General features: G+C 35.5%; 10 protein-coding genes across 12 annotated transcripts in view; 5 read left to right on the top strand and 5 right to left on the bottom strand.

Moving 5' to 3' along the window:
- LOC134246996 (adenomatous polyposis coli protein-like) overlaps positions 1 to 32,351 on the top strand; it is a 39,247-nt gene extending 6,896 nt beyond the window's left edge. Inside the window, exons 2-12 of one of the 2 annotated variants that reach the window (XM_062729346.1) lie at positions 4,849 to 5,099; positions 8,177 to 8,318; positions 9,511 to 9,619; positions 9,959 to 10,141; positions 14,963 to 15,071; positions 20,679 to 20,899; positions 21,081 to 21,198; positions 21,315 to 21,557; positions 21,903 to 21,992; positions 22,299 to 22,516; positions 22,776 to 32,351. In XM_062729346.1, coding sequence (XP_062585330.1) covers positions 4,868 to 5,099; positions 8,177 to 8,318; positions 9,511 to 9,619; positions 9,959 to 10,141; positions 14,963 to 15,071; positions 20,679 to 20,899; positions 21,081 to 21,198; positions 21,315 to 21,557; positions 21,903 to 21,992; positions 22,299 to 22,516; positions 22,776 to 31,823 — 10,713 coding nt within the window. In that variant the 5' untranslated portion in view covers positions 4,849 to 4,867 and the 3' untranslated portion in view covers positions 31,824 to 32,351. Of the gene's footprint in view, positions 1 to 4,848; positions 5,100 to 6,506; positions 7,267 to 8,176; positions 8,319 to 9,510; positions 9,620 to 9,958; positions 10,142 to 14,962; positions 15,072 to 20,678; positions 20,900 to 21,080; positions 21,199 to 21,314; positions 21,558 to 21,902; positions 21,993 to 22,298; positions 22,517 to 22,775 lie in introns of those variants that run through there. The other variant, XM_062729348.1, reaches the window with a different exon arrangement.
- A 6,418-nt stretch (positions 32,352 to 38,769) lies between these two features.
- LOC134246995 (small ribosomal subunit protein eS27-like) lies at positions 38,770 to 45,644 on the top strand. The gene is made up of 4 exons (XM_062729345.1): positions 38,770 to 38,868; positions 39,762 to 39,870; positions 44,550 to 44,660; positions 45,290 to 45,644. The coding sequence occupies exons 1-4, from the start codon at positions 38,863 to 38,865 to the stop codon at positions 45,316 to 45,318; spliced, it is 255 nt and encodes an 84-aa protein (XP_062585329.1). The 5' UTR covers positions 38,770 to 38,862; the 3' UTR covers positions 45,319 to 45,644.
- Positions 45,645 to 48,741: 3,097 nt separating this feature from the next.
- Positions 48,742 to 49,889, bottom strand: LOC134246960 (uncharacterized). Its single transcript, XM_062729305.1, has one exon. The coding sequence runs from the start codon at positions 49,887 to 49,889 to the stop codon at positions 48,828 to 48,830; it is 1,062 nt and encodes a 353-aa protein (XP_062585289.1). The 3' UTR covers positions 48,742 to 48,827.
- An 11,291-nt stretch (positions 49,890 to 61,180) lies between these two features.
- On the bottom strand, positions 61,181 to 66,713 carry LOC134246959 (ras-related protein Rab-13-like). The gene is made up of 7 exons (XM_062729304.1): positions 65,983 to 66,713; positions 64,843 to 64,903; positions 64,681 to 64,741; positions 63,700 to 63,777; positions 63,377 to 63,517; positions 61,918 to 62,070; positions 61,181 to 61,715 (listed from the first exon to the last, which is right to left on the bottom strand). Exons 1-7 carry the CDS (start codon positions 66,164 to 66,166, stop codon positions 61,650 to 61,652), a joined length of 744 nt encoding a protein of 247 aa, XP_062585288.1. The 5' UTR covers positions 66,167 to 66,713; the 3' UTR covers positions 61,181 to 61,649.
- An 849-nt stretch (positions 66,714 to 67,562) lies between these two features.
- On the bottom strand, positions 67,563 to 70,234 carry LOC134246994 (uncharacterized). The gene is made up of 4 exons (XM_062729344.1): positions 70,117 to 70,234; positions 68,826 to 68,944; positions 67,921 to 68,131; positions 67,563 to 67,783 (listed from the first exon to the last, which is right to left on the bottom strand). The coding sequence occupies exons 1-4, from the start codon at positions 70,178 to 70,180 to the stop codon at positions 67,644 to 67,646; spliced, it is 534 nt and encodes a 177-aa protein (XP_062585328.1). The 5' UTR covers positions 70,181 to 70,234; the 3' UTR covers positions 67,563 to 67,643.
- Positions 70,235 to 72,721: 2,487 nt separating this feature from the next.
- On the top strand, positions 72,722 to 80,380 carry LOC134246991 (ras-related protein Rab-8A-like). Of its 2 annotated transcripts, none has more exons than XM_062729342.1 (7): positions 72,722 to 72,929; positions 75,773 to 75,833; positions 75,951 to 76,011; positions 76,788 to 76,865; positions 77,006 to 77,095; positions 77,368 to 77,484; positions 79,244 to 80,380. In XM_062729342.1, exons 1-7 carry the CDS (start codon positions 72,812 to 72,814, stop codon positions 79,334 to 79,336), a joined length of 618 nt encoding a protein of 205 aa, XP_062585326.1. In that variant the 5' UTR covers positions 72,722 to 72,811; the 3' UTR covers positions 79,337 to 80,380. The 2 variants fall into 2 exon arrangements, with proteins under 2 accessions (XP_062585326.1, XP_062585325.1); XM_062729341.1 differs by lacking the exon at positions 72,722 to 72,929 and adding an exon at positions 73,932 to 74,124.
- Positions 80,381 to 81,727: 1,347 nt separating this feature from the next.
- LOC134246992 (ras-related protein Rab-31-like) lies at positions 81,728 to 90,511 on the bottom strand. Its single transcript, XM_062729343.1, has 8 exons — positions 90,301 to 90,511; positions 89,484 to 89,580; positions 88,591 to 88,660; positions 88,190 to 88,283; positions 86,082 to 86,111; positions 85,647 to 85,772; positions 82,425 to 84,763; positions 81,728 to 82,348 (listed from the first exon to the last, which is right to left on the bottom strand). Exons 1-7 carry the CDS (start codon positions 90,341 to 90,343, stop codon positions 84,567 to 84,569), a joined length of 657 nt encoding a protein of 218 aa, XP_062585327.1. The 5' UTR covers positions 90,344 to 90,511; the 3' UTR covers positions 81,728 to 82,348; positions 82,425 to 84,566.
- A 110-nt stretch (positions 90,512 to 90,621) lies between these two features.
- Positions 90,622 to 96,180, top strand: LOC134246957 (adenosine 5'-monophosphoramidase HINT1-like). Its single transcript, XM_062729303.1, has 3 exons — positions 90,622 to 90,779; positions 95,234 to 95,338; positions 95,818 to 96,180. The coding sequence occupies exons 1-3, from the start codon at positions 90,669 to 90,671 to the stop codon at positions 95,980 to 95,982; spliced, it is 381 nt and encodes a 126-aa protein (XP_062585287.1). The 5' UTR covers positions 90,622 to 90,668; the 3' UTR covers positions 95,983 to 96,180.
- A 4,611-nt stretch (positions 96,181 to 100,791) lies between these two features.
- LOC134246967 (uncharacterized) lies at positions 100,792 to 109,368 on the top strand. The gene is made up of 6 exons (XM_062729313.1): positions 100,792 to 101,077; positions 102,333 to 102,512; positions 102,893 to 103,012; positions 104,536 to 104,919; positions 105,618 to 105,710; positions 107,579 to 109,368. Exons 1-6 carry the CDS (start codon positions 100,876 to 100,878, stop codon positions 107,767 to 107,769), a joined length of 1,170 nt encoding a protein of 389 aa, XP_062585297.1. The 5' UTR covers positions 100,792 to 100,875; the 3' UTR covers positions 107,770 to 109,368.
- A 9,994-nt stretch (positions 109,369 to 119,362) lies between these two features.
- Positions 119,363 to 140,436, bottom strand: LOC134246986 (uncharacterized). Its single transcript, XM_062729337.1, has 11 exons — positions 140,295 to 140,436; positions 138,968 to 139,464; positions 138,416 to 138,637; positions 137,810 to 137,985; positions 137,482 to 137,680; positions 137,251 to 137,292; positions 135,663 to 136,166; positions 135,401 to 135,463; positions 132,624 to 132,680; positions 132,250 to 132,348; positions 119,363 to 122,160 (listed from the first exon to the last, which is right to left on the bottom strand). The coding sequence occupies exons 2-11, from the start codon at positions 139,452 to 139,454 to the stop codon at positions 120,251 to 120,253; spliced, it is 3,759 nt and encodes a 1,252-aa protein (XP_062585321.1). The 5' UTR covers positions 139,455 to 139,464; positions 140,295 to 140,436; the 3' UTR covers positions 119,363 to 120,250.
- Positions 140,437 to 144,179: the final 3,743 nt, after the last annotated feature.

Here is a 144,179-nt window from a genome sequence, read left to right as displayed (position 1 = left end):
TAATTAATCCCTACACTGTAAGTCTTTTAGAGATGTATGTACAATATTTTAAACATAATAAGAAATGGAAATTAGATCATTGAAATCTGTGTCAATCTGTTAATCAAGGTTACTTGATTTTCTTGCACCCTAACCAATTTATGATTATTGAACAATATTTGATGGGCGTATCATGCTGTGGCGGGGCACTTTATTAGACAATAGTAAACACCTCTTACTAGATCCATAAAATATTTCTGAATTGGCACCTACTCTGAAAAACCCAGCGGGGGTATTTGTCCCTATTGGACAGTTCTAGTCTACTTTTATAATATATTTATACCCCCCGCAAACGAAGTTTAGGGGGGGTATATTGGAATCACCATGTCCGTCTGTCTGTCTGTCTGTAGACGAGATTTTGTCCGGACGATTTCTCAAAAACTATTGGAAGGATTTGTCTGAAAATTTATACACATATTATTCTCCATATGAAGGTGTGCACCTGCTATTTTCATCTTGATTGGATCATTATTTTGAATTTTACAGGTGTTTTTTCATTTTTATTTTGTGGTCTTGTGCAGACCGTTTCTCACAAACTATTGCAAGGATTTATCTGAAAATTTGCACGCTTATTATTCACCATATGAAGGTGTGCATCTGGAATTTTCAACTTTATTTGTTTATTTTTCTGCATTTTACAGGTTTTACTTTTTATTTAAATTAACTTGTTCATTTTGGGCTCATTTATAAGGTTTGAGAGATAGAATCTAGAATATCTGTACAAAAATGTGAACTAGTACAGCTTAAAACAACTCATTAAAACTAAAAAAAGAAACATCATCAAGTGTTTAAAACAGTTTTTACATTACATAGAAGATAATGTAAATTCATTTGTCTCTTGGGAATAATGACTGGACATGCATCCATTTAATGATAAGTTAATGAATTTGGTCTTGGAGGTTGTTAAGGCATATCTCTTATCAAGCTTGTGTGTGTTATCAAATCTCCAGGGAATAAGGCACAAGAATTAAAGATCTCTCTTCTCTTATTCTCTTAATTGTAATTTATTGTCTGTCAAAGCACTTCATTACTGGATGACCAGCTTTTTATTTTCAAAATGAATTTGATATAAAGTTATCAAGATTAATTTGATTTTGTATAATGATTTTTTTTTTCAACAGTTAGTTTGCAGAGTGTCATGACACATAATTGCAATATATTTCTTTAATGCAGAAATAAAAGAAAATGTTACGATTGAATTACAATGTATAGGTATTGATGTTTCATTTGGTTGCACTTTTGTTTCACTCATTAAGAATTGAATGAGCACTTATATTTTACTGTAAATTTTTATAAGTAAATAGTGAACACCTCTAGATCCATAAAGTATTTTTGAATTGGCACCTTCTCTGAAAAATCCAGCGGGGGGTATTTGTCCCTATTGGACAGTTCTAGTTATAATTCTTACAATGCTTGTTTTATCTTCATTTCGGTTTTGAAGGCCGATCACATTCATGTCAATGTTTTAAAGTAAACAAAATGGAAACATGCCTCAAATTGCATGTCCATTTAAAAAACATCTTCAGTGGCAGGGGGCCTAGGTGGTCCCTAGACCCCGCCTTACTATTTGTCATTTCAGAATGTTGGCAGCTCTGGTATTGGATAGATACATCTTTGGTAAAAATATAAAGCTTGTTCTAGGCTGCGTTCTATATTTTCTGGAAGAAAAACTGCTTGAAAATAAGCGGTTTTATACAGAATATGCTAAAATGGCGGGAAAACGTGATTTGTATGATGTAATATTTAAAAAATAATGACATTTTGATCAAAATGAAAATGACCAATAAAGGTCGCATAATGGCAGTACAAATTAAAGCTATATATAAAGTAAAATTAAGATATCCATTTTAAGGGGCCAATTAAGACACTTACCAGACATCGCTCTTTAATTTTAAACAAATTTATTGTTAATGAAAAATAAAATCAAAACGTTTTTAACCGCATAGTAAAAAGAAACTACATACGTAACAGACAACTTCAAGTTGATCAAGTTAAGTTAGGACTAAGCACAACAAGAAGCATGTGTATGACCTAGTTTCGATGTTGACATGTGTGCGGTAAAATTTCTTTATTAAAATATGGATTACATTCACTATTTAGTAAAGATAAACCACTACAATTAAACAGATTATAAAAAAGGTTAAACATAAATAATTATTGTTTCGTACTTTGAATATTTTTTTCTCAAGTTTGTTCAGGGCTAGTGGTTAAAGGGTCAGGGCTAGTAAAAATTTGCCAGAGTAGCCCGACTGGTCTAGTATTCTAAAAGCTTAATGTCAAACCTTGAAAGATAAATATTATTTAAGTGGTTCTTTGAATTTATTTCTTTTTTAAGATTTTTTTAAGTTAAAATATGACATTAAATATCATAAAGAGAATACTATAATAACCGCCCCCCTTTTTGCAATTTTCTAAGTGCCCAGGGCGGTTAATAGGGATTATACGGTAATTTATATATTATGGATAATCCTTGCACTATTGTAAAAAATATGGGTAATGTAGTGATTATTTTTTGACATCGTATGGGGAGGCAATGTGGATTTTCCACCATGTCCTCTTATGACCAGCTGTATTTAATGTTGTAGGGGAAGGCAATGTGGATTTTCCACCATGACCTCTTATGATGAGCTGTATTTGATGTAGGGTAGGCAATGTGGATTTTCCACCATGTCCTCTTATGATGAGCTGTATTTAATGTTGTAGGGGAAGGCAATGTGGATTTTCCACCATGTCCTCTTATGACCAGCTGTATTTAATGTTGTAGGGGAAGGCAATGTGGATTTTCCACCATGACCTCTTATGATGAGCTGTATTTGTTGTAGGGTAGGCAATGTGGATTTTCCACCATGTCCTCTTATGATGAGCTGTATTTGATGTTGTAGGGTAGGCAATGTGGATTTTCCACCATGTCCTCTTATGATGAGCTTTATTTGTTGTAGGGTAGGCAATGTGGATTTTCCATCATGTCCTCTTATGATGAGCTGTATTTAATGTTGTAGGGGAAGGCAATGTGGATTTTCCACCATGACCTCTTATGATGAGCTTTATTTGTTGTAGGGTAGGCAATGTGGGTTTTCCACCATGTCCTCTTATGATGAGCTGTATTTAATGTTGTAGGGGAAGGCAATGTGGATTTTCCACCATGTCCTCTTATGATGAGCTTTATTTGTTGTAGGATAGGCAATGTGGGTTTTCCATCATGTCCTCTTATGATGAGCTGTATTTAATGTTGTAGGGGAAGGCAATGTGGATTTTCCATCATGTCCTCTTATGACCAGCTGTATTTAATGTTGTAGGGGAAGGCAATGTGGATTTTCCACCATGTCCTCTTATGATTAGCTTTATTTGTTGTAGGGTAGGCATTGTGGGTTTTCCACCATGTCCTCTTATGATGAGCTGTATTTAATGTTGTAGGGGAAGGCAATGTGGATTTTCCACCATGTCCTCTTATGATGAGCTGTATTTAATGTTGTAGGGGACGGCAATGTGGATTTTCAACCATGTCCTCTTATGACCAGCTGTATTTAATGTTGTAGGGGAAGGCAATGTGGATTTTCAACCATGTCCTCTTATGATGAGCTGTATTCAATGTTGTAGGGAAGGCAATGTGGATTTTCCATCATGTCCTCTTATGATGAGCTGTATTTAATGTTGTAGGGGAAGGCAATGTGGATTTTCCATCATGTCCTCTTATGACCAGCTGTATTTAATGTTGTAGGGGAAGGTAATGTGGATTTTCCATCATGTCCTCTTATGACCAGCTGTATTTAATGTTGTAGGGGAAGGCAATGTGGATTTTCCATCATGTCCTCTTATGACCAGCTGTATTTAATGTTGTAGGGGAAGGCAATGTGGATTTTCCATCATGTCCTCTTATGACCAGCTGTATTTAATGTTGTAGGGGAAGGCAATGTGGATTTTCCATCATGTCCTCTTATGACCAGCTGTATTTGATGTTGTAGGGGAAGGCAGTGTGGATTTTCCACCATGACCTCTTATGACCAGCTGTATTTGATGTTGTAGGGGAAGGCAGTGTGGCTTTTCCATCATGTCCTCTTATGATGAGCTGTATTTAATGTTGTAGGGTAGGCAATGTGGATTTTCCACCATGTCCTCTTATGATGAGCTGTATTTAATGTTGTAGGGGAAGGCAATGTGGATTTTCCATCATGTCCTCTTATGATGAGCTGTATTTAATGTTGTAGGGGAAGGCAATGTGGATTTTCCACCATGTCCTCTTATGATGAGCTGTATTTAATGTTGTAGGGGAAGGCAATGTGGATTTTCCATCATGTCCTCTTATGACCAGCTGTATTTAATGTTGTAGGGGAAGGCAATGTGGATTTTCCACCATGTCCTCTTATGATGAGCTTTATTTGTTGTAGGGTAGGCAATGTGGATTTTCCACCATGACCTCTTATGATGAGCTGTATTTAATGTTGTAGGGGAAGGCAATGTGAATTTTCCATCATGTCCTCTTATGACCAGCTGTATTTAATGTTGTAGGGGAAGGCAATGTGGATTTTCCACCATGTCCTCTTATGATGAGCTTTATTTGTTGTAGGGTAGGCAATGTGGATTTTCCACCATGACCTCTTATGATGAGCTGTATTTAATGTTGTAGGGGAAGGCAATGTGGATTTTCCATCATGTCCTCTTATGACCAGCTGTATGTAATGTTGTAGGGGAAGGCAATGTGGATTTTCCATCATGTCCTCTTATGACCAGCTGTATTTAATGTTGTAGGGGAAGGCAATGTGGATTTTCCACCATGTCCTCTTATGATGAGCTTTATTTGTTGTAGGGTAGGCAATGTGGATTTTCCACCATGTCCTCTTATGATGAGCTGTTAAAACAAGTGGAGAGCCTGAAGGCGGAGAATTCTCACCTGAGACAGGAGCTGAATGAGTCGACGAGTCACCCGGAGTCTGCCGCGTCTGTCGACGTGTTTGTGGGGCTGGACGGGGATTCCGATATCGATGTAATCTACGATGGGGAGGATGGAATTCACGTGTTTCAGCAGGGAGGAGGGGGGGAGGCCCGCGACCACATAGATGAAGGTGGGTGAATTCTCATGTTTTACTGATTGGATTTTAAACATAGATTGGGTTTTATTTTTATTTTGGATCCAGATTTTTAAAAAAAATCTTATAAAAAAGTTTTTAGAAGACTGCTTGTTTTACTTTACTTCAATACATAACGTTTACTGATTATGAGACATTTGTTTACACTAACGAAGTATGCATGTGTATATTTTACCAGTCATAGCCCCACATGATATTCCTGTAAAGGCTTAACTCTACACAGAGTTATCCTTCTTCCTTGATCATTTTATAAGCAACTTTTACTGTTGTGTGGTATATTTTTAAATTAACCTAAAACTAAAGTGAGTTGAAATATTATTCGTCTCCCTTTATGAAATTGAAATCAATAAAAAAAAAACTTGTATAAGTTTTAAACCTCGACCAGAAAAAGGTAACCATTGGGCCACCCTTAAAAAATTGTTTGTTTGGAATTGCCGCCTGAAGGGTTTCAGACTAAGGAGGGAGGGAGGGAAATAATTTTTTTTTCTTGAATTGAAGATAAATTTTAATTTCTTTTATAAAAATCTTAACAGTAAACAGTAAATAGTTACATTTTCTGACTTTTAACAAAAGTATCTACCATCAACAAAAACCCCCTAATTTTACATATATCTGACACTATATTTCAGTGTTTTGTATGGTGTATATGATACATGTAATGGGCAAAAAAATAATAAAAGAAATTGATTAAATAAAAAAAAAAATCTTCCTACTTTTGGTCAATAAATTTTTTTCAGGAGGGGGCATTTCAATGAGGCGGGAGGCAATTCCAATCAAACTATAATTTTATTTTGGCCTTGGAGAAAGAAATCTACCACAAGTAGTGCTAGTACTATCACATTTGTGTATTCTCATCAGGTAACTCCTAGTCACTGAATGTACTATTGCCCAGTCATTCAGTAGTGTTACTGTGTAACAGACAAGATTTGATTTGGAACATTGACACATCTAGTATTTGTTGTATGTACATTGTTGTGAAGATGTCTGATAGGGTAAATTTTAGATGGAGATGAGCCACATCTTAAATGGGTTTATATACAACCACTGTAGTTATGAACAGGGTTTCATTTTTGGTTCAATTTGAAAACTTCCAGGATTTTGGTGTCAGGCTTTTACTTTTTTTCTTCCATTAAAACGCATATTCATGTTTGAGACTGCTGAAAAATTTTAGTGTTCTCATTGGTAAGGAAAAAAGTTGATCTGTTGATCTACATACTAGTATATGATGTTAATTTAAATCTTTAATTTGCACTTAAACTAAAATAACCTTGATATAACATGTTGAACTTGAAGGCATTTCAACATGTTTTTAGAAACCCATTTCTTTTCTTATTCCCTGTTGATTTTTACGAGAACTTGACATAATGAATGAAGTTTCCTCCCAAAATAATTGGCACCTATTGGAGGGTTTGTGTGTTAGACACGATGTCTGATGTGTGTTATGTAATAAGGCTTCTTCTTTAGCTGGCTTCTGCAGCTGTCTGCAGTGTGTGCAGTGACTGTAGCTATAGTTATATTGTGTGTGTGAGTTAGTGTGTAGGACTCAGCTACTCCAATCAATAGAGATGACTCAGACCTCAGCCTCCATACAGTGACAAAGTGTAATATTGAAAAACACTGACAAGTTCATCACAATCTCTCGATGTCCAGGAATATTGGAAAAATTTTATTTTAAATCGTACAGATGTGGTCTTGTTTATTAATGATTAATACCTGGAATAGGAAGTCTCACTAATCAGTGATTATTTTATGGTATCAAAGAGAGGCAGTGAGGGATATATCTCATGTTCCAGACAGTTTTGTTTTCTACTGTACAAAACCAAAGGAATTCCAGTGCAGCTTTTTTGTGAGAGAATGCTGGTGAATGTGCTGTACAGGATTTCCTATCTATAAATCAAAGGAGTTTATGGGAATGGCAGGTGAAAAGCTCACTACAGCTGTGTTTAATTTGGTGAAGTTAGTTGGGGGGTTACAGTAATGGAGGATCACTTATACCTGAGCCCCGAGGATTTAGAGGAGGGGGACCTAGTGATAGGAGAGGACTCATCGTCCAGTCACGACTCCTCCAGCCAGGCGAGTGATGACGGCGAGGATCTAAACGATGACGTGAACGAGGAGGAGGCAGAAGATGATAGCGATGAAGGTAGAGACGTACAGAGAGTCGCCATCAGGCAGCGTGTAGATACTTCATAATCAGTCTGTTACTCATTACATCAGTGGCTGATGGTTTTGTTTGTCTTTTTTTGTTCTGTAGAATTATTAGAGATCTGAGAAATTCACATATTCACATCGTGGCTCAGTTCCATAGTTAAGTTTGAACCGAGAATGTTCATATGATATTCAGTCAAAGAATCTTCTGAAAATTTAATGAGCTGAATCAGTATACAAATGAGTGAGTGTTTAATACTTGGTACAATGTATATGTTTAACAAATTTGTGTCAAAGTGAAGTTGAAATTTTCAGAGCCTAGGAGAATTGAATTATTGATCAGAATCTTAACAGTACAATCCAGTGATCTGCTGTAGTGATATCATTATAAGGTCTGGAGAGAGAGACAGACACAGGGGGTAATTAGATGGTGATTAGAGCGTGTTGTTTTGTGGTAATCTAAACTGTGTGGTGAAGCTGAGAACAATAAAAGAGTGTGTAGTATATACAGATCTGGGGGATTGAATGTCGGACAGCAGCCTCAGCATCACCCCAGCATCCCAGATAAACAAGCAATATTGTCCAACAGACACTTAGACAGATTGTCTGGGGGGATGCCCAACAACACTATAGAGTTATACATTACTTCTAATTGATATGTATTGACTAAATTATTGATTCAATTTTTGCCTAATTATTTTTTTTTTCTTCAAAATAAATGACTCATGAAACTGTCAGTACATTATTTATGAGAACATTACAATTCATTGATAAAACAGGAAACAAAATACTGATAGTTTTCGTGTCTCCCTTGACTAGACATGTACAATTCATGTATGTTAAACATAGAATTAATCTGATAAAACAGACATGTATGTTTAAAGTAGAATTGATCTGATTTTCAGAAGAAGACATTTCCCCCAATGACATAGGTCCACATAAGTCATTTAACATCCCCGTCACAGCCAGTGTACAGAATGGTCACCAGACAAACAAACAGACCAGTACAGATGTCCTCAGTAAACTACAGGAACTCTACACTGAAAGGTCAGATTATCAATAACCATACACCAATATTAAATGAACCACTTAATGGCTAAGGAGGCATGACTAAGTAAAGGGTAGGAGAGAGTTATACGCCAAACATTAGCTCTGAGAAGCTATTTACTGACTAAGAATAATACAATAGTTTTAGCTCACCTGAGCTGCAGGCTCAAGTGAGCTTTTCTGATCAAAATTTGTCCGTCGTTGTCGTCGTAAACTTTTCACATTTTCATCTTCTTTTCAAGAACCACTAGGCCAATTTCAACCAAACTTGCTACAAGGTATCCTTGGGTACAGGAGATTCAAGTTTGTTCAAATGAAGGGCCACGCCCTTTTCCAAGGGGAGATAATTATGAATTAGAGAAAAATTAATGGCATTTTAAAAAAAATCTTCCCAAGAACCACAGGGCCAGGAAAGATGAAACTGTTGTGGAATCATCCTCAGGTAATGTAGATTCAATTTTTTTCAAATCATGACCCCTAGGGGTAGGGTGGGGCCAAAATGGCCGATCAAAGTTTTACATAAGAATATATAGGAAAAATCTGTAAAAAATCTTCTTCTCAAGAACCACTGGGCCAAGAAAGATGAAACTCATGTGGAATCATCCTCAGGTAATGTAGATTCAAGTTTGTTCAAATCATGACCCCCGGGGGTAGGGTGGGGTCAAAATGGCCGATCAAATTTTTACATAGGAATATATAGGAAAAATCTATAAAAATCTTTTCCTCAAGAATCACTGGGCCAGGAAAGATGAAACTCATGTGGAATCATCCTCAGGTAATGTAGATTCAAGTTTGTTCAATTCATGACCCCCAGGGGTAGGGTGGGGCCAAAATGGCCGATCAAAGTTTTACATAGGAATATATAGGAAAAATCTTTTAAAATCTTCTTTTCAAGTACTTCAAAGCCATGATTAGTAATATTTATATGGAATCATCCTCAGGTAGTGTAGATTCAATTTTGTTCAAATCATGATCCCCTCGGGGGTTAAAATTCACACACACCCCCTCCCCCCCCCCCCCGTAAACTTTCAGTTCTGATCTGATATGTGCTTTTTCCTAGCCGATGTGCTCAGGTGAGTGCTGTGGCCACTGGGCCTCTTGTTTTTGTAACCATGATTTAGTAATTTTTTAGCTGTGTATGTCATACATGTTTTGACACACTTATAAGTTATTTATTGTTTAATTTCTATAGATCTGCTATATTGACCTACATTGAGGAGGAAGACAGACAGAGGAAATGGTACATCTCCCAGCTAGACAACGTACGGCAGAGACTGGAGAAGATCCCTCATACAGACGGGGTATGTTGGGTTAATGGGGGCGTGTAACTGAATATCTAGTAGTAGAGCAGATTTCAAAACATTTCAGATAGGGAAATCACAAGATCAATATCTGATTTAAAAAAAACCTGAATTGGAATTGTAAGTAGGTGAGGGTAAAGATTCCTGAAATTATCACGAGCTTTGAAGAGAAGCACTTAAATTCAAAAGGAAACCTTGCCAGACATCTTTGTCTTACTTGACAAATCATCCATGCTTAAAATCAATTGTACAATTGAAAAGTCTGTTCTGTATAATGTGGTATGATTAAGACTGTTGATGTTTGTATTGATGATGTTTTCCTGTGAACTTTGATTACAGTATCCCAAAGACAAAGAGTTGATGCGACGTAAGATAGAATATGAAGGTAAACAGATCCAGGAGATGTTTCTACAGAACCTGGGGACAGCCGAGCAAATCTCCCAGAGACAGGAAGTCCGTCTGTCACGAATTAGCTCCATAGAGACCGAAATGCTGGAACTCCAAAAAACAAAGAAACTCAAGGTACTAGAGGCTTCACATAGATTGGCTACTTGTATTAGACAATTATTATACCCCCTGCTTGAAAAGTAAGTATATAGTAATAGGTATGTCCGTCCGTTTGTCTGTCTGTTACGCTTTGGAGTACCCATCTCATATCCGCTGAATGAAATTTGATGAGATTTTCACAGAATTTTAATTACATAATGCCATTGTGCACCTCCCTTTTTACTTTTTAGTTGGACACATAGTTTGGGTTTCCCGTAGCTAAACATGGACACTGCTATTATATTCATATGGGAGGTGGGGGGTATTATTTAGTGATCTCATTGCTCACAGTACCTAGTTTCAGTTATACCTCATATAAACTGTGCAGCTTGAATTGGTACAAATATTTCGGAAGGTGTTAAAGAAAATTAGACCACTGTTTCCAAACTCACTAATTAATGTACATACCATTTTGTGTGCAATGTTACAGTGCTTGGAAGCAAAAAAGTACACATTTTGTTCCCCATTTACATTGGTTGTATTTTTGGTAAGAATTGAATCTAGACTTTTGATTGCAGTAAGTTTCAAGTAGGTACAGTTTATGGTGAGTGTTGCTCAGCTGCATATTATAATTTTTAACAATGTTTAAATCTTTACAAGGATTTTTAATGAGGTTAAATTTAGTTATTGAAATTGTGAAAATTGCGGCCACAGTGGTTTTCCAATCTTATGAGGAGAAAAGTAATTTAGAAGATTGGTTAAGAAAAGGAACCCTTAGTGATAAGGTGAATGAACCCTAGAGCTACACTTCGTGATGAAAACATATCCCAATGTAGACACCAGCATGGCTGGATTACACATTACAGTAAAAATTGTTTTGACAAGTTGTGTCTTCAGCTATTTTGTAACACACTCAGAATGTGTTACCAGGTATACAACAGTAATGTTCAGTCTTTTTTTGCAGCTATTAGTGGTGTATATCCTCAGATATATTCTATGAAGAATCTGGCCATTGCATTGCAAAGGGAGATAATGCTTACAAATTTCATTTGACAATGTTATAAATATATTTATAAATATAAGTGATATTGCATCCCATATGGATACATGAATTTATGTACATTTAAGAGTAATACGTAATATCGCGAGTACCTAGCAGTTATCTAACTTACTACCGCTCTTTTGCGGGAGAGTCGAGAAAGCTCTAAATCTCACAAGATTTCTGGGGCACATGACATTGTTTACAGTAGTGACAATCAAATGATTCAAAATTTTATGCGGAAAATACAATGTATTTCCAAGTATTGAACTCCAAATAGTAGATTGTCAAACAAGGAAAATTTAGAATATTTTATCAGCTTTAAAATGTGATAATTTTCAATGAAAATTTAATGAGAAGAGTCTGCTCAGTTAAAAATATCTTTAAAAATGTAACATTTTAGGATTAGCGCCTCTCAAAAATTGATTAGGCTGGTTCAGCGATTGTTTAGCAAGGTATTACACCCGAAATTTTTACGTATCTGTCCTTATTAATTGTACAATGATCGATCTTGCTGATTCTTGAATTGTATTCAATAGCACATTTGCCCCCATCCAACAGACCTACTTCATCACGAAAGAGTTCAGCTAAGTTAAGTAATCGCGATATCAAGTATAATTATCAGTGATTTTTCTACACTCAATTTAGGTCCGAATATCGGCCCTTTCCCCTCTCAAAAATTACCGATTTTTTCCCAATTTTGAACTGCTTTTTTCCCAAAATCAAAACGTATTGTTTTGATTATATTGAATTTTTAATGTATGACTTATCTAAAATTGAACGCTATTATTTTTGGTCATTCGGACGCTTAAAATAATATTGAAACACAGCAGTTTATTTGTGTGTTTGCAAGACTTGGATTTAAACACATCGATCATGTGGATGTCAAACTTTGTGTGTCAATACATCGTAAGAAATTTAATATGCATGTGAATCTGTTAAATATAGCTTTATTTGTAAATTGCAAGGACTAATAGTTCTACAACAAGCTTCCTTGATTTCACGAAAATTAAACTGTTTCTTCGTCCTGTATATACATGTACTAGCATTGCAGAGAAATACAGCAATACATGCTTGTAAATCGTGTCAAGATTATTCCATCTCCAATGCAAGCAATATTGAGAAATCGGGAATGATTTTTTCTCAATTAAGTCTACCATTATGGCAAAAAAATGGAATATAGGACAATCAACAATCAACGGAACAAAAATGAAAGAAAATGAAAAATGTAGAACTGTATCCATTTTGTTGAAAAATTTTGTAGCAAATAAATTTAATAAATGATGTAACATTTACTTATATATTTAATTTTACTTGTCAATATGAAGGTTAATTACAATCTTATTGTTTTTCCCAATTTGACACAAATGTCGACAATTTTTCCCAATTGAAAAGGCCCAGGCCCCTTTTAAAAATTGTAGAAAAATCACTGTAATTATGTTCCCCAAACGAAGTTTGGGAACATATTGTTTTTACTTTTTTTCTGAATTTTCTTCTCCGGTACTTTTTTTGTCCGCGAGTGTTCTCGTAAACTACTCATCCGATGTAGGTGAAACCTTTTTAGGGTCACTAGGTATGTTATGTAGATGTGCGGAACGAAGGTCATTTTGCGCGCACGTGCGTGCATGTGCGCACACGTGTAACGCGTGAAATAACCAATATGATAGATATAGCCGTAACCTTTTAAATTTTTGATGAAATGCCTTGAAACTCATAATATAAGGATATAATAGTAGTATAGACATGACGACGTGGTCAAAATAGCAAGATCTTACGCGCATGCACGTGCGCTTCGTTCCGATTGGTTGAAACAAAAGTCTTTATATCTTTTTTGTTTTCTGACAAAATCCTTTGAAATTTTGAACATCGTCGTACATTATGAAGATCTACAGCATGGTATATAAGAATAATCATGAACGCACGCACATGCACGTTAGCTGCAATCTGATTGGCTAAAAGTTTAAATGCCTAAAACTTTCTTAGTTCTCAATAATACAGGGTGAAATTTCGAATATGAGTAGATATAATGCATGCCTACATTATTCTACCATCAAAAGTAAATGCAAGGACGTCATGCACATGCGCGCACACACAATGCGTTAAACGACAGTATACTTAAGTCTTTTGATGTTCATGCAGAATTAAGAACTTATAAATGTAAAGACATGTAACATACTGAAGCAGATCTTTTTACCCTTGACCTTGATACTTAGGTCAAGGTCACTATTAACCTGAATAAAATGTTGATATTAGCTATTTACCAGAATGACATTGACCTATAAACTTGAAATCGACCTTAACCTTTGACCTTAACCCAAGGGTAGAAAGACCCCCCCCCTCACACAAAGTAGACAATCACTGTAAAGCTCAAAGTACACCTCGGACCCACATAACATTTCAAGGAAACTGCAGAAAAGAGCTCGAAGAAAGAGTATTAAAATATTTGATGTGAGTTTCCAAAGTATAAAGAAATTATTAATTTCATTAATTACAAATCCTGTCGTGTTTGAAATTAAAGTACAGATGAACAAAGTTGGTATATAAGCCTAATATGTTTACATGTATTTATTCGGATGTCGTTAATAGCATTCAATTCTACTGATTTGAAACAATATTTTAATACCAAGCATCCTTTGTTTATTTAACCTTTGAAATTTAATTGATTTTTTTTTAGAATTACGCAATCCCCAGAAATTCAAAATCAATTTACATGTACGCTCCTTCGTAAAAAAAAAATTATCAGGTAGACTATTTGCATTCATGAAAAATATATTAATAAGAAGGTCTTAAAGAATATTGGTCACATTAGCTGATACGAATGTCTTTATAAATATCTATTGTAAACCCCAGAAAGTAGCCTCCTGTGCATTGGAAAAAATGAATAGTTCCGGTCAAAAACCTTTACATGTATATATTTATTTACATAGTATATAAAAATTACTAGGCACAGGTACGAGGGTTGTCAAAATGACCAGAGAGGAAATATATCTAAAAAAATCTGAACAGATTAAAGGAAAATCCCTTTTCTATGTATGGAACTAAAATTGACTAAGTTCATTTTGATTGGTTAGCTATCGGCGTGATATCCTTAGTCGACTTTAACACTGCCTTGTCGTAGGAATAAAACCAACTTTGAGCCCGAGATTAAAATCAGTAGAGAATTTAAATGTGAATAGGTATTTCAAAAAATGATATATATTTGAAATGTGGTAACTTTATATCTGTAATTTTTTCTATTATTCGCGGGATAGAAAGATGTAACCTTAACCAACATGCCATGATCATCTTGCATATGCATGTACATGTACGTGTGCGCCAAAGCAAAACGTTAAATGATATATAGTTGATATCATTGTAACTTTTATATCTTTAAATGAAATCCTTAAAACCTTAGTATATTTATAAAAGGTGTTACAGGAAAAGCTATGGCACGAAAAGGGACATGGGGAGCGTTTGGGGAACATCTGTAACGGTCCCCGTTACAATTAGCCCTAGTTATAAATAACTGTGAGAAAATACACTTGTACAAAGTAGCCATTACCACACAACAGATATTAAACTACAATTTGTAAAAGTTTTAGGGATATTCTTTATATGGAGTATAGACAACACTCTTGTAAACTATGAAAGTGTTCTATGCATGTGAGAATTCACTCAAATGGGTACAAGCATGTGTGACATACATGTATTCTTGGTATGCCCATTAATAGATTTTATCAATTTCATTGAATTATTATATAAAATGCTTGTGATTGTATTTAAATTCTTCTTTTATTGCTGTTTCCTTTGACTAAGGTTTGTTTTCTGCTTTACTTTAGGTTGGTGGGGAGAAGGAAGTGAGTGGCATACTTTATCAGGAGGAGAGTGTGGGGGTTAATATAGCCTCCCTGTATCACGGGGCGTGGCCCCTCAGCACCAACACTAAAGGTACGGTATACTTATCAGATCAGTTTATTTAATTAACCATGTGACAGTGACCTACACTCTGCTACTATAACATTATATTTAGATCGCCTGCTCCACCTCTTACAAATCCTTGACCTGTTATAGATTACTAACTAGAGATTGATTGATTGATTGTATGTGTCTTATTGTATTGTATTGCATATATCTCCATTTAGAATAATTTATTTGTTGACTGTTTCAATGTATAAAATGAACACATGAATTGTAAGCTATCAGTATAGCCTATCTATAAAAAGTTAAATTATGCTTTTCTAAATTGCCTTATATTAAGTCAATCAGAACTCCTTGAAAGGTCACCAGCATCTCAAAAATGCCACTTACTGTATAGAGTTCTGTAGTTTCATTTGTTATTCATGGAGATCAATCTAAAGTTAGTGTAACCAATGTGTCCTACTTTTCTTCTAAAAATTTACTAATGGTATTTTGGTACGAAAATAGTTTGCCAATTGTGAAACATTAATGGTTTTTTAGCTCACCTCAACGAAGTTGGGGGAGCTTATGTAATACCCTCGGTGTCGGCGTCGGCGTCCCAGGTTAAGTTTTTTGGAGCAGTTTTCTTTTTAAGTACTTCTATGTCCTATATTGATTAGACATGCATGGAAGATGCTTCTAGTGTGTTTCATTGTACCAGCATACCTGTTTACTCTTACGATTTCGCCGTATTTTTTACGGATTTTTAGTCTAAAATACGTCTCACGTTTTGCCATTATGAAAATACGGAAATCAGAAATAAGTTAGTTTGGAATTTAACAGTTAGTTTTCGTTATGATCTGATGTAGATTTACTCTATTTATCGCTAAATAAGAGAAAGATTTCAAACACATAAGCGATGTCAGGTTGCCAAAACGCTGTGGTATTCTTAAATGACAAAGACCTTGTTGTTAAACCATGTTTTTTGTAATCAGAAAAGCAGTTTTTCTCTTTTAATATATGTAAAATTGATGGAAAATGAAATCTTACTGGCAAATGCCAAATCTCACGGACAAATCTAAAGAAAAATACTGAGAGACAACGTTATGGGTAAACAGGTCTGTACCAGTCAAAGTTTCAGATGCTGCAATTTCAGCAGAGGAATGACCAGGTTAATGTTTTTGGAGCAGGTTAACATTTTTGGTGCACTTTTTGGTGTAGGTCTCATTTCCAAGGAATTATAAAGCCTATGTTGACCAAACTTGCATGGATGATACATCTAAGGATGCACACTACCGGGCTTGCTTCGGATGCTGAATCTGACCTACATTTTCCGGTTGAGTGAACAGGTTAAAGTTTTTGGTGCAGATTTCATTTCCAAGTAACTATAAGCCCTATGTTGACCAAACTTGCATGGATGATACATCTAAGGATGCATACTACCAGGCTTGCTTCGGACGTTGAATCTGACCTACATTTTCCGGTTGAGTAAACAGGTTAAATTTTTTGGTGCAGGTTTCATTTCCAAGTAACTATAAGCCCTATGTTGACCAAACTTGCGTGGATGATACATCTAAGGATGCATACTACCAGGCTTGCTTCGGATGCTTAATCTGACCTACGTTTTCCGGTTGAGTAAACAGGTTAAAGGTTTTGGTGCAGGTCTCATTTCTAATATACTATGAGCCCTATAATGACTTAACTTGCATGGATGATAGGTCTAAAGATGCATACTACCAGGCTTGCTTCAGATGCTGAATCTGACCTACATTTTCTGCTTGAGTAAACAGGTTAAAGTTTATGGTGCAGATTTCATTTCCAAGTAACTATGAGTTCTTTAATGACCAAACTTGCATGGACGATACATCTTAGGATGCACACTAATGGACTTGCTTCGGATGCTGAATTCAACATACATTTTTCAGATAATGGACCAGGTAAAAGTTATGGTTACAGGTCTATTACCAAAAAGCTATAAGGCTTATATAACATTGTGTAAACCAAACTTGCACAAATGATGCATCAAAGGATGAAAACTCTCAAATTTGCTTCAGATGCTGGATTTTAATTACATTTTCATGAAGAACTAGTTTGAATTTTTTATATAGGTCTATTTCAAAGTATCAAATCACAATTGCATGAATATTTTCATTTTTGGAATGTACACTTTTTGTTGGTTAATTGTGTGACTTTGCCTTATTTAAAGACAACATTCGTTGAGGTGAGCTCTGTAATCTCTGATTACCTATGTTTTTTTTATAGAAAAATAGTTTGCCAATTGTGAAAATTTTATTCAACTTTTATAGTAAATATGAAGATGATGAATACTAGTATTTATCACTCTTGCAACTACTTAGTGTTGTCAAATATGACTCTGAACCCTTTTGTATATAAATTTATGGACAATGTAAATTCCTGAATGAAGGGTATCCACAAAGTCCACAAAGCTAATGATTCCACTACATTTTAGTAATAATTACTGATTCATACAATGATCCATGAATATCAGATCCAGTGAAGTTGCAGGGCTCAAAATAATTGTTGGCCCACAGGTCTAGGGCTAGTAAATTTTATATATTGCATTATAGACTGAACATGTCCTAGGGAGCAGTGATTATTTTATGCACATCAATTCTCAGTTTTCTAGTTCACTAGAAAGGTTTGTGCGTCTATTTGCATGCAAACACTATAGAGTAAAACATGTTTATAACAAAGGGCCATGCAGGCACATGCAAGTTTGATTCATTATAAACATAATTCATTATATCTATCAAGATAGCAATACCATTTTAAACCACAGGGTATAAAACTAACTTCACTGTAAGCGTGATTTAATTATAAACATGTTCCCTATCATCATGTTTCACTGTACTAGGCACAGAGGTTGCTTCTGACCAGAGAATAACAACCTTGGTCATTTGGACAAGGTCAAGGCTAGGTCACTGGATATTAAGTGGAAATTTCTTGTTCATATTATAATTTTGTAATGAAATAACTTGCAAAGGTCTTACTTGCCTTCAGGTTTGTTTGTGATCATAGAATATGCCATGAAGCTGAACAAAGGTCATTTAAATAAGGTTAAGGTCATAGTGTTCAGAATTAGCATTCTAATTCTTGGGCTGTGGAAGATGATATTTTTTCGTTGTTTATACGCACACACAGGTTAGTCAGATACGTGTTACCATCTTCAACCAATACATCTCAACCAGATTTAGGCCATGGGAATTAGCTGTTTAATTTTTTATATGAACAGAGAGAGTTCTTAAAGCTGCTTTTAACTTCATCCCTTAGGAATGTTTAAGTTTTAGAATTGTTTGTGTTGATCTAGAGCTCTGAAAATTCTAAAATCCAGGAGTTAAAAATACTTTGCCAATCTGACATATGTTTTATAATTTCTTGGTAATCAGATGGCAGATGCAGAGGTAAATTAACACAAAAACTTAGAAACATGGCTTTGGAAATCTCCCAGAATAATCTGGGTTGACTTGAGAAGTGAGTGTTTAGTTGGTTGAGATAGAGGGGGGAATCTTTGAAGTGAAGGACCCACTAATGAATCCACAGGAGGAGAAATTACAGGTGTCAGGGGGGACTTCGTGTTTCACTGCCTGATACAGGAGCTGGGCTTACAGGCTCAGTTTGTGTTTAAAATTCAGAAAACAAAGTACTTATTGTTTTGGGAAATATTTCTAAGCTAGAATTGGTAAGTGTGGAGTATTTTATTATTGTGTGAAGGGTTTAACTTTCTCTGACCTTGAGTGGAGGTTTGGCACTGATAAGATTAGCTACGTATCAGTTTTGTCTGAAGCTATTGATTGACACGGAATAATTGCAGAAAGTCAGGCCTAGCTGTAGACACAGCAGAACTAAAAACACAACATCAATACATGGATAAAGGGGAAATATCAATGACCTGTATTGATTCACACTTTGTAAAAAAGGAATGTTTTTTAAGAGATGAACATGATGTAAAAAAACAAAAAAACAAACTGCCTTAATGAACATGGATAAAAAACAGATTTTTTGTGAATTCTTTAAAACCGCATGAGAATATAAACTATGTAATTAATATACATCTTTTGAATTTTTTTATCTCACCATTTTATAAGGAAAGAAGAGTTTCTTTAGAATCAGACAAGTGAATTAAATGTTCTGTCAGAAATGGAGTCATTGTGGCTCAGACTAAAAGCCTGTAATGATACATATCATGATTAAGGTTGCAGGAATCATTTATATCTAAAGAATTATGTTACATTAAGGGGAAAAAATTCACAAAAAGGGTGGTTTCTGTTCTTTGTGTTGCAATGATCCAGACTTCATTAAACCCACTTCTGAACAACTTTTTTTGTAATTCTGAATTCTGATTCTGGGGTGTGTCAAAATTTTAAGAAGTTTAGATTATATTACAGATGTGAGGTCAAATATTACATTGGAAGGCCTTGGGTGTTTCAGAGAGGTTAAATATGAAGTGAAAACTGGATTAAATCAGTGTTAATGCAAAATGAGATCTTGTTCTTACCGAAGTGTAATTCCATTCTATTATAGTATCAAATTACTATAGAGGTCATAATTCTGGCAATAACTTTGTGTAATCTCACAGATATGAGAGGACAAGATTCATGGTCATTGTGTTTCATAAAACTGAATGGCTAGAAATATTCATTGTATAAAAAATGTCAGAAATGTAAACGAATATTTCGAAAATGCAATGTAAAATTCCAGAAATGATATGCAGTTTTGGTTGTGTCATTAGAAAACTAAAGCATTTTGTGGATGTACAGTGCAGAAATACAAATCATGGCAAAAAGGAATTCATTTTTTACGTCTTTATATCAGACATTAAGATAGGATGGTATGTCTGTTGAACAATATTTTTTGGGGGGTATTGGCTTGTCTTTCAGAACTGAAACTTTCAAGAATTATAATTAGGTGTGAATACCAAGATAAAGGATCCCAAAGGATAACCAAGTAATACTGTATAGTGTGAGTGTGACCTGTGGTACCAGTGCCACTTTAGTTTGCATTTTTCCTCAAAATAATTCATTACCATGGCTCGATCAGGCTGTATTCTAGATTTGATCAATACATCACATTTTGCCACAACTTTCTGCTTCAAAAAGGTCTATCAAGGACAGCTAGCTAGTGTATTGCCTTGGTAAGGCAGCAAATTCAGAATCAGAATTTACAAGATTTTAAACATTAGGAAAATGGCTGCCACTTTAGAACTGGATGCACCTTCATGGCCATTTAATAATAAGTGATTTTCTGTTGTTTGTCATCAATAAATATACATTTAATGGCAAAATGCATGTTCACTACAGGAGAAATTTAGAAGTCATACCTAGGAAAGAATGACAGGTCATTTATGTACTTGTAAGCAGTGGCCAAAAATAATACTGTATATTTCTTTAGACTTACAAACTGTTATACTTTTACAAGCTGTACATGTCGAATCTGAGAAACATTATAAGTTTTGAAAAAACAAATCTTAAATGTTTAATGATATTTTCATTCAGGCCATATTAAAATTTATTTATTAGACTATGTGACAGGTTTGAAAAGTAGCACTCTTCTTTCTAAAATAATCCCATTAAAAAGGGTTCTCAATATCGGAAAATATGAAGAATTGACAAGTGTATATATATGTATATTATTTTGTAGATGGATCACGAGAAGGCTCCAGTCACGGGTCCGGTCACCAGGAGATCGCCAGTATCATGAGCTTTAACTCCGCCAACACTAACGCCACACAGCCACCACAGGCACCGCAATCACCACGGCAACATGGCCAGCCACTCATGTCAGGCGCCTTTACAATGTCGCAGGGACACCAAGCTGATGGGGGTCCAGCAGGGCAGACACCGCAGCAGCTCGGAACCAAGGTGTGTAGGCACAAGCCAGGATAATCTGTTATTACAGCAGTCAGTTATCTGTTATACTAGCCTATGGTTTTCTCTTAAAGCATTGAAGTCCATAGATAGCAAAAATAATCTTTTTTTGAAAAACAGTAACTAATGTAATGTTTTATATCAAAGTTTATGCAGATTATGTATGTTTTTTAAGGTGGAGATGGTGTATTCATTGCTGTCTATGTTGGGAACACATGACAAAGATGATATGTCAAGGACACTGCTAGCCATGTCTAGTTCACAGGACAGCTGTATAGCCATGAGACAGTCAGGTCAGTATGTCATTGTGTATTTAACAGGATAGTTATGAAACTGGTCAGTATGTGTAATGTAATCTACTGCAACTGGTACAGATTGGCATTTTAATTATATTTATTTATTTGTACAGGCTGTCTGCCTCTACTGATACAGCTGTTACATGGTAGTGATAAGGACTCTGGACTGCTGGGTAACACTAGAGGCAGTAAGGCAGCGAGGGAGCGGGCGGCGGCGGCCCTACACAACATCGTCCACTCTCACCCCGACGACAAGCGGGGCCGCCGCGAGGCCCGAGTCCTGAGGTTCCTGGAACAGATCCGGGCTCACTGTGACCAGCTGAGGGAGATACAGAGTGATGGACAGGAGGTGTCAGGTGAGAAACAAGGCACACCTGGAGATTATAATACCTTTATATACATCCCTTGATACTAGATTTCTTAGCTTTATATATGCTATAGGTAAACCATATATCCAGAGGCCACTAAGAGAACACAAAGTATCTTATATAAATGGTCTTAAAATTTGTTTACATGAACAAGTTTTGAGAGGGAATATGTAGAAAAAAAATTCTAATAGAAGAAAAGAAAATTGATAACTCAGGTTACTATAAGACTTGAGCTTTTTTCTCCAACACCAAGAATGTCTGAAGTAAGGAACTTTTTAAAAGAATACAAGATATCTGCTACCTTTTGTTGATGATTTGCTGTTTGTTTTACAGAGGATATGGACCACCAGCCAGGCCCTGCTGTAGCAGCCCTGATGAAGCTGTCATTTGATGAAGAACACCGCCACGCCATCTGTAGTCTAGGTAAGTTATTTCATATCTAGTTATTCTAGTATTCTCCAACAAACTCTTCATGGTACCCCGACTGATGATTGTTGTGGCATACCTCATATTTACTGAATTAAAGATTACCAAATCTGTAAATGACAATTCAACTTACAAATGACATATGTAAAAGAAAAAAAAACAAATTCATCTAAAATACTGTGAGAGACCAAAACATTATCATAATCAAATTTTTTTCATTGGCTTACTGTTTAATGGTAAAGCCACAAGATATCACATTGTTGTATTTAGATGATATTTATTTATCTTTGTATATGTTATCAGGTGGAGTACAAGCTATAGCGGAGTTGTTAGAGGTGGATCACGGAGTTCACCTCTCTGAGGTGGAGCTGTATAACATCACAATGCGGCGGTATGGCTGTATGGCCCTCACTAACCTCACGTTCGGGGACGGGACTAACAAGGCCCTGCTGTGTTCTATGAGGAGTTTTATGGAGGCCCTAGTGGCTCAGTTACACTGTGATTGTGAGGACCTCAACCAGGTATAACTTCGAACATAAAATTTTTGTTCTTGGTCATTGACAAAAAATTTCACGAACGAATTCAAATGGAAAAAATTGTTTATTGCAGATTCCTAAATGATGATGTTGATTGCTAAGAAATTATGATGATGCCCATATTTCATAAATACACCTCATAAAAGAAATAAAAACAAAAAAACAAATTGAATAAAGCCTTTATTCCACAAATTTTATCTACCCAAAGCAATAAAAGTAATGACCCTGTTTGTTTATTTTACAGGTAGCTGCCAGTGTTCTCCGTAACCTGTCCTGGAAGGCTGACCTTCAGAGTAAGAAAACACTGCGAGCTGTAGGGGCAGCCACCAAACTAATGGGAGCCGCCATGAGAGTCAAGAAGGAGGCCACCCTGAAAAGTATTCTTAGTGCTCTGTGGAACTTGTCAGCTCATGGAAGTGAAAACAAAGCCGAGATTTGTGCTGTGGAAGGAGCTCTAGAATTCCTTGTTAGTACTCTCACCTACAAAAGTCCTTCAAAGACTACTGCAGTGATAGAAAATGGAGGCGGTGTTTTACGTAATATCTCTAGTCATATCACAGTGCGTGAAGACTACCGCCAGATTCTACGCAAACAGGGCTGTTTACAAATTCTTCTTAAACAACTGCGCTCACCAAGTCTGAACATTGTCAGTAATGCTTGTGGCACTTTGTGGAACTTATCAGCAAGGTGCGCTGAAGATCAGAAGGCCCTACTGGATATGGGGGCAGTGGGAATGTTACGAAATCTCGTAAACTCAAAACATCAGATGATTTCTATGGGAAGTTCTGCAGCTTTAAAGAACCTTCTGACTGCGTGTAATATCAAAACTATGGGAATGGACAAAAAAGCTTTTTCAAACCGACCGTCCTTACATGTGCGTAAACAGAAAGCTCTTGCAGAGGAAATAGATCAGAGTTTGTCAGAAACGTGTGAAAATGTGGAAAGTCCTCGAGACAGTCCCACAGAAAATGGTCGATCAGACAAGGATCAAAGTCGTTTCCATTTCCCAGCTAACTCTGGTGTATGTAATGATGGAGAGAGAACACAGAATAGAGGACACAGCTTCCCTAAGAGTCTGAGTGGTGAGAACACGCCTATGTCTGACAGTCACCTCATGTCTCCTCACCGCGTGGCTCGCTCTGGGAGCCAGGACAGTGTAGGAAGCACCCACTCCGACATTTCTCATGACAGGACACGATTCCACATGGCCATGAAGAAAGCCAAGAGTATGACTGACAGACAAGGAGGGAGTCTGGACAGACAGCAGGGGAACATGATCCCCAGAGTCCACTCTGATGGCAGCTGTGAGGACACTCCACAACCCAGCAGCAGGATCATCCAAGTCATGAAGGAAGTAGCAAAGCATGCTGGGATTGATTCAGACTCGGGGTCCAAGGGCAGTTCTCATTCACAGACCAGCACACCTAGAAAAATGGATTCATCTTATTCCTACTCTCAGTCTTTATTGGTTAGAAGTTACACCGGCCCCAGTTTAAGCCAGGGGCATGGAACTCCATTTGGTGGTCAGTTTGGGAAACTTCCTTACTCCAGCAGCATGGATAGTGAACAACCCATTGATTATAGTATGAACAAATCAATCAAATCACCAATACCTCTCAAGTATGGCAATTATGTAGGGCAGTCTTATGAACAACAACACATCAATTCAGTCAACATGCATCATTCTTATAATGGACCACAGAAAGCGGCTCAAAACTTGTTCAGCCTATCTCAACACAGCTCTGTGTATGCAGAAACAGACCTAGACTGTGAACAGCCTACAGACTATAGCCGTAGGTTTGCTGAGAGCCATGAGGATAGTGATGGAGATCAACCCTACGACATTCGATATGAGGACAATTGTGCAGATTGTAAACTCGATATAGCAAGAAGAACTAACGACAGACTGGAATTCCTTCCTGGTTATAATGATGACCAAATCAAAACATTCTGCACCGAGGGAACGCCTCGTAATTATCTCTCTACAGCCAACTCCCTGACAGACCTCAGTAAGGGAGAGAAGGAGGACACACAGAAGGAACAGACAGATGAGGAAGAAGAGGAGGAGGAGGATTATCAGTACGAGGAGGAGGAGTCAGGGTCCATAGAGAAGAGGAGTGGGAGTGGCAGTCAGAGCACCAATCAAAACACAGGAACCACAGTCATAGCCAGCTACCACGTGGCTACCAAAAACCTCCAACAGGTCGCCTGTAGTAAGTCACCCAGTCAGGACGAGAGCATCAGTAGGTCATTTCATGCCCCAAATGAAAATGACAATTCACCAGACCAAGTCAAGACGTACTGTGAAGAAGGCACTCCTATCTGTTTTTCTAGAGTGAGTTCACTAAGTAGCCTCCACAGCAGTGAAGCTCAGGATAGACAAGTGGAGGCCAACAGATCAAATCTAAGAAATTCTAGAGGATTACACAGTATAGACGAAAATGACAGTGCCAAAACTCCTCCTAGGGATGTCAAAGTGGTGAATTCTATAATGGCTCCTCCAAAATACACACAAAACTCAGGACGCCAAAAACTTCTGAGTGAATCTGATTCACAAGGACCAGATAGTGCTGAAAAAGAACACAAGACAGTTACATTCAATGATGACCACCAGATTCAGGAGACACCCCTCATGTTCTCACGCTGCAGTTCCCTGGGATCTTTGAGCAGTTTCGATGCATATTCTGTGCACAGTTCTGTGATTAGTGACTATAGTCGCAGAGCAAGTGAAGTTGTTTCTCCGAGTGAACTACCAGACTCGCCGAGTGAAACAATGCCACCCAGTCCATCAAAGAGCCCAGACCCTGAGCTGCAACAAAACTCCAACAATGCTCAGAAACTTGAGAGCTTTATCGAGGGCACACCAAAGACTGTGCTTTTTCGTCCGTTGCCAACTAAAGTATCAAATGATAACAAAATGGCTAACATAGAAATCGCTTCAACCATGAGTCGTGATGAGGCTCCAGTTGTTTACGCAGATGAAGGGACTCCACCACACATGTCAGAAACTAACAGTGTCCTAAGCACGCTGACCATAGATGATGCAAACAAAGCCAAAGCCACAGATAAAACTAAAATGGAGAAGACTGTAGTTAATGGTAACCTGAAGCCAGAGGAGGAATCGGATGACAAGGAGAACTCGCAGTCCGAGGTGTCTGTGTATGAAGAGGACATACTGAAGGAGTGTATCCGTACAGCCATGCCACGCAAACCACGGCGCAGCTCCTCCGACAATGCCCTAAAAAAGAAGACAATCAGCAACACTGACAATCAGAACAAGATGTCTCAGTCAGTGGAGGGAATCAAGCCGGCACCTAAATCCAAGCCAGGTCCCAGTCACCACTCCTCCGTCAGCCACCACTCCTCTGTTAGCGAGGAGAGCGAGGCAGACTGTGTACGTACATACGCCTCGGAAGATTTCCCAACTCAAAGTCAAATGCAGAGGCAAAAAGGGGTTCCTAGTAAAGTCACCAAGCCAATGTTAAATGAAAAAGTTGTCAATGAATTTAGTGCAGACAGTATTAAACCTTTTGCTGAGGAAGATGTTCCTTTTAGTGAAAAAATGAAGAAATCTATCAAAACACCTGTGAAACCTCAGATTCCTAAAAATAGTTCCTGCCCAGTGATCACCATGGAAGAAAATTTAGACAGTGTAACTTCCTATGCAAGTGAAGGCCAGCCATCCTCTAAACCTGTTCAAGCAGCAAAGCATTATAAAAAGGTCAAAGAAATTCTTAATGGTAAATTGGATGTATTGGAGTCACATGATGACGATGTTAAGCTTTATGCAGATGAAGACACACCATTTCAAGGAACAGTCGCCATGCCTGCTCGCCATAGTGAAAATAAGCCACACATTCTACAGAACACTGTCAGATTTAATCCTGCTCTACTTTCACAGATGGACTACCTGTTTGATGATGAAGAGGCTCCGAGGTCATATGCAATGGAAGACACTCCATACAACCTGTCTGAACCCACCTCACCAAAAAACACAGTGAAGAAGGCCCCACCTCCTGTTCCTCAAAAACCAGTCCGCCCTAACAATGTACCAAAGTTTAACCCTTCACTGCTGTCACAGATACAAGATGTTCCTGATGATGATGCTCCAAAGTCATATGCAGTGGAGGACACACCATATAACATGTCAAAGCCTACGTCTCCCACCCCTAAAGTGCAGATTAACAGCCCACCAAGCACAGAGTCAGCCCAGCCAGTGTGCCTTGTCAAACCTATGGTACATGTAGAGGACCCAGCTACTTACTGCGAGGATACAATGAAAACCTACGCAACAGAGGACACCCCAATTAACTTCTCCCATTCTACTTCTCTCAGTGATTTAAGTATTATAACAGGAATGTCAGAGCCAATCAAAGAGGAGGAGCCAGTTACAGAGAAAGCTGAGGCTCAAGAGGTTCCTAAAACTGAGGAACCCGAGAAAGAAGAGGAAGAAGAAGAGGAAGATAAAGATAAGTCAGCTGATCTGAACGATTCCAAGTCGGACTCCTCCTACAGTGATGGAAGTGAAGATCTCTTGTCTGACCTCATACAGTCTGCGATGCCTAAAGGGAGGACCTCACCCAAAGCCAAGGTCTCCAGAAAACTGGACATGGATAGAGCCGCCGAGGGAGCCGAGTCAAAGTTCCAACCTCAGCGCACCTCCAGTGTAGTGACAAAAGATACAAAATATACTGCACAAAGTAAAAAAGAGAAGACATCAAGTGATATCAGCAGTACTTCTGAGATGCCATCAAGGATACAATCCGTAAACACCAGTGAGATAAAAGTGTCCTGTAGAACATTCAGTCACAATACAGAGGGTGGGGATGACTCTGTGTTCTATCATACAACTGATTCAATGGACTCTGTCAAAGTGTATGATGTAGAAGGGACTCCCATAACATTTTCTAGGAATGACTCCCTGAGCTCCTTGAGTATTATTGATGGTGATGTGAAGCAAACAAGTAAAACAGAAGCATCTGATTCTGCCAAGAAAATGCCTCCACCAGCATACATCCCGAAAACTGAGAAGTCAGAGATAGGTCTGCAGAGGGAAGTGGAAGGACAGTCCAGTGATGAAGTGTCTGCTGCCTCTGTACAAAACGCTGATGAAAAATCACTATCCAATGGTAACAAGTCAAACTCAGATGATGATGATGACGATGCTGATGATGAAGCACTACTAGCAGCTTGTATGAATTTAGCATTACCAAAGAGTAAATCTTCAACTTTTGCAGAAAAATCAAAATCTTCATCCAAACCACTGAAATCAAACCAAGTCATGACTGGTTCTAAAAGTTTCAATTCCTCATTTTCCTTTGAAAAATCAAAAAAATCAACAACATCAAAAAAGACTGGCGAAAATCATAAACATAGAATGAACAAAAGTACATCGTCAGTGGAAGGTCATTTGAACCTGAGTATTGGGAGTGTTACGTCCCACCACTCCCGGGCAGCAGACTGGCAGGTGCACCAGACCCTCAATATGTCTGACGATTTCACCTTCGCTAAGCCATCTGCTAACTACAGGAGAGTTCGTCCTCATCAGGGATCATGGAGAAGATCCAGATCACAGGACAGTGATGGGTTCCTGAAGCAGCAGAAAGAAAACACCAACATGGAGCTGGCTTATAGCAATGGAGGCCCAAGGGTTCAACACAGAGGATCTGCTCAGTCTATCCCAAGCTATGTTGATGTATATGTTGACAACAGATTTATTGAAGAGCAACGTACTTACACTCAACACAAATATCATTCAGAAAACCATCAAGTGATGCAGAGTTTTACAAACCGAAGTGTTGAAAGAGCTGATCAGGGGCAGGCAAGGCATTATACAAATGCAGAAACCCATAAGCGAAGTCACAGTGAGAATCGAGAAAAATCGGGAAGACAGCAGCATAATCAAGCCATCTATGATTCACATGTCAAAAGGAGACATCACAGTGAACAAAACAGGACTGAAAAATTCTCTGTGGCCAATGTACACACACATGTACCTGCACCCCAAGAGGAGATTGACAGCTTGAACAGATCAATTTACCAAATGGAGCACAACAATGAAGCCCTGACCTATGGTATAGGGATAGACAACTTTGGTTTTGGTATTGGAGGCAGTCAGGAGGAGATGTGTGAGGAAGAGAGACTGGACAGTGCTGATGTCACACTACGAGCAGCCAGTGGAAATAACACCATGACAAACGACTCCATCAATCAGAATGACTCTATCATCCATTATGATAAAAATGCACTATCTCCGGAGGATGAACGGGCATTACATCTAGATGCTAGTGCTGTTGTAACAGAGATTCAGAATAAAAGAATGCTGGGCAGTGGAGTGGATGAAGATCTGTTTATTGAACATGAGACACTTTCTCTCGTGTCTGGGGGTTACATGTCAGACACCCCTTCTGATGCGTCCATTACCTGGTCAGCTCACTCAGAGAACTACTCTGAATCTACCCTAGAGGAAACCTCTGTAGCCTCCAGTGGACCTAGGGTGGTAAAGCCAGACAACAGAGGCACCACTATTTCAAATGACAGTAAGGCCATCAGAGGAAAGAGGAAGCCCTTGTATAGTCGCTCCAATTCTACAACTTCCCAGAAGTCTGATACACCAAACAGGATGGTCAAACCAACTACAGCTAATACTAGAATTTCACCTGGAGGAAGAGGTGGTTTTGTCTCAGCTGGAGCCACTAGAAGGCCACCACAAACTAGGACTCATCCTCAGGCAAGCAGCACCCCAACCAAAAATACCCCACCTAAACCAAAGATACAAAAATCATCACCACCGCAGGGCAAGACAACAGCGAGAGTCTCTAATACCAAAGAGAGTCCATCCCGACTCCCTCTTGCTTCAAACAGAAAAAATTCAGCCGAGCGACCCAAACCTCCAATCAAACAGGGCACCTTTACAAAGGAAGCCTCAGCCGTGAAAGTACCGGTCATAGATGATTCAGTGAATGAAAACAGTTACGATACAAGTATTGAGGCAGTTAAAAATGAGACAAACAAACAAGGCAAATCCCCTGGAATGAAAAACAGTGAAGGAACTGAATCATGGAAAAAAGCATTAGCTTCCTATAATATGGTCATTGACAATGTTGCTGATGAAAAGAAAGAAAACCTAACGCCAAACAGAAAATCTAGTGTCACGAACTTGAATTCTAAAAAATCTGGAAGTGGAAGTAATCTATCTGCTACTAAGACAAAAACAGGCACCTCTCCTGCCAACAAAAGCACAGTGAAGACAGCTAGTAGGGTGAACAGTACAAGTAATCTGAAGAAGGCATACAGTGGAACATCACTGACCAAATATGGAAGTGGTGCTTCATTGAACAAGTCAGGCAGTGGCAGCACTCTCAACAAGTCTGGAAGTGGTCAGCTCCTGAACAAATCAGGAAGTGCATTACATAAGCTTACTGGGAGTGATCGTGTATTAAACAGGGGTGGATCTAATCCAAATTTGGGACGTTTAAACAGCAGTAAACCTGACTTAAAGAAATCAGACAGTAATGCCAGTCTCCGCAATAATTCACGACCCTCTACACCTGTGGGAAGAAGAACTTCAGCTGGCTCTGTACAGGGGAGAAAGTCAGAGAGTAATACAAGTAAAACTGTGACTCCATCAGAGAAGAAAGCAGGTGCCCCTAAGAAACAGGTAGGGAGTAAGATTGCTGGACTGTGGAAGAAGGATGATTCTACTGACACTCCATCACCTCGCACATCAACCTCAAAATTACCAGTGTCAACCACCCCCTCCAGACAGAGAAACATATCAACACCAGGGGTAAAAAAGTCTTCCAATGCTTCACTGCAGTCACTGAACAAATCCATGAATTCTGCTGAAACTCTGAACGAAGGAATAAGCAGGAGTTCAACCTACGATAAAATCAACTCAACTATGGACTCTAGCCAGCTGCCTTCTCTAGATAAAGAAGACGATGCAGAGAACGTGACAATAGAACTCACAAAGTCCAGTGTTGTCCTTGGGGATGAAATCAAAGGTGATTATGTAGAACTGAGAATCATCCAGGGTTCTGAGTCAGACTTTGATATGAACAAAAGTATTGTGATAAAAAGTCCAAACAAAAGTAAAAGTGACTCAGATTCTATTACAAGTCCATCAGCAGCCTCTGTGAAGAGCCAGTCATCTGAGGAGTTTGACTTGAAATCTTTAGAGAAAAGAATTGATTCAAGCACCTGGAAGAAGAAAAAGTCTGATCTTGTTTCAGTAAACCTTCCAAATGCAGATGAAACCAGTAAATCTTTAGAAGCTGTGAAGGCCTTATTAGATGCTTCTTTGGCAAGTGAGTCCTCCAACATGACTCTGTCATCCTCGTTCTACAACACGTCCAACATACAGGGAAGCTACCTCAGCCAGGGCAGTCGCACCGTCAATGGGACCGCCTGGCGCCGCTACAAGCAGGAGTCCTTTGCCAGTGTAGACCACAGTGAGGATGAGGGAGACAGCATCTGGGTCAGACGAGACGCCGAGTCATCAAAGTCCGAGCCAGAGCTCAATAAACACTCACTCAATCCAAAGAAAGACAAGAAGGAGAAAGCAGATGGCAAGAGTTTCCTACCGATCAAAGCCATGAAAAGTGTGTTCAGCTCATCAAAGAAGGATAAATCATCAAAATCTGGATCGAAGTTGTCACTGAGTTCCTCCAAGGAAAGCTTACATAGTAACAAGATAAACATGAATGAAATAGTAAAAGCTGTAGAAAAGGAACGAGAGAAAGACAAGGAAAGAGAGAAGAAAGAAAAGGCCAAACAGAAAGAGAAAATTGCTTTAGAAAAAGCTAAAGCAAAGGAAGCAGCTAAACTTGAGAAAGAGAAGGCCAAGAATGAGAAGGAAAAGGCAAAGATGGAAAAAGAAAAGGCAAAGGCAGAGAAGACGAAAAACAATAAAAAGAGTGATTCCAGGAAAAGCTCCGTGGCTGATGAGAGTTTTATATCAAAGGACTGTGACACGTCAAAAACTCAGGAGGTGTTTAGCTTTGTGAACCACAAGGCTAGTCCACCCCAAGCTGCACTGGTACAGCCATTTAATTACACACCAAAGGACAGTGAGAAACACGTGAATGACTCGGTGGTATCAGAGACATTAGACCAAAGCTTCAGCAGACCAACAACCTCCACTGCCACGACAACAGGGACACAACCAAACACTCACCTGACCAAGACTGAGATGCTGCTCGCTAGAAGGAGGATGAACAGCATTAATAATACAGAGGGAGAGGGGGAGGAAGGGAAGAAGAAGACCGGATGTATGGTCACCACTGTGTAACCTGTGTCGCTGTTGTCATTTAACTTGGTTACTACATGTACATGGAATTTCTACTGCTGATGTATTACAGTTAAATGCAGCTATAGTGAATGTGCTTACAATGAATTAGTGCTTATAAAAAAAGTGATTTTCATTCTAAAAATGCATTTAAACTAAATTAATATAATGAATTATGTTAATAATGAGTCAAAATGGGTTCTTTGTCCCTGGCACTTCACTCTATGTGTGTTTTATTGTATTTACTTATACCAATAATCTATCAGTTTTCCAAGATTTTCAACTATATGTCAACCATAGGTTGTATCAAGTGAAGAATATCTTTTACTCTTTTTAATGAAAGTCCAGTCTTCTTTTTTGTAAACACATCTGAGATGGATTTTTACATTTTGCAATTATAATAATATTCTTAGTTTTTCAATTGATATTTCATGATTTTACAGAGTGAGTACTGCAGTATCATAAGTTTAAACTATGATAAAGAACTTTAAGAAAAAAATATTATCACATGGCAGTATACTATGAAAGAACTTCATTATACCCCCCGCAAACGAAGTTTAGGGGGGGTATATTGGAATCACCATGTCCGTCTGTCCGTCTGTCTGTCTGTCCGTCTGTCTGTAGACGAGATTTTGTCCGGACCATTACTCAGAAACTATTGGAAGGATTTGTCTGAAAAGTTGTACACATATTATTCACCATATGAAGTTGTGCACCTGATATTTTTCATCTTGATTGGATTATTATTTTGAATTTTACAGGTGTTTTTTCATTTTTATTTTGTGGTTTTGTTTGGACCGTTTCTCAGAAACTATTGCAATGATTAATCTGAAAATTTGTACAATTATTATTCACCATATGAAGTTGTGCACCTGGAATTTTCAACTCTTTTTGTTCATTTTTCTGCATTTTACAGGTTTTTTAAAATTTTAATTGACTTGTTCATTTTGGGCTCATGTATAAGGTTTGAGACATAGAATCTAGAGTATCTGTACAAAAACGTGAACTACAGCTTAAAATTACTCATAAAAACTTAAAAAAAAAAAGAAACATCAAGTGTTAAAAACAGTTTTTACATTGCACAGAAGATAATGTAATTTCATTTGTCTCTGGGGAATAATGTGGACATGCATCCAGTTAAAGATAAATTAATGAGTTTGGTGTTGGAAGTTGTTTAGGCATATCTCTTATCAAGTGTGTGTGCGCGCGTTATCAAATCTTCAGGGAATAAGGCACAAGAATTAAAGATCTCTCTTCTCTTATTCTCTTAATTGTAATTTATTGTCTGTTAAAACACTTCATTACTGGATGACCAGTTCTTTATTTTCAAAATGCATTTCAAATTGATATATCAAGATTAATTTGATTTTGTATAATGGTTTTTTTTTTTCAACAATCATTTTACAGAGTGACATAACACATAATTGCAATATATTTTTATATGCCCGTCTTAAGACAAATTTTATTATGTTATTATGTTATAGGCTTCGTGTCCGTTTATGTGTCTGTAATATGTCCGTCCGTCCGTCTGTTAGCTTTTCTCGTGTCCGGCTCATAACTTTAATACTATAAGGCCTAGAGTTATCAAACTTTGTCATCTGATACATCTTGGGTAGAAGGTGTGTCGCGCACAAAAAGTATGTCGCTCTGACCTATAATTAAAAAGTTATTGCCAAATATGGAAAAATCCTGTCCGGTCCATAACTAGAAAACTATAAGACTTAGAATCATCAAACTTGGCCAGTTTATGCATCTTAGGTAAAAGGTGTGTCGCGACCTATTTCAAGGTCACTGTACATGTGACCTTTAATTTAAGTGGAATTTTTAAAAAAAAATTAAATTTTTTCTCTTCATTTACACATTTAGAATAATGTAAAATTATTGCACTAACCTTAATAGAAAAATGTTAAATAAAGAAAATACTTATTTTTTAGCACATACTTGACAGCAATCTATAACAAATATAATGTATGTTAGAGAAATTCCACCACTCCCATGAGTCTAATTATCAAGCACTGGTCAAGAAGAATGATAACAGAAAATTGCATGACAATTTAGAGAGAGAAATTAATGAGTTTAGTGTGAGGAGTAGCTGTAAGAGCATCGGTGCTATCTATATCCCTTGAGTATTGGGCCAAATGGGTAAGTCTGTTGGATTAAATTAGCTCTTGTTGGGTAGCCGAAGTTTGAAAATGAATTTGATGAGAAGTAATTAAAACAAATTTGATATTGCATATTAACTATTTTGATATTACATAATATTATGAACTTAAAAATTAATTTTATGGTGGTAGGGGTGGAATCTGCATGTCCATATGAATTGCATATTAACAATTAACTGTCTGACATTAATTCCAAAAAAAAATGATGTTTTATATCTTTTAAAAATGTTTTATGGTAGTTAGCGCAGATCCAATAATCTTTTGGGAGTAATGAGTAGACAAGCATCCAGTTAAAGATTAATTAATGTGTTCAATGTAGGAATCTCTTTCATTTCTTCAGAGCATGGTCTAATCTGTATCCTTCGGGAATTAGAAAAAGAGCTGTTGGTCAGTTTATATTTGATGGCCAGTCTTTTATTTCCAAAATTAATTAGGTGTAGATTAAGTTGTGAAGACTAATTTGATATTTTTAAATATGATAGGCATTTGGCAAGGTATAGAAATCTATGAATGATGCAATGTTTGTTATAATTAATGCCTACACCACAGGAGATAGATAAACAAATTTTTTAAGGTGTGTAAAAATCATTGAAATCTAAAAATCAAGGTTGACATGATTTTCCTGCACTTTTAACTGTTTAAGATACGTTGTAATTGTATTTTTTTGACGGGCCTATCATGCTGTGGCGTGGCACTTTATTTTAATGCAGTAATAAAGAAAAATTAAATGAAAAAAATTTTAAAAAAAATGTTACAATGGAATTACAATGTATTAGTATTGATGTTTCATTTGTTTGCACCTCCGTTTCATTCATTAAGAGACATGATGAGCAATTATATTTCACTGCAAATTTTTTAAAGTAAATTGTGAACATCTTTAGATCCATAAAGCATTTTTGAATTGGCACCTTCTCTGAAAAACCCAGCGGGGGGTATTTGTCCCTATTGGACAGTTCTAGTTTTTCCAAGTTATGTTATGATCTTGATAGTAAATATTACCAGGGCATTTTGTTCACTACTGAGATTGGGGATGAGCAGAAGTCTGGAACATTTTCCCTGCGAGTGCAATACTGTTAGAACTCTAGAAGTGGCAGCTTTTTGTCTTACACTACTTCAACAATGCAGTCTCTTGTGATATTTCATGCTCTTAAATGAATTTTTTTCTATCATATACAGATTGCAGAGTTGGTAATTGTGTGTATTATGTATGATTGTTTATTCATTACATCTGTATGTGGAAGTATTTTGAATGAGCATTTTTTATCCCCTTTTGATTTACAAAAGGGAAAGTAAGGCTTTTTTTTTATTTTCTTCACAGAAAAGTCAGGTTGCTGATACTTTTGTACATTATATAAGTAAACTTAAGCAGAGAATCACTGTATTGGATTTTATGTGTTTAATATTTAAGTGGTTATATGTCATATTCCACGTTTTGTGTAGATCAATGTACATATCATTGACTGACTCATATTCTCTCAAATGAGGTTTTGATTTTGCTTAATTATTTTTTTTTTGATGCATTTTTTGTACAAGGTGCTATTTATTTAAACTACGGCTATTTGTGAATTGCTATACATAAAATGTAAATATGTTTTTGTATTGCTGTCTAGCATCAGTATTTTTGGTATATTGTGGAATTTTTTCCTCCCTAAACTGTAAGTCAGTAAACACAATTTCTGGGAAATTAGTAGGCTGTTTAAATTATCAGTATTAGCTAAATGTGAAACACAGTTTTGTCTGAATTGAATACATGGATGGCTGTTTTTTTTCATCTCAAGCTTGACTTACGTGTGTCAGTAGTATAGGAGATTTGTCATTACGTGTCAAACTATAGATTACTGGAGATTGTAATCTCTTCATTGTGTAACATTCCTCATTATATACATGTTATAGTCTTGACTATTGTCCTTTGGTGCAGATTTACAGGATAATGTGTATATGGTGTTACAGGATGTCTGTAGATCTGTCTGTCTGTGTGAGAAGTTATCATGTGTACATACCTCGCTGTGGTTCTTTACAATTACACTTATTAAAAAGAAATAAATGGAAATATTACTGAATCTTTATATTATTGATTTTGTAAATTATGAATGAGTATTAATTGATTAATAATTTTAAAAAGCTTGGAAAAAGTGGTATGTGTCATTCAAAAAAATGACCAATCAAGCTTTTTAATACAAAGTTGAAGGGGGGGGGGGGTGTCTCATGAACCAAGCTAAAATTGACAGTTCTAATTATTTTTAGGTCACTGGAGTCAGGTGACCTGTTGCTATCCCTTTTTGTCTGCCGTGGTGTGTTATGTTAATATTCAAACTTTTTCATTTTTTCTCTGAAACCACTCAAACGGTTTCGGTCAATTTTGGCATATAGCATCTATGGATGAAGGGGCCTCTGCATGGTTTAAAGCAATATGAGCTGCATTTTTGAGAATTTTATTTTGCTGGTAAAATGTGTTATTATGATTAATCTGTATGTAATCTAAACCCTTATGATCAGTACTTGAAGACCAAAATAAAGTTTTAAAATGTTTCAGAAGAAATATTTCTGTACAACCGAATATACAGTATTATATAAGAAATCATTATTGTACAGGACGACAATAATTCAATTTTGCTTCAATCAAAGCTTATAAAAAGTTCTTCCATAGCAATATGACCAACAGAAGTTAAACGTTCTATTTTCCTGTCATTGAAATAGTTAATTACAAATTTGAAATACTTTTTTTCCGATGTCAAACATGCAGCGCATATTGCTTTAAAACACCAATTTTAAAATTGAGAATTTTTTGGCCCCCCCCCTCCCGGGGGCTTGAGGGATCGATGGTGCCAAAGCTACTAAAATTAATGCAATTTTCACAAATCTTTTTACACGTGGACATCAAGCAGTCAAACGACATGATTGTAATAGGCACTGAGCCCTCTACAAAAGTCGTGAAATTTATGGGGGGGGGGGGGGGGGGTGTTACATTTTCTGGAAATAAATTAATGGTCTCAAATCTGCTCTTTGATATTATTCAACCATTTATGAAGAACAAAGTACACCCTTTTGAATATGGGGCACTTTTAGTTGTATAGTGAAAATGTATTTTTTCCTTCTTTGCTCCTCTGATCTACCTCAGGGTATGAAGTAAGCATGCTGAATGTTTAGTTATGATTAATCTGAAATATCTCACGTTTTCCATGCTTTTTTACGGTTTTAATATTTCACATGCCAGGTTTGCTTGGCACCCAAAATATCAAAATCGCAGTAAAGCATGGAAAACGTCAGATATTTCGAACTAAGTTATGATAAGCAATGGTGCGGCTTTCAAAATTGTGAATTTCATGGCCTGAAATTTACAATTTTGAAAGAGGCACCATTGCTTATCATAACTTAAATTCATGGCCTCTGCATGGTTTAAAACACGAACTAAATTCAGTTGTTGGAAAGCTGTTGCATGATACTCAGGCCTGTGGGTGTCTTGTATGAAATATTGTTATTTTCAACCTGTCAATTGCGAAAGGTCGCCTGCATGACGCAGTGGTTAAAGAGTAGAAGTAAGGAGTCAATCCTTACGTCGCGGGTTCGAATCCCACTGTGGGACTTGGAGACCGGTCCTTTGGATGAGACCGTATAAACCGAGGTCTCGTTTCGCAGTAGGTGCTAGCACGAAAAAAATCTATCTTCTCTGCTCAATGGCCCTAAGTACCGAGTATAGGACAAAATTTGCAGCTCTCCAGTCTCCACCGGCAACAGTGGAGGGACGTTAAAACAATATACAATCAATGAATTGCGAAAGTCCTCTTCTATAGCTTTTCGTCCACCACTTTGGTTTAAGACGAGGATACATGTATTATTGTTGGTTTGGCTGTCTGAATTTCCGTCAATCTCTCTTTTTATAATTCTTTCAAATAGCCTCTTAAAATGATTTAATCCCTTAGCAATAAAATAGACCACAAACAAATTTTATTATCTCCTACAAGTAAAGTTAATTTAGACCATAAAATTTCATCGCAGATTTCATAATGCTAAAAACTAAAATATTGCGCAGAATTTTTGACCTGACTTTTGACTTTTTCACTTCTAAATCAATATTTTTTTTTCAGTTTTAGCGAAAAGGAGTTGTGGTTTTTAATTTCATAGGGAAAAAATCCAAAAAAAAAAAAAAAAAAAAAAAAAAAAAAAAGAAAAGATTATCAGCGTTGGTGACCCCGAAGCCAGAATTGTTTGCAGTGTAAGTAAGTAATGTATATTTTATTCCAATTTAGGGCCAGAGGGCATACGGCTTAAAAATAGAGAGTAAAATTTCTAAATGATAGTTGAATAATCAATGAACATTAATCATGAATTGAAAATCTTTCTGACTCTGTTCAAAATCAATATTTTTAAAGCCATATATACTGCAAACAAAGGAGGGACAGGTAGGGAGGGGGGGGGGTATATAAACATTTTCACTTGTCAATATAACGAGCAGGTGCCCCCTGATCTGTTACGTTTACATTAAACATGCATTTTCCCAAGGTTTCTCCATAAACTTGCTTTTGTATGTGGCAACCCTGATACAGTAAATTTTCCAATGGAACAATAACCATGGTAACAATTAAATTTTTTATGCATATTTATGCAACACAAATATATTTTTAAAAAATCATTATTTTACTATCTGTGATGAACTTCAAAAGAAATATTAACAAAAAAAATCCAAAATTGGGCCAAAGAAAAATAGAAGACTTAGATTAGAATTAAAATACTTTAAGATCCGCGCCTATGTTTTGTATAAACTCGTCTCTAAAATGAGAACCAGCAAATAGATATTACCGGAAGTTGTGAAAGTCTCCCTTTATAAAACATGTGTAAACCCTGTTCCGGCCTTTTTCTAGAGACGGCCAAAAGAAGCAAATATGCCTGTAAGTGCTGCAGTGTTTTTGTAAAATATATGCAATAATTGGGGTACATCATGTCCATTATGTGAACGAAACCGATCTATGGTATCAACTTTTGCAGTATGTGATGTTTTGTAGTACACCTGTCAGTTGAATCGGTAAATTTTAGAGTTTAAAGGGGAGAGGGGGGTGACCTATATGTTGGTCTAAAATGATTCGGACCTTTTGTCAGTTTTAAATGCTTTATTAGGTTTGATGAATTATGGATTTTTGTGAAAAAATGAAGTGAATATGCTGAAGAAATGTATTGTCAACTGCGCAAAATAGCACATACCACGTGGGTTACAGTAAACAAATATGGCGGCGATGAACCACGTGTAGTTATGCAAAATCGGACTTGAATGTCAACATTTGGTTTCATAAACGGTTCATCTACTCCAAGTTGATGCAGATTTTATATTTATTTTTTCATACAAATGTTCTTATTCCAGATCGTGTTTCCATTTGGTTCATTCATACAGTCTATCTTTAATAATTAAAGTAGATGACTTGCCTGCAATAGAAAATTGAATTACCAGTTACTAGTGTTTGTTCAATATTATAAGCTCTGAATAGCACTTTCTCTATGATTAGAAGTACTTTTCCTTCAAAAAGTGCTGGACACCTTTGGGATAAGACCTAATGAATAAAGACATCTTGTCATGCCAGGCATGGGCAAGATAAATATCCTCCACTGCTCTGGCCTTGGGTGTCAAGTAAAGGGTTTTAATTTGAAGTCCTTCACTGGCTTACATTGAAATAATCTTGCACTGGACATAAAACAACACATTAATCCTGATGGTTCTTTGCAAAGATAATTTTGTCAAAAGAAGGAATAGATTTGAAAATATGCCTAACTGTTCAGTTTTTTGTTTCAGCTCGCTAAAGATTTACTTCACCCCTCTTTGGAAGAGGAAAAGAGAACCTGCAAATTAAAGAGATTGGTACAGAGTCCTAACAGCTACTTCATGGATGTTAAATGTCCAGGTAAGAATGGTGAAGATTTTATGTCGTGGCAGTGTGAATATGATGAAGAATTCCACAATTTTAGCACATTTTTAGTTTGTTGGTTAGGCCAAACAAAAAAATAACTTTGTTTACTGTTACATGCTGAAATAAAATAGGGTCGGTAGGTAGGAATTTTTTTTTATTTTATTGATTTTTTTTATACACAAATTCACATGAATTGGAATTACAAGACAGTTTTACCATTGTATGGTGCCTTACTTTTGTTTGGGCTTTTAATATGGGTGGTAGACAATATAATCTTTCTTGCCAACTGCCTTACAACTCAGGGGTGTGCAATAAAAAAAAAATCAAGTACTAACCCACAGGCTTGTAACTGCAATAAAGTTACTAGTCCGAAGTTAAAAGTGACCAGTCCAAACATAGGGTAAAAAAATTTTATAAAAACTAAGATTTTAAAAAGTTCATTGTTGAGAAAGCCAGGGTCCTAAGCCATTCCTTTTAAAGTTGAAGTTTAAAAATTTTAAGAAATTATCTTTTTTTCTGAACATATTGCACTAGTCTAGCTTATTTAAAATGAAGCAAAAATCATTTTATTTTCATTTCAAACCATTAAGTATAATTGACATATATTAAAGTTTAATCACATAACACTTAGCTATCAGTTGATTGGTGGATCGTATATAATTGAAAGAGATATCTGCATATATTTACCATTAACAGAGGAATGGAGGAAATTCGGATTAGGAAAAAACGATCGTTTTCTAAGTAAATAAGTCAGGTAGTACTGCAAAATGGATGAGATTAAAGTGATTTAAGAACAGTAGAAGCATGCTGCCTGGAAAATTTTCATTAGTTGGAAATTAAATATCAAACAATGAGTGAAAATACCGTTTGTGTTTCCTCATGTATTTATGATTATACATGATAACTTTAATTTTATTTTTACTAACCCCAAAAAACGGTAGCACCGGGCGTTGGGCGATGCTAGTTGCACACCCTGCAACTGCCACGCAATGGTAAGCAAATTGCAACGAACTCGTTGATGTAGAAATTGAACTCAATGGTTTTGTTTCTGTACTTTCAATTTCGATTTCAAAGATGAATGTAAAAGTTAAACTGACCGGCCAGTAAATTCCGGATTTTTATGACGAAAAAAAAGTTTGAGTCGGCGATTAAAATTAGGGTCGGTCGGGTAACCGTAAACAAACATATTTTTTTGTTACGCCTTAGTGCTGGCATCAAAGTATACTGGTGAATTTCATTTTGAAACTTCGAAACATATTTAAGACAGGATTAAAAAAAAACTCAAAGTATATCTGCTATTCAGTTTTTTTCTTGATGAGAGAGTGCAGAGAGATGCTGACAATGATGATACATGTTGTACATCTTTCGGGTCTGAATGATTCTGAAGTCAAACAAACACTGAAGTCAGCTTTAAATTCTGTACACCTTATCCAAGGAGAATGGTTATGCATGTGCTTAAAAATTCAAAATAGTTTTACGTTTAGAAAGTTGGATGGATCACTTTATTGGCAGTTCAGTCTATCAATACTTCAGCCGAAAAAGCCAAGTACTTTTCAACGCTAATATTCAGATCCTTTCTTTCTTTCTGGTCAATTTGACAAAGGAAGTTGGTTTTCAGAATATAATTTATATTTAGGGCTATGTACAATATCATTTTACCTGATTGTGATCAGCTAACAAAAAATATCAGATTGCTGTATGTTTTTTTTCACTACCAATGTACTGCAAAATGCTTGAGAATAGAAGTAGTGAATTAAGAGAGAATGCACAACTATTCAGTTACTATTCATACCAATTGATACAAATTGAAACTAGTTTCAACTTCAAACTTGTCTTTTTACAGTGGTTGCTAAAAATTGTGATTGTGTTGTGCAAGAGTAGTGGCTAAAAATACCTATTGTGTCATGAAGAAGGTTTCCTTTACAGAGTGATGTCTGTTAGCAATCAGACAAATAAGAATGTCTGACAGTTTTTAGCTCACCTGAGCCAAAGGCTCAAGTGAGCTTTTCTGATCACATTTTGTCCGGCGCCCGTCTGTCTGTCTGTAAACTTTTCACATTTTCGACTTCTTCTCAAGAACCGCTGGGCAAATTTCAACCAAACTTGCCACAAAGCATTTTTGGGTGAAGGGGATTCAAGTTTGTTCAAAAGAAGGGCCACGCCCTCATTCAAGGGGAGATAATTGGGAATTAATGAAAATTAGGTGGTATGTTTTAAAAATCTTCTTCTCAAGAACCACTGTGCCAGGAAAGATGAAACTTATGGGGAAACATCCTCAGGTAGTGTAGATTCAAGTTTGTTCAAATCATGAGCCCCGGGGTTAGGGCAGGGCCACTGTGAATGGCCAACCAAAGTTTTACATAGAAATATATTGGAAAATTCTGTAAAAATCTTCTTCTCAAGAATAACGAAGCCATAATTGATCACATTTATATGGAAGCATCCTCAGCTAGTGTAGATTCAAGTTTGTTCAAATCATGACCCCCGAGGGTAGGGCAGGGCCACAATGGCCAACCAAAGCTTTACAAAGTAATATATAGGAAAATTCTTTAAAAATCTTCTTCTCAAGAATAACAAAGCCATAATTGATCATATTTATATTGCTCAGGTGAGCGATGTGGCCCATGGGCCTGTTGTTAAAAATTTTCTATATAAAAGCTCATATTTATTTGAAATTATTTTACTAGTCCCTCTAGTTTCTGTACATTTTACACAAGTGGATTAACGTATCTCGATATTATGCTTTATTATAAAAGTGTTCAAAAGAATTAGTATCTTATTTCTTTTTATTTTGTCTTGACATTAAATATATCAAACCATGTGTGCTTTGAAATTGATACATGAAGTACATCAATTTCATTGACTAAAACTTAACAAAAACAATAATATATGTACATATTATTATTACCAAATTACTATTAAAATGTTGTTTACAAATAGTTGTGTAGTTCCTCAGAGAACACTTACTAAAATTCATTTAAAAACATCTCATTTACATTATTATTAATTGCTGAAAGTCTGTAGCAAAGTTGAGATCAAAAGTCCATTCCAAAAAGTCCATTTGAGATGGACTAAGAATTAATAATATCAATATATGTTCTGGAAATGATACTTGCTGTGTATAGCATGCATTACATACTGAACTTTTCTTGTCCAATCTTCCGAAGCTGGTTAAAAGTGAAAACGTTTTACCCCTAACCAACGACTTGTTCGTTCTAAAGTATGTTTTCAATAATCAACATCATCGCTTCGCTTCGTACAAGCCGCCATTTGCCAAGAACAGGTACTTTCATTTTCAAATTTTGGATAGGTCAGCGTTCGAAATTCACTGTATACATCTCGCAAAATGCGAATCAGAATTTCCCAATTGCGAATTAAAAAATTTGTAACTCGCAAATTTCTGCGAGTTGATTTTTTTCACTGTAAATTTCACCAAGGGAAAAATTTATCTGACATCCCCCATTTTTAAACCCATGTACGGCAACCAGGCCTAAAAAACGACCGATCTATTCAAATTACCTCCAGGTGGATTTTTTTCTCCCAATCTGTGTGGTTTGATCAATCAGCTGATTTGGAATCCATTTATTCAAAAAAAAATATTAATTTTAGCTTAACTTGAGACATAAAATATGTCAACCTAGTTAACATTTACCTTAAATATAAAGAATAATCATAATGTATTATAGTAACAACAATTTCCCCCCACAACTTTTTGTGGCTAGGCAGTCATGTTGGTTGCCATGTTAGGTGTCCACTGTAAATATAACACCTGGTTTATTCAGTCCGGGGATGTTTGGCTCTTTTAATCATAAGGAAAAAAAATCTTGACCTTCTGAACAATGATTTTTGGGAAATGTTACAGGAAACAAACATAATTTTTTTTAAAACCTCATGTAGAAAATTTTGAATTTTTTTTAAATGGATGGATGGTGATTTATTTCTAGAAAGCTTTCATTTTAAAATTGCGAGTTGTCTTTTGAAATTGCGAGTTCATATTTTTGTAACTCCCAATTATTTGCGAGTTGTAATTTTAGGGAGTTTCTACCCCTGTAGGTCATTCGTGTATCGTTTCGTACCGATATTTGAATGCTTGTATCATAAACCGTATCTTAGAGTAAAATATAGGTATGTATCTGTGTATTGCAATATCGTCCCACCGCTAGTGATAACATGTCTAAAAACTAAGGGATTCCACACGGGCTAATTAGTACATGTAATTTAAAATGCCTTACAAAAATGTGATTGGTCGATTTAATGTGACATATGTGTCTTAGTCTCAAACCCTGGGGCCTATGTTATTGATTCTTTTTGTAAAATATGGCTCTGTCCTCTTTTACAACTTATTGTTGGTTCAGACTGTGCAGTTGGTTTACATATCTATACAGTTTATGTCAACTTGTTTTAAAAATCTCTGATACTATAACCTATCAGTAATATTTACTAGTAAACATCTGGTCATTGATGCTGACAATGATGATACTTGTTGTACATCTTTCGGGTCTGAACTGATTCTGAAGTCAAACAAACACTGAAGTCAGCTTTAAATTACCTATTAAGAGGATAATTGAAGTCTCTATTTAGAACATTTTGCTTCATAATATTTATATGGAATGTTAGATTGATGGAGGTACAGTGGATCAAATTAATGTAAAATACATTGCTATTAATTGCAGGTTGTTACAAGATCACCACAGTATTCAGTCATGCCCAGACGGTGGTTTTATGTGTGGGATGTTCCACAGTACTGTGTCAACCCACAGGAGGAAAGGCCCGACTCACAGAGGGTAAGTTATCAAGTAATTGTAGTAGGCCCGACTCACGGGGTAAGTTATCAAGGCATGACTTACAGAGTGTAAGTTATCAAGGCCTGACTTACAGAGTGTAAGTTATCAAGGTCCCACTCATAGGGGTAAGTTATCAAGGTCCCACTCATAGGTGTAAGTTATCAAGGCCCGACTCGTAGGGGTAAGTTATCAAGGTCCCACTAATAGGGGTAAGTTATCAAGGTCCCACTCATAGGGGTAAGTTATCAAGGTCCCACTCATAGGGGTAAGTTATCAAGGTCCCACTCATAGGGGTAAGTTATCAAGGTCCCACTCATAGGGGTAAGTTGTCAAGACCCAACTCACAGAGGGTAAGTTATCAAGGCACGACTAACGGGTAAGTTATCAAGGCCTGACTTACAGAGTGTTAGTTTTCAAGGCCTGACTTAAAGAGGGTAAGTTATCAAGGCATGAAATTATGATAGAAATGGCATGAAGACACTTTTCTGGAGCTGAAATAATAACATGCTTTAGTTTGTGCAATTTTTGTGAAAACGCGTGCAAGTGCAGGATTATAATTTAATGCATATTTCGGTAAAAGTGACCGAGTTATTTCATTGTGGTAATCGGTTTTGTGAATTTGTTTTCAGGTTGTTCCTTCCGTAAGAAGTCGCACTAGATTGACCTTATTTATATTGGCTGTGTGAATGAGAGGCTGAGGAGGAGGAGGGGGTTGGCATGGTAACTGCCACCTAATTTGGATTTTGTGATACTCTCTAGTAACCTGGACAACTTGGACTTTGTGTATAATTTATTTCTCATCAACAAACCTGGGTCGTACATTATCATTCAATTAATCTGACACAATTCTTTGTAAACCTCCCAGGATGTTTACTACTACTTGTACACTCTTTTGTGATACGTGCTTTGTAGAGTGCTGAACTATTGTTTTTTTTTTTGACAAAACCACTTTGATTAATAAAGTTTAGGGTATCACAAACTCCAGATAGTGTTTGAGTGATTTTTCCCTTGATCCTGAAGCAGGCACGTAGTATCAGAGGGGGCCTGGCCCCCCCCCACTTTTTCTCCCGACATTACCTTTACTATATAGAAAATGTATACTGAAAGAAAGGTTGGCCCCCCAACATTTCAGCACAGTGTAGAGTTATAAAGAAAATTTACCCCAAAGAAGAAAGTTGGTCTTGAAATAAGTAAGCCACTACCCCCCTGATTCAAAATCTGTTATATCACCTAAGCTTAAATAATTCGGAAACCAGCGATTTACTGGACATGTAAATAATTATTCTCATTGATTGCGACCTATTTCGGTGGCTGAAATAGATAGTTTAAAATGGTGATTGACGTTGACATAGTTATTTGTCTTTGTGTGTCGAATTCCTATTAATTTCCTTTATTTTAAAATCGTAAATCTTTGACAATATCGTATGTGTGTATTGTAAGTATAATGTCCCTATACAGTATATTTGTGCATTACTACTACCGATAAGTATAGAATAAGATAAATAATAGATATTGATACTTTTACCAAAAATCATCCGAGTAACTGGGTACTCGATCGGAAGATGAAGCGAGTAACCGGTTACTAAAAATCGTCCGATTTGCCAACACTAGTAATTACCAAAAAATTGAAATTGAATTTCGAATAAGTACTTCTCTTGGACCTGTTTATTTTAAGAAATGAATTTCATTTTTGAAGATTCATGAAGTTATGAACTACGAAGCTTCACACCGGCATAATGAAACACAAAAGCGCTAAATATGCTGGCGTGAAGCGTCGTAGTTCATATACCTCATGAATCTTCAAAAATGAAATTCTTTTCTTATATTTACATTTTTAGCTCTAATGGTCAGAGACCAGAAGAGCTTATGCGATAGTAATGCGTCCTTGTCCATCCGTCTAGCTGCAGATCTGTAGCGTTCTGGTTTTATATATTTGTCTTTGACCATAACGCTACAGATCCCGTAATGCAAAAAAGGTGCAATTTATGGCACAATATTTTTTGCGCACTTTTGGGGAGAATTTCTCCACTTTCTAGCATTGGTCAATCAACTACCTTTCACTCCCTAATTCTAGACACATTCTGTAGCCATATTTTATCCACCTCCCAACCATTTATAGTTGTCTCTACAGGCAATAAATTTGCTAGAAGGGAATTTCAGCAATCTAAAAAATAATTTTGATCAAGCAAGTTTATCACTTGTAGAGACAATTATAAAGGGTTGGGAGATGGATAAAACATAAAAATTAGTTAAATAATGTGCTTAGAATTAGGGAGTGAAAGGTAATTAATTGATTAATGCTGGAAAAAGGAGAAATTCTCCCCAAAAGTGCGCAAAAAAATATTGCACCGTAAATTGCACCTTTTTTACATTACGGGATCTGTAGCGTTTTGGTCAAAGACAAATATATATAAAACCATAACGCTACAGATCTGCAGCTACCATCTGTCTAGATGTCTGTCTGTCTGTCCGTCTGTAAACAATTTTTAGGTCACCTAGGTAAACTCAGGTGACCTATTGCTATACGTTTTCGTCCGTCGTCGTGCGTTAACATTTGAACATTTTCAGCTTCTTCTCTGCAACCACAGAACCAATTTCAACCAAATTTGGCACAAAGCATCTATAGGTGAAGGGGAACAAAAATTGTGAATTTCATGATCCCTGCCCCCCTGGGGCCTGAGGGGTGGGGCCAAAACCACTAAAATTAGTGCAATTTTTAAAAATCTTCTTTACTCCTGAACATCAAGCAGTCAAACTGTTTGCATGATTGTAATCACCATTGAGTCCTCTACCAAAATTTTGAAATTTATGACCCTGGGGTCAAGGGTTTTAGTGCTAGGGCGGGGCTAAATAAGTATATATTGAAAATGCATTATTTCTTTGAAAATCTTCTTCTCTGCTCCTAGGTATTAAATAGACTAACCAAGTGCATAGTTATGATGAGCAAGAGTGCCTCTACCAAAATTGTGAATTTTATGGCCCCAGGGTCAGGGATTCTGGTGTTAGGGTGGGGCTCTATTGATTATATAGTGAAAATACATGAATTCTTTGAAAATCTTCTTCTCTGCTTCTAGGAATTAAATAAACTAACTAAGTGCATAGTTATGATGAGCAAGAGTGCCTCTACCAAAATTATGAATTTTATGGCCCCAGGGTCAGGGGTTCTGGTGTTAGGGCGGGGCTCTATTGATTGTATAGTGAAAATACATGAATTCTTTGAAAATCTTCTTTTCTGCTCCTGGGTATTAAATAGACTAAGTACATAGTTATGATGAGCAAGAGTGCCTCTACCAAAATTTTGAATTTTATGGCCCCAGAGTCAGGACTTCTGGTGTAAGGGCGGGGCTCTATTGATTATATAGTGAAAATATATGAATTCTTTGGAAGTCTTCTTCTCTGCTTCTAGGAATTAAATAAACTAAGTGCATAGTTATGATGAGCAAGAGTGCCTCTACCAAAATTATGAATTTTATGGCCCCAGTGTCAGGGGTTCTGGTGTTAGGGCGGGGCTCTATTGATTGTATAGTGAAAATACATGAATTCTTTGAAAATCTTCTTTTCTGCTCCTGGGTATTAAATAGACTAAGTACATAGTTATGATGAGCAAGACTGCCTCTACCAAAATTTTGAATTTTATGGCCCCAGAGTCAGGACTTCTGGTGTTAGGGCGGGGCTCTATTGATTATATAGTGAAAATATATGAATTCTTTGGAAATCTTCTTCTCTGCTCCTAGGTATTAAATAAACTAACTAAGTGCATATTTATGATGAGCAAGAGTGCTCTACCAAAATTGTGAATTCTGTGGCCCCAGGGTCAGGGGTTCTGGTGTTAGGGCGGGGCTCTATTGATTGTATATATAGTGAAAATACATGAATTCTTTGAAAATCTTCTCTGCTCCTGGGTATCAAATAGACTAAGAACATAGAACTTTATGATGAGCAAGAGTGTCTCTACCAAAATTGTGAATTTTATGGCCCCAGGGTCAGGGGTTCTGGTGTTAGGGCGGGGCTCTATTGATTATATAGTGAAAATACATGAATTCTTTGAAAATCTTGTCCTCTGCTCCTAGGTATTAAATACAAATACAAATACTTTATTGGCACAAACACAATTACAATAATTGGCAAAGGCCTACTGAACATCATTAAATAATGTTTACATATTTTTCAAGAATTGTCAAGTAATTGACTTCTAAGTTCAAAACAGTCTCTGATAAATTTAACAGTAACTTTCAAGACTTTTTGTATATTACTGTTTACATATAATTGTAACATATATTTCTCATTGCTAAAATTATTATTTTTCTTTGTTATGTTATAAATATTACTAAAGAATGTGTTTCTTAGCTTAGAGTAAGAATTACATTGAAAAAGAAAATGCATTTCATCCTCAATCACACCAGTATTACAAACATTACAATATCTTTCATTTCTTGATGTGGAAATATATCTACCACTTTCTATTGCAAGTTTATGTGCGCTTAGTCTAATTCTACTAAGAGAGGATCTCTCAGATCTTTTTTTGAGTAAATCAACATAAGGACTTCTTTTTCCTGAGTATACTTTCTTGAAGAAATCAAGTTTTTCTGAACCAAAGATTTTTAACGTTTGCTCCTGAGTGCACTGATCAATGATTCTTTGTTTAATGTTTGGTAAAAGGTGTTGGATGGAACCTGTATATTTTGTAATGTTTGAGAATCCAAGATTATCTAGAATAGAAAATAATTTCTTAACCCAAGAATTACAGTTACTTGTGGATTGGTAAAGTTTAAAGGCCAAAGAATCAGAATTTTTCAGGTGATTCCAATATTTGATACTAGAGAGGGAAATTTTGGACCAAAGTGGTAGTCTTTTAAGTTCTGCTAAACAACCAGCATTGGATGTTTTGCAGTGCACTCCAAGGATGTCTTTAATAAAATTTTCAATATTTGAAATATCTTTGGATGAGAGATCCACTCCCCATATTTCACTACAATAGAGAAGAACTGGAAGTAAAATAGCATCAAAGAGTTTTTCTAAAAGTTTACATGGGTTATCAAATCCAATAATTCTTTTCATTTTAAAACATGCTTTTCTAGCCTTTTCAATAAGCACAGCTGTTGCTAAATTAAACTTCCTATTACATTTCATCATAATACCTAAATAACAGTATCTTGGTACAATTTGTATTGCATTATCATTAAAACTAAATTCATTTCCTTGAGGCTTGCCATTTGAGTTAAATATCATAACTTTAGATTTATCTACATTAACTTGAAGTTTCCAATTTGAGCAATAGTTACTGAAATTCAAAATATCAAGACTGGTTTGTAAACCGCTTTTGCTTTCTGAGAATATTACAATATCATCAGCATATAACAGACAATTTACATGAATATTGTTTACCTGCACAGGATCACATTTTCCATTTTTTAAGTCATGGACAATACCATCAATAAAAACATTAAAAAGTGTGGGGCTTAAGACATCCCCTTGTTTGACACCACACTCAGAATTGAATACATCACTTAATCCATCAGAAAATTTGATTCTACTCATTGTATTACTATACATGGAAAATAAAATATTGAACATTTTTTGGGAAATATTACATTCTAGAAGTTTATAGAATAAACCTAATCTCCATACAGTGTCAAATGCCTTTCTAAGATCAATAAAAGCAGCATAGACCTTTTTGTTTTTGTAGTGATCAATTATTGTTTTTATTGAGAACAAATGGTCTGATGTTCTACAGTTTTCCTTGAAACCAATTTGATTTTCACTTATCGGTGATGTAGAGTTTACAAATTCAAGTAGCCTAGTATGGATTATTCTGTTGAAAAGTTTTCCTAGATTTGAAGTAATTGATATACCTCGGTAGTTGTTAGGATCAAGCCTATTACCCGCCTTATACAGTAATACTAAGTAGCTCTCATATATTAAATAAACTAATTAAGTACATAGTTATGATGAGCAAGAGTGCCTTGTGGCAACGCACTTTGAAAAAATTACGCATTTTTAAAAAAAATTTCAAAGTGCGTTAAAATTGGGACAAAATCAACGCACTTTGAAAAAAATTTTCAAAGTGCGTTAAGAGTCTACATCAATATATTTTACCATGGAGACACTTAACGCACTTTGAAAAAAAAATCATATTTTAGTCATGGAAAGATTTTATTTGTTATTTATCTTTCAAAAAACTAAGCCTAACCCTAACCTCAAAAATGAATTGATTTTACTCCCCTCGAAAAGAGGAGAAGACGGGTATAGGATCCCTAAGTCCAAATCTTTATCTTTCCAATACATAGGTGTCGGTAACAAACGGGGGAAGGGAGCAATAAACCTAAAAAGGTTACGCTGCATTTTCAATGCTTATACGATGTATATATCTTTCCAAAATAAGTGGAGGGCTTAGCCCCCCATCCCCTCCCCTGGCCCTTCGCCCAGTCTCGATGTCTATGCTATACTCAAAGTATTCATATAATTATGTATTTACCTAACTGGTATAACGTTGAAAACTTTCAATAATAAATGAGTTGATTAAAACAGATGAAAACTAGAAATATTTAAGTACAGTAGAACGTATGATAGAGAGAAAGAATTTTCATAGTTTTGAACAATCAAATTGGCCCCTTTTTATTATGATAAATGCTAAGTTGCTTGAAGCTGTCCTCTGTTAGTGCCCTCTATACACCTTTACATCTACTTATCAAAGACTAGAATTAAAAAAAAGAAGAAACGAATTAATGAACTTAAAAAATCGTCACTCTTTTTTTCAAGACCCTTTAATTTTCCCTTTTATTTTACCAAAACCTTAAATATTTAAAACGTCAATATCTCAGGTCCTACAGTGACTACATGTATCATAAAAAAGTTATCAAACCAGGATCTGTTATTTATCATACCGGATTATTTGAAGGAATATTGATCAATCTTTACATTTTTTTTTTCAAAGTGCGTTAATATGGTCGATATTAACGCACTTTGAAAAAAAAAATATTTTTTTCAAAGTGCGTTAGCTTGGTCCCAAATTTTAACGCACTTTGAAATTTTTTTTCAAAGTGCGTAATTTTTCAAAGTGCGTTGTAACAGTGCCTCTACCAAAATTGTGGATTTTATGGCCCCAGGGTCAGGGGTTCTGGTTTTAGGGCGGGGCTCTATTGATTGTATAGTGAAAATACATGAATTCTTTGAAAATCTTCTTCTCTGCTCCTATAGGTATTAAATAAACAAACTTAGTACATAGTTATAACGAGTGAGAATGCCTCTTCCAAAGTGAACGTCTTGGCCTTAGGGTTAGAGGCTCTATTGTTATGGTGGGGCTCTATTGATTATATAGTGAAAATACATTAAAATCTTTGAAAATTTTCTTCTCTGCTCCTGGGTATTAAGCAGATGAACTACCTATATAGTTATGATGAGAAAGGGCCCTAATCTTCCAGAATTGTGAATTTCAAGGCCCCAGGGTCCGGGGTACCAAAGAAGGTGGGGGCTGTACTTATATACTGAAAATGAATGAATTGTTTGAAACCTGCTCCTTGGTATTAATCAAATATTTTTTGAAAAGCAAGGATTCCTTTTCAAAAATTAGGCAATGTGCGGATCTAGGCCTAAGGGTCAGGGGTTCATGTGTGGTAGGGGCACTAGTCTGATTTAATATTGCTGAATATTACTGATTAGTTGAAATACATTTTTGTTCCCCTACCCTGCCAATGGGTTTTAAGTAACTAAGCAACTGCTAAGTATATAGTTATGATGATCAATGGTGCCTCTTTCAAAATTGTGAATGCCATAGCATCTGGCTTAAAACATGAATCAAATTCAATCACTGGAAAGTTGTTGCTTAATGCTCAGGTGACCTATAAGGCCCATGGGCCTCTCGTTTAAAATGCTACTCCTCCTAGTTTTGGTCTGATTTCAATATAACTTGGCATATAAGTAGACTACACTAAGATACATAATTCTCTGTATCGGTTTTTGATTTCATTGAACGGTGTTGCTGTGGTTACTAAAAATAGAAATATCTTTGAAATACATTCAAAATGCTACTCCTCCTACAGTTTTGGTCTGATTTCAATATAACTTGGCACACAAGTAGACTACACTAAGATACATAGTTTTTTGCAGTTTTGGTCTGATTTCATTATAACTTGGCACACAAGTAGACTACACAAAGATACATAATTTTGTATATCGGTTTTTGAATTTAATGAACGGTGTTGCCGTCGTTTACCTAAAATAGAAATTTCTGTGAACTATCGTATATTCTCGCCTTTAAGTTGGCTTTTTGGGAGTTAAGCTGTGGTCGAAAACTCTATGTCAGACTTATGGGCGAGATATAAAATTGGTATTTTAGGAGGTCGATCATTCTTTCTAACATAAGCTTAAAAAATACAACAGACTTATAGGCAAGTATATACAGTACTTTCAAATTGAATGCTACTCCAATTACCAGTGGCGGATTTAAGGGGGGGGCGCACCCGGCGCGCGCCCCCCCCCTAAAATTGTCAAAATTAACGTAAATCACAGTTTCGTCTAGAAAATGTAAATATGTATACTTGGTAGACCTCATTTTTTCCCTACAAAATCTCTAAAATCCAGGAGCTTACGGGGGCTTCACCCCCTGGGCCCCCACCAGGGCTTTGCCCTGGACCCACTGGGGGCCTCAAGGCGGCCCCCAGACCCCTTGCCTACTTTTGGCGCCCCCTCTAACTTCAATTCCTGGATCCGCGCCTGAATACAGTTGATTATAATAAGATTTGGCATGCCAGTAGACTACACTTAGATACATAATTATTAGTGTTGTGTTTTCGATTTTGATAATTGATGTTGCCATAGTAATTTGAATTGAAAATTCTGTAAAATTTTATTAAAAGCTACTCCTACAGTTGTAATCTCATTGCAATCTTGCCACAAAAAGAGACTTAATCAAGGATCATTATTCCATTTATTGCTTTTTCTCTCCCTTTATTATAAGTACAAATCAGTAGAGCTACAGTCTCGACAGAGACTTCTGGTTTTTGTGATGAGTTGTAATAAATTTACGCCATTGAATTTTCATTTTTCAAGCAAAACAGCTTGCACTATATTTTTGACGTCGACTGCAGTATTATGACCTAACAATGGAGATTCATGCTCATTCAGGGCAGTTCATGAGAAAATGAACTGTATTCTATTTTGTAAAGAATCATAGGGGAAATTTATTGGAAATGTAAATATTTAATAAAGAACACGTCAGATACATGTATAATTATACCTCCTGCAAACCAAGGGGGGTATATTGGAATCACCATGTCCGTCTGTGATCCATCCGTCCATCTGTCTGTCTTTTGTCCGGACCATTTCTCAGAAACTATTGGAAGGATTTGTCTGAAAATTTGTACACGTATTATTCACCTATGAAGGTGTGCACCTGGTATTTTCATCTTTATTAGCTCTTCTGATCGAGCCAAAGGCTCAAAGAGCTAATGCTATGGCCATTTGTGCGGTGTGCATAAACTTTTTTAGCTCACTTGAGCCGAAGGCTCAAGTGAGCTTTTCTGATGAAAATTTGTCCGTTGTCTGTTGTCGTCGTAGTCGTTGTTGTTGTTGTCGTTGTAAACTTTTCACATTTTCATCTTCTTCTCAAGAACCACTGGGCCAATTTCAACCAAACTTGCTACAAAGTATCCTTGGGTAAAGGGGATTCAAGTTTGTTCAAATGAAAGGCCACGCCCTTTTCCAAGGGGAGATAATTATGAATTAGAGGAAAATTAATGGCATTTAAAAAAAATCTTCTCAAAAACCACTGGGCCAGGAAAGATGAAACTCATGTGGAATCATCCTCAGGTGGTGTAGATTTAAGTTTGTTCAAATCATGACCCCCGGGGATAGGGTGGGGCCAAAATGGCCGATCAAAGTTTTTTCATAGGAATATATAGGAAAAATCTTCTTTTCAAGAACCACTGGGCCAGGAAAGATGAAACTCATGTGGAATCATCCTCAGGTAGTGCAGATTCAAGTTTGTTCAAATCATGACCCCCGGGGGTAGGTTGGGGCCAAAATGGCCGATCAAAGTTTTACGTAGGAATATATAAGAAAAATCTTTAAAAATCTTTTTCTCAAGAACCACTGGGCCAAGATGAAACTCATGTGGAATCATCCTCAGGTAGTGTAGATCCAAGTTTGTTCAAATCATGACCCCCGGGGGGTAGCGTTGGGCCAAAATGGCCGATGAAAGTTTTACATAGGAATAAAATCTTCTTCTCAAGAACCACTGGGCCAGGAAAAATGAAATTCATGTGGAATCATCCTCAGGTAGTGTAGATTTAAATTTGTTCAAATCATGACCCCCCGGGATAGGGTTGGGCCAAAATGGCCGATCAAAGTGTTACATAGGAATATATAGGAAAAATCTTTAAAAATCTTCTTCTCAAGAACCATTGAGACAGGAAAGATGAAACTCATGTGGAATTATCCTCAGGTAGTGTAGATTCAAGTTTGTTCAATTTCATCAACCCCGGGGGTAGGGTGGGGCCATAATGACTGATAAAAGTTTTACCTAGGAATGTATAGGAAAAATCTTTAAAAATCTTCTTATGAAGACTCACTAGGCCAGGAAATATGAAACTCATGTGGAATCATCTTCATGTAGTGTATATAGTGTAGACACAATTTTTTTCAACCATGACTCTCGGGGCAAGGGTGGGGCCAAAATGGCTGATCAAAGTTTAACATAAGAATATTTAGGAATTTTTAAAAAAAAATATTCTTCTCAAGAATCACTGGGCCAGGAAAGATGAAACTCCTGTAGAATCATCCCCAGGTAGTGTAGATTCAAGTTTGTTCAAATCATCAACCCCGGGGGGTAGAATGGGGCCAAATGGCTGATAAAAGTTTTACACAGGAATATATAGGGAAACCTTTTAAAATCTTCTTTTCAAGTACTTCAAAGGTATGCTTAGTGATATTTAGAGGGAATCATCTTCAGGTAGTGTAGATTCTAGTTTGTTCAAATCATAACCCCCCGGGGGGGGGGGTAAAATTCAAGCCTCCCCCTAACCTCAGTAAACTTTCTGATCTAATATGTGCTTTTTCCTAGCCAATTGCTCAGGTGAGCGATGTGGCCCCTGGGCCTCTTGTAGAATATGGGCTATAACTCAAGAACCCCTTGTCAAATTTGTCACAGGGTATCCTTGGCCCAAGGGCTACCATTTATTATAAAACTAGGGTTGGGACCCTTAAACAAGGGGAGATAATCAGGAAAATAAAACCAAAAGTACTGGTTCTTAAAAAATCTTCTTCTCCATAACCACCAGGCAGATTTTCACCAAACTTACATACAAGCATCAGGGTATGTTGAAGAAAATTTGCACGGGGAATTACCCTGGGGCAAAGGGCGTGGTCTCAAGGTCACTTCAAAGTTGACATAAATTTACACTTAATAAAAACGTTTATATTTGCTTATTATTAAGACTAGGATCATCAAATTTTGTAAGTTAATGCATCTTAGGACGTTAACTCAAAAGTAGGTGGCAATGACCTACTCTTTTAAATTTGCGGGCATTTGTTTTCAAATTAATTTAAGGCATATTTTGGACACTATAAGGCCTATGATCATCAAACTTTGTCAGTTGGTGCATCTTGGGTCTTCGAACAATGATACCTTAAAAGTAGGTCACCTTGATCTTTTTTTTAAAACATTTAATCCCATTATTTCAGACACTGAGAGGTTTAGAAACATCTAATCTTGTAAGTTGATGCATTCTGGTCGTCATTCTTCAAAAAACCCAAGATGCATCAACTGACAAAGTTTGATGATCTTAAGCCAGTAAGTACCTAAGATACTAAAATCAATACGTAATAAACATATTTTTGAAAAAGTAGGTCACGTTGACCTACTTTTGTAATTTTGCGGGCATATGTTTTCAAATTGATTTTAAGGCATATTTTGGACACTTTAAGGCCTATGATCATCAAACTTTGTCAGCTAATGCATCTTGGGTCTGTGGAAAACGTCAATCAAAATGTAGGTCACGGTGACCTACTTTCGACATTTTATGACTATATTTTAGTGTCTTAGGTACTAAGATCATCAAACTTTATCAGTTGATGAATCTTGGGTTTCGAAAAATGACGACTAAAAAGTAGGTCAAGGTGACCTACTTTTGACATTTTATGGCTATGTTTAAGTATCTCTGGTACTTATTGGCTTAGAATCTTCGAACTTTGTCAATTGATGCATCTTGGGTTTTCGGAGAATGTCGCCCAAAAAGTAGGTCGTGGTGACCTACTTTGGAATATCTAAGGTACTTATTGGCTTAGAATCATCAAACTTTGTCTGTTGATGCTTCTTGGGTCTTTGGATACGTTGACCAAAATGTAGGTCATGTTGACCTACTTTTGACATTTTATGGCTATATTTTAGTATCTTAGGCACTTATTGGCTTGGAATCATCATACTTTGTCAGCTAAAGCATCTTGGGTTTTCCAGAATGACGACTAAAAAGTAGGTCATGGTGACCTACTTTTGACATTTTATGGCTATATTTAAGTATCTCTGGTACTTATTGGCTTAGAGATCATTGAACTTGGTCAGTTGATGTACCTTTGGTTTTTGGAGAATGTCTACCAAAAGGTAGGTCACAGTGACCTACTTCTAAATATCTCAAGTACTTATTGTCATGAAATCATCAATCTTTGTCAATTAATGCATCATGAGTCCTCAGAAAATGTCAATCAAATAGTTGGCCACTGTGACCTACTTATGGTATTTTATAGCTATATTGAAATATTTCAGTCCTAACTGGCCAAGAATCATCAAACTTTATCACTTGAGTTGGAGGGTTAAATAGAAGTGATAGATTGTACAATTTATCAGAAGAGCGATTTAAGGCCCTTGGGCCTCTTGTTTTTTTTTAATTTTTCTGCATTTTACAGTTGTTTTTTTTCATTTTAATTGACTTGTTCATTTTGGGTTTATTTGTAAGGTTTCAGACATAGAATCTAGAATGTCTGTACAAAAATGTGAACTACAGCTTAAAACTACTCATTAAAACTAATATAAAGAAACATCATCAAGTGTTTAACACAGTTTTTACATTACACAGAAGATAATGTATATTCATTTGTCTGTTGGAAGTAATGACTGGACATGGATCCAGTTAAAGACTTATCAAACATTTGTTATCTCCTGGGAATTTGGCACTTATGAGAATTAAATATCTCTCTTCTCTTATTCTCTTAATTGTAATTTATTGTCTGTCAAAGCACTTCATTACTGGATGACCAGCTCTTTATTTTCAAAATGAATTTGATATGAAGTTATCAAGATTAATTTGATTTTGTTTAATATGATTTTTTTCAACAATCAGTTTGCAGAGTGTCATGACACATAGTTGCAATTTATTTTTTCTATGAAATAAAAATGTTACAAGGGAATTACAATGTATTAGTATTGGTGTTTTATTTGGTTGCACTTTGATTTCATTCATTAAAAAATATAAAGAGCAATTATATTTTCACTGTTAATTTTTGTAAGAAAATTGTGAACACCTCTTAGATCCATAAAATATTTGTGAACTGGCACCTTCTCTGAAAAACCCAGTTGTAGGTATTTGTCCCTTTTGGAAGTTCTAGTTTGAATAGTTGATTTTCAGGCGCGTAGCATCGTTTTTGAAAGTGGGGGGGGGGGGGGGGGGCAGCCAGAGAAATTTTTCTTTTTACTTACCTGAAAAAGTTGACGAGCAAAAAAAAAAAAAAAAAAAAAGGAAAAATGGCCCAAAGTCGAATATCCTATTTCGTGTGTGTGTGTGTGTGTGTGGGGGGGGGGGGGGGTAAACCTTTCCTCAGTGTCAACTACTTTGAGTACCAGTTCTAATACTACATTTTCAAGACATCACTAAAAGTGGGGGGGGGGGGCAACCAGGCTTTCTAATTAACATTTCCTATAATATAAGTAAGGTTGTGAAAAAAAGTGGGGGGGGGGGGGGGGCAGGCCCCCCTGCCCCCCCCCCCCCGTTGCTACGCCCCTGATTTTGTCATTATAATATAATGACATAGACTGCATTGGTGTATAAAGTAAGGAAAAAATACTAAAGAAATTGTTTTATTACAAAATTTGCGGGGAACAACATACATGTACATGTATATATAATATATATCTCTTTAATAAACAAGTCTCGATTTTTCATACCGGTATTTATAACTATATAAGCACCCTCATAGAAAAAGAGAAAGGGTTCATTTAACAGGTTTGGACGATTTCCAAATATCGAAGTCAAGAACGATAACTGAAAGCTGCTTTAAATATACATCATGTACACGTAATTTTTTTTCTGTCCAATCAGACAACAGCATTTTTACATACTCATTTTTTAAAAGAACAAAAAAGATAACACCTGCTTTTGTTTTTTTTCCTCGAAAAGATTTTTTAACAAAATATCTTTAGAAGTAAGATTAAAACTTTTGATGAATAAGGTATCCCCTACATATTTACCGTGAACAACCTTGATATTTTTATTTCGGTAAAGAAAAAAATGCATGATACAATGTAATCGTTTACGAAGGAATAAATCACACCAGCAAGTTCTTATCAAGTTTAACAAGAACTGTCCCAAAAGGACAAAATACCCCCACTGGGTTTTTCAGAGGTGCCAAATCATGAATATTTTATGAATCTAAGAGGAGAGAGAAATGCTCAAACATTTTTAGTGCAAATGTAATTGCTCATTATATCTCTTATGAATGAAACGAAGGTGCACCCTAATAAAAAAATAAAGACAAAAGATAAAGACCAGGGGCCCGTTTTACAAAAGAACTTACGACTAAGACCAAAAACTTCAGATGATTGTAAAATTTGCAAAATTTATAATTCTCTTTGAAATTGGTTGTGTAAAAATATTTTTCCACATTCCTTTTAAAGAATTTTAAATAATTTTCGATATAAAGTTAATTAAAAAGTTATATGAAGAATTAAATTTGGTCTTAAGTCGTAAGTCCTTTTGTAAAACGGACCCCAGGCACTGTTATGAACTTTTTCTGTCAGTGACCTTAAACTTGCATAAATGACCTTGGTTCAAAGCCATGACACAACCTTGGGTCATAAGCAATCTTTGTGTAAAATGGGATCTCACCATGTTTATCCATAAGACAGATATGGACCAGACATGAATTATGACTTTTTTTCTGTCTGTGTCCTTGAACTTGCACAAATGACCTTGGGAAGTCATGACACACCCTCAGTTCATAAGCAATCTTTGTGTGAAATAGGAATTTACCAAGTTTATCCATAAGAAAGATATGGACTGGACATGAATTGTTTCTTTCAGTGACCTTGAACTTAAATGACCTTGGCTCAAGGTCATAACACACCCTCAGGTCATAAACCATCTGTGTGTGAAGTAGTAGATTCAAGTTTTTCCATAATAAAAGTATACGTGTACCAAACATGAATTATAAAAAAAAAATCAGTGACCTTGAACTTGCACAGATGACCTTGGGTCAAGGTAATGACACACCTTTAGGTCATGAGGAATCTTTGTGTGAAATAGGAACTTACCAAGTTTATCCATAAGAAAGATATGGACCGTAAACGAATTATTAAATTTTTCTTCCAGTGACCTTGAACTTCCCCAAATGTCCTTGGATCAAGGTCACGACACACCCTTAGGTCATGAGCAATCTTTGTGTGAAGTAGATTCTAATGTTCCTCGGTAAGAAAGATATGGACCGGACACGTTTGCACAGCTGGACGGACAGACAGACGTACGGACAAGCTGATTCCAATATACATGTACCCCCAAACTTCGTTTGCGGGGGGTATAATTATAACATTTACCAGAATATACTATATGCTGGTAAATATTCTTTTGCTAAGCCGTCCGATTTTTATCGATGATGCTTAATTTCCATGTGTATATATCCACCTCACATAAGTGTTTATCGTATGGACTACATTGAAATATCACGGGTTTCATGAGCGCCGAATACTAAGCTATGCAAACTTTAAATGGTCATAAGGAAAGGCGTAAAACGTGGAGAAAAAGAGAATAATCATACATGAATGTGTTTTATCCCAATATCTTACCTCGCATACCAGAAACTGATTTCGATTTTGTTATAAAAACTCAAAAATAATCAAGACTGTTATCTATTCGATAAAATTTTTATATCAAACTCTGAAATCTGAAAAAATTTACTTATTTATATCAAATTTTTAACGTAAGTTAAACTTTCGGGAATGCTACCTCCTTGTGACTGATTTTTAGTCCCACTTAAAACGTATTCTAAGCTTTCAAGTTGTGTTTGTTCACGGTAGAATTTTCATAAATATTATATTATTCCTAAATGTCCATTAAGTTTACAAAGAGTTTGTTCTAAAAAAAATCTTTCGGGCAAAAAACTTTAAAACCATGTGTTTTATTTATTTTCTTATGGGTTTGTCTGAATGCCGTTATCTGATTGGTCAGAAGGACTAGTACCTTGTTTATTCTGTTATTTATAGCAATTCACGGTTATCACTCTTGACTTCCTTATTTGGAAATCATCCAGACCTGTTTAATGAAAACAGAAGTTCAGTATATGAATAACACGTTACTAGTACACAGCACATGCATTACCAGGAATACTTTAGTTATTGTCATTAAAGAACACATGGGCGGATCTTAGGGAAGGGGGAGGAGGAAAGTCATCCTTCGGAATAAAATCCACTAAGAAATATGTCTTCTTCTACCTAACCTAAAAAAAAATCAAAGTCTGGCATGTCTTAGAGTCGATGTGAATCTCCATAGAACAAATTCCCAATTCGCCACTGGGTCCCTTAATTTCTGGACATTTTGTGATATGGATAATGTTGGTAAATAATTGTTTAATTATGCACCGTAACCATATCTGAATATTCCAACAAGTTGAATAATGAAAATCCTTTCAGTGATGCCAAGTTGAAGAGTTTACAGTTGTTTCTTTTTCACCACATTAATATTATTGTTGCTGTAAGTTTTACGACAATGTTCATTTCATTGTAAATCACTGCTATAAGATCGTGCAGGTCAAAGATTTGGAGGTAGGTTTTTCTGCAGCAGATCTTCCATCGTCAACCTTTAAAAAAATATGATTATGGTAATTTTAATCAATATTTATCAACATACAATATATGTAGTAAAATATATGGAGTTATAATTAGATTTAATGTTTTGCGATAAGTAGTAAATCAAAAGTATCATATTACTTTTAACTTCATTCTGATATCATTGAACCGATTATAACTAGCGTACAATTTTCTGCTGACTATTAGATGTACCTTTCCGAGGTCTGGCTCCCAGATAGTGCCCAGAAGGCGATTTTGTTTATGGAGAATTTCTTTAACCAGGAGCTCAAACACGGGGTCTATGTTCATACCGGTCTTGGCACTGACCTCACTGTAAAAGGGAAGTAACCCCTCCTGGTGTACCTTCTGACAGAGAATACAAAATGTACTACATATAAAATATTTTTTTGAAAAGTTAAGAATTTCTCTCTTCATTTCGAGGTGTGCAATGACAAACTGGAGTGGTAAACAATGCCATTAATGGAAAGAACAAACTCTGAGAAATGCAAAGAAAAATTTTTTTTTAGAGCAATACAATTAAAGACTGTCGAAGGAATACGTTGACTATCTGTCACTATGTGTACAATTTAACAGAATATAAAAGGAATGGATTGGCAATCCATTAGAGGATTGCAAATAAAATTATCTTACATATCTAATGTCAAACAGTTAGGGAAAAGCAATGTAATGTTGTCAGAGGAATGCATTAACAAACTGTTAAAGGAAGAAATGAAAACTGTTCATGAATGTAATAACAAACTGTCTAAAGCGAGCAAGAACAAACTGTGTAAAGAATGCAAACTGTCTAAAGAATGCAATGATAAACTGTCTAAAGAATGCAATGATAAACTATCTAAAGAATGCAATGATAAACTGTCTAAAGAATGAATTGATAAACTGTCTAAAGAATGCAATAAAAGACTGTCTGAAGAATGCAATAACAACCCCCCAAAGAATGCAATAACAAACTCTCTAAAGAATGCAATGATAAACTGTCTAAGCAATGCAACAACAAACTGTCTGAAGAATGCAATAACAAACTGTTTAAAGAATGCAATAACAGACTGTTTAAAGAATGCAATAAAAATGTCTAGAGAATACAAGAGAAAATTTCTTAAGAATGCAATAACAAAAACGTTCTAAAGAATGCAATACCCCAAACTGTCTAAAGAATGCAATAACAAACTGTCTAAAGAATGCAATAACAGACTGTCTAAAGAATGCAATAGAATGCAATAAAAAAAACTGTCTAAAGAATGCAATAACATACTGTCTAAAGTATGCAATAACAAGAACTCTCTAAAGAATGCAATAACACACTGTCGAAAGAATGTAATAACTGTCTAAAGAATGCAATGGCAAACTGCTTAAAGAATGCAATGTCAAACTGTTTAAAGCATGCAGTAACAAAATGTCTAATGCATGCAATGACAAACTGTCTAACGATCGAATGCAATGACAAACTGTCTAAAGATTGCAATATACAAAACTGTGTAGAGAATGCAATAACAAACTGTCTAAATAATGCAATGATAAACTGTCTAAAGAATGCAATGGCAGATTGTTTTAAGAATGCAATAACAAACTTTCTAAAGAATGCAATGGCAAACTGTCTAAAGGATGCAATGATTTGAGTACTGAAAACATTACGTCATCAGAATGTATAAAATACCTCTTCACATTGTTCATAAGAAACTCGAGCAAGTCCGGTGGTGAGATTCTTGTTTGTTGCGGGAGGATCATCAGTTTTCCCAAGCGGATCTAAGTCGTTTTTATTACCAATTAACATTATCACCGGGTCTCCAAGAGTTTTCTATGGAAGAATATTAAGTTTTTTTTAAAGGATGGTATTTAAAATATATTGAATGACAGAATATGCATTTCGTCTACTGTGTGTAAAGAAAGAATAAAATAACTGTAAGCGTCCATTGGCTTTTTAAAATAACACACAGAGTGCAAAGTGATGATGGCGAAATGACTACTGATAACGTTTACCTGGCGAATACTTGTTAACCATTCCTCCACATCCTCAAAACTGCTGGGTTTCGATATGTCGTGTACAATTAAGACTCCCTGTAGAATAAAATATCGTGTAGTCGGCAAGAACATAATACAAAACGGAAAACCATGGTGGAATAACAACTTATAGTTCGAAATATAGAACATTTAGCGAACATCTAAATTTCGTCGAAACGTATGGTAAGTATTAAATATGGTTTACGTATAAATTTATTTTATAAACAAGTTGACAATAAAGATAACTTTTTATATAAAAAAAGTATTTAAGATCGAGCACACGGCGGATGTGACTTGACGAAAGGGGATGCTCACTCCTCCATGGTACCTGATGTTAATCATCAACTTTCCTTACTTATATCTTACTTATCATCTACACATAGAGCTTTATATATCTCATTTAATTCGATACGCATGCGACAAGAGTATGCTCAAGGTATGAACAACTTCTTTAACCAGGTCAATTAGAGTATTGACAAACAAGTTGATGAAACAAAATGTAAGGCTATTATTTACACACTTAGTTGTCTACAGATTTCCCCTTATTTTCCGATAATGACAGGGAGTACATAGCGGGTATGACCGGTCGGCAGGGGATGCTCACTCCTTCCTGGCACCTGATCCCACCTCTGATGTTTTAGAGGCCCAGGTTTGCTTTGCTCCTGATTTGTTTTGTTTGAATATTGACTTTTAAGCTCGAATACTGTTCTCTATATATTGAGTATTTTATTAAATATGTACATGTACTATAGCATAAATATAAATTAAAGCGTGTATCATAATCTAAATCTTAATCTAGATATAAATCATAAATGCAAATTTCAGAATTTGATGATTTTAGGGTTGTTTTGTTGGATTTTTTTGTAGGAATGTGACACCATTAGATACAGATAATAAATATTCATAAAATGTTTCAGAATATGCAGCAATGATTTCATTTGATTAGAAATAAATACATACTTGTGCTACTTTATACAAAGTCGGTGCTATTTCTTTTTGATAATCCTGTCCACCAGTATCTCTGTATAAATGAAAATATAAATCAAGTTACGATATAGAAACTTTTCTGCATGATTGAAAACATATAGATGTTGAATGACTTCGACATAACAAAGACCTTACATTAGCTCTATCTGGAGTTTCTGTCCATAAACTGTTATGAATTTCTTGTGTATATTTCCCCCTGAAATCCAGAAAGTATAATATATTGTAGTTTTTAAAGTTTTTTTTATTTGCACATGACTCTCACTCTCATTAATGCGCAAACAATCTTAATGAACGTGTGTTCAATGAAAGCGGCAGCCCCACCTCACAGTTATGAACCTTAACATCCCAGCAAATAAAACAATGGAAGAACTGTACTTCGAAGATGGCTAAAGCATCGAGTTGACATCAAAACAAACCAACAATAATTGTATTATATCCACCTTCTGAAATTTTTTTAAAAGTTTTCATTTGAAAGCTTTTTCTATTCAATTTACTAGTATTCAAATGAAGAACCACGATCGAAATCTTTGGAGGTGAGATAATTAAGAATAAGTGAAATATAATGTATGGAATCCGGATAGGGCCATGCAGTTCACTATCGCACCATCGAGTATCGACTAATAGGTCGATGGCACGATAATGCGATGATGCGATAACGATGATGCGATGACGATGGAGCTATGGTGCGATAGCGCGATGACAATGATGCGATCAAGCGATGACGATGGTGCGATAGAACGATAGAGTAAAAGTGAATATTGCTTCATCGTCATCCTACCATCGTGCCATCACTATCGCAACATCGTGTTATCGCACCATCGCTTCATCGTGCTATCGCACCATCGCCATCGCATTATCGCGCCATCACTTCATCGTTATCGCAATACCGCAACATAACTTCATCGTTATCGCACCATTGCTTCATCGTCATCGCATTATCAACCCAAACTTCGATTTTGCTATAGTGAACTGCATGGCCCTATCCAGATTCCATAATAATGGCATCTTTTAAAAAAAAAATTCAAGAACTGCGATATAATGGCATCTTTTTAAAAAAAATTCAAGAACCACTATATAATTAAAATTCAAGATAAAGCATCTTATTTAGTAATGTATAGAGAAAAAAGTGCTCATTAAATACAGTAGCCATTAGAGCAGCCATTGTGAGTCAGGAGAGTGCCTTTTGTTTGTCATTGAATAATCTGAAAAAGTTCATAGAGTGAAGGACTGCAACAAGGTTTTCCACTTAGTCCTTTATCATCTGTGTTATCTTACCTCTCGTGTATATGTACTCAGAAGAAAACGTTTCCCGGATGTATCTCGTTATTATGGATGTTTTTCCAACAGCATAAGTACCTACTAGAGCAATTTTGACTTTTGGTACCAATTGTTTATCACGGTCTCCAGAGTTTGACGCCGAGACACCCATATACACACATCCAGCCGTGGCTTTAAACATTGAAATGACCAAGTTACGTGTCCATCAAAAACATTATATATACCATTGAATTATTGATGCCGATAAATAAATCAAATGTTTTCAATGTTGTTAAAATCCATTTGAATCATCTTCTGTTTTAGTAACACGGAAGCTTCTATTGACCGTCCATATTATAACGCAGTAGTAATCACGCGGCTCTCGGTATGCACAGGACGGTCCTGATAACACCAACAGTGATGTCGGTACATGATAAGTTTTCCAGATTCACATGAAACATGTACAGGGATCTAGCTGATAAAGGCTTGCGTTTATTCAATAAATTCAATATATTGTGAATGTTTACTTCATGTACATTTTTGTGATTTTTCTTATTTAGACTACATATTTGTGCATTAAACTTTTCTTTTAATGTGACGGGTGAAAAACTCAGTTCAAAATAAAATGTAAACTGTAATAGAACATTATCACAGGAAACAATACGTGTTTGTAACACTGATGTTCCCGTTTGGCAGCTTTGGCGAAGGTTAAAGTTTCTAAAATACAAGTCAAACTCCAAGGTAAAGAGATCAAAAGTGTTGTTATTAAAAAAAGGACGTGTATCAATGATATACCTCTGAAATATGAAATCCAAAGCACCAACCATTCAAAAGATATGCCAAAGTTATTTTTTAATGTGGGTCAAACTCTAAGGTCAAGGTCAAAGATACCTGGGGAAAGATCTTGCTATAAGAAATGCACATGTGAAATATTAAGGTCCTAGCACCAACTGTTCAAAGGTTATGGTCAAGGTTAAAGTTTTTCAAAAGGAGGTCACACTCTAAGGTCAAGGTCAAAGTTGTTGATATCCGAAGAAAGCCTTGTCCCATGTGGAGTAAGAAAGTCCTAGCATCAACTTTTTAAAAGTTATTACCAAAGTTAAATTTTGCAAAAAGTGGGTCAAACTCCAAGGTCAAATATATTTATATCCAAAGAACCAAATTTTCGATTACAAGAGCATAAAACAACAACCTACATGTACTTAGAGCAAATTCAGAAGATTTTTCTCTAATTTCACCACTGCGTTTCAAAGCTATACGGGGATTTAGATTATATCGATTTCTACATCATTAATTTTATTACTGGTACATTTAACAGTTATATTTATTTCCTTCCGTTCTACAAAACTAATACATACTATAGTACATGTACTGCTTTCAAAGACCAGAAGTGTTTTCAATATACAGTGATATATTTTTTCTCCAGAATATGTATACATATGTCAAAAAGTTGATGTTCGCCATATCAAGTATTAATGAAATAAATAAAAGGTCCAATTTCCCACTTTTTATCGATGAACATTCTGCACAACTTTGTGTGCACCTCGAAATAAGACAAAAAATGCCTGTTCACTTTGTAAAAATAAGACCGGGACTGGATCCTACAGAAATTACAAGCATCTGTCCATTGTTTCGGAATTCTTCCAAGCTTCCCAGTATCTGTGCGTTGTTTTGGACCCTCACATGTAAGCGGGTTGATTTGAGGTGTCGTACCCCATCGTTTCCGCAGCCTGTTCCGCCACGCGCCTCAGTTGAGCGAATGTTGAGGGGGTTAGCTTCAGGCCAAACTTCTCGGCTTGAACTTTCATTCTATGAAACTCTGTATAAAAGACAAAGACATACATAAAATAACTTGCAGAAAACAACATGAGATTTAATTGATGATTTAGTGGTAGATGTATTTGCATTATATTATTTTTTATTCATTAATTTGCAGCAAAAATGGGAATATCTTACGTTTGTCCTTCACGCAGCAAGGACAAAATCTTGTCCAATAGTCGATAAAGGCCTCCTTCAAAGGGCCCACCACCAGATATCTACAGCAGTTCTTACAACAGATGTACCACACCATGCAGATCAGCGAGAAGAAGGAGAGACCAAAGATGGCTTTGAGTGCCAGCTTCTCCCAGTTTAATAATAAGTTCTTAATTCTGGCCTCCTCTTCCGTCTGTCACATAAAATAGAAAATAAAATAATGCTTATTGCGGAATTCCATTACACAACATTATGTCTCCAAACCATAACCAGAAGTATCCGATGGTGCTGAAGCTTTAAAAACTGGTTTGAACTATTTGCAAAGAACGAAAGAGATTGCACTTGAAACTAAAGCAACAGCAGTAAACCCTTTGTGGCATTTTTTTTTAACTATGGGACCAAACCTGTAGGAAAAGTGGTTTTAAAGAAAATAACAAATTTATAAATCAGAATTTAAAAAAATAATTTAAAAAAAAAAACGAAAGAATTATCATAGTATAATCTAATTTTGTTAAAAAAAAAAAAAAAAAAAAAAAAAAAAGACGTTAAAAAAATTGATATAAGATCAGATTCCATGGAAGAGCAATTTAAGCACCCCCTGTCTACTATACTAATAGTCTATACCGTATTGAAAGTCATTTGAAATCGGCCTTAGTCTAAAAGGAAATTTTAAATGTGATTGTGTTTAAATTTCAGTTGCTTTTTTTAGTTTTCTTGAACAAATAACAGAACAAGACCCTTGCATTCCTCCAACAGCACAACTCACCAAGAGCTGTCCTCCAACTGCTACAATACAAGTAAATTAGTATACCTGTTCTTCAAATATGACAAAGTCAATTCCACACAAGCTATAGGAGAGTGGAGTATATTAGATATAATTTACGTACCTCCTCTTTGTAATCAATTTCACCCCCGCTGTAGTCGTCGTATGCTTCATCTTCCCAGCGTTTGTGACGTCCCGTCCGGCTAAGGGTAGAATTCAAAATGGGCGCCGCTACACATCTGTCTATTTCCATAAAGAACAAAATGTGCCTTTCATTACAAAGACTATTTTTTCAATGTAAATCAAATGTCAAAGTCGATGCCAATAAAACGTCTTGTCATAAGGAATACAAATGCCTTGCCATAACCATTCAAACAGCTTGTGGCGAGGGTCGAAATTTTGGCGTGGGTTGAAATTTCTCAAATGCAAGTTAAACTTCAAGGTCAAGTTCAAAAGGTCAAAATTGTTGGTACCCAAAGGAAGGTCTTATCACAAGGAATACACCTGTGAAATATGGAAGCCCTAGTACTAACCGTAACGGTCAAAAATTTATGTTCAATGTTCAAGTTTTTTTGTGGGGGTCAAACTCTTGGTATCAAAAGGAATGTCTTGACACGGTGTAAACACCCGTGAAGTATGAAAGCCCTAGTACTAACGATTCAAAAGTAATGGTCAAGGTTAAATTATTTTAAAAGTGGGTCAAACTCTAAGTTCAAGGTCAAAAGATAAAAAAAAAATACACCCAATTAAAGGTCTTGTCACAGTGAATACATGTGTAAAGTACGAAAGCCCTAGCCTAGCACCAACTTTTCAAACTGAAAAGTTATGGCTATGACTAAAGTTTGAAAATTTTATATATATATATAGGCTATATAATAGGCCTATAAAAGCACAATGGCTACAGTTCTGCAGCAAGGTCAAGGTAATGAGATAAAACATATTTGAATGTCTTTTATTGAGGAAAACGCTTAATATGAAATAAGAAAACACTAGCTCCGGTATGGACAAGAATAAACTTTGGTAATTTTTTTTAAAAAATGTGTTAAGCTTCAAGATCAAGATGTCAAATATTTTGGTACCCAAAGAGATGTCTTGTCACAACATTGAACTAGGCTACACATGTGAAATATGAAAGTCCTACAGTCAACTCCAACCAATAAAAACTTGTCGGGAAGGTCTCACACAAAGGACGAGCACCTACTGCGACACAGGACCATGGAAGTTGCAATGCAGATCTATCTCCCAAAGATGGATTTTCGAGCTTAGGCTATTTAAATACATGTAACGGTAGGCCCTATTCCTTGTTTGCCTAATACATGCATCGATATCCCTCATGTGGTGTACATGCGTCCAATCATGCTCTGAACCACGTTTAACATAGATTGTGAATTCTTTTAAAGAATGGTTCAACATACCTTGTAGGCCTAAAAGAAAACACAACACAATAAGGAAACTGATGATGTAAACTGAATGCGTCATATCATGTGCGTTGACGCAAGCGTTTATTGTGACGTCATGTTTTAGCGCTTCCTTTGCAAAAGTAACCTGTGGCTTGATGTCACAGACACTTGTTTCGGAAATAAATTTTTAACCCATGGTATAATTATTATACTAAAGATTAAAAGATTATTTCCGAAACAAGTGCCTGTGCTTGATGTCTATGCAAAATAACTAAGGCCGTCTAAATAAAATAAATTAATATTTGTTTGCCCTATCCCTACTCAGGGTAAAATTATAGGGTCGGTAGGTACGTGGGAATATCTTTCTTCCGGAAAAATTCAAAATATTTGTTGACATGAAAAAAAGAATTAAAAAAAGCAACCATGTCCAGGATAAAAACAAGATGTGTTTGTGAAACACTATGCGCCCGGCGGCAACAAAGTTCGAAAACAGCTATTTTTAGCATATAGGTCAACTTCAAGGTCACAAAGTCATTGACCTTGGTGTCATTGGAAAGAACTTGATTAGTGGAATAAGCATACCAAATATGAAGTCTCTATATCTCTCATGGTTCAAAAGTTATGGTTAAGGTTCAAAAAGCTATTTTTAGCATATAGGTCACAATCAAGGTCACAAGGTCATTGACCGTGGTGTCATTTGAAAGAGCTTAATGAGTGAAGTACGCATACCAAAAATGAAGTCTATATCTTTCATGGTTCAAAAGTTACGGCGAAGGATAACGTTTGAAGACATGAAAGCTATTTTTAGCATATAGGTCACAGTCAAAGTCACAAGGTCTTTGACCTTGGTGTCATTTGAAAGAGCTTTATTAGTGGAGTATGCATACCAAATTTAATATGAAGTTTCTGACTTTCATGGTTCAAAAGTTATGGCGAAGGTTAAAGTTTGCAGACAAAGAGATAGACAGGACAACAAGAGGCCCATGGGCCACGTTGCTCACCTGAGCAATGTGGCTAGGAAAAAAGCAGAAATCAGTTTATTATTGAAAAGTTTAAACCCAATAGTGGTCCCATCCAATCCTTAAAAGGGAGAGGGTATGATATGAACAAACTTGAATCTACACTAACTAAGGATGCTTGCATATTTCTTTGACTACCTTTGGCTTTATTGCCCTTTACATTTGAACTTACATTGTGGTCCCGCCCTACCCCAAGGGGTCATAACTTGAAGAAAATTGAATCTACACTACCTGAGAATGTTTCCATATGAACAGAGGATGCTTCCGTATAAATACGATCATTCATGCCTTTGCTATTCTTGAGAAGAAGATTTTTAAAGAATTTCCCTATATATTTCTATGTAAAACTTCGATTGCTCATTGTGGCCCCGCCCTACCCCAGGGGGTCATGATTTGAACAAATTTGAATCTACACTACCTGAGGACGCTTCCACATTAGTTTCATCTTTGCTGGCCCAATGGTTTTGGAGAAGATTTTTTTAAAAAATATTCCTATATATTCCTGTGTAAAACTTTGACCAGCCATTGTGGCCCCGCCCTACCCCCGGGGGTCATGATTTGAACAAACTACACTACCTGAGGATGCTTCCCTATAAGTTTCATCTTTCCTGGCATAGTGGTTCTTGAGAAGAAGATTTTTAAAACATACGATCAAATTTTCATCATTTCTGAATTATCTCCCCTTGAATAAGGGCGTGGCCCTTCATTTGAACAAATTTGAATCCTCTTCACCTAAGAATATTTTTTGCTAAGTTTGGTTGAAATTGGCCCAGTGGTTCTTGAGAAGAAGTCGAAAATGTGAAAAGTTAACGACGACGACAACGACGACGACAGACAACGGACAAATTTTGATCAGAAAAGCTCACTTGAGCCTATGGCTCAGGTGAGCTAAAAACAATATACGCCCCGGATCTATCGATCCAGGCGCATAATAAGACTTAACAATTTTAGTCAGTCTGTCGGGAGAGGGAAACCAAACCATTTTTTAAAATTAAGATGGCCTCAGTAGCAAATATTGCATGTGACATTTTAATGTTACATCCTGGTGGAGTGTCTCATATTTCCTTTTCTTTCGGATATTTGGCTTCTTTTTTTATTTAAAATCATTTATTGTCCAAAGAGTGGGGGAGGGGGGGGATTAATCACTGATCCACTAAATATGCCTTATAAACACACTGTATATTTTGTTTTCATTCAGTATGTAACATGGTTGTATGCCAACATTTTGCATGCATGTTTGCTGAATAAATAAATAAATTGAAAAATTATAATTTCTAAATTAACTATTTCTAAAAATAAATAAATGTATAAGCATAGAATTTAGCCTCACCCCACCCACCCCCCCCAAAAATTATTCCATTGATTCAACAAATATATTATAAAATCGTTTTCGTTGATTCAACAATATATGTATTTATTTTACTAATTTTATTTATCATTAATTTGTTTCCTTATTGATGTATTGTCTTTTTCTTTTAACGGCTTCAGTCCAATATTTATTGATTCATATCAGAGTGCATGTAGATCTAAAGTGCAACAGAAGGTCAGATGATAACTATTCACTTAATTTCTATTTATATAACTATTATAAACACTAAGCTAAGACTCTTGTCTGAGTTTGACAATTATGATATTTAAATAGCATTGATCACTGTTTCCTCCTCCTGCCCCCCGTGTGTGTGGCCCGAGGGATGGGTCACGTGACTAAAGCTAAGGTGATGCTGATCGGGGACACGGCTGTCGGGAAAACCTCCATCCTCGTCCGCTTCACAAAGGAAGTCTTCGATCCCAATTTTATCGCCACCATAGGTAAATATATAATCTCACCAAATGCTTCATTCATTATCAGTATAAAATATGCACTATGATACCATCACAAATATCTACCGGCTATAGGTAAAAGTATATATATAAATTATATGTACAGCTGTATTACGCAACTGAGAAAGCCGAATTTAAATTATTATCATACCGATCGAAATCAGCATTGTTATATTTTATTTAATCAAAAAAGTTTTTATATATGAACATGTAAAAAATATATTAAAAAAATAAATTGAAGTGTGTGTGATAGAAAAATTAAAGGCTCTAATTACTAAGTAATTGTTTTAAGACAGAGCAATACAAACCTACAAACAAACAAACAAACAGCGTATTTTTACATAATTTAGTCTATAAAAGTCCCCTGCAACTGCCAACCTCTTACAGATAATCTTTCATACACAAATTACCATGGCCGAAGAAACCGAGGAGGGGAAGCAAAGGGGTGCTATTATATGGTTGTGTCCCAACAATAATACCATCTGATGACTTTTTAGCTATTTTAGAAGCCCCCCCCCCCTCCAATGAAAATGGTAAATTAAGCTTCCAAAATCTACTCAAACATTCAAATGAAAACGTGGTTTTTTCAGATCTACTATATGATATCATTTACGTCCCATTACTGTATTCTTAGTATCTTTATTAAGGTGTAACAGTAAATCACTGAAGATAGATACTAGATACTACATTCTTTGAAAAGCAGGTAAACACATTGTGCTTTATTTTACTAGAAAAAATGCTCAGATATTTTATGTTATTTAAAATTAGCACGATAAGAAGATACGATGCAGTCCAAAAAAAAAAATAAAGATCATGCAATACAATTCATATATTGGTTTTTACCACACTTAACAAATTCGACTGCTACTTTCGGTTTCGTGATTGTCAGTGACTCAGGTGCGCGTGACCTAGATAAATGAATACGCGGAACTCCTTTAAGTTTTACCATGCAATTCCGTAATAACCCAAAAGGATAACCAAAATATACGGAAGTACCTTTTAGTGACGTCAACAGAAATAATGTTTTCGAGGGTGGTTCCGTTGTGAATTTTATAGAAGATGGCAAAAACATATGATTACCTGTTTAAACTCTTATTAATAGGGGACAGTGGTGTTGGAAAAACATGTGTGCTTTTTAGGTTTTCTGAGGATGCTTTTAATTCAACGTTTATTTCAACAATAGGTAATCAATTCCATCCAGTCTGAAGAAGGGGGGATGGCTGTGAAACTTTTTGTAGTTTCACTATATTTGATTCACATATCAGTTAAAAAATTATAGTTATTATTTTTATACTTTCAGTTAGTTTTTTTTTTACAAACCATTCATTTGCTATGGATTCAATCTTCCGTGTATATTGTGTACATCACATGATCTGTTACTTTTTATTTGTATTTTTATACCGTTTGGGAAACGTAATGTTTTCTAAGTGTAAGTCAGTTTTATCATTACCACGATGATATTGTCCTTTTATGTGAATTCAGCAACACTTCATGTGCTTGATGAATTCTGTCAGTATGTTTCCAAAGGCTCAAATCAGACATGGTCAGCAATCTTGAAGCAGTTATATATATCCACTATTTGTACATTTATAGACAGTACAAATACCTGTGTACTTCCCTATTACATGTACACTGTGTCATATCTACAAAGAGAACATACCTGACTAGTAGTGTAAGGTTCCCATGTTTGATTCCCAGGCAAGCCATACATTTTCTCCTTTCCTTTACATACTTTGCTTGGTGCCGTCGACCACCCTTGGACTCCCAATGAAAGTCCTGCCATGGCAGTTGTGTCTTCAAGGATGGAATGTAATGGTTTGGCTGCGGATATCTGCGTGGGTAGCTTAGTTGTTAGAACACCTGACAAGTGATGCAGGGTTCCTGGGTTCGATTCCAGTCCAGCCAATTTTCTCCTTTCCTGTTACATTCATAACATCTTTATCAGTATTTTGGACAAGAAATATAGTTACAGACAGTTTGAATATAAACTTGTGACACTTGGAACAGTATCTTATTGATTCTTAACAAAACCTCATAGTCCAAGCTTGTAGCCCCAATACAACTCATCTATACTGCATCAAGCCTGGTAAACTTCATGCATACTTCATACAGAATCATTTTTTTCAGAGAAATTAGCTGAAATTTTGAAGTTTTTCATATTATATATTATAATTAGGGAATAACTGTCAGATTTTTTGATTTCATGATGTGATCAATCGATTGGATTGCGTGATAATTTGCATGAGGCGTTTATGCATAAAATTATCACGCAAGCCAATTGATTGATCATCGTCATGAAATCGGAAAATCGGACTTTTATTCCATATATTTACATGGTATTGATTCCGCAAATCCACATGCTAGAAGCCCTGCTTCTTGTCTCTATTTGTCCCGCCCTGCCCGTAATTTTTTTAACTGCGCCTGTCGATGAACCAGTACATTGATGGAGAATTAAAGTACATTAAATATTTGTAATTTTATCTCGAACAAAGACATTGGAAATGTAAATATTGATGTTTCGAACTTTGGATTTGTCTCGGTGGGTCCATTCAAGTGGTTATATCAATTGAAGGTTGTGCAGTTGTTCAGTTTACATAATAGATGAAAGATTTAGGCTGTTCAATTAATTTAGAGTCAATGCAATCTATAAAAACTTGGTCATTGAACAGGAAGCATCTCAAATGTATAGAAGGAGTTATATTTACCAAGACACTACAACATCAGAAGTATTGTTTACTTACATGTAACTCAGACATTAATGTACAGCTTTTATTGTTAAAAAATATGCCCAGTACTTAATTATAATTCAGTTTTATTTTCCTTTTTTACAGGTATTGATTTTAAAATAAGGACAATAGAATTAGATGGTAAAAAAATTAAGTTACAAATATGGTGAGTACTCGAAGTATATTGTTCTTTCACTTTGCACATTCTAGAGAAATTTCAAAGCACTTCTTTTATTTTAATGTAATCTTGAATGATTACGTAATGAGTCTTTATATTCTTTAGGGACACTGCGGGACAAGAAAGGTTTCGTACCATCACCACAGCCTACTACAGGGGTGCCATGGTAAGCTTTAATGCTAGACCAGTGTGGTTACATTGCAAAAGTTTGAACTTGTTTTCAAACATTTAAAATGAAATCAACTTTGAACTTGTTTTCAATCTTATATTCATACAGTGTTTTTCTTGAAACAAAATTACAGTAGATAAGAGATAAGAGAGAGTTTCTCTTCAGAATATAGTCATCCCCCCCAAAAAAAAATTGTGATATATTGCCACTTGTTTTCATAAGTATACTGGTGCACCTAACATCTTATAAATATGTTAATTAAGTACCCACTCAAAATAAAATACTTCCTTTACCTTTGGGTTAAAGGAGACTAACTGTACTGGTTATAAAAGGAAGGTTAAAAACTTTCTTCATTTCATTTTTGAGCATGCTGACATGGTCTGACAACTAGCAAAATCGTTGGACCTTGATATTGTTGCTTAATGTTGGCTTAGGGGAAGGTAATAGAAATTAGCCTCTCTAAGCTACTTGAAGTTGTCTCTAAGCGAATGTTTAAAAAAATTCTTGCAGTCAGACTGTAATTAAAAGTAGGACATTGAACAAATTCATCTTTACAAAGTATCAATGATATTTTTTATTCCATCTTATAAAAATAATTAGCTTGATGAATAGAAGAAAAGCTACACAGAAAGTGTCAATTATACTCTAGGTTAAAGTTCATTAAAGATAATAACATTTAGCCAACAGAGGCTATAAGTTTAACATTTTACATTAGACTGACAAAAGATTAAAAGAGGGGTACATGTGATTAATGCAACTTATGAATTTTTCAGGGAATCATGCTTGTGTATGACATCACAAATGAGAAATCTTTCGAAAATATCCGAAACTGGATTCGCAATATTGAGGAGGTGAGTTTGTCCAGAGTTTTATTGACAATCATTTGTTTCAATGTTCCTGCTCTATAGCATTAAGATAATACGGCCTTGTTTTAAATGTCGTGTGACTGTTGGTGTCAGATGATGTGTATGGTTTGTGTTTTGTTTTACAGCATGCCTCTCAGGATGTTGACAAGATGATTCTGGGAAACAAGTGTGACATGAACGACAAAAGAGTCGTCTCCAAGGAGAAGGGCGAGTCAGTAAGTAGATCACAGAATCAGGTCATGTACTGACATGTAGGTACTATAAAGTAATAGCAAACTTTTTTGGTGCTCCAAATCGAGAAGCATAATTTAGAATTTCTGTTAATGAAATTTCATTGTTCAGTATATATCATTTCTACTTGTACATGTACTCATTAAATGCACAAATTCAAAGTCAAGCATTTTTAATCTGTGCTTACTCTCTTGTACAATGTCATCTTGTTGCGTAATTGGAAGCTTTTTGTTTACACATATATTTTGTTTGATAGCTGGCAATAGAACATGGTATTAAGTTTATGGAGACCAGTGCCAAAGCCAGCATTAATGTAGAGGAAGCCTTCTTTACATTAGCCAGGGACATCAAGGCTAAAATGGACAGAAAATTGGTCAGTTTCATTATGTATCACATCACATGGATTCATTGGCAGGGATAATTTTCAAGCATACTTATTCGGAAAATGTTTATAAAACATTATTTCTGACTCAGATTTAACTTTTTTAGGTCACCTGAGTAACTCAGGTGACCTATTGCTATCCGTTTTCGTCCGTTGTCGTATGTCGTGCATCGTGTGTTAACATTTGAACATTTTCAGCTTCTTCTCTGAAACCACTGAACCAATTTCAACCAAATTTGGTATACAGCATCTATGGGTGAAGGGGAACAAAAATTATGAATTTTATGGTCCCAGCACCCCTGGGGCCTGAGGGGTGGGGCCAAAACCACTAAAATTATTGCAATCTTTAAAAATCTTCTTCTTTACTCCTGGACATCAAGCAGGCAAACTGTTGGCATGAATGTAATGAGCATTGAGTCCTCTACCAAAATTTTGAAATTCATGGCCCCAGGGTCAGGGGTTCTAGTGCTAGGGCGGGGCTATATAGATTATATAGTGAAAATGCATGATTTCTTTGAAAATCTTCTTCTCTGCTCCTGGGTATTAAATAAACTAACTAAGTACAAAGTTATGATGAGCAAGAGTGCCTCTTCCAAAATTGTGAATTTTATGGCCCCAGGGTCAGGTGTTCTGGTGTTAGGGCGGGGCTCTATTGATTATATAGTGAAAATGCATTTATTCTTTGAAAATCTTCTTCTCTGATTCTGGGTTTTAAATAAACTAAATAAGTACATTAGTTATGATGATCAAGAGTGCCTTTTTCAAAATTGTGAATTTTATGGCCCCAGGGTCAGGGGTTCTGGTGTTAGGGCGGGGCCCTATTGATTATATAGTGAAAATGCATTAATTCTTTGAAAATCTTCTTCTCTGCTCCAGGGTATAAAATAAACTATGTAAGTACATAATTATGTTGAGCAAGAGTGCCTCTTCCAAAATTGTGAATTTTATGGCCCCAGGGTCAGGGGTTCTGGTGTTAGGGCAGGGCTCTATTGATCATATAGTGAAAATAAATTAATTCTTTGAAAATCTTCTTCTCTGCTTCTGGGTATTAAATAAACTATGTAAGTACATAGTTATGTTGAGCAAGAGTGCCTCTTCCAAAATTGTGAATTTTGTGGCCCCAGGGTCAGGTGTTCTGGTGTTAGGGCGGGGCTCTATTGATTATATAGTGAAAATACATTAATTCTTTGAAAATCTTTCCTTTGCTCCTGGGTTTTATGCCAATGATCTAAGAATTTATATTTATGATGAAGAAAGGTGCATCTAGCAAAGTGGTTTTATATCCCCCCCTTCCTGGGTCGGGGGGGTATATAGTCTGAAAATAAATTAATGCTTTGAAATCTGTTTTTTGGTATTAATCAACCATTTCATGATAAAATTTGCAAAATTTTGAAATATGTGGCCCCAAGGTCAGTGGTTCTTTTGGGATGATGTGCACAACTGGTTATAAAGCGGAAGTGCATTTTCTCTTTGTTACTGTGATCTGCCTTTGGATATTAAGTAAATAGAGTAAGCATGCTAAGTCTATAATTATGATAAGCAATGGTGCCTCTTTTAAAATTGTGAATTGTGAATTTCATGGCCTCTGGTTTAAAACACAAACCAAATTTAATTGTTTGAAAGTTGTTGCACAATACTCAGGTGACCTATAAGGCCCATGGGCCTCTTGTTTAAATTATCTTCTCTGTGAATAAATGTCTTTAAATGTTTCTTTCGTATTTGTTGTATACATAATTTATTTTTATTCCAGGAGTCCTCAAATGCTCAGGCAAAGAATGCTGGTGCAATAACACCTGGAAAAACACAGGCCAAGAAGTCGGGCTGGAGGTGCACCATATTGTGATGTCAGCTGGCATTGTGATAGGTTTTTTAAATTGTAAACTGATATTTTATTGGCTGTTGGTGAAACAGAAGAAGCTGTTGGTCAATTTTCAACATGTGATATTGGACCCTGCAACCAATCAAAGGGTACAGTATTCATCCAATCAGAGAGAGGGGACTCTGTGAGACTTTTGTGATTATACATCATTAACCACATTGCTGTATATTTTTGCTTGATTGTCAGGAGAAAGAATAAGATATTGGCCAACAGTTTCATATTTATATTTTTTAATATTCCTGTCAAGTGTACATCATATTGACATATTCCAATGCATGGTGTACTTACGATATTGCTAATAACCCTAACGACTCTGTAACAGAACTTTAAGTAAAGCAGTGTCATTTGTATATAACTGTTGTAAAACAGAGGATTAAAAAAAAAATTGTGTCACAATTCTCGAGATGCATTATGCATAAAATGTAAGGAGAAATACTTATCAGTAATTTTTTTTATTTGAATCATGCTTTGTTTGTTGGTAGAGTTTTGTTAATTGTTTCATGTAATCCTAAACAAGGTGATTATCCGAGATTCTTCCTTGACCAACATTATCCCAGGTTTATCTGCAGTAATTTATTAAATCCTTGTTTTCCAAGTCACTTCTGCTGTTTAACACCACAATATACTGCTTTTAACTGGTACTGATGTTAAAATTTAACTTTTTTAATTTTAGAATTTGGAATTGGAAATTATACTTTACAGAATTTAGAGTAAACTTGTTTCTGTGTAAGAAGTCTACAGAGCTTGGGTGACTGATCAATTATAAATGTATGTTGTAATTTCTGATCTGAATTCTTTAGCCACTACCAGAGACATTAAGGATGTACAACCTGTGGCCTTCAGATGTTGAATTATCCACAAGCCTGAACCATTTATGTGCATTTTTTGTTTAAAGTCTAACTGTACAACAAGTTAACAATTGCTTGCGATCTGTAAGGCCTGTTAAGGTATGGCCGCCTCAGGTGGTCTTTTGTCAATAGAAATAATAAAGCTTATTGATAAACTTGATTTGTTTCTTTATAATGGGATATGAAGGTATAAGGCTGGGCCCCAGTATAATGAAACATACTTAGACTTAAGTCAAAATTTCAATCACAGTCATGTGAATTGATTAATGAATTAAATATCTGAATTTGCAGGAAACAATGCTTTTGTGAAGCAATATTGGAAAATATTTTAATTTTTGTCTGATTGACTTCTAAAACATCTAATCATAAAATAAAGACTTTGACTTAGGCTTAAGATGTTTTATGATCCCTGGGTCCTGGTCACTTATAAATGGTCTATATAATCTGTAATACTAGAATTGCAAGCTGAAATGAAATTTTAATGAGGAGATACCCAATTGCAAAATAAAGTTCTTTCTATTAAAAGTGATTTCCAGTATCCATTTCTAATTGACACAGTCTGAGGTATGTTAGCAGTAATTCTCAATGTCTTACCTCTACAAGAGCTTGTTCAAAAAGCTTAAGAATTGGTCAATATTCTGTTAAAATGTTGGGTACTTATTTTAATCATGACTTGAGTACTGTATGCAGGGTTATTTTCGCCCCGTTTTATTTTCACGCTTGCAAACAATTTTGTCCTGTCTTAAACTCACCCAGTCACAGTTTTGTTTAGGACATTATACTGTATTCTTTGAATCCGCCCTGTTTTAAAATCACCAATCGAGTGTAGGGCGAAAGGAGCAAAAATTTCCCTGTATACAGTACTAGGTCTATGCATTAACCTGGAAATGAGATTCCGAAACTTATTAATACTCTACGATGATCACACTTGTAAAGAACCAAAGCCAGGGTCCTTAAATATAGGTCACAGGGAGGGTCTGGGTGGAATACCAGTAGCCCCTTCCCCAAAAACTCAAGTGTTTGTATACGTTTTTTAACAATAAGAATCGATCTTCCATGACAAATCTCAACTCGTTCCCAGCTGATAAAACTTAAAAGATTTGACGTACAACAGACTTCTTTCTTAGCAACTATCCCACTATTTTGAAAGAGGCACCGTTGCTCTGCTACATGTACAAGGGGACAATATTAAATTTTAGAGAGAATTTAATATGTATTTTCACTATATGATAATTTGAACCCCACCCAACTCTAGAACTCCTGGGCTTCGATTTCACAATTTTGATATAGAGGCCTCAAGGCTTTCTCATTTCATTTAAGAAAACGTACCTCTCTGATGTTCAGGAGTAAGAATATTTTTAAGAATACATGTAGCATTATTTTTATTTGTATTGGTCCCATCTCCCTTTCAGACACAATAGCATAGGACCATGGAAAAAATAAATTTTTGTTTCTGTTCTCTCATAAGTGTCTTAATTGCTTATAATTAACAGAGCAGACGAAAAGATTTTTAAGTTATTAAAATGCATCTTTAATAAATAATAAGCATTCAGCAACATTGTATTATAAATGTACAAGCATTGTACTGTTTATCAAGCCTGTATAAATACATATACATTTAGATCACTATCACAAGAAATTATTTATTTGAAAGCCAATTAAAGCCTTCACTGAAAAAAACATAGGTAATCAGAGATTACAGAGCTCACCTCAATGAATGTTGTCTTTAAGTAAGGCAAATTAAGTCACACAATTAACCAACAAAAAGTGTACAACCAAAAATGCAAAATTTATGCAATTTTGATACTTTGGAATAGACCTATATAAAAACTTAAAACTAGTTCTTCATCATGAAAATGTAATTAAAATCCAGCATCTGAAGCAAGATTGAGAGTTTTCATCCCTTAATGCATCATTTGTGCAACTTTGGTTTATATAAGCCTTATAGTTTCTTGGTGATATACCTGCACCCATAACTTTTACGAGGTCTATTATCTGGAAAATGTATGTCGAATTCAGCATCTGAAGCAAGTCCATTAGTCTGCATCCTAAGATGTATCATCCATGCAAGTTTGTTCAACATAAAGCTCAAAGTTACTTGGAAACGAAACCTGTATAAAAAACTAACCTTTTCACTAATCCGGAAAATGTAGGTCAGATTCAGCTTCTGAAGCCAGCCTCGTAGAATGCACCCTTAGATGTACCATCCATGCAAGTTTGGTCATTATAGGCTCAAAGTTACTTGGAAATGAATCCTGCACCATAAACTTTAACCTGTTTACTCAACCGGAAAATGTAGGTCAGATTCAGCATCCGAAGCAAGTCTGGTAGAATGCATCCTAAGATGTACCATCCAGGCAAGTTTAGTCATTATAGGGTTCATAGTACCTTGGAAATGAAACCTGCACCAAAAATTTTAACCTGTTCACTCAACCGGAAAATGTAGGTCAGATTCAGCATCCGAAGCAAGTCTTGTAATATGCATCCTAAGATGTACCATCCATGCAAGTTTGGTCATTATATGTCTCATAGTAACTTGGAAATGAAACCTGCACCAAAAACTTTAACCTGTTCACTCCACCGGAAAATGTAGGTCCGATTCAGCATCCGAAGCAAGACTGGTAGTATGCATCCTAAGATGTACCATCCATGCAAGTTTGGTCATTATAGGGCTCATAGTATCTTTGAAATGAAACCTGCACCAAATACTTTAACCTGTTCACTCAACCGGAAAATGTAGGTCAGATTCAGCATCCGAAGCAAGTCTGGTAGTATGCATCCTAAGATGTACCATCCATGTAAGTTTGGTCAACATAGGGCTTATAGTTACTCGGAAATGAGACTACACCAAAAACTGCACCAAAAATGTTAACCTGCACCAAAAACATTAACCTGGTCATTCCTTTGCTGAAATTGCAGCATCTGAAACTTTGACTGGTACAATGAAACACATTAGAAACATCTTTCATGCATGTCCAATCAATATAGGACATAGAAGTACTTAAAAAGAAAACTGCTCCAAAAAACTTAACCTTAACCCGGGACGCCGACGCCGACGCCGAGGGTATCACATAAGCTCCCCCCAACTTCGTTGAGGTGAGCTAAAAAGAATACACAACCTTTACATGTTATACAATAATTCCAATCACCACTCTTACAGTATACAAAATTAAAACAACAGGGATAATCTTGAAAAAGAAAAGGTGTTCTATTGTCATTACTCATAGTTGCCTTTCTAAGGAGGAAAAAAGCCTTTCTAAATAAAAATAAACCAGAGGCACCATGGCCACAACACCTGAGTAACTTTGACCCAGCTCTTCTTCCCCAGACTTTGCCCCTTTGTAGTATCTATTGTGGCCCCATTTTACCCCTAGGGTCATGATTTCAACAATTCAGAATTTACACTACCCCAGAATACTTCCAAATAAGTTTTTTGGCATTTGTAGCTCAGTTGTTCCTGAGAAGAAGATTTTTAAAGAATTTCCCTGTACATTTCAGTGTTAAATCTGTATTCGCTATTAAGGCCCAATCCTACCCCCTGGGACGTGATTTTAACAAATTAAAATCTATACTACCCAAGGATGCTTCCATATAAGTTAATGCATTTCTAGCCAAGTCAATCTTGACAGAAAGATTTTTTTTAATGACCCAATCCTATTTTTGTCTTTTCTTCATTATCTCCCCTTGAAATGGGGTTTGGCTCTTCATTTAAAAAATTTCAACTCCCCTCCACCCAAGGATGCTTTGTCCCAATTTTTGTTAAATTTGGCATGGTAGTTCTTGAAAAGAAGTTCAAAATATGAAAAGTTTACAGACAGATGGATGTATGATGGGCAATGGGCCATCAGAAAAATCACTTGAGCTTTCAGCTCAGGTGATATTAAAAAAAAATGTCAATGCGAAAGATATTGTTTTTTGTTCATCAGGGATACTCAATTCATCATATTCATTTTCAAAATGAATTGAAAATATTAAATAAGATACAAAGAAAATGTAGTTAATAAAGAAATCAATATGTAACATGCTTTTTCCCCAATAAAATCTCCCCATTTCAGTGTTTGAGCATGAAGTGTTATTATACATGTAAATTCAAATAGGAATATGGTATACATATATATTAAGAAATGATTGTTGCCCTTGAAAACACCTTAAGAGCTATGTGATAAAAACATTTCAGAATTCAGGAATGTACAATTTTTTGTACATTTCACAGTTTATGTACATGAATTATATTTGTACTGATAATATTTTACATAAAGTCAGTTCGTACATTGTAATACTAAATTCAAAATGATATGCTGATTCTGTCTATAAAGTTGAGACAAAGCTTTTGTTCAGTAAACAAGTTAGCAGGCACACTTAGAACTGGCTGTGTTTTGTGAGGAGTTTCTATCTGGAGGCAGTCGGAAGCTTTCAGCAGACTCGTTAGGATTTTGTACCTGTGAGGACTGATCCAGGTCTATAGAGTATAGTCCACTGTTAGGGGAGGTCTCGTATAGCTTCACCAGCTGCTGGGCCACCTGGAGGAAGGCCTCCTCAATACCTGTTATCAAAACAAGACGTCAGTCAGTGGTAATGCTACTTCCAACCTTAGAATTTTACATCTACTATCCCCCCACCCACCCTACCAGTAGTCACCTGAATATACACATGAATCTTTAAGATGCCTTCTATTATTTTGAGATTTATAGGTTTACTTCATGTTGATATACATTTCAAATTTACAAATGTTACCTGAATATGCTCAAATTTAAATACTGTAAATCACTTTTTATTCGCGAGAACTTTATTTTCGCGTAATTACGCGAGAGAGTGTGCTCGAAAAAATTTCATTCTTGCGTATAATAGTATTCCATAAGATTATATAGAGCAATAACCACAATCCGTGAAAATTTTGTCTTGCTAATCAAGATTCATTGACTATCTCGCGAAAATAAGGTGTCGCGAAAATTTAGTGATTTACGGTACATGTATCATATAAAACTGTTTCAATATGACATGTACACTCAAAACATGGATACAAGAAAATTTATATCTAAATCTTGATCTTTTTTCAAGAGAAGAGATGCCCTTTGATCCAATGCAATCATTGTATATTATAGTATGGACATCCAATGTTTCTACATTACAAAGTAATGTCTATGGGCACAAAAGGGATTGAAGAGATGGGTTCCTATTTAAACCATCCAAACATTCCGTTTAAAGGGAGGGTATATGAAAACCTACATATTGAACTTGGATGAATTACAAGCTGTTTTTTACAGGCTAAAAAGGCATGCAATCTTTATAAGATTTTGTATTTTCTAACCTTGCGTATACCATTCCTATAAAGCTACATGTTTATATTTCAGTAAAAGAGTGAAGGAGGCCACAGAATGATATGTACTTAATATAGGTATTACATGATATGTAAGATATCTGTGTACCTATGTTCTTGAGAGCTGAGGTTTCGTGGAACAGGGCCCCGATTGATTCTGCATATTCTTGAGCTTCTTTGGTGTTGACCTGTCGACTTTCTTCAAGGTCATTCTTATTTCCCACAAGACACATCACTGAAAAACAACAATGTACAGTGTACACTGGAAATTGAAATTGTCTTTACTTTAAATTGAATAAATTGACTCTGCTTTGAATTGAATGCATGTAGTTGAATCTGCTTTGATACACCATTATAGGTATCATTTTCTTGAACTTTGCATTAATCAATTTAATTGTTACATATAATGTCAACTAAGCAAAGTTAATTAAATATATAAAATGAATTCAAAGAGTTAACCACATATTTATTTCTTTTTCATGTCAACAATACAAGATTATTTTAAATTTTCCTACAATGATTTGATGATTAATAGTTCACTTACCAATGGGTGTATCAACATTCTTTTTCAGTTCTGAAATACATGTGCTTTGTGTTACAATCAACTAAACAATTGAAGTCCAGCTACCTTTAATTTTTATATTGAATGAAAATAAAATACTTATAGCTAAGTCCTTGACAAAAGCTTTACTGCCAATTATTAGAGGAGAAACTTCTAAAAAATTTTGTTTGTAGGTATAGACAGAGAAACAGAGAGACTCCCTACATGTTGATTAATAATTAAGTTCCTCTCTTCATTCACAGGGTAAAAACAGTAAACATATACCGGTAATTATTAACTACAGCATAACTACGTGTACAAATTTGATGATTCAGGTTTCGAGAATATAATTGCTGAGTGTAACATTATGTTATTACTTACCGCTGACCCAGTCTTTGAGTGTGACATTATGTTATTACTTACCGCTGACCCAGTCTTTAAGTTTGACATTATGTTATTACTTACCACTGACCCAGTCTTTGAGTGTGTTTGACATTATGTTATTACTTACCGCTGACCCAGTCTTTGAGTTTGACATGATTATGTTATTACTTACCGCTGACCCCGTCTTTGAGTGTGACATTATGTTATTACTTACCACTGACCCAGTCTTTGAGTGTGTTTGACATTATGTTATTACTTACCGCTGACCCAGTCTTTGAGTGTGACATTATGTTATTACTTACCACTGACCCAGTCTTTGAGTGTGTTTGACATTATGTTATTACTTACCGCTGAATCAGTCTTTGAGTGTGACATTATGTTATTACTTACCACTGACCCAGTCTTTGAGTGTGACATTATGTTATCACTTACCTGTGACCCAGTCTTTGAGTGTGACATTATGTTATTACTTACCACTGACCCAGTCTTTGAGTGTGTTTGACATTATGTTATTACTTACCGCTGACCCAGTCTTTAAGTTTGACATGATTATGTTATTACTTACCACTGACCCAGTCTTTGAGTGTGACATTATGTTATTACTTACCGCTGACCCAGTCTTTGAGTGTGACATTATGTTATTACTTACCGCTGACCCAGTCTTTGAGTGTGACATTATGTTATTACTTACCGCTGACCCAGTCTTTGAGTGTGACATTATGTTATTACTTACCGCTGACCCAGTCTTTAAGTTTGATATTATGTTATTACTTACCACTGACCCAGTCTTTGAGTGTGTTTGACATTATGTTATTACTTACCGCTGACCCAGTCTTTGAGTGTGACATTATGTTATTACTTACCACTGACCCAGTCTTTGAGTGTGTTTGACATTATGTTATTACTTACCGCTGATTCAGTCTTTGAGTGTGACATTATGTTATTACTTACCACTGACCCAGTCTTTGAGTGTGACATTATGTTATTACTTACCGCTGACCCAGTCTTTAAGTTTGACATTATGTTATTACTTACCACTGACCCAGTCTTTGAGTGTGTTTGACATTATGTTATTACTTACCGCTGACCCAGTCTTTGAGTTTGACATGATTATGTTATTACTTACCGCTGACCCAGTCTTTGAGTGTGACATTATGTTATTACTTACCACTGACCCAGTCTTTGAGTGTGTTTGACATTATGTTATTACTTACCGCTGACCCAGTCTTTGAGTGTGACATTATGTTATTACTTACCACTGACCCAGTCTTTGAGTGTGTTTGACATTATGTTATTACTTACCGCTGATTCAGTCTTTGAGTGTGACATTATGTTATTACTTACCACTGACCCAGTCTTTGAGTGTGACATTATGTTATCACTTACCTGTGACCCAGTCTTTGAGTGTGACATTATGTTATTACTTACCACTGACCCAGTCTTTGAGTTTGACATTATGTTATCACTTACCACTGACCCTGTCTTGGAGTTTGACATTATGTTATTACTTACCGCTGACCCAGTCTTTGAGTTTGACATTATGTTATTACTTACCGCTGACCCAGTCTTTAAGTTTGATATTATGTTATTACTTACCACTGACCCAGTCTTTGAGTTTGACATGATTATGTTATTACTTACTACTGACCCAGTCTTTGAGTATGACATGATTATGTTATTACTTACCGCTGACCCAGTCTTTAGTGTGACATGATGTTATTACTTACCACTGACCCAGTCTTTGATGTCATAGAAACTGTCCTCCGAGGTGATGTCATAAATCAACATAGCTGCATTGGCCTTCCTGTAGTACATGGGAGCCTACAATACACACAGGGTCACCTTATCTACAGTGTACTGATCATGTTTATGTTTGATATTTTTTACAAATCATAATTAATAACTCTGGTTTTAAGATGCTATTTGATTGGAGAGAGAAATGTGTTTGTACACATATTCTATAAATCGTGTTGCATATGTCATTTATAATGTCATACATGAAAAATGTATACAGTCTGCTTGCGATTACATTTGAAATAGCACAATTTGACGGCTATATCTTGTTATCTTGATTCTTACTTCAAATTTGTAAAACATATATACATGTATAGATACTACCGGTACATACCATTGACCTAAACCTCTCCTGGCCCGCTGTATCCCATACTTGTAGTTTCATCCTGTAGTTGTTCAAAGTTCTGGAAATATATGCAGGAAAAAATTTAGTTCAACATGATTAAGGGCAAGATCTTTTGGAATTATGGTTATATCTCGATCTGTATATTACATGCATTTTGAATGTAAACTAGCTTATTTTAATTAGCCAATTCATTTTTAAATGCCTTTAGTACACCCCTTGGCAGGGCTCGACATTAACTTTTTTTCCTACTTGTCCATTTGGACAAGTGACCAAGATATTTACTTGTCCGAACTTCAACTTCACTTGTCCGAAAATTTTTCAAAGAATGTCTTGTTCTGTCAACTTGAAAACAATTAAAAAATTAAATGTGCTTGATTTATAAGTGCTGTTATTGATAAATAAGACAAACACATATAAAAAAAATTATCTAGACTTCTCCTGACAACAGCATAAATGTTTGCAAAGTGAATCTGTGTTACCAATCAAATATATTACAAACTCGCAAACGTCGTAAGATCCACGCCATGCATGGCGCAATATGGAGTCGAGAATATTGATCCCTATCAAGTGTGAACTTACATAGCAATTGATATCCGGATCCAAATTCAGATTTATTTACTGCTTCCGTTTTTATTCGATAAACTTTACAATAGTTGTTTTTTTTTTATTACTATTATTTGAAGACTTCTTTACAAAGAAAAATCACTTGTCCAATCGGACAAGTGCACAGCAATATTCACTTGTCCGAATTTTTTTTTCACTGGTACCGGACAAGCGGACAAGCGTTAATGTCGAGGCCTGCTTGGGCACAAATTTTATGAATTAACTGTCAAAACATCACTTTAAATAAATTTTAAGTATACATGCATATAATAACTTACAGTTTGTATGTGAAAAATGAAGCTCCAATGGTTGGACTGACTGCTTTGCTGAACATTCCCCCAACATATCGAATAACAGTACTTGTCTTTCCAACCGCTGTGATGTAAAAAAACAATTCTACATGAATGAATGTTTTAATAAAAATTAAAAGATAATAAAGGAACAGTTACAGCAGAAATTTAGAAATGTGTGGCTTTAAAATGGGCCTGAAAGCATACAAATTAATGTATGAGATCTAGAAAATCTTTTTTTTTAAATCAGGCATTTCACATATACAAAATCGTGCAACTACCATGCAACTGCACCAGCAAAATATCTTGATTTTCTTATGCGGTTTGAAGAGGACAATCTAAGTGAATAAGTGGGCTATTCAATAAAACACATCATTGCTTCACAAATGGTTCATCTGTGCTTCACATTCAGAGATTTCACTGTCATTATTAAAAATAAACTAACATAGGCCTATTTGTTTGATTTGTTTGTCCTTACCCTCTTCTGGCAATAACATAATAACACCCAGTTGCAAACTTCCCTTATTAAGCCTATGTCTCTGATTATGTAAGCAACATTCTGAAAGCTTAATATACATGTACATGTAGGGCTAGCCTGGCCTAATGTTACATGTACAATATATGAAAAATCAATGTGTACATTTGGCGTTCTTCGGATGGCTATTGGTTTCTCATCTATGGATGTTAATCATGGAATGACACACTCTACTTAAGTGTGTTAAGATATTATTAGAAAGGATATAAACCAAGCTAGATTTGCAATCATAAAAATCTACTAAATGTCAACAAAATACAAGATACTTACCTTGAGAACCCAGAACTACCACTTTCGCTTCAATGGATTTCATTTTTCTGTTCACTTCATCTTATATACAAGTCAAATTATATACAAGTCAAATTATCATAAAGCAAAACTCAAGATAATAACCGAGGAAGCAGAGAAAAAAAGTTACAGTTTTCAAACTGTCATAACGGAACTGAAAGTTCAACCACCATTTTGTGATCACGTGATTAGAATTCGAAAATAAATCCAATGAAAATATATTAGTCCTATCTTGCATTTTTTTCATTTTGCCCTTTTATGAAAGAAAGGATTAATAATTTTTATTGAAATATAATACTATATTAAAACAAGAAATTCTGCAAGCGTAACTTTCGTACTTTGCTGCAAGCATGTCGGAGGAGATAGAGAAAGCACAACTTGCCAAACCCGGTGGAGATACAATATTTGGAAAGATTGCACGGAAAGAAGTACCGTGCGAATTTATTTATGAAGACGACCAGGTATTCCTTTATTACAGATACAGAGTTTTTGAAATAAAAAAAAATTCACTGGTCAAGTGGACCAGTGATTTGGTGAATGTTACCGGTCCACACAAATATATATTCACTGGTCCATCAACAAACAAATATTCAAAACAAAAAAAATGTTTTAATTCCAGTTAGGCTTTAAAAAAACCCGAGGGTCAAATATCCCCAGACTTAATTAACCAGGTGTGATATTTACAGTAGAAACCCAACATGGCTTCCTACTGCAGAAAACGAAGTTCAAAATGTGGGGAAATGTTTAATGTAACAAAAATGATTATTTTAAAACCCTTTACATTCAAGGTAAATGATTATTAGCAATTCATTTGACATATGTTGCACCCCAAATAAAGCTACAATTATAAATATTTCTGTACAAATTGAATCAGCTGATTGATCGAACAAACACAGATATGGCATTTATAATCATATGTCAGAAAATTTAGAGTTTATTCTTTCATACACACAGATTCAATCCTTTTGACAATCTCACAAATAAACTTAAAATTCAGGGGTTAAGAGGTTAAAATTCCGAAAAGATCCTTTTTTTTTTTTTTTACCGGTCCCTCGGACCGATTACATGAAGAAAATTACCGGACTTTTGAAATATTTACCAGTTTTGCCGGTGGGACCGGTGGATTTCAAAAACTCTGCAGATACAGAAAAAAATCCATGATCAATGGTAATTTTTTGGCGGTGTCTGAATCATCTGTAGATTGAACGTTCTATCGTTAAAATGATATTGTCCAACGGACCCTGTTTAACCGAGACACAGTTAAATCATTCTAACTAAATCATCTGGGACAAATACAATAATGAGGACCACATTATGACATTTTTAGCTCACTTGAGCCGAAGTGAGTTTTCTGATCAAAATTTGTCCGTTGTCTGTTGTCGTCGTAAACTTTTCACATTTTCGTCTTCTTCTCAAGAACCACTGGGCCAATTTCAACCAAACTTGCCACAAAGTATTCTTGGGTGAAGGGGATTGAAGTTTGTTCAAATGAAGGGCCAAGCCCTCTTCCAAGGGGAGATAATCATGAATTAATGAAAAATTAATTGAATCTTTTAAAAATCTTCTCCTCAAGAACCATTGGGCCAGGAAAGATGAAACTCATGTGGAAGCATCCTCAGGTAGTGTGGATTCAAGTTTGTTTAAATCATGACACCCCCCCCCCCCCCAGGTTAGGGCGGGGCCAAAATGGCTGATCAAAGTTTTACATATGAATATATAGGAAATATCTTTGAAAATTTTCTTCTCAAGAACCACTGGGCCAGGAAAGATGAAACTTATGTGAAAACATCCTCAGACAGTGTAGATTCAATGTTGTTCAAATCATGACCCCCCGGGTAGGATTGGGCCACCATTGACAATCAAAGATTTACATAGGAATATATAGGAAAAATCTTTAAAAATCTTCTTCTCAAGAACCACTGGGCTGGGAAAGATGAAACTCATGTAGAAGCATCATCAGGTAATGTAGATTCAATTTTGTTCATATCGACATGACCCCTGGGGGAAGGGCGAGGCCACAACTGACGATCAAAGATTTACAGGATTATATAGGAAAAATCTTTGAAAATCTTCTTCTCAAGAACCACTTGGCCAGGAAAGATGAAACTTATGTGAAAACATCCTCAGCAGTGATTGGGATAAGCCAGGGAGTAAATGTGACAATGGCACACTCCAAATCAGTGTCAATGTGACATTTCAAATTTCAATGCGCCAAACAGACTTTTTAATGGGACATTTCCTAGTTACAAACTTGCAATTTATTAGTTGATGTTAGAATTTCAGTTGACTTTACTTAATTGAAATTGTCAAATTATTGTATGACGACATTAAAAGATACAAAATTAGGTATATATAAATTCACAAGTGTCAGAAAATAAATAAACACTGCAATTTAATTTCAATTCTTTATTTTTTTGTCTCCAATGTTTGACATCTGTAAAATGATTTAAAGCCTGGTTTAGATCTAAACTGCTTCCCTCCGATTCATGTTAAATTTTCGTTTTGGTTTTTCCTCCGAGACTACATCATCAGTCTTACCGTCAGATTCATCTCCATTCGTTCTGTCAGCATGTTATATTTCTTCCGTCGAAGTTCCGAGTAATTTTCTACCGATTTACTTGAATTCTGTTTCTTAGGATTGTTAAAATTAAGAAAAGGCTGCCCTTTATCGGTACAAGATATTTCTTAGGCAGCATGCTGCACTTCTGAAATCAGTTTATTTCGTGTGGGTTAGCCAATCAGAAAACACGTATCTGTTTGATTAGATACTGGATAAAAGAAAGTCATAAAAACGCTTTAACTGAACAACATTCAATACTGTTTTTTCAAGCATAAATTAACAGTGATTGTTGTGGGAAAGACTATAAGTGTTTGGGGGAAAGCTCAAAGTTTAAAAGTATGTAGTACGTGATTATATATGCGCCACGATGGCGCAGGGTTTTAATTTTAATGTACGTGACATTTTAAAAATTAATGCGACTATGGCGCAGGGCGCGTGCTTATCCCAATCACTGCCTCAGGTAGTATACCAGTAGATTCAAGTTTGTTCAAATCATGCCCCCCCCAGGGGTAGGGTGAGGCCACAATGGATGATTAAAGTTTTACATAGGAATGAATACATTTTTAGCTCACCTCAACGAAGTTGGGGGAGCTTATGTAATACCCTCGGCATCGGCGTCAGTGTCAGCGTCGGCCTTGGTGTTGGCGTCCCAGGTTAAGGTTAAGTTTTTTGGAGCAGTTTTCTTTTTAAGTACTTCTATGTCCTACATTGATTAGACATGCATGGAGGATGCTTCTAGTGTGTTTCATTGTACCAGTCAAAGTTTCAGATGCTGCAATTTCAGCAAAGGAATGACCAGGTTAATGTTTTTGGAGCAGTTTAACATTTTTGGTGCAGTTTTTGGTGTAGGTCTCATTTCCTAGGAACTATAAGCCCTATGTTGACCAAACTTGCATGGATGATACATCTAAGGATGCATACTACCAGGCTTGCTTCGGATGCTGAATCTGACCTACATTTTCTGGTTGAGTGAACAGGTTCAAGTTTTTGGTGCTGGTCTCATTTCCAAGTACTATGAGCACTATCATGACCAAACTTGCATGGATCATACATCTAAGGATGCATACTACCAGGCTTGCTTTGGATGCTGAATCTGACCTACATTTTTTGGATGAGTGAAAAGGTTAGTTTTTGATGCAGGTTTCATTTCCAATGAACTATGAGTTCTTTAATGACCAAACTTGCATGGAGGATACATCTTAGGATGCACACTAATGGACTTGCTTCGGATGCTGAATTCGACATACATTTTTCAGATAATGGACCAGGTAAAAGTTATGGGTGTAGGAAACTATAAGGCTTATATAACATTGTATAAACCAAACTTGCACAAATGATGCATCAAGGGATGAAAACTCTAAATTTGCTTCAGATGCTGGATTTTTATTACATTTTCATGAAGAAGAACTAGTTTGAATTTTTTATATAGGTCTATTTCAAAGTATCAGATCAAAATTGCATAAATATTTTCATTTTTGGCATGTACACTTTTTGTTGGTTAATTTTGTGACTTTGCCTTACTTAAAGACAACATTCATTGAGGTGAGCTTTATAATCTCTGATTGTCTATGTTTTATATTTTAAAGCCATAATTGGTCATATCTTTATGATAGCATCCTCACATAGTGTTGATTCAAGTTTGTTCAAGTCATGAACGGGAAGTAGGAATTGGGTAGGGTTGGCCACAATTGGGGATCAAAGTTTTGCCTAGAAATATCAATGAAATATTTTTTTCCCAAGAACAGAAAAGCCATGTTTAATTATATTGATATGGAGGCATCCTCAGATAGTACAAAGTCATACTGGTTCAAATGAGGGCTCCCAGGGGTAGGGTTGGGCCACAATGGGAGGTGGTTAAATGAATAAATAGGGAGAAAAAATCATCTGCTCAAAAACAGCAAAGGCATTTATTGTGTGGAAGCATCATCAGGTAGTTGTAGTTTAAAATCCCCCCCATGTAAACTTCTCAATACTGAAGTAATTTCTGCTTTTATTTTGTAGCCAATGAGCTCAGGTGAGCGATGTGGCCTATGGACCTCTTGTAAACTTAAAGTAGTCACATTTAGTCTAAACTATGTAAGCATCCTTAGTTTGGTAGATTCAGTTTTGTTCAAAATCACTCTTCTTCTCCCTTTTAGGGGTAGGTTGGAACATTTATGCATTTTAAAAGCTTTTCAATACTAAAATGAATTTTTGCTTTTTTCTTAGCCAGTGCTCTGGTGAGCAATGTGGCCCCTGGGCCTCTTGTTTGTTTTTTTTGTTTTTTTTTAAATTCATTTTTTTAGAAATAATAAACACATTACAACTGATCTTTAATACTGAATGCTAGCTGACTGGTTGAATTCCTTGTTTTAGTGTGTGGCTTTCAATGACCTTACCCCACAAGCACCTGTCCACTTCCTGGTGATTCCTAAGAAGCCTGTGTCTAGACTGGCAGAGACGGAGGACGGGGACGAACAGGTCAGTACATGTATTACGGTGTAGCTGCTTATTGAAGATGTGAACTTATTTATAGGATTAATTATGAATTTGATTATTAAGGTCCCACCATGATAGGTCAAAGCATTGAACTTTAAAAAAATGTTATGGCCAACACACTTATAATGAATTGCTGTTAACTGTGAACTGATTTTCAGTCCCTTTGACTCTATTGTACATTGTAAACTTGACAGATATAACAAATTACACTTATAACGAGGCAAAATTGTTACACTGTGTAAGCGTGTTTTACTGTACATTGATAATAACATGTATATTTCAATAAAAATAGAAGATGATGTTTCCATCAAAAATCATTCAGAATTAGACATTACCCATTATCAAATGCACGTTATATACTAGTATATATATATACTAGGATTAGGAAAATAAAGTTGCCAACTTGAGGTAATTAACCGTAATTTCTGTAATGAAATTATTTCTCTTATTCTGCATTGCAGCTCCTTGGACACCTAGTTCTGGTTGCTAAGAAGGTTGCTAAGCAGCGTGGTTTGAATGACGGCTATCGACTGGTTATCAATGACGGTCCAATAGGTGGACAGTCGGTGTATCATCTTCACATACACGTGATGAGTGGACGACAGATGGGCTGGCCACCAGGATAATTCTCCTGTAAATTTAATCACTATTATAGAATTTACAATTAAAACAATAAGACACTTATAGTGGGAATGGATTATGATGACTCTCTGGAATGTTTCTGGTTAACTTTTGATGTGGAGCATCACAACATTTGTTATATTGTCTGTAAAATTGATTTTAAGACCATCAAGCTGTATTATTATTAAAAGGACTAAAACCATTATGTTTTTAATAAGCTTTTCTTTGTGTTGGCTCACATTTGCATTCTACATGTACACTTTAGATGCGTATAATGCTTTAGAAATCTCTCCATATTGTAGTGTTATTTTGAGCTTTTTGCATAATTTAGGCAAATATTTCAAGTGAGCAATAAAGACATCTGTCTGTCTGTGTGACATTGTGAAACTTCTCACATGTTTAAGTGCTTCTTAAGAACCTCTTTGTCAATTTTAACCAAATTTGCTACAGTACTACTACTTCCTTTTGTAAAGAGAACAAGATTAAGATTAAGGGCACATCTTCCTTATGAGGAGATACTCAGACATGTGAAAATATGTTGGATCATTCAAAGATCTGTGTCACTTTTCCAGAAAAGACAACTTGTAGGATTATACATATATATTTTAAGATTCATTGCCCAATCATTTTAGCTCATCTGAGTCAAAGGCTTTAGAAGCTTTTCTTATCAGAAATGTCTGGAATATCCTAAACCCAATTTTAGTAAATGGCCAATGGTTCTTGAGAAAAGGTTGAAAATGTGAAAAGTTTAAAGACGGACGGACACTGGTGATCAAAAAAGCCCAAATAATTGAGCTTTCAGCTCAGGTGAGCTAAAAAACCCGGGTCATTTTCAGACAGTCGGTTGAGAGAGGGTATTTATTGAAGGTTGTCTAATTTGTACACTGCTTGTAGGAGGGAAAATTTCAAAACTACTAGTTTTCCTGTCTTTTAAACCCAACATGTCATAAGGCATTGGAATTCCAAGATGTGTCCGTGCACATTCAAGTATGTTTTCGATTAGATGACAATATGGTATCGCCACCAGGCGCGGATCCAGAAATTTTTTCCAAGTTGATGGGGGGGGGGGGGGGGCCCCCGAGTCAAAAAATAAATTGAAACACAGAAATTTCTTCTAAAGCATGCAAAAAAAAAAAATACGTAAAATCATTTCAAAACATGTAAAGCCTATTGGAGGGGGGGGGGGGGGGGGGGGGGGGTTAACTCTTTCAAGAGCTTCATACATTTCACTTTCACATATAGATCCGCGTCTCGGGGAGGAGTCCGCGTTTTCTAGGGGGTCCTAGGTCACTTTTGCTTGGTATAGCATGTTTAGTATATACATTTAATAACTCTGCAAATTTCAGATGCCCCCTACCCTTCTCTAGATCCGTGCATGGTCAGGTACCGGAACCATGCCATTATAGGTATATTATAAGACACCCTTATAACATTATAAGGTCTGACGACACTGCTCTAATATCTGTTTTGTATCTCTTCTTAATATACCAGAAATTGATCATAATTATCATTATCTTGTGATTTTAAACTGTTTTCAAAATGTCTAAGTAGATAAAGACACCAATTTAAAATATTGTGATATTGGTTGATCAAAAGATCTCCAACATGATTATGAATAATAAATACCCTCCTCTGGTATTTTGCACAGATGCCTCGTAGGGTATAGATATGCATGTACCTTAATTTTTTGGTATGAAACTTGTTAAAGTAGCAAAACTTCAATGTGAAATTCTTGGCAAAACTTATCAATTTATTATTGAGGAACGTGTCGTCGTGTTTGAGGCGCCCTTTAAATTGATATCGACTGTGTTCCATTTGGAAATATTTGAAGTAGAATTATAGAAACTTTTGTAATTATTAACGAGTAATTTTACATTGAGTATTTAAATAAAAAATTCACGTTGTCATGTTGAAAATTTTGTATTGCCAATCGGTTAATTCAGAATTGACATGAAATTCCTAAAATTCTTTCTAAAGACTGACTGTAGAACGAAAACTTTCAAATTTAAAACTCAAAAAATTGAGATAAAAAATATGCACATCTAAGTTAATAGATTTTAGGAAAAATATATATTGTATTGATGGTGTCCAGGGACGAAGCATTCTTTTTGGGGAGATTTGGGGCGGGCCAACCAAAAAAAAAAAATCAAATTACCCTAAAAAAGGAAAATTTTCCAAATTCCAAACTCAAAAATCCTATATTGTGTATTTGTGTGTGTGTGGGGGGGGGGGACTTCCTTCAAATTCGGTTCAAAATTTTATTCATACACTGAAATTTAATAATAAAGTTATCCTTATGCCGATATCAATATATGCATCATTTAGGGAGATGGGGGTGGGGGAAGGGGGGCTTTCAATGAACATTTTCGATATAGTACATGTAAAAAGTTATGTTACTTTGGAAAAAATGACTGTCGTTTCATAGCCACCCTTACTGTTAAAAATATATTTTAATGCATTCTCCTACCGTCATGTAGTATGATGTACCTGCATTTTCATGTTACTATAAAATTATAAATAGAAATTGAAGGGGGGGGGGTATATATAATTTTGTACAGGACAATATACTAGGAAAGCCTACAAGGATCAATTTATGGATAAAAAGAATTCAAAAATGCGTTCACGCAAAATTTTACCAAAGTAAATACTTTGGAAATTAGGAAAGCTAATATACAATGTATTAGCAGGGACTGTTACAACGCACTTTGAAAAATTACGCACTTTGAAATTTTTTTTCAAAGTGCGTTAAATTTGGGACCGAGCTATAACGCACTTTGAAAAAATTAATTTTTTTTCAATTTAAAGTGCGTTGATATCGACCATATTGACGCACTTTGAAAAAAAAATGTAGATTCATCAATATTCTTACAAATAATCGGTATGATAAATAACAGATCCTGGATGGATGACTTTTTTTTAAGATGAAGTCACTTCAGGACCTGAGAAATTGACGTTTTAAATATTTGAGGTTTTGATAAAATAAAACGGAAAAGAGTCTTGAAAAAAAGGGTGACGATTGTTTAAGATCATTAATTCGTTTCTTTCTTTTCTTTAAATTCTAGTCTTTGATAAGTATATGTGACGCGCCAAGCAAAAACCTCCCTTAACGAAGAATTTTGACATTTTCAGATTTTTATTGATTCTTGTAGAGTTTTTCTTTCTCTTTCGTTTGATGTATAACATGACATATATTTCTGTGTATAAATGTATAAAAAATCGCATGACAAAGACGGAATATTTACTTTGACGTACAGTGTACGCGTGCGTAACTGCATGAATTTTTTTAACGTAAAATCGTAAAATGACGTAAAGCTTCATAATAATTTGATGATATTTATTATTATTAAATCTTTGATTTGATTTCCTTAAAAGTAGCAACAATTAAGGATTTTTTAATCGTAATAATAGAAAATAAACATTCTAAAGTATATCTTTGAGAAACGAATGACGGGAGGGGGGTTGGGGGGTAGACCGAATTGATCGTCAAGGGACAAAACTCAGGACAAAATTAAAAAAATATTCTCTTCTTCTGGGATTTCTTCCAATTTATGGCTTTTTAATGCAGTAAAATGGCAGACATCTACATTACTGCAATAGTAAAAGAAAATTAGCAACATTTGGATAAAAAAATCCTATTGTGGTAGTATAAACGACACACGTACGGCTTCCCACTAGCTTAGGCTAGTGGGATAACCCTTAACCTTATTCGGTAAAGCACAGAGGCCTCGGGTTCGATCCCAATTAAGCAGAGGCACGTAATTTTCTCTGTTACACTATCAAAGTATTTATCTTTAAAAAAGAAGTTCACGACAGTTCTTACCCCCCCCCCCCCCCCCCCAGGGTCAATAAAAGTCTATACAATATACGAATAGATAGAAAGTATTGTTATAGTACCTGAAATTTTTTACAGAGTGCGACAGTTTTTTTTTCTATCCAAAGATTACATGTTTTAGTTTCGAATGTTTTAATACTGAAGACTTCTTGGCTTATTGAAAAGATATTCTGCACCCAAGAATAGATTGTATTTGTCTCTTGTAGTAGAGTTTGATCCTTTTCTTCTAAATATATTTATTTTCAATAATTTAAACATAAATATAAAATAGGAAACGGAAGGCCAGGAAAAATGAATCATAAGTTTTTTGAAAGATAACTAACAAATAAAATCTTTCCATTACTAAAATATGATTTAATTTTTTTTTTCAAAGTGCGTTAAGTGTCTCCATGGTAAAATATATTGATGTAGACTCTTAACGCACTTTGAAAAATTTTTTCAAAGTGCGTTGATTTTGTCCCAGTTTTAACGCACTTTGAAAATTTTTTTCAAAGTGCGTAATTTTTTCAAAGTGCGTTGCCACAAGGGACCTATATAGTTAGTATATAGGTCTCTGGTATTAGGATCAGTCGATATGGAAAAGAGGAAAGAAAAGGCGTTAAAACGCTTTTCCCCGCGTTATTTACGCCTTTTCGAAAGGCGTTATAACTCCTTTTATTTTTTTTTTTCTCCATAAATTGATCCTAATAGGCTTTCGTAGGGAATAAAATTCTTTTTTCTGACGAAAATAAAAACGGGGAAGAAAATCACATAAAACATCTTTAAAAAATTAATTCTATTATAGTTATGATTTCATACGACGCATATATATATATATTGTGAATGTAAAAAAAAAAAAAAAGAATAAAAACGGAAGAAAATCAACGTACTGTGCACAGTGAAAGGGAGAATACGTTTACTTTTATTTTTCAAGTTTTGCTGGGAAAACAATCTTTGCATGAAAAGTAGCCTCAGGTGATGGTGCCATGCATCATGCTCTTAACTGGTTCTCATTTAAATACAATAAGACAGAGAGTACCAGTTGACATTTGTTTACAAATTATGCATTGCAATAAAAGTGCAGTTTATGGTTGATCGCACAATTTCCCATCTATGGCGCACATGTAGAGCTATCACCTCTGGATGTCCAAGGATTTTTTTGTTAGCAGATTTTGCTGTCATTTCTTCAATGCAAACTACAGACCAGTTGAAGTTCATGATGGACACACATGGCAATGACAGACGTGACCGAGGATCTACCCCCAGGCAGCAGACATGTAAGGAACTCGGTCAGTAGATTCTGTTATGAACACCCACTGTTTGGATTTATCGCCAGTTGAGCATATCAAATAGAGACATATAAATTGAACATTACGATTTTTAGTAGCCTATATTCGTATATATAGTGAATAATAAATATACTTCCTTTTTAAGTTCACATGACCCTTTACCAAAAGATAATAATTAACTTCGCTGATCTGCCAAGAGGCTGTTAATTTGTCTGTTGTAAAGTACAGTTAAACTTAATTGGAATCTCAAACACAGATATTAATCTCACAGGCACTTGACGTTACTTATTTTTCTTTTAATAAAGAAAATATACACCTACCTAAGGGTATATTTTTTACATAAATAGGAAAATAAGTAACGTCAAGTGCCTGTGCTTAATCTATACAATTGTACATGGAATTTAAGTATCTTGATTACCATGAATACAAGTATATGTCAACATGATTTGATTGATAGATTGTATATTGTTTAACATCCCTCTCGAGAATTTTTCACTCATATGGAGACGCCACCACTTGCCGATGGAGAGCTGCAAATCTTGTCCTATACTTAGCACTCAGGAAAAAAATATACCCCCTACCTAATTAGGTAGAGGGTAATATATTTTTTTATAAAAAGAAAAATAAGTAATGTAAAGCGCCTGCCTGTGCTTAATCTATATACATCTGTACATGAAATTTAAGTATCTTGATTACCATGAATACAAGTATATGTTGACATGATTTGACTGGTTGATTGTACCGGTATATTTTTTAATGTCCCTCTCGAGAATTTTTCACTCATATGGTGACGCCACCACTTTCGATGGAGAGGTGCAAATCTTGTCCTATACTCGGCACTCAGGGCCATTGAGGAGGGAGGGATCTTTTTCTTGCCAGCGTAAAGTCTTTCCTCTTGTCTGCTTGTTGGCAAACCATTAAACCTAGGCTTACTTATAACTTTTGATTGATGAGAGCTATGGCTTTCATATTTCACATATGTATTCCTTAATTGTGTCAAGGCCTTCCTTTATATACCAAAATATAGTTGACCTTTTGATCTTGACTTTGGACTTTGACCCACTTTAACAAAAATTCACTAAACTTTTATCTTGGCCATAACATTTGAACAGTTTGAGCTAAGGGTTTTAATAATTCACATGTGCATTTCTCGTGGCATATTCCACTAACTAGACAGTGATTCCTTAAATACCAGTATATTGAGTACATTTACAGGATTTTACAGTATGTTTTACTGTAGACTATATTTTTACAGTGTGGATTATAGTGTACTTCCCCAGTGAGGACACAGTCAGTCATCCAATCAGATTACAGGAGGTGGAGACACTGATGGGGGACACGGGGGAGCAGGCTGGACTGAGGGAGGGGGACACCTGTCTGGCCCCCTATTTTGTCGGGGATAGACTCCACACAGCAAAGATAATCAGATGCACAGGTACAAAACTAAGCACTTATGTGCTTATATATTCACTGCCTAGTTAATGTGCAAATCTTAACAATGCAGTAAGATAAATTTATCATAGAATTATGTTATATTTGTTTAAGGAGCAGACTTACAAGTATAGCATGCCTAAGTACATCTGTTAACATCTTCACCTTAGAACATGCTTTAATTTTTACACACAGATCACCTTTATAGAATACTGAGTCATATAAATATTAAATAATCTGTATGTAAAATTGAATATTGACATGTTGGATTTATTCCAATCATTGCTTTAATGGCAGTAGGAGCAGAATATGCCATTATTTTGTATTAAAGGTGAGTTACGACTTCAGTATATTTATACAATTTAGAATTTTGTCCATTTGCAGGGAACAGAATAAAGCTGCTTCATGACTATGCCAAGTTACTGAATTTAAGGAAGAGAACTGATGGAGACTTCCTCTCGGAGGAGGAGACAATGGAGCACAGCACATCAGAAAATGACACAGGTCTAGTATAGAATATAAGGCTGGAGCACAGCACAGCAGAAAATGACACAGGTCTAGTATAGAATATAAGGCTGGAGCACAACACAGCAGAAAATGACACAGGTCTAGTATAGAATATAAGGCTGGAGCACAGCACAGCAGAAAATAACACAGGTCTAGTATAGAATATAAGGCTGGAGCACAGCACAGCAGAAAATGACACAGGTCTAGTATAGAATATAAGGATGGAGCACAGCACAACAGAAAATGACACAGGTCTAGTTTAGAATATAAGGCTGGAGCACAACACAGCAGAAAGTGACACAGGTCTAGTATAGAATATAAGGATGGAGCACAGCACAGCAGAAAATGACACAGGTCTAGTATTGAATATAAGGCTGGAGCACAGCACAGCAGAAAATGACACAGGTCTAGTATAGAATGTAAGGATGGAGCACAGCACAGCAGAAAATGACACAGGTCTAGTATAGAATATAAGGCTGGAGCACAGCACAGCAGAAAATGACACAGGTCTAGTATAGAATGTAAGGCTGGAGCACAGCACAGCAGAAAATGACACAGGTCTAGTATAGAATGTAAGGCTGGATCACAGCACAGCAGAAAATGACACAGGTCTAGTATAGAATATAAGGATGGAGCACAGCACAGCAGAAAATGACACAGGTCTAGTATAGAATGTAAGGCTGGAGCACAGCACAACAGAAAATGACACAGGTCTAGTATAGAATATAAGGATGGAGCACAACACAGCAGAAAATGACACAGGTCTAGTTTAGAATATAGGAATGGAGCACATCACAGCAGAAAATGACACAGGTCTAGTATAGAATATAAGGATGGAGCACAACACAGCAGAAAATGACTCAGGTCTAGTATTGAATATAAGGCTGGAGCACAGCACAGCAGAAAATGACACAGGTCTTTTATAGAATATAAGGCAGGATTTTGGTTTCACTTTTAGAATTTTTTTTTCAAATTCCTTTCATGGCAGTATATTGCAATGGAGAAGCTCATTCTTATCAAAAATATTGCATATGACGTGAGGGTATGTATTGACCTTGACACAAGGTCATTCTTTCAAGTGCAGACTCACTGGCAGAAAAAAGAATTGCTCATTGATTCTCACAAGAAGGCGTATATATTGGAAGTTAATATAGGTATACTTGAAAAAATGATTGCTTTTAACATTGTCATATTCTGAACCAAGGTCACTTTGGCAAGAACATGGCACCTGATCCCACCTCTGATGGTTATAGAGGTCCATGTTTACTCTGCTCCCAGTCAATGTTTTCATGGCCTTTTGAACTTGATAACTGAACATTATCTTCGTATTTCATTGTAACACAGGAGTGAGGGTACTGGTTACATTAATGCTTTATTAATATTGCGACAAGATGACAAAACTTCTTTTTAATTATTTTCAAAGTACTAAAGTATATCCTTTCTGTAATTGCCCTATTTAAAAGTACAATTCTATAAATGATTAATCAATAGATATTGTATTTCGCCATTATCTATTTTAGGCTCCATTTGGAAGTATGCCAAAGCTGTAGGTGGTGGCATTGCTGTAGGTGGACTGACAGTGGTGGCGGCACCACTGGTTCTGTCAGCGGGTGGTGTGAGTGCTGTAGTGGCAGCTACTGTCATGACTAAGGCGGTGCCGGTCCTGGCCCTGACTGCCGCGGGCGGAGTCGCTGTCAGGGAAATGGTCACAGAGGATCACCAGGAGACTACAGAGTCTGAGGAGAAGCACGTATCTAAGTCTACAAAGACAAGCAAAACACAGGCACCACACAGCCCAGAGGCCACAGACAAGGACCAATCAGGGAGCCTGTTATCTGGGGTGGGGCTCCGGTCAGCTGTGAAGGGCGTGTTTAGCTGGTTCTCAGGGACATCTGAGGGCGATGGTAAGAATTCATTCATTCTACACTTGTTCTCCAGAAAAAGGTCAAATTGCTTACTTAAAATGTTTTAAATCAATATCAATAGTGGATAGCTTGGTCACTGTAAACATGCTTAAATGATTGACTTATATAACTTCTTATTTTTGAGATTTTGTTTTCCTAGATGATAAAGATTCACTTGGAAAATATTAGTAATATTTCACAGTAGCACATTCAGGACAGGTTTACAGAAAACAAATTTCTCTCTGTGTAAAAGAATTACTGACAGAAAAATACTGAATTTTATTATAGCAGCAAAAATCAGAAATAATTTTTTGTCATTTTGATCTTCCTTTAAAAATCATTGTATATTTTTCTAAAGTTTATACATGTACCACACTTTTAATTAACATATTCTGAAATTTGTTTTCACCTGTAAACCTTTCCTGAATGTGATTTGTCTATATTTGTTTTTTCATTGAAATGTTACCAATATTTTCTTACCATTTCATTTTCATGTGTACTTTATCCTCTTTTCTAGTTGTGACATAATATTAAATCTTTTTCAAAGAAAATATTTGTTTGTATTTAATGTTTCTTACAGTACTTGTTCTCCATAGATTGCTTACTTAAAATGTTTTAAATCAAAATCAATAGTGGATAGCTTGGTCACTGTAAGCATGCTTAAATGATTGACTTATATAACTTCTTATTTTTGACAGATGATAAAGATTCCACCCATGTTAACAGTGCCAAGGACAAAGCAGAAGACAGCTCTCTGTGTAAGAACTTACTGACAGATACTGAATATAGCAGTACAGAAATAGACCTTTAAAAATCATTGTATTTTGTCATATACTAATTACTTCAGTGAAACAGACCATCAGAAATCCTGCTTAGTTTTGACCATACATGTGTACAGTCAATTCTCGAATTATCGCCATTCGATTCATCGCCATTTTCGCCATACCGCCATGATTTCCCAAAAACATTTTTCCTGCTATATAAAATTCTCTTTATAACGCCAAATTCGTCCGCCACCCTGTTTTTAAAACAAACGTTTTTTAAAATTTATATACTGCCACAGGTGTATGTGGTCAGTGAAGCACGGCTAATTGGTTAACGCTATCCCTGTTGTAAAGTATGCAAAGGCAGGCAAGGTACATGCAATTAAGTAATTAAACAAGAATTAAATAAACAATAATTTTAAGTGAAGTGCTATAACAATTTTGTTTTCTGTTTAATAAAAATTATTTAGTCATGGCTTTGCCACGAAAAGGGTTTGTTAAGTGCCAAACGGGCAAAAATAATCTCCTATATACTTTAAGTTTGCTTTAAAAAAATTATACTGTATAAATGTCAACTTTTCATTAACGATGATGCCATAACAATGAATAGCTCAGTAGTATGCAAGATAGCACCTGACTATCGATACAGTTGTCCAGGGTTCATGCATCCACATGTACTTGTCTTTATTTCAGCAATACATGTTTTCCAAATTGTACATAAAAAATTACTTTATGAAGTTTTTAAAATTTAGTATGTTTTATATACATGTACTGTAATTCCATAGAAACCCTAAATGGTACAAGTGAACATGGAGAGGTGACATTTCACATTAAAATTTTCTACCATTTACTCACTCAAGGAAATTACTATCATTCCAATAACATCGCGTCACTTTGTTCAGTGGAGCATATTAAAGTTGATCAAAATATTTCTTATCGATTGGATGTTTGATTTCATTGTGTAACGGGAGAGGAGAAAATGCACAGTATAATTTAAATAGAATGGTGATTGCATGGGCCCCCTGAAACTCCGGTTTGCAGGTGCTCTACCAACTGAACCCGGCTGGACTGTGGACATTCCTTGGATAGCTCCTTAAAGGTCTTTGGCCCTCCAAAGACCCCAACCCAGGCTCATCCCTGGCAGGTCTTTCACATGCTGTCAATTCCAGGGCATGGCACGGCACCAAATGTCCATACTATGGGAAAGGAACAATGGAGAGGTGACATTTCACATTAGGATTTGAGCCCGGGCCCCCTCAAGGAAATTACGGTCATTGCTCAATAACAACTGAGCTATGTTCCACCGGCATATTAAAGTTGATCAAAATATTTCCGGTTGACTGCCACAAATGAAAAGAATATGCTACTTTGCATATGAACAGAGAAACCAACAATGACTTTGACTTACCACGTGTTGTTGCCTATTACAAATGCTGTTCTCGTAAGCAATCTTTCAATGCAGTTGGTCTGTATTATTAGTGTATTGCTGGATTCTCTATTTCATATGCAAAGTAGTATTCATTTCATAGAAATCAAACATCCAATCGATGCAAAATGTGGTGATCAAAATGTTGAAATTTTGCATGCTTGATCTAACAAAGTGACATGCTGTTATTGGAATGGTAGTATAGCAGTACAATTCATTTTCTCCTCAAGATGCAAAAGCACCATCTAAATTGAAAGAATTCAAAGTGCAAATGCTTGATAACTTCACAATGCATCCATGCATTTTTGGATTATAATCCCCCATCCTGTTCAATTTACAGTATATTCAGGATCTGGTTTTATTAAGTTTTAAAAACATGAATGTATGATGTATGAATGTATGTTTCATGCTAAATTCCACATGAGAAGTTTCTGAGGATGAGGTGTAAACTGCTTTCCCTCCCTTTCAGATTGGCTGACTGTGGAGAACCAGCGACTGTGGGAAGAGCGGGTGTGTAGAGTTTGTAAGGACAGCGAAGTGGCTGTTCTGTTTGACCCCTGTGGACACATGTGTGCTTGTCTAGACTGCTCAGTGGTCCAGAGACGATGCCCGATGTGTAGTCAGTTCATCAGCGTTCATCACAGGGTGTACAGGTCATAACTACTGGACAGGTGATATTATGAGTGAACTACATGCATGTATTTAATATCAAACATTACAATAATTTATCTACCTGAAATTCAGAAAAGTGTAAATTTTGGGCTCTGTGAATATTGTTTTGGGGGCCTGGTTGTTAGATCAGCAGATTGATCATGATACTAAAAAAAACAATATTTGTTTTTCATATGATCATGCAGTGCCATATTTTTCATTTGTTTATAGTACTTATTTTGTTGAAAAGGGGAGTATTTACTCAACTCAGAATTTCGTTTGACACCAAATATAAAGCATAATCAGTCTTTATCAATTTAGAAATTCACACATGGAGTTTGGACAGAATTAAGTTTTTGCAGAAAAAAAGAATAAAATGTGGTTATAATATAAATGTACCTACCGGTACATTGAACATTTAATTTTTTTTTCTTAATTAAGATAGGTTGTGATTTGTAAAATGTTTTTTTCAGCCAATCGGGAATCAGGAATTAGCATATATACTAAACATTGTTATTTTGTATTTTGTCATTTAAATATTAGAATTATTACTTATTATGCTTTTATAAATTATTAAGTAAATGTAACTTTAATTAATTCTGTATTCTTATGATATTGATAATTCAGAATCATGAGTTGCATACAGTGAAATGCAAGAGACAAAATTAGAAAAAAAATCTTAAGGTTGTATAAAAAGGTTTATCTTTTTACAGTGATACAATTTCTATCTGTTTGGTGCTTTACTTGTTGTAGTAATAGGATGTTGCTGCCATGAAAATGTTTTAAGTAAATTTTATTTTGAAGCCTCTGTTCGAAGAAGGGAGAGCTTAGTGCTTTGCTGCTTTTGCTGTTTGTCTGTTGGTCCACCAAGTTTCCATTCATTTTCTTTGCAGCCATTGCACATACTGAAATGAAATTTGGTAGATAGATTTCTCATAAAGAATATCTGGGTAAAATTTTGTTTTGCGTACGATCAAGCCATTTTTGACAAAGTTATCCACTTGGACTTAGAAAAATTCCAATTATTTGAAGGGGGCCTAAGTGTTTCACATCAACATGTACACTCCTATTATTTTGTTATTTACTTGTCATGAGGACAATTTGTCTTAAGATGCTGGATCAATGATAGACGTTTGTGTTGTTTATCAGTTACTATGGTGACATAGTGTAGGAATAAGATCCGTGAATGCTTGTTGTGTTACGTAATGTTAAATATATGCTAAGATCATATTGTTTTTATTCCTGAAAGTGTTGGATATAAACAGTGTCCGTTATGTATGTTACACATTGTTAATTGTTTCTGTGTGCAATATTTTCTCGTAAGACTTTTCAACTTACAGGATTTGTTTGCAAAAGATAATTAACATACACGTATATGGCACGCCAAATTCACAAAAATGAGATAAACCTAGATTCACAATTGATAAACTAGGTTTATCGACTGTAAACTATGGTTTACAATTCGTAAACTATAGTTAGCGATTCGTTAAGTATAGTTTTCATCTGTAAAACTATATTTAACGGTTGTTAACTATAGTTTACGAATGATAATCTAAGTTTATCTGTCTGTAATAAGCGTTAACAATAGATTTTGTTGATAAACATAGATTCACGTTTGTAAATATATATATTTACAATCGTAAACTATAGTTAAGAGTTGTTAGTCATAGTTTCACAAATCGTGAAACTATATTTATCTGATCGTTAACTATAGTTAACGGTTTGTAAACTATAGTTTACAAATCGTGAAACTGTATTTATCAGACAATCTATGTTTTGCAATTGCAAATGATTGTTTTCGGTGTTAAGTATAATTTACAGTTGTGAAACATAGATTATCGCGTTAACTATGGTTTATGGATGTAAAATATACATGTAGATTAACGTTGTTAACTATAGTTTACAACCAATAAACCTAGTTTATCGACTGTGAAACTATGTTTAGCTCATTTTTGTGAATTTGGCGTGCCATACACGTACTTCAATTTTTCTCTTGGAGCTTTGTGTTGATAACCATTGATCATATTGTCTTGGAATTTGTACATATTTTAATATAATATATTATATGTTATACAAGGTAAAGTGATATTTTTGTCCTCCATGAAGACATGCTTATGATAAAGTGAGTTCATGCATTGACCCTAGGAAAACATAAATGCATATAGTAGAGTAGTTGTATAGTATTCCTGTTATTGAATACCATGCAATCATTCTTTTGGCCATTCCTACTATACAGCATTCATACCTTGATCTATCAAGACCCTTATAGTCAAGGTCTTGACATATTGTTAGTTCATTAACAAAAAATACAAATGTAACTTGTTGGTTTGCTGTTACTAAACATTTCAGAATTGATTTCAATGTCTCAATTGTCTAATGACCTTGAGTAGCAAACTTTTGTCACTCATAATATTGTGACACATTTATGGATCAGCAGCAGCAGCAGCTAATTCTGGGGTATGAATACAATTCAAACAAAAGGACCCAGATATATCTGTATCATCTTACTTTCTAATTCTCCAGGAAATGACCTTTGAGATTGACCTTTAATCAATATCATATGTCATCTTAAGGTCATAGACAACAACATACTCAAGTTTCAATTCAGACAGAGAGACAACCATACCATTATTTATACATTTTCAGATTGACTGCATGCCCATTAGAACTGTTTTTCTTGTGTTGTTACATTATAAATGTTTTACATTCACTCTGCTTTTGGAATATGTGGGTAGGGGCTTGAGTACATTTACTAGTGCTGTGCCGTATTACCATTGATATTACTTGTCCTTATTTACTTCATGGAAAGAGAGTGTTAACTTATAAAGTATACTCAATTAATGAATGATTGGTTTTCCATTGCTTTGTACATAAATGTTTCAATTATTATATATTGTTTCATTTGGCTACAATCATAGATTTTTTGTTTTTCTCTTCTTAAAGCCAATTTTGGTAATGAATGTCTATTAAATTCATAATGAGATTATTTTTCCATAAAGCTATACATGTATATATGATATAATTGAAAAATGACTCTGAATGTTTTTTTATTTAGTTTTAAAAGTCATTCAAAGAAAAAAACCGAAATTTAAATTCTGAATCTATATTCACAATATTCTTATTGGTATAAGACAAGGAGCAGCTTATTGCCATGTGGTTTTAGAATATTTTCTGTTGACAAGTATTACTTGTTGATTTAGAATTTAATCAATTGCTTAGGTCTTTGTCTTTTTTAGGTTTTTTAAAAACCCATTTTTAAGTATTTTTTTTTACATGAGTTTACTCTGGAAGTCTAAGACTTAGAAAACTTTCTATATGCATTACATATCAATTTCAAAACCGGTGTCTTTTCTTTTGCTTAATGTAAATAAACAGATCAAATCTGAGAGAGTTTGTTTTCTGTTAAAAAAAGAGGCCCAGGGGCCTATAGGTCATCTGAGTATAATGTTATGATCAGTGTGACTGCTTGATATCCAGGAGTATAGACAATTTGTAAAACTTTCACTCATTGTGATGGTTTTGGCCCCACCCCTCAATCACCAGGGAAACGGGCCATAAAATTCATAATTTTTGTACACTTTCATCAACTGATGCTATATGGAACAAGAGGCCCATGGGCCACATCACTTACCTGAGTACATTGTACTGTGGCTGGGTAAAAAGCAAAAATCAATCCAGTCAGTTTCAACCAAATTTGCCACAAAGCATCCTTAGGTGAAGGAGATTCAAGTTTGTTAATGAAGGGCCATGCCCTTGTTCAAGTGGAGATAATTAAGAAATAGTGCAAAATTGGTAGCATGTTTGAAAAATCTTCTCAAGAACCACTGGGTCAGGAAAGATGAAACTGTGGATGATCAATGCTTTACATAGGAATATATAGGAAAAATCTTTAAAAATTCTTCTTCTCAAGAACATCAAAGCCATGAGTGGTCATATTTATATGGAAGCATCCTCAGGTAGTGTAGATTCAAGTTTGTTCAAATCTGACATGACCCCAGGGGTAGGGTGGGGCCACAATGGTAAATCAAAGTTTAACATAGGAATATATAGGAATTTTTTTTAATAAAGTGCCGCGCCACAGCATGATACGCCCGTCAAAAAATTTCAATTTTCTTAAACAGTTTAGAGTGCAAGAAAATCATGTCAACCTTGATTCTAATATTTCCATTATTTTTCCATTCCTTAAAATATTTGTTTATCAATCCCCTGTGGTGTAGGCATTAATTATAACAAATATTACATCATTGATAGATTTCTATACTGGTTGTGTTAGACCTTGTTAAATGCCCATCATATTAAACAATATCAAATTAGTCTTAACACCTTAATCTGTACCAAATTAATTTTGAAAATATAAAAGGCAGGCCATCATTAAATGACATATGCTATAAACTGACCAACAGTTTTTCTGTCTAGTCCCCAAAGGATACAGATAAGACTGCTTGATCAGAGATGCTCTAAAGAAATGATTGAGACAGCTAGCCTTCCTACATTGAACTCATTAATTAATCTTGAACTGAATGCTTGTCTACTCATTACTACCCAATCAGATTGATTACTACTAAGAGGTGAATGTGTCTGCACTATCTACCATAAAACATTTTTAAAACATATAAAATACTCCAAGATTTTTTTTTAGATTTAATGTCAGATAGGATTTAGTATGTAATTCATATGGACATGCATGCTGATTGCACCCCACCCCATAAAATTAAATTTTAAATGGGACGACTTTTCAATAATAAACCAATTTCTACTTTTTCCTAGCCACAGTGCTCAGGTGAGCGATGTGGCCCATGGGCCTCTTGTTTTGTTGAAATCAGACCAAAACTGTAGGAAGAGTAGCATTTTGAAAAATTGTTTACAGACACACGGACAGACAGCTAGTCAGACAGACAGACAATCAAAAACCGATGCACTAAATTATGCACCTACGTGTATATGCTTAAAAAATAGTGTGCCAAGTTTAACACCTTTTTAATAAGGATAAAGCAATATACTATAACATTATTTGGGATGTGTAAATGAATTTAAAAAACACATTTTTAGCTACCTCCAAGGCTCAACACTTTTCTGATCAAAATTTGTCCCATGTCGTACATGTTGTAGTCGTCGTTGTTGTAGTCGTAAACTTTTCACATTTTCATCTTCTTCTCAAGAAATCCAGTTTCAACCAAACTTGCTACAAAGTATCCTTGGGTAAAGGGAATTCAAGTTTGTTCAAATGAAGGGCCACACCCTTTTCCAAGGGGAGATAATTATGAATTAGAAAAAAATTAATGTCATTTTTAAAAAATCTTCTTCTCAAGAACCACTGGGCCAGGAAAGATGAAACTCATGTGGAATCATCCTCAGGTAGTGTAGATTCAAGTTTGTTCAAATCATGACCCCCGGGGGTAGGGTGGGGCCAAAATGGCCGATCAAAGTTTTACATAGGAATATATAGAAAAAAAATCTTGAAAAATCTTCTTCTCAAGAACCACTGAGCCAGGAAAGATATGAAACTCATGTAGAATCATCCTCAGGTAGTGTAAATTCAAGTTTGTTCAATTCATGACCCCCTGGGGTAGGATGGGATCAATATGGCTGATCAAAGTTATGTAAATTACATAGGAATATATATTAGGAAAAATCTTTAAAAATCTTCTTCTCAAGAACCATTAAGACAGGAAAGATGAAACTCATGTGAAATTATCCTTAGGTAGTGTAGATTTAAGTTTGTTCAAATCATGACCCCTGGGGCTATGATGGGGCCATAATAGCCGACCAAAGTTTTACATAGCAATATAAAGGGAAACCTTTTAAAATCTTCTTTTCAAGTATTTAAAAGCCATGATTAGTAATATTTATTTGGAATCATCCTCAGGTAATGTAGATTCAAATTTGTTCAAATCATGACCCCAGGGGCTATGGTAGGGTCATAATGGCCATTAAAAGTTTTACATAGGAATATATAGGAAAAATCTTTTAAAGATCTTCTTCTCAAGAACCACTGGGCCAGGAAAGATGAAACTCATGTGGAATCATCCTCAGGTAGTGTACATTCAAATTTGTTAAAATCATGACCCCTGGGCTAGGGTGGGGCCATAAAGGCCGTTAAAAGTTTTACATAGGAATATATAGGAAAAATCTTGAAAAATCTTCTTCTCAAGAACCATTAAGACAGGAAAGATGAAACTCATGTGAAATTATCCTCAGGTAGTGTAGATTCAAATTTGTTCAAATCATGACCCCCGGGGCTAGGGTGGGGCCAAAATGTCCTACCAAATTTTTACATAGGAATATATAGAGAAACCTTTTAAAGTCTTCTTTTCAAGTACTTCAAAGCCACGATTAGTAATATTTAGTACATGGAATCATCCTCAGGTAATGTAGATTCTAGTTCATTCAAATCATGATCCCCTAGGGGGTTAAAATTCAAGCCATCCTCAGTAAACTTTCAGTTCTGATCTGATATGTGCTTTTTCCTAGCCGATGTGCTCAGGTGAGCGCTGTGGCCCCTGGGCCTCTTGTTTTGAAAAATTTCACTTACATTAAAGGTCATAGTGACCTTGAAATAGGTCGCGACACACCTAACTAAGATGCAAAACTGGCCAAGTTTGATGATTCTAGGTCTAGTTTTCTACTTATGGGCCGGAAAGGATTTTTCCATATTTGGCTATAATTTCTTAATTAAAGGTCAGAGCGGCCTACTTTTTGTGCGCAACACACCTTCTACCCAAGATGCATCAGATGACAAAGTTTGATAATCCTAGGCCTAATAGTATTAAAGTAAATATGAGCCGGAAACGAAAATGCTAACAGACGGACGGACAGATGGAAGCCTATAACATAATACGTCCCGACTTAAGACGGGCGTATAAAAATCTTCTCAAGAACAACAGTCATGAGTGGTCATATTTATATGGTGTTTAAAAAGTATCTTCAGTTGACAATTTTTTAAAGACAAATTACTTGGAATCATAATGGATAATTAATGTAATAGCAGTTTAACCAAAATTTCAATTTTTTTATTGAAATCAGACCAAAACTATAGGAGGAGTAGCATTTTGAAAAATTGTTTACAGACACACGGACAGACAGACAGACAGACAATCAAAAACCAATGCACTGAATTATGTATCTACGTGTAGTCTACTTGTGTGCCAAGTTATATTGAAATCAGACAAAAACTATAGGAGGAGTAGCGTTTTAAAGAAATTTTACAGAAAATTCTATTTTTAGTATCCATGGCAACACTGCTCATCGAAATTAAAAACCATGCACTTAATTATGTGTATTAGTGTAGTCTAGTGTGCCAAGTTATATTGAAATCAGACCAAAACTGTAGGAGGAGTAGCGTTTTTAAGAAATTTCACAGATTGTTAGCGACATATCATTAACAAGAGGCCAATGGGCCACAACACTCATTTGAGGACCTGATGTTCTTCACCAGACTATCCCCCCCTTCCCCCGTAATACTTTTGTGGCCACACCCTACCCCAGGGGGTCATGATTTGAAAGATTCAGAATCTACATTACCCCAGGATACACAGTGTACTTCCATATAAGTTTCAGCACTTCTAGCCCAATGATTCTTGAGAAGATTTTTCCTATATATGTAAATCAAGGTAAAACTTGGATTCCCTATTGCAACCTTACCCTACCCCCAAGGGTCATAATTTAGAATCTGCACTGCCCCATATATATAATGCTTTCTCAAAAGTTTCAGTTTTTCCGACCCACTAACTCTTGAGAAGATTTTTCTATATATTTCAGTGTAAAATTTGAATTCCTTTGTGTGGCCCCACCCTAGTCGGAAAATACATAGCTCTTCAGAGCTAATGTTTTTTGTTGATGTACCTGACTTTAAATAAATATTATCTTATCTTATCCCTACCCTGAGGGTCATGATTTTATAAACTGAATCTACACTACCCCAGGATGCTTCCTTATCAGTTTCAGCTTTTCTAGCTAAGTGGATCTCAAGAAAAAAATTCTAAATGACCCACCCTATTTTTTTTAGCTCTACTGGTAAGAGCTTATGGGATAGTAAGGTGTCCGTCGTCCGTCCGTCTGTCTAAACAATTTTTCAAAATGCTACTCCTCCTACAGTTTTGGTCTGATTTCAATATAACTTGGCACACAAGTAGACTACACTAGGATACATAATTTAGTGCATAATTTAGTTTTTGATTTCAATGAACGGTGTTGCCATGGTTACTAAGAATACAAATTTCTGTGAAATTCCTTTAAAACGCTACTCCTCCTACAGCTTTAGTCTAATTTTAATATAATTTAACACACAAGTAGACTACACGTAGATAAATCACTTACTGTATACAGGGAAATTTTCGCCCCTTTCGCCCTAACCTCCGTTGGGAGAATTTAAAAAGGTGCGAATTCAAAGAATACAGTAGAATTTATTAAACAAAACTGTGATTGGTCGAATTTAAAACGGGGCAAAATTGTTTGCAAGTGTAAAAGGGCGAAAATAAAGCGGGGCGAAAATAACCCTGTATACAGTAGTACATCAGTTTTGGATTTCAATGAATGGTGTTGCCATGGTAACTAAAAATAGAAATTTCTTTGAAATGCTTTCAAAATGCTACTTCTCCCATAGTTTTGGTCTTATTTCAATTTAATTTGGCACACAAGTTGCTCTAAATAGAGACTTATTTAAGGATCATTATTATATTTATTGCTGTTATAAAGTTTCAAGTCCAAATTGCTACTTTTCTCTTCATTTGTTATATGTACAAACCAGTAGAGCTACAGTATCGACAGAGACTTCTGGTTTCTTTTCTTGATTATACTCCCTTGTAAGGGGGTTTAGCCCTTAATTTTCAAAATTTAAACCCCTTTTGAATTTTGACCAAAGGATGCTTTGTACCAATTTTGGTTAAAATTGGCTTAGTGGTTCTTGAGAAGAAGTTCAAAATATCAGAAGTTTATGGAGTAATGGACAGATGGATGACGGACAATAGGTGATCAGAAAAGCTCACTTAATCATTCAGCTCAGGTGAGCTAAGCAAGCAATATGAGGACCTAGTTTTATTCAGATTGAGAAACCAGTTTATTCCAATGTCCTGTTTGATCTTTGTGTCTGTGACCTCAAAATTTACAGTGGTCATTTACTCCTCCATGGGAACCAGTCAACCAAGTTGATTTTGTCTAGCAAAGGGGTTTTCAAATATTGAGCAGTCAATCGGGGATCACATTTCGTTGACCCTTGACCTTTCAGCCTCATAATCAATAGGGGTCATGTCCTCTTCCGGGGTACCAGTGTTACAAGTTTTTTTGTCTGTCAAGTTTGAGGAAAATACTTGGTCTATTGACATACCAACAGTTACAAAGCAATATGCCCCCTTTTTTCAAAGGGAGGGGGCATAAAAGTAGTGGGGTGCCTGTCTTTAGGACAGAGCTCAGCAAGAAGACAAGTCTTTCAAGCTTAATGCTTTATTCTACAGGTGTATATATATTAATGCCCCTGAACAGACTTAAATTGCTCTGTTACAGCTACCCACACAATGAATATTAAAACATTTAAAAGTAAAACAGTTGACACATGTATACTTAATTCAAAATCACAGTGGAGAAACATATGAATATCTGACAGTGATTTTAACTGTGAGTGTATTTAGACGTGTTACCCGTACAACTTACAACATAGTCTGGCCTGGTAAATATCAATAAATGTTAACTCCACACAGATTACAGATAGGTCAATACTAAAGTCGTATAACATTCCCTTGAAAACTGAAGTAGTAAAACAATGATTATAAGGTCATCACAATATACATGTACACAATTCTTTCATTTCTTCTGTAAATCTAAAAGCCTTACAATTTACAAGACTGTAAATTATATTCAATTATATACAAATATGGTAACATAACTGGTATCTTAATACTTAATGCCTCTAACATTTGTCTGCAATGCCAAGCTAACAACCAAACTATTGTAGGTGTAGTTTTTTCCACATGGACATATATAATTCTGCAAAGTTCCAGTCACAGGTCAAGGATTAAACCAAATTACACAGATTTCCAGGATTGCCAGTGTACATGTACATACTAAATGCACTTTACATATGTTGTGACAAACTTCCACAGAAAATTTATCACTGGTATATCCAACAGTAGAAAATAGTACACCTACAGTATAATCAAGCACACAATCAAAACAACAAATAACAAGACACAAGTAAAATTATCATTAGATTTCAATAATGTACAATTGAACTAGTCTATATTTTACATTACATATATGTACAGATATTTACATTTTTTAACACCAATAAATGCCAAGAATGATAGTGTGTACCGCATCGTATCAGGTTGTGGTGTCCCAGTAACATTGTCAGTAATTATTGACAATCTACCCTTGGGGGGTGGGGGGATGGATGTCCTCAATTACTGCATTAGTTGTCTGTATCTGTAGTGAGATTGTATTATAAAAGACAGATGACCTCAACTTTTGTCTAGAATTACAGACACTGTCCTCAATATTTAACAGACAGATGATCTGAATAAATGTCCATGATAACAGACACTGTGGAAGAAAAAGCCTCAATAGCTTCTTGTATTTATAAATAGTACTGTATGTAGTGTAAGGAATGTTCTTCTAAATTAAGCTTCCAATCCTTAAAATAGTATATACAGTAAATCATGCTTATAAAGAATACCGTATAATCCCTATTAACCGCCCTTGCCCCTCATGTCTTTTTTCTATAGCTTACTGATTAAAATCATCTAGTATTTTTGATAAATTGTAGTATTATCCACTTTCTCGTGGAAAATGTAGTGTAAGGAATGTTCACTTAAAGTATAGTTCAACATAATTTCAGTGGTTCTTAAAAAAAAAATAGTTATATACAGTAAATCATGCTACAAAGAATGTGTTTATAATGAATTGATGCTTACAGCAAAGTGATTTTCATTCCTTGTGACTTTAAAATATATTGTAAACTCAATGAATGTAAGGAATTAGGCGTACAATGAAGCAGAATTGTCCATTCCTGGAACTTTGTTTTAAGAGTGTTTTACTGTACAATGTATTTATATACAGGGGTTAAAATACAGAATGTGGTACACACTAGGGGAAAAAAAATCTGTTTTCCTAACATTGGCAGCAAGATTGCAAATCAGTAGAAGAACGTTAGAAAAAGTAGTCTGTAATTTATGAAAAAAATTGAAATGTTTCTCTGTGTAAAACACTTAAACTTTTTAGTCCTTTTAAGTATTTAAAATTCATAAAATCTTGAAAAAAAAATTGATGCATAAATAACTTTGGGTTATTATTTTTTGCATAGAAAAGATTTACAATGAGACATAATTTTACTCTATACATAACTATAGTTACATTTAAAGTACATGTAATTAAAAAAAATCAACATTATGTCAATGTGGAGAAATGAACATTACATGTTACTATGAAAACAGATTATATTATTGTTATGTATTTATAAATACATTTTCCTTGAGATATTTAAGACCAGAAAAACAAAAATTTCAGTCCTCACTTTCATTCGAACACTTCACAAGACTATAGATTTTTTTAAAAAATATAAAAATCAATAATTTTAATATATTAAAATCAAAATTTGAAGTAAACGTCATACATAAATTTAAGTACATACAATATGTATAATTTAGTAGTAAACAAGCAGTTTATTTTAAAAGTATCTATTAGCTACATAATTTAGTAAAAAAAATTTCCCTCCCCAAAAATATGAAAGCATAAATCATACAGAGTTTACCCAGTATGTTGAATTTACTAAATTCTATAAGTTACTTTTACAGTAGATCCATCTGTAATACAGTTAAGCCTGTCTTATCTGAATGCTGTGTATTCTCAAATCTTGCCTAAAACAATGTAAAATTCAATTCATTTTTGATAAATCTAATTCTTTAAAATGTTGTCTTATCCAGATTTAGACAAGATTTACTGTATCAATTTGTGGAAACATGCTGCACCGGATTTATGAGATGGCAAGAAAGACAAAATTTTAACATCATAGAAAGTTCTTAATATTTTAGAGGTTTGATTTGTGCATTGTTTACAACCAATCAAATCCAGCAATATATATATATTTTACATAACATAATACATATGTTCCAAAAATATAAAGTATATAACAACCCATGCATCCAATTTTATTTTTGTTTGGATAAGGTGTCTTTTTAATGTGGCTAGAAAAAATGACCATGGATGCAACATATTTTAGTGAACCTATTTATGATTTTTAGACATAACATTGTTATGAAGACAAGAAGAGGATTTCTACATAAAACACCACCACTAACATGAATAATCTGTATAATAATTCACAAAAGTACCCATAAATAAATTTGTCACAAATTCATTCTAGTTCTTCACCATTGTTGGTTAAACAGTCTTTTGTTATAGTCAATTTTCACTAAATTCATAATAAACAACATATAACAAACCTCTGTGATGACCTGGCTGCCAGAGATGAGACTTTTTACATACAGAGTCTGGTTAGTGGTTAGTTTGTTGTCTTGGTTACCCTGACCACTGAGGAGGTGATGTCAGTACTGCTGGGCATAGGGGTCACATCCTCAGCAGGGGGGATCAGTTGGCTTAGGTCACCAGAGGGTGTGGGTGAGGCCTTCTTCTGCTTCCTCTCGAAGGCGATGGTTTTAATGAAGGTTCCATCACAGCGTTCACACACGGAATCGTTGTCATGCCAGCGACATCTTCGTGAAGATCGCCGGCGCAGGTTCATGGAGCCGGTTGCTTTGGGTGAGGACGGCTCAGTCTTGGCTGGAGATTCTACAGGGTTTCCCTCGTTTTTATCTGCGGCTGATTCCTGTGATGGAGTGTCCTCTTCTGGTAGACTCTCTTCCTTGGCCGCAGAGTTCTTGTCACTGACAGGTTTTTTACTTTTCTGGTTCTCTTTCACTTGTTTGGGATTATTTTCAAAGTCCACAGAGGAGTCAATCATCATGAAGTGAGGGATATTCCCAGTAGTTCCCTCTGTGGCAGTTTTAGGTTTTGGCCAACTCTCCGGTGTCTCCATTTCTTCACTGTCTTCCTTCCCTTGAAGAATCACAGCTTTAGTCACAATGCCTGTATTGTCAAATGTCTCCACTTTAATATTTTCAGCTTTTTCCTTACTGTTTGTCTTGGGAACAATTTTCTTTTTGGCTGCTCTTTTCTCAGCTGATTTAGTTTTCTTCTGGAGTCTTGCATCTAGAGTCTTTTTTGACAGAGGTTTGACACGTCGCCTCATCTGATTCTGAGGTCCGGTGTTTCCCAGTGAGGTGTGAACTTTGAGGTGATCATGGAGGTCTGGACGTCGATTGAATCCATCAGAACACAGGCCACACTTGTAGATGAACACCCCTGGATGGTTGACCATGTGAGCTGCCAGGTCTGAGGACGACTCCAGACACACGGGGCAGTTCTGTAGAGAATGCGACGACATCCTGTGTCTGTTCAGAGCGCGGTGACACGAGAACTTCATCTTACAGATGCTGCAGCTGACCGACACACTGTCTGAGGTGTGGGAGTCCACATGGGCTTTACAGCTCTCAACACTTCTAAACTGTTTACCACAAATATCACACTTAAACTTAAACTTCCCAGGTTCCTCTTTCACTTTATTGGAAACAGTTTTTTCTTGGTTGATTTTCTCACATTTCTGGCATGGACAATCCACATCTTCTCCATGAAGATCCAAATGTTTCAGAAGTACTCTCATGTCTCTGAATTCTGAATCACAGATTCCACAAAGATAGGGAAAGAGCTGAGTGTGTACCAATGCATGCCTTGACAAGGTGCAGGATTTGCTGAACACTCGGTTACACTTGGTACACCTATACATGGTTTTCCCGTTGACCTGGAAAGTCTTGACGGAGATTTTCACGTCGGAGGTAAATTCCTGTTTGGGGGGCTCGGACTCGCTCTCTGAGTCAGAACTCAGGTCTACAAACTTCATCACAGGCTCGCCCTGGTCTATCTCCTGATCCACCTCCATCACATAACTGCTGCTGGCTGGGCCCCTCTTGTCCTTCCTGTCCTGTTCTATGGTGTTCCGCAGGGCATCAATCAGGCTATTCAGACTGTACTGGGGCCTGTTCTCAGATGGCGGAACATTGATCTCATTTACCACCAGGTTTTTCTTGGAGTTGGATAAGTCCAACGCTCCCTCCCCCTCCCCTAGTGTAGTGAAGGAGAGGTCTACCACATTGGTATAAGGTGTCTCCGTACTGTTCCCTTCGGAATCCTTGGTTTTTTTGGATAAGTCCAGAGCTCCGTCTGTATCTGTGGCCAGGGCCTGGCAGGTCACCGATTGGTCAGATTCTGGAATCAGCATGTCCTCATGAAGAGAAATAAAGTGACCTAAGAGCTCCATCTTGGTTTTGAAATTCAAATTACACCATAGACAGCAGTCTGAAAGACAAAAACAGAGGTCTCTTAACGACACATTGATTATTATCTGTCTCTGATCTACATGTATTTGTGGTTGTGTTTGGAAATACAGATTGACAAATGTCTCAAAGGTGGTTTTTTTGTCTCAGTCCAATAACTTTTTATTGAAAGTGTGCATAAAACTTACGTATAAAATTTTTGCAGTCTTTTGGGCTGTTTGTTTTTGGTTGTGTAAGGATCTGAACATTGGAAAATGAGTGTAATTTTTATTGCCTTGGTCAAATAACTTTTTATTGACCACATGCATAAAGTAATATGTACTAGTATTTGATTTGAATTTGCTACAGCTGCTAATGACACAATGATTATTTTTAACATTACACATTTATTTTGATGTTCTTCATCTGTGTGAATCTACTTCGTGATGATGCCAACGATAGATACAGAGTATCATGATGAAAACGTGAAAAAGAGCAAGAGCCATCTTATGCATAAAATGGCCCTGTACTTATATCAATTTATTAACTATCACCCTCTTTTCCATTTCATATATCAAAATAAAGTAGACACTTGGTGCTTTCAATTTCCATCATAAAACTTCGTTTTGAGAATCCAGATATTGGAAAACAGGTTTGAGAAATTGCAATGTTCTTGAAATTTGCAGAAAACATGCGTATTTGACTACCTTCAGCAAAGAATTAAAATATGAGCACAGCCCACGATCCAAAAAATAAAACGTTTTTTTAATCTTCAGAAACAGAGCTTTCATTATGTATTTGCATATTTTGGATCAGAGGTTGTGCTCTATATGAAATATTGAAAAAATGCTTCAACTTTAGGTCATTTTCAAAGGAATTTACAGGATATGAGGAAAATGACGCATTTTATGACGTCATAATGCATTGACTAGATGTAAAATTACGTCAGGATTAATCAATACATGGTCACCAACACTCCAAGTGATAAATACTGCATTTGCAACCTAAACTGAGCAGTTTTGATTTTTCAGAAATTCTCAAGGCCAAATAAGGCCCAAAGTGGCTCTTGCTCTTTGCAGCTTATTTGATGCTTTGCATAAATAAAATACCTTGCTTATATATCTAGTTTTGTTTTAATGTTTTACACTAACCACCAAAAAAGAGAAGGAAAATATTTCTGTGTTTTCAAACCCAAACTTTCTCTTGATATGTTATGCTCAGTATAACAAACATATAGGTAATCAGAGATTACACACCTCAATGAATGTTGTGTTTAAGTAAGGCAAAGTCTTATATATATTAAACTAATAATCTAGAAGTGTACATCCAAAGATGCAACATTTATCCAAATTTGATCAGATAGGCCTTGCAGTTACTTAGGAATGGACATATTTAAAAACTAATCACTCGCCCAGAAAATGCTAGTCAAATCAAGCATGTAAAGCAAGTTTGAGAGTGTCCTTCCCTTGATGCATCATCCATGCAAGTTTGATTCAAATAACCCTTATAGTTATTTTGGAAATAAACCTGCTTCAAAAACTTAAAAATGGTCCATTATCTGGAAAGTATAGGCAAGATCCAGCTCTGAAGCAACTCTGGTTGTGTGCATCATCCATGCTTTGGATCAGGTGTAGGACTGGGATGATATATCGAGATATCGATATATCCTGATATCTGTGAGGACAATACGCATATCTATACATATGAAGAAATAGCGAAATATCAACCAAAAAAATCTGACTTCTGTTTTTCTTTGTTTATCTAACATTTGGGGTTTAATACATAAAATAAATAAGCTAATTAAATATAAATATAAAGATATGGTCAAATATCAATAATAATATGACACTACTGTTCTAAAGTTGTGGCATCGGTCATAGTTTTTTAAAAGTAGGCCAAACTTCAAGGTCAAGGTGAAAGGAGAAGTTCTTGGTATCCAATAAAATGCCTTCTCACAAGGATTACATATATGAAGTATGAAAGCCCTAGCCCATACGGTTCAAAAGTTATGGCCAATGTTAAAGTTTTTTCATAAGTTCAAGGTCAAGGTCAAAAGGTAAAGTTGTTGGTATCCAATGAAAGGTCTTGTCACAAAGAATATATATGAAATATAAAAGTCCTTTTTCAAAAGTTATGGCCAAATAAAAGTATGAAATTTTTTGTGTAAAAGTGGGTCAAACTCCAAGGTCAATTTTGGTTATATATGTGAAATATAAAAGTCAATCTAAAAAAAAGTATGAAATTTTTTGTGTAAAAGTGGGTCAAACTCCAAGGTTTTGGTGGTACCCAAAGAAAGGTATCACAATACATAAAATATGAAAGTCATAGCTCCACTAGATCAAAAGTTATGGGCAAGGTTAAAGTTTTTGTGACGGACGGACAGACGGACGGACTGACAGACTGACGGACAGACGGACAGACGAATGAGATTTAATGTCCCCTCGCTTTCGCGAAAGCGGGGGACAAAAATACATAAGCTAATTAAATATAAATATAAAGATATGAAATAAATAATAATTAACACCACTTGAGTCAATTTTTTTTTTTAAATATAAAAAGAACTTTTTAAAATAAATTATTCTTATTTGCAAAGAAATAATTTGTTTATTTCAATGCAAAAAAAGATTTTATAAGCAATTAAACCTATCGTGATACATATCGTATCGTGGCTCAAATATCGTGATGTGTATCAATATAGAAATATATATTGTATCGTCCCAGCCCTAATCAGGTGTAGCTGCAGAACTGTAGCATTATGGTTTTATTATATTAGTCTTTGACCATAACGCTACAGATCCCGTAACGCAAAAAATGTGCAATTTACAGCACAAAATTTTTTGCACACTGTTTGGAAGAATTTCTCCCCTTTCCAACATTGGTAAATTATTTACCTTTCCCTCCATAATTCTAGACACATTTTTAAATACATCTGTATATTTTACCCACCTCCCAACCCTTTTTAGTCGTCTCTACAAACAATAAACTTGCTTGAATCAAAATTTTCTGCAATCCCCCAGACAATTCAACTCAAGCCAGTTTGTCGCCAGTAAGAGGCGACTATAAAGGGTAATTAGAGGTAGATAAAATATACAAATTGGTTTAAGAATGTGTCTGAAATTATGTGGTGAAAGGTAGATGATTTACCAAAGTTGGAAAGGGAAGAAATTCTCCCAAATAAATTTTAGCGGGGTTCTAATTTCGGATTATTTTGGTGTTTAGATTAATGTCTGCTAAAATTTTAATCGCTAATATAGTCAGTACTCTTATTAGTGTCCATCTGCAAAGAGCTGAAACCCTGCGTACGCTAAAATAAATTACGTCAAAATTATTGGCATACCTTAGAGCAGGTAAAACTCCAAATTTTACACCCGCCAAGAAAACCCGCTATACGGTAGTGCACAAAAAAGTCTTGCGCCGTAAATTGCACATTTTTTGCATTACGGGATCTGTAGTGTTATGGTCAAAGACTAATATATAAAAACCATAATGCTACAGATCTGCAGCTAGATCAGGTAAGACATTATAGTCTTGGTCTTCGACTTACTCCAAAAGCATTAACCTGTTCACTCATCTGGAAAATGTAGTAAAATCCTGGCAATGCATCCAAAACAACTCTGGTATTGTGCAATGTATCTGCAGTGCTAAGTGGTTAGCATAAGGCTTTAAACAGAAGAACAAAAGTTTTATTCTGGTCATTCATCTGGATTTTTTAAATTCAAATTCAGTATCCGAAACAAGTCCAGTACCTTAGATGTCTCATCATTAGTTGTCTTAGAATTGAGTCAACTGTCAGAGAGATATAATCCTCATATGCAGGCGATGAAGGTATATTGCTGCATAAGTTAGGGAAATTGACGATAGAAAAGTTAAAGTCATCACGTTTGTCACAGAGGTTGTTTGTTAGATTACCATTAATGTCTTTTTCAAATGAATAATTCAAATATGAAACATATCCAGCAATGCATCCACAGCATCTCTGGTATTGTGCATTGAGTGCAAGGTTGGTTAGCATAAGGCTAATAGTCACTTTTGAAAGAAATTAACTGATTGGTCAAATTCAGTACATGTATCCAAAGCAAGACCATGGAAGGTTAGTCCTTGTATCCGACTATCACCTATATATGGTGTCTACATCTCCCAACTTATTTGATGCTCAAAAGCATAGTTACAATCAATTTTAAACCAAGGCAGCCTAATGATGAATAAGTTGATGTTATAGGGATTTGACACAGCCTCACTAAAGTGATTTTAAAAATTATATGGTCTTTATAATAACCTTGTAGCAAATATATACTATCACTGGCTCATACTCTGGCAGAGTTATTTCATTCTAGTTCTTTGTTTTTAAACTAAATTTGACCATGGAATATTCTGTCTAGTAACTGATTAGCCAGCCGCTTATGTGTGTAAGTACAATATATACTGGTACATAAAAAAGACATTTCTCCTCTACATGATCATGTTCAAATCCCCCATCTTTGAGTGTCTGAAAGTTCTATTTATAAAAATAAATTTATATCAATCAAGAACATCCTGCATTGTCGCTATTTTTCAAAAACTTTCGATTACAGTCCCACCATTCATTTTTGGCAATCTAGTGGAAGTGTTGACCTCCGAAAGACTTTCCATAACTTTTTAGAATTCTGCATATTGTACTTTTAGTCTGCATAATTCCTTGTTATTTATGTTCGGCGACCTTGAATGTGCATACTATGATATGCAAGTATTCTTTATCATTCCAAGCTAACAACATAGGTAATCAGAGATTACAGAGCTCACCTCAACGAATGTTGTCTTTAAGTAAGGCAAATTAAGTCACACAATTAACCAACAAAAAGTGTACATCCAAAAATGCAAAATTTATGCAATTTTGATACTTTGGAATAGACCTATATAAAAACTTAAAACTAGTTCTTCATCATGAAAATGTAATTAAAATCCAGCATCTGAAGCAAGATTGAGAGTTTTCATCCCTTGATGCATCATTTGTGCAACTTTGGTTTAGTTTCTTGGTGATAGACCTGCACCGTCCCATAACTTTTACGAGGTCTATTATCTGGAAAATGTATGTCGAATTCAGCATCTGAAGCAAGTCCATTAGTGTGCATCCTAAGATGTATCATCCATGCAAGTTTGTTCAACATAGAGCTCAAAGTTACTTGGAAATGAAACCTGTATAAAAAACTAACCTTTTCACTAATCCAGAAAATGTAGGTCAGATTCAGCTTCTGAAGCCAGCCTAGTAGAATGCACCATTAGATGTACCATCCATGCAAGTTTGGTCATTATAGGGCTCAAAGTTACTTGGAAATGAATCCTGCACCATAAACTTTAACCTGTTTACTCAACCGGAAAATGTAGGTCAGATTCAGCATCCAAAGCAAGTCTGGTACCATCCATGCAAGTTTGGTATGCATTTAACCTAAGATGTACCATCCAGGCAAGTTTAGTCATTATAGGGTTCATAGTAACTTGGAAATGAAACCTGCACCAAAAATTTTAACCTGTTCACTCAACCGGAAAATGTAGGTCAGATTCAGCATCCGAAGCAAGTCTTGTAATATGCATCCTAAGATGTACCATCCATGCAAGTTTGGTCATTATATGTCTCATAGTAACTTGGAAATGAAACCTGCACCAAAAACTTTAACCTGTTCACTCAACCGGAAAATGTAGGTCAGATTCAGCATCTGAAGCAAGTCTAGTAGTATGCATCCTAAGATGTACCATCCATGTAAGTTTGGTCAACATAGGGCTTATAGTTACTCGGAAATGAGACCTACACCAAAAACTGCACCAAAAATGTTAACCTGCACCAAAAACATTAACCTGGTCATTCCTTTGCTGAAATTGCAGCATCTGAAACTTTGACGGGTACAATGAAACACATTAGAAACATCTTCCATGCATGTCTAATCAATATAGGACATAGAAGTACTTAAAAAGAAAACGGCTCCAAAAAACTTAACCTTAACCCGGGACGCCGACGCCGAGGGTATCACATAAGCTCCCCCCAACTTCGTTGAGGTGAGCTAAAAATGACTTAATTATAAGTTTCCATTATTTTAAAATTCTTGCTTATAATACTTCTCTCATAAAGGTATGGACCTGACAAAAAATTTACACAGTTTATCTCTTGAAGTGATCTTGATACTACAAGTGGTACCCAAATGACCTAATGTCATGTCACAGTATGCCTTCACTTGATTTGGCAATTGTCTTTGTCTTATAACATATGAGTTTTTGATAACTATCTTCAACTTCTTGACAAATATAATAAATGTCAATTTCAAAAAATACAAATCTAAGAAAATAATATTGTTTCACTTTTATTATCAAAAACTACGAGTACAATACTATAGAACATTGCATTTAAACACTAAAGATCAACAGAAATCATTAATTATTGCCACAGGGCAAGTTAGATATACATGGATTGCAATAACACATTAGCATCATCAAAAACAACAATCTGCTAAAAAGTGTGGAAGTGGGTCATAATATAAATGAATGTTGTAACTGCACAGAAATACCAATATAAATTTCTATAGGAAATATGAGTTTCATGCCACAACTTATGAGTTCATCACATCCCCTAGTATTACTTCCATACTCATATAGCAAAGTTTTAGCCTTATCCTGCACAAAAGTCACCCAAGCATAACAAAATTAATTACATGTATATAAAGAACATTATTAGTTTGCACTTAAATTTGAAAATCCAGAAGCAAAAATAGTTCAAATCCTGCCCTACATGTATTGCAATGTATAAGCATTAATTCTAACTTGCAAACAGGCCAATGAAAAACAAAAGAAGTGGATTTTAAACATTGATGCCCATGAAATGTATAGTTAAAAACTATGTAAAAATTGAAGGTTAAAATGATATTTTTTGAAAATATTTTTGTGATCCCCATCCCTCATAGTGATACAAATATGCCAGACACTTTTTGATCAGGAAAGCTCACTTCAGCCATTTGTTAAACTAAGCAAAAACAGATTAAAACAACCATTAAAACTTTAATTAATCTAAGTGTTAAATACAAAACCTTTTTAAAATGCTTCAGAAAAGAGGAACCCGTCTAATATTGCAAATATGTACAGACTATTAGCTGAAGTTATCCACAAATTACATGGATTCTATTTACAGGCATTAATGATTTACAAAACCCAATCATTTATATACCCCCAATCCCTCAAAATTTAAGAAATATTTCATTTTTACATGCCAGAATAATGATATTGTGTCCAGTTTGTACATGCAAGATTGTAAACAAAATTACTAAAGTGTACTTCATACCCTGCATTTTAACAATACCTTAATAGTTCTCACCTCTGAAATGGATACAATTTTTTTATGCCAAAAAATTGAAAATTCCAACATTTGCACCTCAATCATTTAAAATATATCAAATAGCAAAAATTGTTAAACAGACAAGCAAACAATCTCAACAAAATCTACTGAATGTTTACATTCTGTTTATACACGGCTATCCTGTAAATGGCTACACATTTATCTGTAAGATATTTATTACATCATTGTTCTATATATACATCTTATTGGAACAAGAAAATTTATCCTTATGTTTGATGTAATCATCATTTTGTTCCAACCAAATACAGATTTTTTTTATGATACACTTCACTTTGCTTGTTTAGATTTCTATCATAACAGACACATTTCAGTATTTCATTCCTTCTCATCCACATAACTCTGTACCACAGGGACAGTAACATACTTTGCTTGACTTTAAATTATCACTTTATACACAGAATGCTACTTTTTATATAAACAGTGATCACCTAGAATCAAAAAAATTGTTACTGCCAGTCTCTGTGCTTTGTACTTGGGTTAATTTTAAACAAAAAATTGGCAAAAGCAAACCACTTAAAATAACAATAATTCTAACATTGCTGTACTATACTTTTAAGATATAACAATCAAATATCAAACAGGGTTTAAAACTGACAGAGGAAATTGTACTCGCACAAGTAATAAACACCTACTAGAGGCCATCATTTTATAACAGTATCATGTTAAACAAATACTCCAATGCCCATGCTGTGAATGCCTTTTAAAGCAACTCGAGCAATGTTCCTTTTGTAGAACTTTTAGTCCAGGGTGATAAAATGAGTACAAACATCATGAAATATGGAATACATTGGAATCATGAAGCTATGAGATTTGATTGCAAGCATGGTTATGAATACATGTACAGTGGACCTTCAGATATCCGGACGCCAGATATCCGGATGCTTCAGTATCCGGACGATTTTTCATCGGAACGAAATTTTTAAATGTTATTTTGTCTTGTTTAACTGTTGATTCAGATATCCGGATGCTTCACATATCCGGACAAATTAACTGGGAACCAAAGCGTCCGGATAAATGAGGGTCCACTGTATAAACTTAATGTGTCAAATTATTTTTAACAAACATCAAAGTCAACAAAACAATTTGAATCCATTGAACAATACAAGGGACATAATACATTGCAAGTCAAACATAAAAGATGAATTTGAACTGATTACATTTGACCTGTAACCTCCTCACTGACCTCTACGTGAGAAATATTACAACAAGTACCCTCAAACACCTGCTCAGCAATATCAGCATCCATGACGATGATCTCGGTTTCTATGGTTTCCTCTTGTTTAGAGGTCAGACTATCAGTGGCGTCCTGACACCCCCCACACATGCTTATTGGGAACTCCTCCGATCCCTCAGTGCTGTACCATACTGGACAGGTCAAGGACTGGACGCGTCGGAAAGGTTCCTCAAACTGACGGACCGGGACCTCCCAGTGGTCAGGGTAATGGGTGACCGACACCCCGGGGCATAAAACATTACCCACAAGTCTGTCCATCGTCCACTGAAAAGCCTGGACATCTAATTCACCCCGCTCTGATTTCACTACAATTTTCTCCAGCGTTTTAAACAGAACATTAATGTTTAATTGGCCTTCAGGGGTCAGGGTCACAGTCACTGGGTCAAGGTCTTCTTCCAGGCAACCAAAATAGCGTCTATTTGTGATGACCAATGGCAAGGATGGAGTAACTGGGATCTAAAGAAAAGTAAATAATCAGGGAAAACAACACCCCTGGAAGTTTAAAGTTCTAATTCATTTCTTTTATCTCTTAACTTGGATAATATAAGGCTCAGATACTAGGTCAATTCAAAACTTACCTGATTTCAATGTTTACATAAATAAAGTCATATGAAATTTGCTTTAATATTCAAGCTATGACTTTTAATTATATCTTACCTGGTAGGAGAGTGAGTGGTACTGCTGGGACCTGAGGACGTCCAGGGCGGTCCGAATGACAGGGGTCAATCCCTCCCTGACCAGCCCACATCCCGGGCACGCCGCGTTAAGATACAAGTTGCAGTGGGTCATGACCGTGCGTGTTTCTCTTTTGTCCGCTGTGACTGGAATAAATCCAGGAGAAGTGTTGCTAAAGCTTCACCGCTGTCAAATATATTGCTCATTCCGCGGGACTCAATTATTATAACCAAGCCATTAGTCATTTAATTGTAAGACATCACAAGTGTTTCATTTCTAAGATAATGAAAAAGACCGTATAGATGAATCCCAATGCTAAACAATGAATCTATGGCATGCAAGATTTTTTTTCATCTCAATTGTTTTGTGTTCAGTGGAAAATGTGGATGATTGATGATGCGACTAAACTATTTGTTTGTACTGAAAATTCTGACAAAGTATTATCAGAGAATGAACATTCTGCTGCCTCATTCAAGAAATAAATGAACAACATGCTGGAAAAAGCATTGGAAAAACTTGAAGAGTAATACATGCCCAAGATATAAAAATATCTGAAAGTTTTAACCCAGATTAAAGTTACCCCAATAATAAGTCACAACACATGCACAAAGATTTCACTGAGGCATGATAGTGTCATAAGAATAACAAAGATGGAGGCTAGTGTAGCCAGTTACATTCAGTATTCGTTATATAAGAAACATCTCTCATCATTGGTCTGCACAGATATACAGCTGTATGTACATTTACATGGAGAAGTCACTAAGGAAAAGTAAGATTTCTTATGACGGCACAATTCCTAACTACCCTTTACCCTCTATTTCCACAATTAATGCTATAAATAGACTTACACTGGTTGTCTGGTTCCCCGCCCATCACCTCAGCAGATAGCTGGTCCTCGGTGAGTTCCCCCAGCTCCACGGTTACTTGTTCTGTCACATGATCCATGTCTGAAAATAAACAATTATAAGTCTGAAAAGTTTCACTATTGTAAAACATGAGAACAATTTTAAAATTTCTTTTGAATCAAATATAATTTCATGTAAATATTGTAAACAAAGTACATGTATCACAACTGGAATCTTCAAATCTTTAACATGACTGCATGAAGTGAGTTTAAAGGAAATTAATCAATACAAATATAAGGCGCTACTTTTATTACACTTTGTCAGCATTTACAAAAAACATAAAGATGCAGTCATGAGTGACTGTTTGACTTTGATACCTGCTGACTCTTTGTTGGCTTGGGAACTGCCTGGAGTTTCAGACTGTGATACATCAGCTAAATCAGAAACAAGTGTGGGATCAGAGTATAATAATTGCAGAGAATACAAAATAATATTTTAGAAGGGGATATATAAACAAGAGGCCCATGGGCCTTATAGGTCACCTGAGCATTATGCAACAACTTTCCAGTGATTGAATTTGATTCATGTTTTAAGCCAGATGCTATGGCATTCACAATTTTGAAAGAGGCACCACTGATCATCATAACTATATACTTAGCAGTTGCTTAGTTACTTAATACCCATAGGCAGGGTAGGGGAACAAAAAATGCATTTCAACTAATCAGTAATGTTCAGCAATAATCAGTAGTGCCCCTACCACACATGAACCCCTGACACTTAAGCCTAGATCCACACATTGCACAATTTTTGAAAAGGCAAGGAGCAGGTTTCAAACAATTCATTCATTTTCAGTATATAAGTACAGCCCCCACCCTCTATGGTACCCCGGACCCTGGGGCCTTGAAATTCACAATTCTGGAAGATTAGGGCCGTTTCTCATCATAACTATATAGGTAGTTCATCTGCTTAATACCCAGGAGCAGAGAAAAAAATTTTCAAAGATTTAATGTATTTTCACTATATAATCAATAGAGCCCCGTCCTAACACCAGAACCCCTGACCCTGGTATATAGGTAGTTCATCTGCTTAATACCCAGGAGCAGAGAAAAAAATTTTCAAAGATTTAATGTATTTTCACTATATAATCAATAGAGCCCTGTCCTAACACCAGAACCCCTGACCCTGGGGCCATAAAATTCACAATTTTGGTAGAGGCTTCCTTGCTCATCATAACTATGCACTTAGTCTATTTAATACCCAAGAGCATGCAGAGAAGAAGATTTTCAAAGAAATAATGCATTTTCACTATATACTTATTTAGCCCCACCCTAGCACTAAAATCCCTGACCCCAGGGTCATGAATTTCACAATTTTGGTAGAGGACTCAATGCTAATTACAATTATGCAAACAGTTTGACTGCTTGATGTTCAGGAGTAAAGAAGAAGATTTTTAAAGATTGCATTAATTTTAGTGGTTTTGGCCCCACCCCTCAGGCCCCAGGGGGGCAGGGATCATGAAATTAAAAATTTTTGTTCCCCTTCACCCATAAATGCTTTGTGCCAAATTTGGTTGAAATTGGTTCAGTGGTTGCAGAGAAGAAGCTGAAAATGTTCAAATGTTAACGCACGACGACGGACGAAAACAGATAGCAATAGGTCACCTGAGTTTACTCAGGTGACCTAAAAAAGAAGAGAAAACATGATACTCAAGGACCTGAGTATTATACAATCCTGCATAGAGACCAAAGAAAAAAAAAATATAATAAAAAAGTAATAAATTAGCAGTAGCTGATATTCTTAGATGAATTAAAACATGTTACTCAAAAACCAGAGGCATAAGCCAACATTCAGGGATTAACAATTTCGTTAGTTTAGTCAGCAAACTACTCATTTTATCGATAACCATGTGTTATTCTTTAATTCCCTTTATCCGTACCTATCAATTACATTATATACAAACACTTAGTATAATAGGTGATTGATAAAGGGGAAAGATTTTCTTGAAGCATAAAAAATATTGTTTGATTGTCATAGAGTCAAACTACTTCAAACCCTGGAGTAGTTCACAAATGACCATCAAAATCAAGCACTATGTTTGTCTGCATAATACCCTATGCAGAGACGAAAGTTTTTGAAGAATATGACTGCTTGAAGTTCAGGGAAAAAAAAGAGGATTGCATAAATTTTGATGGTTTGGTCCCATCACCAGGCCCCCTGGGTAGTGATCAGGTAAGTTCAAATTTTAATGTAACCCTTTACCCATAAATGATATATATACCAAAATTGGTTAAAATTGGTGAAGCAGTTCCAGAAAAAAGGCTGAAAATGTTCAAACGTAAACACACAAGACACAAAAACAGACAGTTATAGATCATCTGAGTGTCTCAGGTGACCAAAAAACAAAACAAAATGATCACATTGACTCATCATTTTTTTGTAATTCATCCAAAAAATTGCAGATGAAAATAAAGAAGTGGAAAATGAATATTTTCATAAGAAAGAAAACCAAAAAGACTGGGACTCTGTACATGGAGGACAGTCACAATGTGAAAGTTCAAAGGAGGTCCACTCAAAAATATGCAAGAAATGAAAGGATTAAAACACACTCGTGATATCAAAATGAAAAACGTTTTTATGAAGAATGCATGCCGTTACACTGTATCTACACCCTATACACTCCAAGTCATACTAAAAATTACCTTGTGCTGCAAAACATAAGAAAAATTCACATTTTACCTTTTCTATTATTATTACTTTTAGATTTATATTCAGTCCTGAATATGAAAAAAAGGAATAATTGGTTAATTGTAAGCCTTTCATAATTTTCCTCCAAAGAAAAGGCATGTTTTTGTTTTTTTTCCAAAATTGGGTACAGATATAAGCATAGAGGGAACAATCAAAGTACACTGGACTTTACTATGCAGGCTTCCAGGGAGGGGTCAAATTGTCTATGGTGAAAAACAATTAACACTGCAGACTAAAAAATATACTGCTAAAACCCATCAGGAAACCTACTGCAAACATTGACAGAGATTATCTAAATCATACTGAGAGTTAATGTACCATAGATATTGACAGGGCTGGTACTAATGTTGATTGCTAGTTACTTACAACTAATATTGACTGGACTGATGTTAACCGTTAGTTAACTTACCATTAATATTAACTGGACTGATGTTAATTTTACTGCCTTGGTCCGACTCTTCACCAGAGGAACCTATTAAAATATTCCTCAAATTTAAATCTTCTTAAATTAATTCAATAAATGAAATAACACTGATACAGTAACAAAGAATAATATTTTCATTTCAAGATCATCTCTTCTTGTTCTTTTAACATTTAAAATAATTCATATTAATGACCGATATAGACAATTTCTCCACTCTCTGACTTACTTTTTAATCAGGTGGACTTACCTGCATTCACTGGTTGTAGCTGTGGGATAGCCTGCACTGTTACTTTTTCAAATGATTTTCTGCCTCCTTCAGTAACCAGGGTGGGGCGTATCTGACCCTGACCCACCACCTGGGCACCACTGATGTTAAGTCGTGACACCAGGCGGCTTCTGATGTTGGGGTAGGCCGTCGCCTCCTTGCTGCTGGACACCACCGTCGGCTGTGGTTTTGCTGTGGTCTCTGTGGCATCCTTGCTGTTGTCTAGGGCTTGCGTAAGAACAACACTACTAGGGGTACCCTCGAGCGTCCCTGGGTTCTTAGTGGCCAGATTTTTGGCTTTGAGAGCTTCAAAAACAGTGTATGGAATGGTGATCTTGACATTAGAGCTGTCCGTGTTACGAGTCAGTCGGTCCTGTAGGACTGAGTCCAAGGTCACATTGGTGATGGTCAACTTGTCCTGACCTTGACCCTTCCCCTCAATATCTTTCTGTTTGTTTCCAGCTAATGCTAAAAGCTGCTTCATGTCTAAAATAAATTGAATCAATTATTACTTTAAATTTAGACGTAAATTTACAAAGTACAGATCAAAGTTAAAAAGCCAGTTATATTTATCAAGCAGGCATGAAAAGAACTTTTGCGAACAAAGATTTTATCCTCTACCAATATTCTAGGGTTCTTAAGGTAGGATTCTTCTCACATTTCTTGTATTTAAAAATTAATGAAATTTTCACAGAATCAAGAGGACAATATCACTAAGTGATGGCATCAGGGAAATAAAATTTGACCGTTTAATATTAGAGGCAAGGTCAGGTCAAGGTCATTACCTTTTTTCTGGACATTAAGAATAAAAAATTACTGTTTCCAATCATGCGATCCCTACTTGTAATTCAAAAGATTGAATGTTTTTCTTTTTGCATAAAAAGATACTACAATATAGGGCCTATAAGATGATATTAACAAATTGACATGGATAATTTAAATAAAATGGGTATTTGCTAATCCGAATTTCCTCTACTTTTCTCAAATTTTTAGGATTTATTAGTTATTTTTATATACTTCCTATATTTAACTTTTTCCAATTTTCACATATAGTAAAGTTGTCACATAAAGGTACTAAACAATGCAAAAACTAAAAGTTTTGATCGTTTACTAAGAGAGAAATAACACTTTTTACAGATTTTTGGCTCAAATCTGTAGTTAGATTTGAAGCATTTAAAAGCCAACATAGTTCTAGTATCTGTGGAAAGTCTTATTTATTTGATATATTTTGAAACTTAAGTCCCTTATTATTAATTTAACTTACATTCGAAAATTTCGTCTAGTCTTTGATTGTGCAAAAATTGTAAGTAAATTCAATGTTCTATAATAATTTTGAGAGGCAGAAAAGAAGATATTTTCATACCACCATTCCGCCAAAAATATGGTCCCTGCTAGTTTTCAAACGCAGTTTACCATTTCTATTTAAAGTTGTATAATTGTGATGAGGAAAGAAAAATATTGTCTTTTAAATCTCTTACATCTAAATATATAAGACATATCAACAAATGTACTTTGAATATTCCATCTAGTCAGAAACCTGAGAAGAATCCTACCTTAAAAATCTTCTTACCTAATATATATGGCAGTTTCAACATGTTAAGCACACTTTGCCCTGAAAGAAAGGAAAGGAGTTCCACTTCTTAGAATAAATCAACATTTCCTTTACATGAATCATTGATATCTCCGATAAGAAAACAGAAAGAGATGTTATTATAACAAGAAATGTATTTTATAAATGTGAGATTAAAAGCCTGAATGTGACATGACACTTGTACCACAATATGACACTGTCAATAACTACCAGAGGTTGGTGTACTGGGGGTGGCCCCAGGGGTAAGGGAGGTGCTGCTGCCCTGGGACTCAGATTCGTAGCCCCCCTCCTCCTCACTGCTCTCTGTCTCCTCACTCTGTGGGGTTTTACCCGTTTCACGGCGGCTCCGTTTTGATCTTGGCTGGTTTTCTTGGTCTAGGCTTCTCTTCACTGTCAGTTGAATCTTTTCCTGTTCAAATAAACCCACAACAGCTCATCATTCCAATATATAATCAATTTATGGTTGTTTCAAGATTTTAAAATCAATAGAGCCCTCATCAACAAAAAAAGGTTTAGTTTCCTGTATGGGCAGTCTGACCTTTGACTTTTTGTCGTCATCCTTATCTGTGGCTGCCTCCTGGTTTTTGAGTTCTATGGCGTGGAGCAGTGTCTGTAACATCCCCCCTTCTGTGGTGGTTATACTGAAGGCTGCAGGGGGACTACTGGACTCCTTCAGCTGTTTACTCCCTGCAGGTGTGCTTGGTGTAGAGCTCCCTGTATATAACAAAAACAAATAAATCAAAATCATTACAGGATCAGGAAACAATGTAAACTACTATTTAAGTGTGATTTTCCTCAAATAAAGGAAGGAAATATATAGTTAACCATGCAAATTTTTTTTTTTTTATTTTTCTCCAAGGGCACTGGGAAATGCATTTTCTTTACACGTAAAATGTGCCCTAATCAGACATCAACCTCATATCTTGATTAATTCTTTTAATTTCACGGAAAATTTTGTGTACATAGTAAATCTTTTTTCTTCATAGAAATATGTTGTGTATCAAATGTATTTCTTTGAAAGAGCCTCGGAACCTTATGGTATCAACCCTTGTATTAAATTAAATGGGACATTTGTCCCCCCTACCTAATATCTTGTACCTCATTTCTGAAGAATTTCTTGTGACCTTTACCATGTTTACCCTACCTTTCTTGTTGTCGGTTTTCTTGCTACTCCTGGTGACCATCTGTAGTCGTTTCTTCTCCTCCCTCTCCTTTTCATCATTGAGGTCAATAAATTTATAGACTTTAAATGCATTATCTCCTTTCCTTACACCCAGATCTCTCAGTTCTATAACATCTGGTAAACTGTTCAAAGCACAGCGAAAATTGGCTTTCCAGCGCTTATGATTCCCATCATGGTGGCGACCTTCAAATAAAAATCATACAACTTGAAGATAGAAAATTTTAATAATTATTTTAGTAAATTGTATCAACATTCAAATATGGCGAAACCCATCTAATCCGACATGTACCGAGAGATGAATTTTGTGTCTGAATAGACAGTGTGTCAGATTGCATAGTGTAAAATATTTATGACAATTAGTTAAATGGGAAAGACATTTAACATCAGAATTTACAGTGTGATGGATTGCACAGGTGTTGGATTAGACAATTTTCACTGTATTCGTTTAAGAATAACATGGACAGAAGATAGAGATTAATTCACAACCCAGTCCTGGTGAAGAATATTACTGACCTGTATGATAAGCCCATCTCTCAAACAGATCGGAGTCTGTGGTTCTGTTAAAGCAGTTGTGTGCGGCATGTTTCCAGGAGATGCGGAAGATGCGCTGAGTACGGTTTTGCCAGGAAAGTCCGGGAATACTCCCACTGTCCAGGTGCTCCAGGAGCCAGGGCCTCATCTTCTGACGTTCCACCGGTCTAATGGGTCGATAATTCATCGTATACCCATGTTCTCCAGGATTATCCTCCTCCTCCGCTAGGACCAGTTTAATGGAGCCTTTCTCGCTGGCTGCCATCACGTTGGCCACCACCACATTCTCATTGTCTATTTCCACCACCTCCTCCACATACTGTGTTACCGTGGTGACGTCCTCGTCGGGGGAGTCTTTACTCTCTATAGTGATGACCTTTGTGTCCTCCCCCGGGTCGGACTGATTGCTGGCCGGGTACTCGTACACATAGATGGTCTCTTCTGTGGTCTCCCTCTCTGTCTCCTCCATACTGTTACATCTACAAATTCTATCACTTGATAACAAAAAACTCCTGAACAAATTCTATATTTATTAGCTAAATAAATTTGCTTCCATATTACATGCAAATTAAACTTGTTCATGTTTGTTATTTTTTTTTTTTTTTTCTATTTGGGAGGGGGGCTAAATGGGTATCATGGTGCTGGAAAAGAAAATATGTGATAAATAAAAAATTTGTCATCTTTTAATACAATTTCAACCTCATTAAATAATAAATTGTAGCCACATCACTCCACCAGTGTCAACTATTATTTTTTCAAACCCGCCTTGGCTGCACCCCCTTTGCACCTTAAGCCTCGTTCTGAATTGACCTACTTTCAATACATTAAACAGGGATGAGCATGCCTTTGCGCTAAAAAAAAAATACCATACGCATAAAAGATCACTTGCAAAATTAATCGCATTTGCACTTAAACTACCTTTGCCTTTATAAATTACTATAGCAACTGATATATCCCGCATCTTTGAACGCTTTCTGTGCTTACAGGTTATAAATCTAACAAATATTTGATGATCGCAGGCGCCATCTTTGAAAAGAAAGTAGGGGGCTTATGTTTTACTTTCGATATACTATTTCGTTAATTCACTTATTAGTACTAAAGTTTCTCATATTTCTTATGGCAAGTGAAAAACCCAAACCTATTACACCGAAATGTTAAAGTATATATGCATAATATTTTCAAATATATCAAATTTTTAAAATGCTTTAGTTCTACTTTCGAGATAGATACATACATTTGGTTTCGTTTTCAAACACGATTTAAGAAGTCGAATATATCATTACAAACTGAAAGATTACGTTTAACTTACATTATGTCAAGTTGTTCGTTTCTTCTTCTTTCTTCCTCTTTCAGTTTGGAACAAACCTTCTAATTCTAACGCATATGTCTGCGACCTTACAACAGCACCTTGACAATATAGAAACTAAAACGCTGCCTCTCGCTCATTAGCATATTCATTTGGGAAGTAAAGACGTACTCAAGTTTTGATTGGTCAATTTATTCAACATATCGTGCGCGGATCTAGCCAGACAAAAAGTAATAAATAAAAATTTTAAAATCATCGGAACTGTTGTAAGGTTAGACACAATCTTAAATTATATCTTTAATAGTATATGTAAAGTTTACATTTTAAATTAAATTTAATACTTTTCCCCTATCATTTTCGAATTGCAAACAAATGTTTTTTTTTGGTTTTCTTTTGTTTTGTTTTTTGTTGCATATTTATCACTGTTTATAAATTCCATTTGATTGTTGATTGTATATTATTTAACATGTTTAACGTACTAAGCAATGACAACTCTATTATTATCAGTGTTATAGTGAACAATTGTAAAATTAATGCTGATCGAGGTCATAATGAAATTTCGAAATGGATGTAATTCATCAACATGATTATCGAATTGTAAAAATGTATACTCAATTCATTTATTAAGAAATTTATATTTAGTAAAATATTTCCAAAGAAAAGAATGCTAGCACTTATGAAAGAGAAAGGACAGAGAGGGAAAATAAAGTAAAGTTGACAAATATATATATATAATCAAAGAAGACAAAAAAACTTCAGAAGCGAAGACATGGAGACACCACCATGCACTTGCCGGTGGAGAGCTACAAATTTTGTTCTACAACATGTATACTCGGCACTTAGGGTCATTGAGCAGTGAGGGATCTCTTTCGTGCCAGCACCTACTGCGACACGGGACCTCGGTTAATTTTATACGGTCTCATCCGAAGGACCTGTAGTCTCCACGTCCCACAGTGGGATTCGAAGCTGCGATTCTAGAGCAGACGCTCTAACAACTGCGACACGCGGCGACTAGCTCTTTTTGAAGAAGAGAGTTTAGCAAGTTCTAAGTACGTACAGAGTATAGCACACTCCAAAAAAAAAAAATCAGGTTGATGTTTCCAGAAATTGATTCAGGCAATGCATGTGTCATCATTGAATTTCCAATATGTGTTACACTGAAATGTGATATGAATGAAGTTATCAATGTACAATTTATCAATAGTGCAACACCCCAAGGAGATTAATCCATGCATTAAGCAGATCTTAACCTTCGATAAGTTTTATAAGGGGTTCCTTACAAGTAAGGTCTGCAGTCCATTTTTGTACAAGACAACGTTTTTATATGAAATGAAGTTTATTCTGCACATTTAACATCATGATATTCATTAACTCAAGCTAATAGTGTGTTGTCAATTTATCGAAGATGGAGTACTGCACTACAGTTCATCCTCCATGATTCAAGATGAACTCTGAGAACACCTGCTGGAAAAGCTCCGAGACTTTCTTCATCACATTTCATTAAGCTTATACAATTTGAAAATATTATTACACAATAAAAAGTACATAATGTGTAACCTTTGGAAATTTTTACTTAGTATATCAATATTTTTTCAAAGTACGATTCGTACCCGAGTACGTACTCGAGTTACTTGAGTTTCAATCGAACGACCATAGTTACTACTCAAATTACGTCATATGACCTTATGAACTCTACCCAAGCTAACCCAGCCAGTAGGATAGAGTTTCGATATATGGCGGCGTCAAAAAGAAAAACCCGAACTGTAGGAATTATTTTTTTCAAAATATGATGTTTAGCATCGCTAATCCTTAAAAGCAAACTTCGAAACGCACTTTCTACATGAAAGCTTTACAGTGTATATGAATATATGTTTATTTGATTAGATTTTTCAGGCTTACTGCCCGATAACAGCAGACGTAAATTCAAATTCGAACCAAAAAAAAAATAAGAGCTGGAAAAAAAATTTCAACTGCAGCAAAAGCTATAGAAAAAAAAAAACACAACAGATGATGTCAAATCGACCTATTTGACCGCCTTTTAAATCTCACAGAGGAAAAAAAAGTAATTAGAAAATAGTATAAATAAAAACGAACAAGTGCGTATTGTTTATAAATTAACAGATTTACTTTTTGTCCCCCGCTTGAAAAGTGGGGGATATTAATTTGGGTTTGTCCGTCCGTCCGTCCGTCTGTCAATCCGTGTTTACGAGAGTGCATTTATTGGGTATTTTTCATGCCAAGATTGTACTTATTGGGTACTTTTTGCTTATTGGGTATACCCAATAAGAAGTGTCGCTGAATATGCTTAAAACACCCTAATTGGGTATTTGCAGGTTAGTACCCAACAAAACTTGGACACGACGATTTGTCCAAAAAAGTGTCCAAAAAAGTTGCTTTCACGGACGCACCGTGTTTTGTTGTTTCAGTTTTACATTCGGAACTCTAAATTCTCGAGAGTTCCGAAAATCAACTTCCGTTGATCCTGATCATAACAACGTTTGTTTTCATGGAAAAAAAATATGGCGACTGAGAAACACTTAATGTCAACAAGATTTTCTGATTGACAAGAGAAAAGGTAAGTTTATTCGATTAATATCTATCCATTTCTGGGTTCTTGTTTAAGGAAAATAGATTTTAATGTAATTTTGAAAACAATTGTGCACAAAATTAAAATAGATATATCGGAACAATTAATCCTAAGTTGCACTTGTTTGTATTTTGAATTTTCTCTGTCTTTTTAACTCTCTTGAGGGCGAGAAGTATTTAGTAAATGATCGTATATTGTTAGATAATCTTTAATAAATTGAAAGTGTTTATTATTTAATTTTATATCATAACCAACTAAGTATGTTTTGACAATGTATATTGGAAAGTGAAATGAAAAATTTAACAATCGTGTGTTCATAAATCAGCTGTAAATTATCGGTTCATGTAGACAGTATTACAATCGCAAAGTGAGCTGAGATGATGATAAATGGGATAATTGACAACAACTAAATAATTGTATGTAAGTTTATCTCATCTGATATGTAACTTAAGAGATTCATTGTATTACTGAAAAACTTTCAGTCAAAAACAGTGCTTCTTTCTGTCTTTGATTTTGACTCAAATCAAAAAAAGTGCTAGATCTAAAGCAAACTAGCATGGCGCTGCGCCATGCCCTTATTTCCTAACCCAAAATTAATAAATAGGCCCAGTTTAGGCAATATTCCTTTGCTGTTCTGTTTATTCAGTGCATGCTGATAATCCCTTTGTTTATACAATGACAGGAAATCACTTCACGCTTGAACGCACGCACACAGCCACCTGGCTAATTAACATGCCTCAGGCTGTCAGGTTAGAGGATTTAACTTGAGAAACTGTCATTTGATTGCATTGATTATGCAAGAATTAGCCCAAGACCAAAGATAAATAAACTTGTAAATTATTAACTAATAAAAATCAGGATCGTTTTTTCATAAACCGAAAGTAGAATAAAACACATAGTTCAACTTGAAAAAAAAACCCGGATATTTCATCTGAATAAAATACTTACAGTGTACCAAAAAACTGAATGTGATGTGATAAAAAGGCTTAAAAACAACAAACTAAGTTAGTTTCTTTGATTGAACTGATAGATTTGACAAGCTGAGGGTCAAAGTTTCTAATTAAAGTCAGAGTTTTTTTTTAAACAAATTATGCATGGCAATAAGACCAGTTTTCACATGATCCTGTTGGTAGAATATTTTCCAAGTAAAGAGAATGGTCTCTACATGTATTTTTCAAAATGGCCATCCCCCCTTCCCTGAAAAAAGTATTTTCCTTTAATGTTTAAATTGACTGTACTTGTAAACAAATAACAGTCCAAGCAGGTAAAAAAAACAATCATACCTCCAAACTTTAATAATT

The sequence above is a fragment of the Saccostrea cucullata genome, unplaced genomic scaffold, assembly GCF_032062105.1.
Source record: "Saccostrea cucullata isolate Sc308-1 unplaced genomic scaffold, CSIRO_AGI_Scuc_v1 ctg20, whole genome shotgun sequence".
Taxonomy (NCBI): domain Eukaryota; kingdom Metazoa; phylum Mollusca; class Bivalvia; order Ostreida; family Ostreidae; genus Saccostrea; species Saccostrea cuccullata.
Note: the sequence above shows the minus strand (reverse complement) of the source record. Positions and strands in the feature narration are given on the sequence as shown.

Excerpts from the sequence above, each read along its gene's own strand:
- LOC134246994 (XM_062729344.1), bottom strand. The coding sequence starts at position 70,180 with ATGACGCATTCAGTTTACATCATCAGTTTCCTTATTGTGTTGTGTTTT. Across the intron at positions 68,945-70,116 it reads TTTTCTTTTAGGCCTACAAG|ACAGATGTGTAGCGGCGCCC; the intron begins GTATGTTGAACC and ends TTATGGAAATAG. Across the intron at positions 67,784-67,920 it reads TTGCTGCGTGAAGGACAAAC|AGTTTCATAGAATGAAAGTT; the intron begins GTAAGATATTCC and ends TCTTTTATACAG.
- LOC134246991 (XM_062729341.1), top strand. The coding sequence starts at position 74,001 with ATGGCAAAAACATATGATTACCTGTTTAAACTCTTATTAATAGGGGAC. Across the intron at positions 75,834-75,950 it reads AAAATTAAGTTACAAATATG|GGACACTGCGGGACAAGAAA; the intron begins GTGAGTACTCGA and ends TATATTCTTTAG. Across the intron at positions 76,866-77,005 it reads GGATTCGCAATATTGAGGAG|CATGCCTCTCAGGATGTTGA; the intron begins GTGAGTTTGTCC and ends TTTGTTTTACAG.
- LOC134246967 (XM_062729313.1), top strand. The coding sequence starts at position 100,876 with ATGGTTGATCGCACAATTTCCCATCTATGGCGCACATGTAGAGCTATC. Across the intron at positions 102,513-102,892 it reads AAAGATAATCAGATGCACAG|GGAACAGAATAAAGCTGCTT; the intron begins GTACAAAACTAA and ends GTCCATTTGCAG. Across the intron at positions 103,013-104,535 it reads CACATCAGAAAATGACACAG|GCTCCATTTGGAAGTATGCC; the intron begins GTCTAGTATAGA and ends TATCTATTTTAG.
- LOC134246986 (XM_062729337.1), bottom strand. The coding sequence starts at position 139,454 with ATGGAGGAGACAGAGAGGGAGACCACAGAAGAGACCATCTATGTGTAC. Across the intron at positions 138,638-138,967 it reads GAGATGGGCTTATCATACAG|GTCGCCACCATGATGGGAAT; the intron begins GTCAGTAATATT and ends TTTTATTTGAAG. Across the intron at positions 135,464-135,662 it reads GCTACAACCAGTGAATGCAG|GTTCCTCTGGTGAAGAGTCG; the intron begins GTAAGTCCACCT and ends ATATTTTAATAG.
- LOC134246995 (XM_062729345.1), top strand. Across the intron at positions 39,871-44,549 it reads CATGGATGTTAAATGTCCAG|GTTGTTACAAGATCACCACA; the intron begins GTAAGAATGGTG and ends TATTAATTGCAG. Across the intron at positions 44,661-45,289 it reads AAAGGCCCGACTCACAGAGG|GTTGTTCCTTCCGTAAGAAG; the intron begins GTAAGTTATCAA and ends ATTTGTTTTCAG.
- LOC134246992 (XM_062729343.1), bottom strand. The coding sequence starts at position 90,343 with ATGAAATCCATTGAAGCGAAAGTGGTAGTTCTGGGTTCTCAAG. Across the intron at positions 88,661-89,483 it reads TCATTTTTCACATACAAACT|AACTTTGAACAACTACAGGA; the intron begins GTAAGTTATTAT and ends ATATATTTCCAG. Across the intron at positions 84,764-85,646 it reads CTCAGCTCTCAAGAACATAG|GTATTGAGGAGGCCTTCCTC; the intron begins GTACACAGATAT and ends TTTTGATAACAG.
- LOC134246960 (XM_062729305.1), bottom strand. The coding sequence starts at position 49,889 with ATGATATTTAACTCAAATGGCAAGCCTCAAGGAAATGAATTTAGTTTT.
- LOC134246959 (XM_062729304.1), bottom strand. The coding sequence starts at position 66,166 with ATGTTTAAAGCCACGGCTGGATGTGTGTATATGGGTGTCTCGGCGTCA. Across the intron at positions 63,778-64,680 it reads CTTTGTATAAAGTAGCACAA|GGAGTCTTAATTGTACACGA; the intron begins GTATGTATTTAT and ends TTTATTCTACAG. Across the intron at positions 61,716-61,917 it reads GGGAGCCAGACCTCGGAAAG|GTTGACGATGGAAGATCTGC; the intron begins GTACATCTAATA and ends ATTTTTTTAAAG.
- LOC134246957 (XM_062729303.1), top strand. The coding sequence starts at position 90,669 with ATGTCGGAGGAGATAGAGAAAGCACAACTTGCCAAACCCGGTGGAGAT. Across the intron at positions 90,780-95,233 it reads TTATTTATGAAGACGACCAG|TGTGTGGCTTTCAATGACCT; the intron begins GTATTCCTTTAT and ends TCCTTGTTTTAG. Across the intron at positions 95,339-95,817 it reads CGGAGGACGGGGACGAACAG|CTCCTTGGACACCTAGTTCT; the intron begins GTCAGTACATGT and ends TCTGCATTGCAG.